This window comes from Lepidochelys kempii, chromosome 12, assembly GCF_965140285.1.
Source record: "Lepidochelys kempii isolate rLepKem1 chromosome 12, rLepKem1.hap1, whole genome shotgun sequence".
Classification (NCBI taxonomy): Eukaryota; Metazoa; Chordata; order Testudines; family Cheloniidae; genus Lepidochelys; species Lepidochelys kempii.
In genome coordinates, this window is record NC_136391.1 from 3,179,327 (window position 1) to 3,321,248 (window position 141,922).

The 141,922-nt window shown below is 49.0% G+C and overlaps 1 protein-coding gene and 1 non-coding gene across 3 annotated transcripts; one reads left to right on the plus strand and one right to left on the minus strand.

Annotated features, from left to right (window-relative positions):
* Positions 1-26,644: 26,644 nt before the first annotated feature.
* CALB2 (calbindin 2) lies at positions 26,645-100,491 on the minus strand. 2 transcript variants are annotated; one of them, XM_073307152.2, is made up of 11 exons: positions 100,307-100,490; positions 64,406-64,482; positions 59,350-59,439; positions 42,729-42,809; positions 38,059-38,115; positions 36,085-36,162; positions 33,833-33,888; positions 32,868-32,907; positions 32,715-32,768; positions 31,210-31,281; positions 26,645-27,194 (listed from the first exon to the last, which is right to left on the minus strand). In XM_073307152.2, exons 1-11 carry the CDS (start codon positions 100,395-100,397, stop codon positions 27,078-27,080), a joined length of 813 nt encoding a protein of 270 aa, XP_073163253.1. In that variant the 5' UTR covers positions 100,398-100,490; the 3' UTR covers positions 26,645-27,077. The 2 variants fall into 2 exon arrangements, with proteins under 2 accessions (XP_073163253.1, XP_073163254.1); XM_073307153.2 differs by lacking the exon at positions 42,729-42,809 and having other exon boundaries at positions 100,307-100,491.
* Positions 100,492-135,012: 34,521 nt separating this feature from the next.
* On the plus strand, positions 135,013-135,084 carry TRNAP-CGG (transfer RNA proline (anticodon CGG)). The gene has a single exon. It is a non-coding gene; the product is annotated as a tRNA-Pro (tRNA).
* The last annotated feature ends 6,838 nt before the right edge of the window (positions 135,085-141,922 follow it).

Consider the following 141,922-nt stretch of genomic DNA (forward strand, 5'->3'; position numbering starts at 1 on the left):
CCAGGGTTGCAAGCCACTGTATATAGTGCAGGAGGGAACCGGCTTCTACACCCTCTTGCACGCGGACTGGTCATGGGGAGGAGTGTATGCTGCATCCTCCTAAGGGGTGGTAGCAGTGGAATGTTACCCCTGTGTGGCCAGGAGGTCCTGGAGGCATTGTGCAATACACTGCCCTTACCTGCGGGGTTCCCGTGGGACAGCATTTCCACACCAAACCTAACACAGCTTGGGCCTTCATGGCACCATCTGACCGTTAGCACAGGAGGTTTAGTGCAAGGTTCTGTTATTATTACAGCTCTGCCATTCTTGCTTTATCTGCCAAGCAGAGTGATCTGGTGCAGCCAACACTGGAGTCAAGGCTCTTGGGTTCTAAGCCCAAATGTGCGGTGTGGCTTGGGCAGATTACTAGTAGCCTCTCTGACCCCATTTGTAAAATAGAGATCATCAGACCCACCTTCGTAAAATGCTTTGAGGCCTTGTGATGGGATCCCCGGGATACAATCTGGAACTGTGGGACTGCTGTGCTCCCTTAATTCTCCTCCCTGTGCTGCGCTAGTGACGAACAGCAAAACCCCTCCAGATGCTGTGATCACTTAACCAGCAATAAGCAGGGACACACCCAGCAAAGTTGCATGAATGCTCTATAAGCCATTCATGAATTATACAGAGAGACACCAGCAAATCCCCCCAGGCTTCAGCCTTGCACCCCAGAAATGTACCGTCTTACACTGCTCTAGACTTTCTCTTTAACAGTGCAAGCTCATTAATTAGTTCACCACTTCTGCAAAGGAAAGCAGACATGCACCATCCCTTGTAACCAGAGCAGATTCCCTCTGCACTTCAGACAAACTCACTGGTAAGGAAAAACGTTAAAATAAGTTTATTAATGAAAGAGATTTTAAATGTTTAGAAGTGTTGGGCACAGAGGTCAAAGCTGGTTACATAAGAAATAAAAATAGAATCAGTCTAAATTCTAATTTTAACACACTAAGCAAGATTTGAATCAAACAGCTTTTCTCACCCCACTGGATGTTCCAGGCAGTTTACAGTTCTTAATACAGTCTGAATTCACTTCTCAGCCTGGGACCAATCTCCCCAGTTCAAAGTCTTTGTCCTTCAAATGATCTTTCAGGTGCTGAGATGTGGGAGGAGAGAGGACAGGTGGTGAGGTCATTGACCCTCATTTATATTTTTTCTCCAGGTGTTAGAAAGATCCTTGCTGTGACGTGGGGGTTAGGTAGTCTCATTGTGTACGTGCCCACTCTGAGGAGTCTCTGGGAGAGTGGATCTTCTCGATGGGCCATCAACACATGTCTGACTGTAAATCTGTCTTGTCAATGTTAGTTGCTCCTTTCTTGCCAGCGAAGGGCTAGTTGTGGGCATTTCCCACTTAACGCATATTTCAGTAACATACCTACAGAAATATTTCATAACTTCACATACACTAATAGTACCCACAGTTCAACAGGATAGTAATGTTTCACAGATCAAGACTTTTTAAATGATACCTCACAAGGCATACTTTACACAAAACATACCATAATCATATGTAAGAGTGTGTGGCCATTCCTCTTTGTCGATCTCTGAGGGAGGCCACGCCTCCTCACTGGCATGCACCTGCAAGGGTGATCTAAAAATGGGAATTAGCTGCTCCTAGTGTGCAGGCCCCCAGGTTGGGCACAGCAGTAGAGAAGTCAGGGTTGCGTAGGGGTAGCAAATAATCTAGCCCTTGGTTGGCTGGGGTGCTCTTCAGGCTCCAGCAGCAAATGGGATGCATCTGTCTCCCTTGATGACTCCAGCCCAACTGAGCTGCAGGGCCGGGCTTTTATACTTCCTCTTCCTGTCTGACCCCTCTGCTTCCAGAGGGCAGGGCATGGCCTTCCTGGCTCCGCGCATCAGGTCAATCTCGGAGGGAGGCATAGCTCCTTGCTACATCCTATCATAGTAGTGAATATGGGGGTACCAGGGTGCTACTTTGAGGTACAGCATGTAACAGACCATCACATGAAAGAAGCTATGGAATTGATTTATGAGGATGATGGAATCAGAAGTTTCCATGCAGCAGACCTGCTAGATTCTGGTCTTTTACTCTTGAGCCACTAGGTGAGGCTACATTTCTACCAGTATTTCAACCACAGCAACCAGAACTCACAGGTGGGGAAGTAGAAATAATCATTCTGGAGAGTCAGAGCAGGTCTAGGGTGTCCGTGAAATCATGAACAGCAAAGAAGTCCCTGTGAGTGGAAAATGTGAGAAGCTTCCCCTGCATCATTCACTATCCAGATTCATGAGGGGTGATGAGGAAAGCAGCATTGAGAGGTTATGAGTAAGGCTATGATTTCATCAGGGAGGTCGTGGAAGTCACAGAATCTGTGACTTCCAGCCACTTCCATGACTTCAGGCTGCAGTGATCAGGAGCTGCAGGGTGGCCGGGGACGGTAGGGACCCCGGAGCTGCTGGTGGTTAGGGAACCCCCAAGCGCCTGGCTGCCCCAGGAGGCAGGGCAACCCTGCATATCCGGGCTGCTGTGGGTGGTGGTGGGGAACCCCCGAGCTCCCGGAGATACAGGGCAGCAGGGAGCCCCGCAGCCCCCAGCAGCTGCAGGTGGCTCCTAGCCGCTGCACAGCTGCCGGCTTCGGGTGGTGTGGGAACCCACAGATGCCCATTTTATCAGGGATGCTTTTTTAGTAAAAGTCACGGACAGGTCATGGCTTCTGTGAATTTTTCTTTTTTGCCCATGACCTGACAAAAAATATCCCTGACAAAATTTTATCCTAAGTTATGAGACAACCTCTTTGCTCCTGCCTGTCTTACCTGAGACATCAAGCAAAACAGTATGACAATGGCACATTCACACCATCCCATATATATGGTACATCGCCTCTGAGCATGCTATATCCCAATGGACTATGGATTCCTAGGGTCCATCTCCACTCCAATACAACCATCAACCAGTACACCCGTTACAACACTTATCATTTTAGAACACAATGATCCATGTTTGAAACATTGTTTAGGAAACTGGTCCTGTCAACAACTGTAGCATGGTTTGACCATAGGGTATGTTCTGTTGACTCCACAAGATGAAACTATTTAAGCTGTTGCACTGTGGTCCCAACAGGACTAGTTTCCAATGTAGATAGGGAAGGGAGGTTGGATTATCAGCAGATTGAAAACCTATAAACTTCTAGCCTCTGTCCACACGGCAAGTCTACCCACACGTCTATGACACTACATGACCTGGTTATAACACTCATGGGGGAATTGTATCTACTCGGCAGCTTGTCTGCCTCACATCCATGACTGAGCTGTGCTTTTGCATCTGCAAATAACTGTTTGTGTCAATGCATCCTGGGAGAATCCAGACAATTCTCTTATAGCGCCTCCGTATGCGCCACAGCGTTCAGTAACCGTGCACAGGAAACAGCCCCAGCAGAACGAGGCAACGCACTTGGGAAGGACACCCTACTGCACTGAAAGCTGGGAGGACAGAAGCATGGCTGTGGGGTTGCATTTGAACCACTGAATCAGGTACAGAGACACAGCTCTGGTTTGCCAGGCAAGCCAGATGCCTCCTGCAATGTAATGGATTACAAATATGGATAAATACACAGATTTTAAAGAGAAACCCCAGGAATTTGGTGGACACTTGAGAAAGTCGTCATGGACCCCTTTGGGGCTGGCAACCCCAGTTTAAGAATCTCTCCCATCCTGTGCAGACACATAGCAGGACATAAGTTGCGGCTCTTACAATGGAACAAGTAGCTTGCTTCAGCTGTTTGGAACTGTTACCCTCAAAGCCCAACTCAGTGTTGGCTCTAGGTGTTTCTAAATGAATTAGACGAGGATAAGTGAGGGGTGCAGTTTTTCCCTTTGAACTGGATAAAAGTGACCATGAATATGGTGGTGCCACGCCATGGCCATAGCTATACAGTGTGGCAGACCAGTGTTCCTGCCTTTTCTCAAGAAGACATGAGTACTGAGTCATCCTGAAGATCAGAAACGGCCTCGTCCTGGATTGGGCCTGAGCTCTGGAGGAGCTCTCAGCTTTGCATCCTTTCTTACCTGCAGTGGCTCTAGAGAGTAGAGAGGGCAGTCACTGGGGGGAGGGGGGGGGCTGTACTGAGAATGCTCATCCAGGGCAAGCTGCAAAGAATAGGGCAGACAATCCCCAAAACTGGTAGTTAATTCTAATAATTAGATTCAACACACCAGCAACCAAACAGCTCCTATAATATCTTACTGGTAGCAAGAAGCCAAAACACCGTCCCTTTCAGCAATCCACCATTTGGCTCCCACCTCGACAGCCAAGTCTGATACACTGAAGGTTACTGAAAACCTTATTCACTATACATAAAGTTCTACCAATCTCAAGAGATCAGACACATTGCCCACCAGGTCAACGAATATTTCAGATCTTACCCAAATACATGTTTACAGCCAATCCTTATTAACTACATCTAAGATTTATTAATAAAGAAAAGAACGAGAATAGCTAAGGTCAAAAATCATTATACATACAGATATGAATAGACTACTTAGGTCAATTTCCTAGAGGAAATGGTGAAGTTGCTGATTTGTAAAAATCCTTCTAGAATTAATTTAAAGGGTTATAATCCAACAGGCAATCCAAGTGAAGAGTTTGTTCAAATTTGCCCTGAAAATTTCAGGGATAATCCAGAGTAGATCTGGAGACCTCAGTTTTATGGATTTAGACTTTTCCTGACAAAGTTTAAGCAGATCTGGAATAGCAAGAATCAGGCCCTCAACTTTCTTTATAGCTGAAAGCTGTCTGTCTCTTGTCAGCGAATGATCACAGCAGGCTCTCTTTGGCTGAAGAATAGGCAAAGTACACTGTTGCTTTGACGTAATCTCTTTCCTAGGCATACACAGGTAACTATTACATTTGTTAGCATAAGGCAGTTAACTATTCAAATGGTTCACAGATTGTCTATTAAAAATTTCAAAGAGAAATTAAGTCAATAATATTAGACCACAAGTTCCATCTAAATGTTAATATCCCCTTTTGATCTCCGAATCAATAGAATATAGTAGTGAAACATTGTAGACAGGAACAGAAGTTTAGCATCTAGAAGCTAGTTAGATCACATTGTTAAACCTCTAACAAGATACAAGTAAACACAGATAAATACAATTAGTATCAACTCCTTGATTGTCTAACAATATAGGCCTGCATTTCAAGGACTCTGGTCTATTTAACATGGCTTTGCTAATTATTTATAAGCAATGACCCTGTTTACCATTTCAATACTCTGCTAATATATCCTTAATGGTTGTTTTCAGGTCACGCAGCCTGCTGGTTCAGTCTCACAAGAGTGTTCTCTAAGTTTACATGTTAAGAACACTTCTTACCTGTGGAATTTATCTGGTAACCCAGAGGTAAGTGCTAAAGGTTAAAGGCCACCATAGATTGTGTCAGAGTCTCTTTACTGGCAAAATATTCTGAAAAGGCTCATTGCCATTGTGACAATGCTTGCGACCCAAACCCTAGCCCTGCATGGCACTGCAGATCAGCTGTATGTGACAAACAATGGAAACTTCCTGAAAATTGTGGAGCTGATGGCTGAGTTTGATGCTGTACTCCAGGAGCATCTAAGAAGAGTCACCACCCAAGTCGTGGTACACACACCACTACCTTGGAAAAACCATTCAAAATGAGACCATACAGTTACTGGCAACAAAAAAGTCAAACAGAAGATTGTGGCAGATCTGAAGTCAGCACGATATTACTCTGTTATTCTGGACGGCACACCTGACATCAGCCATATGGAACAAATGACTTTAATGGTGCGTTTTGTAACAGCAACAGAACCTAGTGAAAATGTCCCTGCAATGGTGACTGTCAGAGCATTTTCTAGAATTTATTGGCATTGATGTGCTTCTTAAAAAGCTGGAAGATACGGGAATTGCGATAGCTGACATGAGAGGTCAGGGCTACAATAATGGTGCCAACGTGAGAGGAAAGAACAGGAGTGCAGACACGGATCCGAGAGTTAAACCCTCGAGCTATTTTTGTCCCATGCAGTTCTCATTCATTGAACTCGGTGGTCAGTGATGCAGCATCAGCTTCTAGTGAGGTTGCTAAATTGTTTAATGTAATTCAAAGCATCTATGTATTTTTCTCTGCATCAACTCATAGATGGCAAATTTTGAAGCAACATCTGGGAACGTCCTCTCTGACACAGAAACCACTGAGTGCCATATGATGGGAAAGTTGAGTGGAGGCGATAAAGCCTATCAAACACCAAATTGGGAAGCTAGATGATGCCATAGTTGTTTTGGAAGTAAAAAAGGGAATAAAGGGGATTTGGATGCAGACATCTTAGTGTTCTTAGGAACAGAGCAAGAGTCAGGCCAACTCTAACTCTAATAACACGAGACTTTAAGGCAGGGCCTGGGCGAGTGGGAAGCAAGTGGAAAAGCTGTAAGAGATGCTGTTTTGACCTTGTGTTGAATAAAAATGGAACATAAACTGTAGCAGAAGCTGCTGAGAAAAGTAAGAGACCAGAAAGGAATACATATAAACAAGATGCGGCTGTTTAATCTTTATTGTATGCAACCAAAGTAAAGACTGCAATTTCTTCCACAATTTGGTGCCATGACTCGTATGGTAACGCCCAGCTGAGTCAGCGACAACTACTGTGGACCGTTCACCTTTGAACCCCATGGGGCCACAATAGAGGTAAGAGACATTTGAAATCTCTATTGGGGTATCGGAGGAGGACTGCCCGGGGGGCCGCCTGTCAGTTTGGGGCTTCTGCCATGCAAACTTATTGATTAAGCAAGAAGATCAGATGCAAAGCGGTACTGAGGAACTGTTGCCGCCCTCAGCAAGGGTAGTTTGAAGTGGTACTGAGGGTTTAGTTTTGCCACCCTCAATCAGGTTAGTTATATGCGGTACTGAGGAGTGGTCTTGACGCACTCAAGAAGGTTAATGCATCGGTGCTGAGGGGTTTTGACCACCTCAAGTCAGGGAAATGTTGTATAAAGAATTAAGGTTATTTTTAAATAAGATGTATCAGGATATGGGGAATGTGTGTGTGTGTCTGTGTGTATATAAATGAATGAAAGGCGGTATAAGCTGCTGACCAGGCCTAAGACTTAAGCTGTCTCCAGCCACCCCAGGGCTACCCCATGTGGACATTCTATAAGGAAGGGGGGGTCAGCCGAACCTTGTGACGCAGCGGAGAATTTTTCTGTACTTATGAGCCGCTGACCAGGTCCGGACTTAAGCCGCTAGTCGGTGAAACCTGTAACCCAGTAGACCCTTTCCTGGGGTGTGAATGAGTGAAAATCTTCCCTAATTTATGAGCCGCCAAAGGGACAGGGGTCCCATATGAGCTGCTGAGCGGACAGGATACTCCCCTGTGTGATTGCAAAAACAGTCTAAGAATTCCCCCGGACCACCGAAGGATACCTCTGCATTCTACATGTACTTGCATTATGGTCCTAGGACCTGAAGGTATTTAGAAAATTGGAGTTTTTACATGTGTGATAATCAGTGTTTTCCCCAGGAATTGAAATGGGGGAAGAGGGGGTGTTCAAATTTACGGGGCGGTGGTCAGAACCAATGAGGGGGTGAGACCGTGAGGGTGAAGGTGGGCTGTGTGGCACCATAGTAAAAACTGAAAAATGTTTCATGAACATTTTATTAGATTTTAAAATCATCACACAAATTAAAGTTGGCTACTCAAGCCTTTATGTTGTATAAAGAATTAAGGTTATTTTTAAATAAGATGTATCAGGATATGGGAAGTGTGTGTGTGTGTATATATGTGTGTGTGTGTGTATACACAATGAAAGGAAGGCGATATAAGCTGCTGACCAGGCCTAAGACTTAAGCTGTCTCCAGCCGCCCCAGGGCTACCCCATATGGACATCCTAAAAGGAAGGAGGGGCAGCCGAACCTTGTGACCCAGCGGAGAATTTTCCTGTACTTAGGAGACGGTGGCCTGCAGGCGCTGGGAGAAGATGACGTCACTTCCTCTGCTTCCCGCGCCGCCTGCGAGCCCCAGCCCCACCTGAGCTTGGGGCAGCAAATTTTTTGTTTGGGGCACAAAAAAGCCTAGAGCCGGCCCTGCCAGGTAAGGCCCTGTCCCATTTTAGATTGGCCCTGCCAGGACCAGGAGTAATCTGCATAGTTGCCATGATGTTCCATGGTGTATGGATGATGTTCCTGACCCACAGACTTTACCACAGAGCCCCCCTGCATAGTTTCAGCAGGAGTGAGGAATGGCCCCATTGTGAATCTGGGCATGGCCGGAGTCAGGGTAGAAAGGTTCTGCTCCCACTCAGCCTGCAGCATTTCAAGAGTGCAAGTGCGTGCAGGGTCCCGGCTGAGCAGAGCCTGTGGATTCGAATCCTTTTCAAATGCCAGAGTCTTTCTGAGCATGTGGGAACCACAGTCCCCAGTTAAAGGAAGCAATAAATTGTGGTTCTGGTGTCAGACTGGTGGAATTGATGTGGATTTTCTAGTTTCCATTCACGGTTGTATTTTTTTTTTTAAAGCATATCTAATGATTCATGCTGTCCACATGAATCCTACGGCAAACACAGAATAGGTAGCTACAGACTCTGCCATTAACACAACTCCACCCAAGGGTTTTCAGACTTTCCTTCCTCTCCCTTCCCCATCGCCATTGCATGCCCCCAGTACGATAGAGTTTTCATTTGTCCCCAGTGGAGATCAGTCTCAGAGAAGGTACTTACCAGACGGAGGTACACACAGGAGAGGCCTGCTTCGGCAGCCAGCAGGCAACGCAAAAAATCTCTTCTCGGTCACACCAGAGCTCCTCTAAGGCTGTTCCTTCTGGGTGCGGTCACCTGTGCACCGCCTCATGGCAGCAGCTGGTGCTGCAGCTGCTCACTCATAGAATCATAGAATATCAGGGTTGGAAGGGACCCCAGAAGGTCATCTAGTCCAACCCCCTGCTCAAAGCAGTACCAATTCCCAGTTAACTCCTTTTCCTCCAAAGGGGCTTCAGCCCATCCTAGTTGCTTCTGGTTCAGCCCTCTGGTTAGACCACCAGAAACCTTCAACCCCTCCCAGGGTAACAGAATCCAAAGTAACAGTTTCACATCAAAACAAAACCAAGGCGTTCTCAGCTCCTGAGGTTATTCAGACACCCGTCCTCTGGGCTCAGGCCCAGGTCCTCAAAGGTATTTAGGCTCCTAACTTCCATTTCCTTCAGTGGAAATTAGGAATCTAAATCATCTTGATGATCTAGGCCTCAGATCCTACCCTTCCCCTCAAGTGAGGTGCCCTCTGCCATTGCCCAGCATAACAACCATCAGCAAGTCCCTGGTAAACCCAGACAGGCCAGTTTCAGGCCTGCCTTCCCTGCAGGGGCACTCTCTGACCAGGCAAAGTCCTACCCACACAGACTTCTCTCCCCATGTGGGAAGTACACCACAACTGAGCAATCTCTCCCCTTTTTAGGCCCTTTCTGAAGGTCAGGCACCAATAATGTCTATTGGGCAGGCAGGCTTGATTGTGCTTTCTGCTATACATTAACCCTTTTCTGCCCATGTGCAGTCTGTATGCTCCATCATAATACAGTATCTCCTCCATGAATTCAGAGATCTAATTCAATGGTTTAAACTCACTGTACTTTGCTCCTTAGGAAGTGTTCCAGAAACGCAGAAAGTAAAATGTACCAGGAACTGTGAACAGTTTGAGAAACTCTTTACAGCTTTCCCTGCTGCTGCAGACATTCCATGTCTTTCGGACAACGCAATCGTCATCTGCACTGCAATCAGTCGGAACTTACAGAATCTCAGTGGATATCAAACAACGTCTGACTTTGAAGATTTGTTTGACAATGTCTCAAAAGAGTCTCAGACTAGGAATGAGAAAGCAAATGACTTGCCCTAGGGGCTGCAGTTTTTTGGAAGAATCCTTTCAGAAACCATTCTATTTCAAAACGCTAGTGATTGATCAGTCTATTCCACTCCTGCCCTTGTGGCTGATCCTGCTATGAACAGAAAGTTCCCAGCTATAGTCATAGTTCCAACCTTCAGTGGCTCAATCACAGAGACATTTGGGACAAAATTCTACTCTTGTATAACTCTACTATAGCCAAAAGAGTTACATCAGGGATGAATCTGCCCCATACTCTACTTTTGGGGCTTTTGACATGTTGGTGCATTTGTTGCCACAGTTACTAATAATTCAATTAGTCTCCACATAGATTGCTAACATCCTACCAGTAAGAGAAACTCACCAGATATTCGCTGTCAGATTCAGTCCTAATCACTTGTTTCATATCTGACATCAGAGAACTCCTATGAGCAAAAGAATTTGCAACAGCAGCCATACCGCCAGCTATCTGGGGAGCTTATATTAACCTATTCTGTGACCTGTATTCAAAAGGCCTTGGTGAGATGAAAAAGATAGCTGCTCTAAAAAAAATAATTAGATGTTATTACTTATAATTAGGAAGGAAAATAGGAAACTCTTTCCCTTAAAGCAATGTCATACATATTTCTCCAGTGCTTTAAAGGGTCAGTATCCATGAATGTTAGACCCAGAATGCAGGGTTGGGGGGCGTTATAAAAAAAGGATTGTAGAAAAGCTATTAAGAGAAATACTTTCATGGCCAGATTTCAATGCAAACTGTTTTGTGGATCCAGAGTGACCTAGACAAATTGGAGGATTGGGCCAAAAGAAATCTGATGAGGTTCAACAAGGGCAAGTGTAGAGTCCTGCACTTAGGACAGAAGAATCCCATGCACTGCTACAGACCAGGGACCGAATGGCTCGGCAGCAGTTCTGCAGAGGACCTAGGGGTTACAGTGGACGAGAAGCTGGATATGAGTCAACAGTGTGCCCTTGTTGCCAAGAAGGCCAATGGCATTTTGGGATGTATAGGTAGGGGCATTGCCAGCAGATCGAGGGACGTGATCATTGCCCTCTATTCGACATTGGTGAGGCCTCATCTGGAGTACTGTGTCCAGTTTTGGGCCCCACACTGCTGGATGCTTTCCAATTTTTCCACATCCTTCTTGTAGAGGGTAACAAAAATGATTAGGGGGCTGGAGCACATGACTTATGAGGAGAGGCTGAGGGAAATGGTATTATTTAGTCTGTGGAAGAGAGGAATGAGGGGGGATTTGATAGCTGCTTTCAACTGGTTCCAAAGAAGATGGATCTAGACTGTTCTCAGTGGTACCAGATGACAGGTGGTGTCGGAGAGAAGGCTTTGGATTCTTTGACCATGGGATGGTGTTCCATGAAAGAGGAGTGCTGGGCAGAGACGGGCTCCACCTAACGAAGAGAGGGAAGAGCATCTTTGCGAGCAGGCTGGCTAACCTAGTGAGGAGGGCTTTAAACTAGGTTCTCTGGGGGAAGGAGACCAAAGCCCTGAGGTAAGTGGGAAAGCGGGATACCAGGAGGAAGCACAGGTAGGAACGTCTGTGAGGGGAGGGCTCCTACCTCATACTGAGAGTGGGGGGCAATCAGCAGGTTATCTCAAGTGCCTACATACAAATGCACAAAGCCTTGGAAACAAGCAGGGAGAACTGGAGGTCCTGGTGATGTCAAGGAATTATGATGTGATTGGAATAACAGAGACTTGGTGGGATAACTCACATGACTGGAGTACTGTCATGGATGGATATAAGCTGTTCAGGAAGGACAGGCAGGGCAGAAAAGGTGGGGGAGTAGCACTGTATGTAAGGGAGCAGTATGACTGCTCAGAGCTCCGGTATGAAACTGCAGAAAAACCTGAGAGTCTCTGGATTAAGTTTAGAAGTGTGAGCAACAAGGGTGATGTAGTGGTGGGAGTCTGCTATAGACCACTGGACCAGGGGGATGAGGTGGATGAGGCTTTCTTCCGGCAACTCGCAGAAGCTACTAGATCACACGCCCTGGTTCTCATGGGTGACTTTAATCTTCCTGATATCTGCTGGGAGAGCAATACAGCGGTGCACAGACAATCCAGGAAGTTTTTGGAAAATGTAGGGGACAATTTCCTGGTGCAAGTGCTAGAGGAGCCAACTCGGGGGGAGTTTTTCTTGACCTGCTGCTCACAAACCGGGAAGAATTAGTGGGGGAAGCAAAAGTGGATGGGAATCTGGGAGGCAGTGACCATGAGTTGGTTGAGTTCAGGATCCTGACACAGGGAAGAAAGGTAAGCAGCGGAATACGGACCCTGGACTTCAGGAAAGCAGACTTCGACTCCTTCAGGGAACTGATGGGTAGGATCCCCTGGGGGAATAACATGAAGGGGAAAGGAGTCCAGGAGAGCTGGCTGTATTTCAAGGAATCGCTATTGAGGTGACAGGGACAAACCATCCCGATGTGTAGAAAGAATAGTAAATATGGCAGGCAACAGCTTGGCTTAACGGTGAAATCCTTGCAGATCTTAAATATAAAAAAGAAGCTTACAAGAAGTGGAAGCTTGGACATATGACCAGGGAAGAGTATAAAAATATTGCTCGGGCATGTAGGAATGAAATCAGGAAGGCCAAATCACACCTGGAGCTGCAGCTAGCCAGAGATGTTAAGAGTAACAAGAAGGGTTTCTTCAGGTATGTTGGCAACAAGAAGAAAGCCAAGGAAAGTGTGGGCCCCTTACTGAATGAGGGAGGCAACCTAGTGACAGAGGATGTGGAAAAAGCTAATGTACTCAATGCTTTTTTTGCCTCTGTCTTCACGAACAAGGTCAGTTCCCAGACTGCTGCGCTGGGCATCACAGCATGGGGAGTAGGTGGCCAGCCCTCTGTGGAGAACGAAGTGGTTAGGGACTATTTAGAAAAGCTGGACATGCACAAGTCCATGGGGCCAGACACGTTGCATCCGAGAGTGCTAAAGGAATTGGCGGCTGTGATTGCAGAGCCATTGGCCATTATCTTTGAAAACTCATGGCGAACGTGGGAAGTCCTAGATGACTGGAAAAAGGCTAATGTAGTGCCAGTCTTTAAAAAAGGGAAGGAGGAGGATCCTGGGAACTACAGGCCAGTCAGCCTCACCTCAGTCCCTGGAAAAATCATGGAGCAGGTCCTCAAGGAATCAATCCTGAAGCACTTACACGAGAGGAAAGTGATCAGGAACAGTCAGCATGGATTCACCAAGGGAAGGTCATGCCTGACTAATCTAATCACCTTCTATGATGAGATTACTGGTTCTGTGGATGAAGGGAAAGCAGTGGATGTATTGTTTCTTGACTTTAGCAAAGCTTTCGACACGGTCTCCCACAGTATTCTTGTCAGCAAGTTAAAGAAGTATGGGCTGGATGAATGCACTATAAGGTGGGTAGAAAGTTGGCTAGATTGTCAGGCTCAACGGGTAGTGATCAATGGCTCCATGTCTAGTTGGCAGCTGGTATCAAGTGGAGTGCCCCAAGGGTCGGTCCTGGGGCCGGTTTTGTTCAATATCTTCATAAATGATCTGGAGGATGGTGTGGATTGCACTCTCAGCAATTTTGCGGATGATATTAAACTAAGAGGAGTGGTAGATACACTGGAGGGCAGGGGTAGGATAGAGGGACTTAGACAAATTGGAGGATTGGGGCAAAAGAAATCTGAGGTTCAACAAGGATAAGTGCAGGGTCCTGCACTTAGGATGGAAGAACCCAATGCACAGCTACAGACTAGGGACCGAATGGCTAGGCAGCAGTTCTAGGACCTAGTGGTGACAGTGGACGAGAAGCTGAATATGAGTCAACAGTGTGCCCTTGTTGCCAAGAAGGCCAATGGCATTTTGGGATGTATAGGTAGGGGCATAGCCAGCAGATCAAGGGACGTGATCGTTCCCCTCTATTCGACATTGGTGAGCCCTCATCTGGAGTACTGTGTCCAGTTTTGGGCACCGCACTACAAGAAGGATGTGGATAAATTGGAGAGAGTCCAGTGAAGGGCAACAAAAATGATTAGGGGTCTGGAACACATGACTTATGAGGAGAGGCTGAGGGAACTGGGATTGTTTAGTCTGCAGAAGAGAAGAATGAGGGGGGATTTGATAGCTCCTTTCAACTACCTGAGAGGTGGTTCCAAAGAGGATGGTTCTATATTATTCTCAGTGGTAGAAGAGGACAGGACAAGGAGTAATGGTCTCAAGTTGCAGTGGGGGAGGTTTAGGTTGGATATTAGGAAAAACTTTTTCAGTAGGAGGGTGGTGAAACACTGGAATGCGTTACCTAGGGAGGTGGTAGAATCTCCTTCCTTAGAGGTTTTTAAGGTCAGGCTTGACAGAGCTGTGGCTGGGATGATTTAGCTGGGGATTGGTCCTGCTTTGAGCAGGGGGTTGGACTAGATGACCTCCTGAGGTCCCTTCCAACCCTGATATTCTATGATACTTCAGCTGGGTGGATCACCCTTTCCCACTCCAGTGTGGTCAGAGGCCAGGAACACCTTGACTGGCCTCCCAGTGGGGCTTATGAAGATGGGGCCCATTGACATTCTTTGACACTCGAGTGGGTCACCCATGGTGATTGTCAGAGCACTGGGCTACCCTTCTGATGGAGCTGGTCCAGTCTGCTTACTGGAATCTAGACCCCCTAGGAGGCCTTGGAATATGGGAAAGTGAAGACCGCTATCTTAGACCAGACTGGCATCAGTCCAGAGACATACTGCTGACGCCTCTACTGGGAATGATCCCCACCCCGGTCCAGACCGAGGGCAGTAGCCCAAAGTCTCTGGGGCTACTGTTGGCGATGGCTGGAACCAGAGAACCAGACCAGAGTCCAAGTGGCTGAGACAGTGGCTCAAGAACAGTTTATCCAGATCTGTCCTGGTGGAAGGAAAAAATGGATGCAGCGACACCAGCCAGTGACTCTTGCCAAGGCTATCATGCTGACAGAGGATTAGTTGGCCGACAAAGGGTCGGAGCTGCGACCCTATAAGCCAGAAGGCCCAGACAGCTAAGACAGACAGACTAAATGGGACGCCCACCAAGCTTGGAGATCTGGAATGGGCACGTCTACGTAGGAAGACTTCAGGTAATTACTAGTCCCATGGAGGTTGTTGCAGGAACTCTTGCATCTAGCCCCCTTGTTGCCCTGAGCAGGGCACCTGGGAAGGGAGAAGACCCTTCAGCGGCTGGCGTGAAGGTTCTTTTGGCTGGGTATACACCACAAAGTTAAGGACTACTGTGCCTCCAGCCCTGAGTGCCAATGAGCCAGGCCAAATGGAATACCAAAGACACTCCTAATCCTGCTCCCCATGGTCAGGGCGCCCTTTTGAATGCAGTGGCATGGACCTCATGAGACCATTGGAGGAAAAAAGTAGGTCAGGATATCATTACATCCTCATGGTTGTCAACTCTGACTCAGTATCCTGAGACAGTTTCCTTATGCCCAGACACATCGCCATAGAGGTCATGAAGATCTTTGCCAGAGTCGGCATACCATGGGAAATACTGACAGACTAGTGCACCAATGTGTCATTGTGGCTAATGGCCGAATTATGTTGCTTATTGAATATTCGTGCCCTCAGAACCTCGAAGTACCATGCCCAGATGGATGGGCTGGTTGAGAGTTCAACGGGACCTTGAAGGCAATGCTACACAAATTCATGGCACTAGGGTACACTGTTACCAGTCCTGTTAGCAGTGTGGGAAGTCCACGGGCTTCTCCCACTTCAAGTTCCCCAATGGGAGGCAGCCCAGGGGCATCCTTGACCTTCTAAGGGAGAACTGGGAGGAACAAGAAACCCAGGTCATGGGGTCAGCCCATTTACATGTTACAACTGTGCAAACAGCTCTGAACGCCTGGGACCTTCACCCAGGAGAACCTACTTCAGGCGCAATATATGCAAGAGCAGCAGTACAACAGAGGGGCCAAGGTTTGTAACTTTGAGCATGGAGACCAGGTTTTACTCTTGTTACCCTCCATGGAGTCCAAACTACTAGCTAAGTGGTAGGGTCCCTTTGATGTGGCATGGCAGGCAGGGCCCAGGGATTATGAAATCTGTTTGCCCAGGCAGCGAAAGGTGATACGAATGTACCTTGTGAACCTCCTGAAAGCCTGGAAGGCCAATGAAGGCCTCCTGATTGCCCTTTGCCCTCTGAAACCAGAACTGGGGCCTCTAGTCAAGGGACCTGTGGATACGAGTGTGACACTGCACCCCATAATCTTCACAGTGATATTATTATGATAGGTTAATGGCATAATTATGTTGCATTTTGCACTAGGTAAGTCATGTTAGGTGTCATAGGAAAAGTTATGATTTACTTAATATGATTGTCCTATGTGTATGCCTGTATAACTTTTGTATCTGAAGTTATGAATATTGATTATGTATCTGTACTTCAAATGTAGTTACATCTGGGTAACGCCCACTTGACAAGATGCTGTCAGCCTCGATAGTGGGTGGGGAAGGGCCTATTCAGGGCAATGGGCCATAAGGAAAAAACAGGTCTTGGGAGAAGCTTATCTCCCACCTGGTGAGCCTTCCTGTGAATACTACAGACAGCCTGTGAGTGATGGCTGCTATGACTCTACAAGGACATGTGACCAGGCTACATGATGCTGGACTTCATCTTGGGATGTCAGTATTTTTCCACAGATTGGTCTGGGAACCAAGCTTTGGAACAGGGTTCCCACCACATGTAAAAGCTTTATAAGGCAGGGAGTGACATCATTTGTGGTTCTTCACTCCCCACACAAGAGGTCTCCTGAAAACACCTGAGAAATAAAGACTGAAGGGAAGTGGTGGACCAGGCTAAAGGGATTTCTAGCCAGTGTATGAAACACCTGGGGATTCCAAGCTGCAAAGCAAGTGTGACTTGCCCCTTAAGCATCTGTGCAGCCTGTTTGTATCATTTCTCAGAGTGAGAATCTGCTATTCATATCCAATCTAGCTAGTATATTAAGCTTAGTTGGCATTTTTTGTTTATTTGCTAGGTAATCTGCTTTGATCGGTTTGCTATCACTTAAATCTATCTTTTGGAGTTAATAAACTTGTTTTATTTTAATCTAAACCAATGAGCTTTGACTGGAGTGCTTGGGGAAAAGCTCTGCTTGGTTACCACAAGTGTGCATTGTCCTCTTCACATTGAGGGAGAGGTGGACCAGGTGTTAAACCCACATACTGGCCACATTTGACCAGGCCAGACCAGTCCTGCTCTGGGGTCTGAGGCTGGTGGTTAGAAAGCCTGCATGTGACTACAGCTGGGTGTGTCCCTACCTGTGTGGATGCTGGGGAAAGTGCAGGCTGGAGAGCTTTGCAGCTTGTCACAGCAGCACAGTGTGAGAGGGAGCCCAGGCTGGTGGGTCAGAGGGCTCCGTGGTACCCCAGTTCCAGGTGGCACCCCGGAGGAACTGGTCACAACGAAGCCCATGACAATTGGCCAAGAGCTCAACTCCGAGCAGCAGGAACAGCTACAGTGGTTAGTGCAGGCCTTCTGAAATGTCCTGTTGGCCCTGGACAAATGTAATGAGCCACCACATCACCAGGTCAGAAGGTATTCAACAACCACTGGCCCCTCCCTAAGAAGATGTGGGAAGCCATCCAGAAAGAGCTAGAGATGATCCTGGGGGTTGTGGAGGAATCAGGGAGTGAGTGCAGCGCTCAATAGTCTGTTCCTAAATCCAATGGGGTCATCCAATTTGCATTGATTTCTGGAAAGTCAACGCTATTTCCTGATTCAACACCTGCCCCATGTCCCAGGTAGAAGAGCTCCTGGAATGGTTCGGCGGGGCCAAGTTCCTTTCCACCTTAGATTTGACCAAAGGGTATCTGCAAATATCCCTGAGGCCAAACTCGCAGGCAAAGACAGCCTTCCCTACGCCGTTTGGCCTGTTCCAATTCGTAACAATGCCATTCAGGCTTCATGGAGCAGCTGCCAGATTCCAATGGCTGATGAACCAGATACTGCAGTCACATGATCAGTATGCTGCGGCCTATATCAACAATATTGTGATCTACAGTGCCAGCTGGGAAGACCACCTCACCAACATACTGCAAGCCCTCAAGAAAGCAGGTCTCACTGTGAATCCAGCCAACTGTCATTTTTGGGCAAATGGAGGTGATCTACTTGGGGAACACAGTGGAGGAGGAAAGTTACAGCCCTTGGTAGATAAAGTACCTGGTGGTGTGGACCCTGTTTAAGGGCCCTAGACACCATTTGACCCTTTCTCTCTCTATGGCATAATAAAAGAAAGCTCATTTAGATTCAATGGAGAGTCTTGTTACCTGCTGCAGAGCTGAAATCACTGGTACCTAGGTCTAAGTATTAGACCTACTTTAGGATAGCACCTCTATTGCAATAGACTGCCCAGAGTGCAGGAGCCTCACTGCTGATGCACAAACAGCTGAAATCACTGAGAACTGTGTTAAGGGGGGGGCCCTGAAGACATCTTGGCAAGTGGCCAGTAGGGAGGCTGGTGGAGAGGGCCAGAGCAGAGCCCACAGAGAGGTGCGGCAATCGGCCGTTGGGGCGATGAGCGAGTGACCAAGCAGTAGAAAGTGTAAGGTGCCTCCTAAACCCCTTCCACCTAGGGTTGGAGGTGAACTCTCTGGATGAACTTCTGAACTCTGGGGCTTCACTGGCCAAGGACAGCAACTGTGAGTGGGGTACAGAGAAAGAATGGGCACATTAAAGGGACTTTTGGGTGGCTGGACTTAAGAACTTGAGGGGAAAAGGACACTGCCCAACTTACTTGGGGGTGGGTCTTTTGCTCATGGTTTATGTTATGAACCCTAATTGTGGTGTTTTCCCAAGTTAATGCTGAGTTACTTCCCTCCTCTTATTAAAAGTTTTTGCTACACTCAGACTCTGTTCTTACAAGAGGGGAAGTATTGGCTCTTAGAGGCACCCAGGGGGTGGTGTGTAATTGTCCCAGGTCGCTGGGTGGGGGCTCGACCTGGTTTTGTGTTGTATTGTTGAAAAGGAACCTCTAGATACTGAACCTGGCCCTTGTTGCTGCTGGCTCCACCTGCCAGAAGGGTTACAGATCAATGGTTTGGGGATCTGTCTGAATTAGCAACAATTATCCATGTAGAGGGAAATTATATGAATTCAAAGAAATTTGGACCCAGTTTCTTGATAGATTTGGATAAAATATGTGGAGACAGCGCAAATAATGCCAGACTTCCATTCCACATGACCCCTTCTATCCCCCAGTCACCTCTTCCCTTTTTGCCTACTTGATTTTGTCTTTTTCTTTCATTGTCCCCCTCCCTAACAGGTTGTGTCTGAACTCTGGTCTGATTTTTGTATTGTCTGGTCTTGCAGCTTTGACAAGTTTGTAAAGTTGCGTAATTACAGAATTTCATTGGCTAGGCTGTGAAATGAGCAGCATTTGGTGACATGTACAAGCAGTAAGGCTTTCCTATTGTTTGGCGTTTCTGTTTGTTTATGAAAATTAATTTTAAAAAATCACAAAAAAGAAAACCTGCCTTATTGTGATAGACTGAAGAGCTCTATCTATTTAGTTTCACAAAGAGAAGCTTGAGGGTGACTTGATCACAGATCATGAGTATCTACACAGGGAACGAATATTTGATACTGGGCTCTGCAGACAAAAGGTCTAACATGATCCAGTGGCTGAAAGTTGAAGCAATACAAATTCAGATTGGGAATAAGGTGTAAATTTCTAACTGAGGGTAATTAACCATTGGAACAATTTACCTGGGGTTGTGGTGGATTGTCTATCACTGGAAATTTTTACATCAATATTGGCTGTTTTTCTAAAAGCTCTGCTCTAATAATGATTTGGGGTAAGTCATGTGGCCTGTGTTATACATGATGTCAGACTAGATGATTGCAAGGCCAGAAGAGTCCATGGTAATCTATGACTCAAAAAAGGTGTGGTGTGTGTGTGTTTGTTTTTTTTTTATCCCCCCTCCCCCCCTTTAGAGACTCTCTACAGCTAAAAGGAAAGGGAACAGGGGATATTGTTAAGGCTTTCATTTGACTTAATACTTGCCACTGCAAATGCTTTAACTGTTTTCCCTTCTTTTCTGTAGTATTAAGAAAAGGTTAAACCTTTTAATGATCTTTGCCATGGTAACTAAGCAAGGTAAGTCTCTGTAAACCAAAGCCCAAACCTTCTTTAAAAGTGTTTAATGCTGGACAGTTACAGGATCAGGTTAGCACCTTTGACCCTGTTGTGTGATGGGGATTAATCCCCTATACTGTCAGAGAAAGTGTTACCTGAAACCAGAGAGCAATTAGCACTCCTGGTTGCACCTCCAGGATGGGTCAGACCCAATTCTGGATTAGGCCCAGCTGGGCAGGAGTTGGGTATCTAAATGAAGGATGAGTCCCAGCTGAGGATAGGGTTGCCAGGTGTCTGTTTTTTTAACCAGAACGTCTGCACCCCCAGATGGAGCCCTCACCCCCTCCTGCATCCCAACTCATTGCCTCAGCCTGGTGAAAATAAGCGAGTGAGAGAGGGTGGGGAGAGCAAGCGACAGAGGGAGTGAGCTGGGGGACAGAGCCTCAGAAAAGGGGCAGGGCGGAGATTCGGGAGGGTGGGGTAAGGGTGTTCAGTTTTGTGCGAGTAGAAAGTTGGCAGCCCTAGGTGAGGAGTTGGGTGACTAATAAAGGAAGCCCCTCAGGGCCACAGAGGAGAGGCTTGGGGGAGCATAGCCTTTGGGAGCTGCTCCTGAGACAGGCATTCTGGCAAAGGATAGGAGAGACACGGGGAAGCTACAGGGATGAGGGAGCCTTGAACAGAAAGGCAGGGAGGTAGCCTGGAGGTTGGGTTTCCAGAGGAAAGCGACATGGACACACAGACTTGGGAGAGCCAGACAGGAGCTGTCCTCCATTGCTCAGAATGAGAGCTGGAAAGAAGTCCTAGGAAGGGGAGAAAAGCCAGTGCAGGAGTGAGCCAGGGAGGGCCTGGGGAAAAGGACCTAGAGACAGGCTGAGGGAGGAGGTGGGCCAGAGAGGCAGTGGGGAATCTGAGGAAGCAGAGATTAGCTGCTTATATAGGGTCCCTGGCCTGCAACCCAGAACAGAGGGAGGGCCTAGGTTTCCTTCCCAGCCACCGGGCAGCTGGTATGATGGAGTCCCCTGAGACAAGGAGTATAAGGACTACTGGGCCCTGTGCTGGGCTGAAGCCCTGGCATAAAGTCATTGGATTAGTGTATGTGTGTGTGTGGGGGGGATCTGTCTGCTACCCCAAAGGGACAGGGCTGAATGTGATCTGGGTGGAGGACCAAGCCATGAAAAGAAGCAGACCACTGCAAGGCTGGAGAGAGGCTGGTGCCAGAGGAGAAGCTTGCTATGCCATACATGGCCACGAGTGGGCAGCTGGCTGGCTGGTGAGTCACGCTCTTCTACACACTGTTTACATCAGTGGAATTCAGGAAGCATCGGTAGTTTCCACCACTGCAGGTGGCCATGTATACACAACAGGGACCACATTGCTGCCAGTCCTTGGCATGGAATGGGCATGTTTTGCCATTAGGTTTGTCAAGACCCCAGACATAGGGAAACATGCCAGCCTCTCACAGTGCCAGACAGCTGCTCTCTCTGCTCCCATTGCAGCTGTTTTCACCTGCTGCTGCTCCTCTTTATATCTCAGGCCATTCAGAGATTCCAACTCGAGAAGGGACTCCTGTATTACACAAGCTAGAGACCTTCCCTGTATTGATTCTGGTTTGAATTAGAGCAGATCTTTCAGAAAACACCCAATCTTGATTTAAACATTGCCTGTGATGGAGAATCCACCCCTGGTAAATCATTCCAGTGCTAAGTACCCTCACTGTTAACATTTACACCGTTATTTTCTGTCTGAATTTGTCTAGTGTCAACTTCCAGCTGTTGGAGCTTGCACCCTCCCCAGGGTGAGGAGGGTGACAGACGTTCTCTCTCAGCCTACTGCAGGTAACTTTTTCTGATGACTAAATCTACATGGAAGAAATCCCAGTTGCCAGTCCTCAGGTTCAAAGGATTCACCTAGCCAGGGGCATGCACAAAGGGGGGCACAGGGTGGGGGGGCACAGCAGGTGCCCCTCCAAACACAGTAACATTTAAATTCCTGCACATGCCCCTCCACCTATCTGCCTGCAAAGGGTGGGCCTAAATTGCCCCTTCTCTCTTTGTGATGGTCCACATTTCCAGATTGTGGGCAAGTGCTCTTAGGGGATGCCATGTCTCTCGTTACTGAAGAGTCAGTTAAATCAGCCAGTGAAACCCACGATTCTGAGCTTTATTGATCACTTTGGCACTGCAGGGGAAGCCACATGGTGCTGACTAAGGCCCGGGTCCTGCAAACACTGAAGCATGAGCCTAAGCATCTGTAGCACTGGGGCCACGCACAATTCATTTGGTGTAAAAGCTGGACTCAGTCCTTCGGGGAAGAGCTCTCCTTTCATCATCCCAAAATCCTGGACAAAAGTCTAAGGAGTTATCCCCAGGATGTTACTGGGGACTAGTACAGAAACAGTGCCAGCGTACTTTGGATGTAGTCGCTCTGGGCTCATCTACAGAGCGAGTCTAAACTTGGGTCTACCGACTTGGGCTTGCTTTACGGCCCTAAAAATAGCCATGTCGTGGTTCCTGCTCAGGCTGGAGCTCAGGCTTCGAAGCCGGGGAGGGGGTCGTTTTCAGAGTCTGGACTCCAGCACTGTAGCATGAGCCCTGCAAACCTGAATCGGTAGACCTGGGCCCTGGGACTTGCTGCTGCCAGTGTTTATTTTGCAGTGTAGACATACCCAATATGGGGAGAGATGGAACAGTAAAGATAGCTGCTGCCTCTGCAGTCCCAGCTGTGCAGTGTCTAATGCAGGACAATTTTCATGTACTTCTAGCCCCTAGACTGTAAGTTCTCTGTAGCCAGGGCTACCCTCCCCTTTGCCTTCTGAAGTGCCAAGCACACTGTGGGTACTTTAACAAGTACTTAACAAGTAATGTTGATCCACTCCAGTGAGTCACTCCAGTTGCCACCATTATGCAGGACACAGGGCAATTCTGTCAGCATTGGGTGTTAAGAGATGGATACTATGATCCATCCTAGACACTCATGGGGGTGTAGGAAGAGTCGATGGGAGCGGGAGGAGAGTTCTCAAGCAGGATATTTCACAAAGCCCCTGGCCGGTTTGTTGCCTGTACAATGCCCAGTCATGTCAGCAGGTGGGATTCCAATCTAATGATGATCTCATTTCAATAGCATCTTTGATCCAGGAGGGTCCCAATGTATTTGTGGCCACATTCTCTCCTGGTGTAAATGGGTAAAACTCCACTGAGATCAGTGGAGCTATGCACTTTCACCCACAGAGAACTCATTTAAAAGATAGAATCATTTCTCCCAATCACTGAAGTGCAGCCACCTCTGGGGTGGATTAGGGCAGTATTTGAATAGCACAGAGCACCAGCTGTTTCACCATAAACATCCAATTTTTAAAGTAAATGACACCATCCCAATCTGCCATCCCAGAATGCAGGAAACTAGCTGCAGAGTTTAGGTTCATGGTGCACCTTTCCTAAGAGCTCAGAGCATTGGCTGTAACATACCTCTTGGAGGGAAAGTTTTTATCTACCCCTGGAATGGAGTGATTGGCTTATCCCCTGGCACATGCTGGTTTATGCTGGTTATTGACGTTTATCCTTTTTAAAGATTTTGTATTTGAGGCCTGTGATGGGGTGACCAGCATCTGGGAGAAGTGGCACTGACCAAAGAGTAGAACAGAGGAGTGCCTGGGACTATTGTCCAATAGGACTTTGTTACCCTGAAAGAGGAGGACGATAGTAATCTGGCTAGAGGGCCAAGCCAAGAAGAGAGGGTGCGCTGAGTTGCAGAGAGAAAGAGGTAGCAGGGTGCACATATAAACAGCAGAAGCTGGAAGGTGCTAATCCCCAGAACAGCCAGGAGGAGGTGCCCTAGTGGTGAGTGAGTCCCATGACAAGGTCATATTTAATTAATAACTTTTTTGGCATTGACTGGAAAACAAAGTGGAGAGGAATACACATTTTTTGAAGAAAATTTCCCTTCCACTCAATATTTGATCAAGCTGGTCCAAAAAAATAGGAAAAATGGCAAAGATTTTTGTCATCTTTCCTGGTTTTTCCCCAAATTTCAGAAAGTTGCTGGAATAACATAAATGAATTTTGTTGAAATATAGTGGGCCAGAGCTGGTGCATCGTTCTGGTTCCTTGTACCTGGTACATCCCTGGCAAAATGCAATAGAAGCTGTTCAAACATATGACCTGCCATGCTGGAATAGATCAGAGATCACTGGTCTGTCTAGACTGGTACCGTGCCTCTGACACTGCTCACTCGTGGAAGCCTTTGTAAGGTAACTTGCAATTAACTTATTTTGTAGCTCTTGACTTTGTCATTTTAAATGGGAACTTTAGTGGTGCATTAACTTAGTTTATGTTTTTGGTTTTTTGGGGTTTTTTTTTTTTTTGCATTTAATCTATGGCAATATCACTCTTAGAATTGCACTAAGTTATTTATTTCAGTGTCCTACAATAACAAGTTCCATAAATTACTATGTTGTGTATAAAATATTTTCTCTTATTGGCATTCAAGTGCATCTCTGATCTGCTCTGAAAGCAATTTTGTAGTCTGGCATTGTGGGGTTCCATACTTAGGCCTTTACACTAGAAAGGGTTGCTGATATAACTGCACGAGCAAACCCTCCTAGCATAGATGCAGCTAATGCTAGCAAAAGTTTCTTTGCAAGTACAGCTTATATCCACTCTCTGAATGACACCAGCTACCCCAGCTAAGGCCTTTTCCCCCTGGCATAACTTCATCTACATTCTGGCTTTTATTGGTGTCGAAATGTTATTAAAACACCCCACGTTCCGATGGGACATTACAATTCCAGCAGTGTCAAGTGTAGACCTTCCTGTCGCTTCTCAGTGACATCGGGGCAAGTATGCTTGGGTTACAAATTAAAGTATGTTATTTCTAGGCTATGGCTACACTAGAGTTTACAGTGGCAGAGCTGCAGCGATGCAACGTCACTGCTGTAAGATAATGTAATCACTCTAAGCTGATGGGAGGGACCTCTCCCGTCCGCTTCACTACTCCAGCTCTGTGCGTGGTGGTAGCTATGTCAGCAGGAGAAGCTCTCACGCCAGCATAGTGCTTCTAACCCGCTCTTAGGTTGGTGTAGCTTACGTTCCTTTTTCACACCCGAGTGACATAAGTTATACTGCAGTAGGTGCTAGTGTAGACGTGGCCCTGCCGTCAGCTCACTCAGCAAAGAGAATCAAGGTGGGATCTTTCCTTCTCCTGCATCATCATCGGTGAAAATGTTCCTAAGGGCAAATGAGACCCCCCCCCCCAGTACGTCTGCAACCCTGTTGTCTTCAGATCAGGTCCTCGGTTACATTTGTACAATCACCCTGCCATCCCTGGGTTTGCACAGGTGTCAGTGATTAGAACTTAGAACAGATCTATTGATGGTGCACGTGGGAGAATAGACCACGCAGCTCACTCTCTGCAGTGTGTTGACATGGCGGGGCTAGCAGCAGAAACAAGATGAGAGCTTATTTTTATCCGCTAACTCAAGCAGATGTGCTGGAGAGAAAACCACTCAGGCCCCAGTTCTCCCTTGCCTTGCTCCTTGTGTTCTCTCATATACCTGTGCTAAATGAGTGTCAGATGCTACCAAATAACAGTTGTTGGGCTAAATTCTCTGTAGGCATATTAGTACTGACCTCAGTGGAGTTATATCAGCAGATAATTTGCCTCTTGGTGTTATGCCCCCCTCAGACAAGTATAAGTGATGACAAGGAGAAAATCTGATTAAGAAATCATTCTTGCATAGCTTCTTTTCAAACTAGAACCAGAGTTTTAAGACACTGGCAGTGGGACAAGCCAGCCCTATGGCTGCTGCAGGACCATAGAAACACTGACCAGCCTTCAAACCTGATCATGAATCTGAATTTCAGATGGCAAAAAATAATAAAATATCCCCCTATGGATTCAGATTTTCAGAAGAGCTCAGGGCTGGAATTTCAAGGGCTCAACACTACAGCCAGTGACTCTTTTTTTGCACTGAGACGGTTTTGAGGGAAGATTAGGTTTTTGACTAAATGACATTTTTAAACTAAAAGTATCTGCTTTCCACAGGGAAATTAATTCTTCCCCTCCCCACCCCTGCCATTGAAAAAACTGAAAACCCAAATACTTCAATTCAGAATTGCTGCCATGGTGCCTCATGGGAGTTGTCGTTTCAGAGTCTCAAGCTTCTGTTCTCTTCTATGGGCTGGCCTCTCTGGTCAGACTATATTTCACATGATGCACCAAATCTATCAACTGCCATGATGTGCCACCTACCTTCACCAAGAGAGGAGATGGTGATGCATCATGGGAGAGGTAGTCTGACCAGGGAACCCAGCCTATAAATGAGAATGGGATCACAAGGCATCTGAACTACAACTCCCACTATGCACCACAACATCAGTTTTGGGTTTTTTTGCAAACACCCCACCTCTTTCCCCCTCCCAAAACCTCTCTATTTTATGTGGCACCCCTCCCCAAGCACCACCACTTTCCAAACAGTTCTATTCAGTACCCAGCACCTTCTATACCCGTGACTCTTTAGGAGAGATTTTCAACTGAGTGCAGCACCCAGTGTGCTGAGCACTTAAGCACCAGTTGGATTTTTCCACACTGGAAACTGAGCTCTTTTGAAAAACCCAGTGCTTATTTGCTTGCAGGTGTGGCCTTCATCGTCCCGGAGAAAAGAGATCCAAGCGCAGCCTGTCAGCCCCGATAGCAGTACTAAGTTTATTTGTAAACTGTTCTTTGGTAAACAATAAGACAGAACTCGAAAAGACCAAAAAACAAATTATTCACTCCAGATTCAGGTATGTACAGGAAACAAACTACGCCAATGCAAGAGACACAGGCTGTATCCAGGAAGAGAACTGGACTATCACCCTACTGAACACTTAGCCTAAATCACAGAGCCACTGGTGGATGAGGTCGTGCATCACTGTCCCTCTCACTACTGTTGGCGAAGCTTCTGCGACCCGGGTCACAAGCAGATCAGCAAGTCTAGCCTGGGGGGTTTGGAGTTTATTGGTCAGAGACCCATCCAGTTGCTCTCCCTCCTCATCCACTCACGCTTGCCCTCTCTAGTCATCTTTGTAGAAGGTGGCAGGGTGGGGGAGGTTTTGGAGGAGTGGGGCTGGTGCCTCTTTACATGGGGGGCTCGTTGCAGAGTACAATTTCCAGTTCCGTGCGGTATAGCTTCCCCCCATCGGAGAGGTTCATGATGCTCTTTCTGTAGTTGGTGAGCTGCTGGATGTTCATTTCCTGGCAGACGGGAACAGAAAGGAACATGATATAGAATGGCTGCACACACAGGACTAGATTTCAATGGGATGAGCTGGCCTTTGAAGTGGAATTCAAGGACCTCCCAGATAAGGTTGCCAACCTGGTAATATTTAAAAACTGGACACTCCACCAGGAGTGCCAGAACCTTCCCTGTCCCCCTCCCCCCGGTCACTCACTGCTTTTCCTCTCCCACCCCTCCTACCTGAATCAGGAGGGACTCGCCCGTGGAGCCGGGGCTGGGCGCTGCAGCTGCCCAACATAGGTAGGAGGCAGCCACGGCTGAGTATGGGGGGGCTGGAGCAGGTGAAGACCCAGCACCTCCCTCATCTACAGCAACCAGACTTTGAGTACCTGCCAGTAGATCTGACTGGACACTGGTCCCCTTTTTCAACTGAACTTTCTGGTTGAAAACTGGGCACCTGGCTACCCTATTTCCAGAGCAGAAGGATTCGGGGGATTGTAAGTGGCAGAGAGCATGGGCATTGTAGACTGGTAGCAAAGCATGCTGGGCAGAGAGGCAGTGTAAAGGTGGCTTGTGGCAGTCCCCCCTAGTGTGGGGGGAAAAAGAGGAGAGTTAGACCTCTCCGTGGGAGGAAGCTTAGAAGTGGGGAGACCTTGAGAAGGAGGGAGCAGAACCCCTCATAGGAGACCCTTGGGTGGAGGGCTAATGTGACTCAGCCAGCAAGGGGAAATGGACAGCGGTGGTGTCTGAAAGCAAGAGGTGAGCTGCTTTATTACTGAGTGGGGGCCAGGCCCACAGACTCTAACTCCACCGTGGTAGGCTGCTGCAACACCACTGAGAGCAGGGCAGTTTCCCCAGTGTAAAGCAGGAATAAGATGGGTAAATCAGGCCCAGTCTCTGCATTTGTCCTACAAACTTGCTGTAGTTCACTTTGTACTCTTTCCTTAAGTACTTCTTGGACTCTGAAAAACAGCTGGAGCAGCTGTTTGTACTCTGGCCACAACTGCTTGGCTAGAATGACCCTCACCCCTGCACAGAGAGTCAGAAGCACGAAGCTTCCTCCCACGGACTCCTTCTTCCCCACCGCGGAGAGATCCAACTCTCCTCTTTTTTTCCCCCCGCACTAGGGGGAACTGTTCAGGAAGGACAGGCAGGGCAGAAAAGGTGGGGGAGTTGCACTTTATGTAAGGGAGCAGTATGACTGCTCAGAGCTCCAGTACGAAACTGCAGGAAAACCTGAGAGTCTCTGGATTAAGTTTAGAAGCATGAGAAACAAGGGTGATGTTGTGGTGGGAGTCTGCTATAGACCACTGGACCAGGGGGATGAAGTGGACGAGGCTTTCTTCCGGCAACTCACGGAAGTTACTAGATCACAGGCCCTGGTTCTCATGGGAGACTTCAATCACCATGACATCTCCTGGGAGAGCAATACAGCGGTGCACAGACAATCCAAGAAGTTTTTGGAGAGGGTGGGGGACAATTTCCTGGTGCAAGTGCTGGAGGAACCAACTAAGGGCAGAGCTCTTCTTGACCTGCTGCTCACAAACAGGGAAGAATTAGTAGGGGAAGCAAAAGTGGATGGGAACCTGGGAGGCAGTGACCATGAGATGGTCGAGTTCAGGATCCTGACACAGGGAAGAAAGGAGAGCAGCAGAATACGGACCCTGGACTGCAGAAAAGCAGACTTTGACTCCCTCAGGGAACTGATGGGCAGGATCCCCTGGGAGAATAACATGAGGGGGAAAGGAGTCCAGGAGAGCTGGCTGTATTTTAAAGAATCTTTATTGAGGTTACTGGGACAAACCATTCCGATGTGTAGAAAGAATAGTAAATATGGCAGGCGACCAGCTTGGCTTAACAGTGAAATCCTTGATGATCTTGAACACAAAAAAGAAGCTTACAAGAAGTGGAAGATTGGACAAATGACCAGGGAAGGAGTATAAAAATATTGCTCGGGGTTGCAGGAGTGAAATCAGGAAGGCCAAATCACACCTGGAGTTGCAGCTAGCAAGAGATGTTAAGAGTAACAAGAAGGGTTTCTTTAGGTATGTTAGCAACAAGAAGAAAGCCAAGGAAAGCGTAGGCCCCTTACTGAATGATGGAGGCAACCTAGTGACAGAGGATGTGGAAAAAGCTAATGTACTCAATGCTTTTTTTGCCTCTGTGTTCACAAACAAGGTCAGCTCCCAGACTACTGCCCTGGGCAGCACAGCATGGGGAGGAGGTGACCAGCCCTCTGTGGAGAAAGAAGTTGTTCGGGACTATTTAGAAAAGCTGGACGAGCACAAGTCTATGGGACCGGATGCGCTGCATCCGAGAGTGCTAAAGGAGTTGGCGGATGTGATAGCAGAGCCATTGGCCATTATCTTTGAAAACTCATGGCGATCGGGGGAAGTCCCAGATGACTGGAAAAAGTCTTATTTAGTGCCCATCTTTAAAAAAGGGAAGAAGGAGGATCCTGGGAACTACAGGCCAGTCAGCCTCACCTCAGTCCCTGGACAAATCATGGAGCAGGTCCTCAAGGAATCAATTCTGAAGCACTTAGACGAGAGGAAAGTGATCAGGAACAGTCAGCATGGATTCACCAAAGGCAAGTCATGCCTGACTAATCTAATTGCCTTCTATGACGAGATAACTGGCTCTGTTGAGGGGAAAGCGGTGGACGTGTTGTTCCTTGACTTTAGCAAAGCTTTTGACACTGTCTCCCACAGTATTCTTGCCAGCAAGTTAAAGAAGTATGGGCTGGATGAATGGACTATAAGGTGGATAGAAAGTGGATAGATCGTCGGGCTCAACGGGTAGTGATCAATGGCTCCATGTCTAGTTGGCAGCTGGTATCAAGCGGAGTGCCCCAAGGATCGGTCCTGGGGCCAGTTTTGTCCAATATCTTCATTAATGATCTGGAGGACGGCGTGGTGGAATCTCCTTCCTTAGAGGTTTTTAAGGTCAGGCTTGACAAAGCCCTGGCTGGGATGATTTAGTTGGGGATTGGTCCTGCTTTGAGCAGGGGGTTGGACTAGATGACCTCCTGAGGTCCCTTCCAACCCTGATAGTCTATGAACTCTTCAGAACAGAGCAGATGTGGGACTTCAGTGGAGCACAGGCCTCTGCACAGAGGCAAACTTTATGCATTGAGTGGCCTGCAAGTAAGCACCCATGTCCTGACTTGGCAATGGGCCATATTCACCACTGCACAGTGCAATGGCTCCTTGGCTGGGTCATCCACAGGTTCCAGGTTCAATCCCTGCAGATCTAAAACCATGAGCCTCTGCTGTTGGAGCTGCTTAATAATAAACCTGCTTACTGGAAGTAGCAGCTTCCTTGTGCCACTCTGATTTAGCAGCACCTTGCACAGGGCCAAGCAAGTGCAGGGCAACAGTGATTCAAGCGCCTGGCCTCCACTGCTCCTACATTCCTCAGGGCAGACATTGCTGAGCACTGTGCAGGCTTATTACAGAATATCAGGGTTGGAAGGACCTCAGGAGGTCATCTAGTCCAACCACCTGCTCAAAAGCAGGACCAGTCCCCATTTTTTGCCCAGATCCCTAAATGGCCCCCTCAAGGATTGACTCACAACCCTGGATTTAGCAGGCCAATGCTCAAACCACTGAGCTCTGCTTCCCCCAAACCCACCTGATCAGCTGCCCAGCACTAGCACTCTGGCCTACCTTCTGCACCCTGCAGGATTGAACCCTAAATGACCGGTCCAGCTAGGGCTCCAGCATGGCAAACTTTGGGCCAGATATTCCAGTGTACCTTCTGTGCACCACATGGGTCTGCAGCCACCATCCGGCTGGCCCCAAGAGGATTTCCCCATGCTTGCTGCTGGCATAAAGATGACGCTGTGATGCACTTATCCGTGCCTAAGGCACTGCCCTGCACTTCATCCACCCATAAAACAAAGACTAGTCATGGAGGACGCAACAGCTGCTATGGCAGACCTAGGGAGCAAAGCTGCTCTAGTGGATTTGCCCACTGACTTTAACAGGAGCAGCCCTTAGGTTTGTCTCCATTTGTTCCTTGTCAGCTCACCTTCTTGTTCTTCTCATAGAGGTCTTTCAAAAGGGCATCCAGCTCGTTCTCATCAATGAAGCCGCTCCCATCCTGGTGAGCAGGAGAATACACACACATTAGGACACACTTCATCCAACCCACAGGGCCCTGCAATCATCTCCCTGCCTCTGCTCCCTAGGGCCGCAGTGGCCTTGCTGTCAACCACCCAGGAACAGCTCAGACCTGCCATTCCCCTGGATCACTCACAGGTTTGGGGGCCTGGAAGCTACAGGAAACCTGACACAGCTGGGAGCAGCACTCTCCTGAGTCCAGAGGGCAGCAGTGGGGAATTGGTTTCACTTTTGACTGTGTTCATAATGTGATGATGCAGCCATTGCAAACATTGCCACTCTCACTGGGGTAAGGCCCTGAGTCAAAGCTCATTGCTAGCACCAGAAAGGCTTTGAGTATATGGCCTGGTCCAGAGCCCATGGGCATGACTCCATTGAAATCAAGGGTGTTACACTGGTATAAGTGCCAGGAGAATCCTGCCCTATATACAGGCTGGTGCCAGCTCTACTCACTATAACGGCTAGCAGCAGCAGTGGTCCAAAAAAGCAGGATTTCATTCTCCATTATTATTCTGTCTCTAAATCCACAAGTCAAACAAAAATGATTAGGGGACTGGAACACATGAGTTATGAGGAGAGGCTGAGGGAGCTGGGATTGTTTAGCCTGCAGAAGAGAAGAATGAGGGGGGATTTGATAGCTGCTTTCAACTACCTGAAAGGGGGTTCCAAAGAGGATGGCTCTAGACTGTTCTCAATGGTAGCAGATGACAGAACGAGGAGTAATGGTCTCAAGTTGCAGTGGGGGAGGTTTAGATTGGATATTAGGAAAAACTTTTTCACTAAGAGGGTGGTGAAACACTGGAATGCGTTACCTAGGGAGGTGGTAGAATCTCCTTCCTTAGAGGTTTTTAAGGTCAGGCTTGACAAAGCCCTGGCTGGGATGATTTAACTGGGAATTGGTCCTGCTTCGAGCAGGGGGTTGGACTAGATGACCTTCTGGGGTCCCTTCCAACCCTGATATTCTATGATTCTAAGTCCCCTGTGTTCAGGTGGGCAGCAGATCCCAGGATTCATAGGCTCTTTAAAATGTGCTCTTCTGTCCTCTACAGACAGAACTCCCCTACTCACATTGGAACAAGAGTCTCCTCCACACCCCCTCCATGAGCAGAGCAGTTGTCTACATGCTGTGGACTAGAACCCCAGCTAGCCTCAGTTGGCATAATTATGCTGCAACTTCATGGAGCCCTGCAGATTTAGACCAGCAGAGACTCTGGCTAGAGGATCTTTTATTCTGTGCTGGTTTTATGACGGTGAATGGGAGAGAATGCCAAAATGCCTTTCCCAGTTGCAGCAGGCTAGAGAGAACAGGGGAAATAAAGTGCTAGGAAGAGTTCTTCCTGAACCAAGCTCATAGGATTTCAAATCCCCTTGTGCTTCCCCTTCTTCCCCACCCCATCCACACAAGCCTCTTACCTTGTCATAAAATGCAAAGATAGCATTGAATTCCTCGGTCGCTAGTTTCATTCCCTGGACAATGACAGAAAGAATAAAGAAATGAGCCACGCACACAGGGAAGGATGCAAGGAAATACAATCACATGGGAAAAAGAAGAGCAATTTTTTTTACCTGAAATTTAAGTAGGAAGTTCTCCTGCACAGGTAAGAGTCTGCAGAGAGATTGTGAAAGGGTAAATAGGGAGCTGAGAGGAGACACTCACCCGGCACATGTAGCCACGGGGCGTATCATCCTCAGAGCTCTGCTCAGATGCTGCCCTGGAGCGATCGGCCTTGCCTGCTCTTCTGTGGATGTACTGCACTCAAGCTAGTTAGTGGAGCCCTGTAAAGATGGGCCTACAGCCTGCACCAACCAGCTTCTAAAAGGGAGGCCTCACTGTTTTGCCTCTCAGGAAGGGTAAGGTCTTCAACTCAGGGAGACCGAGGGTTAAAAGCTGTTGAGATTGATAGGATGGTCACAGCCCAGACTCCAGTGGATGTCTGTCTGCAATCTGATTTGGCATGATTAGGGGAGTCGGGCCAGAAGTGGAATAGCAATGGGTGCTACAAGTTGGGATTGAGGTGTATGGACAGAATTGGGCAGGAAGCAGTTTGTTTGTCCTACAGTCTGCCAGGCTGGAGCTATTGGTAATTGCTCCCCACTGCCCAGGCCTGGAGATTAATGTTGTTCTTTTTCAGAGGCCATAAGGCCAATGCCATTAGGCCTCATGGAATGCTTTTTCTGCAGTTGGGCAAGCCATAGTCGTCTCTTCCATTCCTGGTGCTGATTCCTCTCTGGCACTAGTGTGAAGGAGAAGTAACTCCGTGGAGCTCCATTGGTGCAAATGGGAAGGAAGCCAGGCCCCTGGACTTCAATAGCAGTCGGGTCTGAAGCCCTTTGTTTGGAATGGCTTTGAGGCAGGACGGGAGTGGCTTGTAGAACAAGTTCAGAGGATGCCTGGCTGCATGCAGATGGAGCTGTAATTCAGCAGCGGGGGAAGATGGGTTTGACTGGGGGGAGGGTCTATATTTTTCTTTGGCTCTTGCAGGGGGAAGACTAAGAAGCCCAAGTAGCGAGCAGTGCAAGAGGACCCTTACCGGGACATCTCCGACAGGCCCAGCTTCCCGTCCCCATTCATATCGAACATCCGCAGCTGATGGGACACAAACCAGCAGTCTGTTAGTGACCGGCTCTTCCCTCCACCAACAGCCCCAATTGGGATTGCAGCTAAGCCTTTGGCAAAGCAGGGGGTCAGCTGCCACAATGCCAGCTTTCTACTGGGGACTGGGAAATGGGGCCTGTTTAATTCAGTCACGGAGGAGGTAGGGTTGCCAGATGTCCGGTTTTCGACCAGAAAGTTCAGTCAAAAAGGGAATCCTGCAGTAACAGGACTCTGCCCGTACAGGGCGGGAAATGCAGCAGCTGGAGCCTGGAGGAGCTGTTCTCTGCTCGCGGAGAGAAGTGGCTGGCTGGCTCTCGGCAATCTCCAGCAGACAGACTGGGGTGTGTGTGGGAATCCTGTCAGCCCCCACCCGCCCCGCTCTGCCCTGATTTTCCCACCCTGGCCTCTTGCTCCAGGGACTGAGCCCCCTCAGCCCCGCCATGCCCCAAGCTGGGCGGGCAGGCAGGCAGGCAGGCACCACATCAGCTCCTCCCAGCCCAGCTCTCCAGGTGGTAGGTGAGTCCCAGGACATGGGGGAGTGAGCAACAGGGGGGAGGAGCGAGCGGGAGGCAGGGCCTGGGAAAGAGGCAGGCCTTGGGGGTGGGGTCTGGGGGGAAGGGGCAGGGAAAGGGCAAAGGGTGGGGGTGGGTGCCCAGATTTCAGCAGTTAGAAAGTTGGCAACCCTAGGAGGAGGGCAGGCCTGGTTTAGGGTGTGTTAGGAAGAAAGCTCTCATCAGCCAGATAAGCTTGATTTTATAGCTAAGTGAACTGTAGGGAGAAAACGTAGAGCCAAACTGTTCCCTAGCGTAACTTCAATGGGCAACCCCCAGGGACAGATTGGGCCTGTTACGTGTGCGTCTTCATTTTACACTCAGTAAAGCCTGTGACAGGTTTAACAACACCAAGCTCTCACATAGCACTTTCAATCAGTAGATCTCAAAGCAATATAAACAGGAGGCCACTATCTTTATCCCCATTATACAGACCGTGAAACTGGGGCACAAGAGGGGAAGGGACTTGCCCAAGGTCACCTCACAGGTGAGTGCCAGAGCTGGACTAGGACCCCGCTCTCCACACTTCCAGTCTGGCGCACTCTTCGTTAGGACAGTCTCACCCCACTTTCCACATCACATGCCACTAGCCCGATTCTGTTGGCAATCTCAGCAGAGAGGCCAAGGAATTGCTGGGGGCCTAGACACTGACCTCCCCTTTCGTGCGAAGAGCGGACCTGTTGGGGCAGTGGGGGAAGCCATTCTGCGGTTAGACACAGGCTAGTACCAGAACCCTCGGCGCTGGCCCCAGCCTGCCCTTTCCTGTGACTGAAGGGCCCAGCCCAAGGGCGTGCTGCTCATGCTCCTATAGCAGAGTCTCTGCTCCAGATTTCTTTCTGCCTGGGGGAGTCAGGGCAGGGAGTGCTGCAGAACGAGTGCACCAGCCCTCTGAGGGCCTACCATTGCTGTTAGATCGAGCAGCACTTCTGACAGGCTCTGGGAATCCCATCCACTCTTTTGGCTGGAAGATGGTAGCGGTGACGAGGGCTAGTGACCCTGGGGAGTCTCCGAGTCCTGAGACAGAACTAGAATGGCCCCAGCCCAAGCAGAAGAGATCATTCAGCCCAGTGCTTCTGCTACAGTCGCCATAAGCTCTTTGGGGCAGGAATTGGCTTTTCGTGACGTGTGTCCAGTGCATAGCACAGCGGGGGCCTGAGCAGGCCTCTTGGTGTTACCACAACACCGGTAAGAGAGAGTTCCCGGTGAGGCCAGGAGCTGCACTGCGGCACATGGGCTCCGGCACTGGTGTGGAGGGAGGAGAGGGCGAGGGACACATTCCCCACGTTGGCGAAAGGAGTGGACACAGGCTGGGGGAGCTCTCACTGCACCCGCTGAAGAGGAGGAGGGGTGTGTGTGTGGGGGGGCTGTTTGCCCAAACCAGGGGGAGGATGGGGGAGCATCTCTCATTTTAGCAGTGGGAAGAGGAGCTGTGTTCCCTAATCTAACCCCTTTGCTTTTCACCCTTCTGCTGGTGTCCCTCTTCAGGCAGCTGGACTCACGCAGACTGATTCCTCGTCCCCACAACTTCTCTGAGCTGGTTCCGCAGGCCAAATGGGCTCTGAATGGAGGGAGCTGGGGCAGCTGCCACAGGGGAGGCAGCAGCAGGACCCCCTCCCCTGGGATTGGGGTCACTTACTATGGTCTGTGTATATTCTTGCAGCTTTGGCTCATCGTAGGGCTTGTTCGCTTTCTTTAAGAGGTCTGACAGGAATCCCTGCGAGAGGAGAGGACCGTGTAAGATTCGTCACAGTTACAAACCCTGGCTTACCAAGGCAGAACTCCACCTGGGTTGCTGTAGTAACAACAGGCCCTTTGTTTTTCTTCACTGGCACGTCCACTGCTGGGCACTCTAGGAATGGCACTGATGGGTTGCAAAGAGACGCGTCACACCTGTCCAGTCAAGGGCTATAGCCACAACGCAAGAGCATGTCTGAAAATGTTAGTGTGGGAACTTCACAGGGACGCAGTGGTCACTGGCTAGTACCTTGGCACCCCCATCACTGTGCTAGTCTCAAAGCAGCAGAGTGCTTGGCACAAATTCCTCTAGGAGTAAACCTGAGAATGAGTGCCTATAGTGGACTGCCTCGTCCTCACATTCTCCATAGGAAGTAGCATCTCCTCCTGCCTCTTGGGGTCAGATTTAGCCCCAGTATACGTGGACATCAATGGGGCTGGACCCACTTCCACGGGGTGGAATTTGTCTTTAGATTTGTTGGTGTGATCCACAGTGAGCATTTCTTTCTCACAGCATCACTCTGGAGATTAGGCATTTCTCACTCTGAATCACCCCCAAAGGAACCTTCTTCAAAGAGCTCTAAATTCCCTTCCAGAATGGGAATTGCCTGATCCCCGCTTCATTCTATGTGCCTTGAGAAATACCCTGACCCAAAGGTAGTGTAAATTGCAACACAGCTCTAACGGACTCCTGTGCAGCCATGCTAGTTTACACCAGCCGAGGAGCTGGCTCAAAATGTCCTGCTGGCATTATCTGGTTCTGGCTCTTCACCCTCTGAAAGGTACATGGCACCCAGCCAAGGGGACTGGCCCAAATTATGTGCCCCGTCTCTCACAAGGGTTCTGAGATCAGGAGCACTTCAGCAACCCACTGAGTAAGGCAAACCTAGGCGTATGGGGCAGCTTCCAGCATTGTACATGTCTAATATCCTAAGATACAGTGAGAGCGACCGGAACAGCTGGTGTTAGTAGGCTCAGGTTTGTACGGTGCAGAGAGCCCTCAACACTCCTGGATGCTGATGGCAACTGAAGCTGCTAAGCACTTCACAGGAACAGCCCATAGTTAAGAAGGGAATGAAGCTTTCTTGAAATGAGGCCACGGGCGCTGCAGAAGCCAGTCGATCACAGTCAGTGGAATTTTAAGATCAATATGTTAACACAGGCAGTCTGCAAACAGTCTGATAATGTGGGGTAATATAGACAATACACAGTGAAACCTGCCTTCAGCCACCACCCACAGGGCAAAGCAGAAATCAGTTGCCTACCTAGCAGCAGAGGCTCTTTAAAGACTACACCAAACTGCCATGGAAACTTTGGGGTTGCTTTACAGTGGTCACTTAAGACAATGCAGTGCCATCATGGAGTGGGTCCGTAGTGCAGATTCTACTGCTTGCATTTGTGCAACCCCATTGGCATTCAGTGGTGTTGCAGAGAAGTCACTGGGCAAACTGTTTCTGAACAGTTGCAGACCGCTGATCTTTATCAGCTCATCTCCCCAAGCTATTCTAATGGGAGACTCTGACTGAAGCTGTCTTACATCTGTCTGAGAGCCCAGCTCTGCTTCTGCCAGTGTCAATGACAGTTTTCCCATTTGACTTCAATGGCAGCAGGAGTAGGCACTATACTGTGAAGTACAATGCAGGCTGAAGTGATCAGGAGCTGCAAAGGGACAGTGTAAGCGATCAAGCCTAGCTTCTGATAGCCTGAGTAATCATAAGATATACAAGAGCTGCGGGCATGCACACAAACTGCTTTTCTCAGAGAACGACTCTCAGGAGAGCTATGGTATGGTCTAAATGCCACCCTAGAATAGCCTCCACCAACAGGACAGCCCTTTAAAGTCATATCTCCAAGACACTCTTCAGTCATTCCCCACCTTGAGTTCATTGGCTTCTATATACCCGCTGCGGTCTGTGTCATATTTCCGCCAGGCCTGCAATGGAAATGCCACACATTAGTACAAGTGATCCCCCACTGAAAAAAGTAATAGATTTTGGATAGTGAGACAGTGATAGGTCTTTGATCTAGAAGACAAAGGTATAAATGCGATCTAATGGCTAGAAGCTGAAGCTAGACCAATTCAGGCAAGAAATAAGGAGAAAATTTAACATTAAGGGTAATTAACCACTGGAACAACTTACCTAGGGCATGATGGATTCTCCATCACTTGAAGTCTTTAAAGCTAGACGGGATGTCTTGCTAAAAGATCTACTATAAGTCAAACAGAAGTTATGGGCTCGGTGCAGAAATTACTTCATGAGTTCTATGGCCTGTGTTATACAGGTCAGACGAGACAGTCATAATGGTCCCTTCTGGCCATTGCAGCTTTATGACATACTTGTCGGGAATCCACTGATTTTACTGGGAACTGCATCCACTTACCATCCGGGCTGGATCTGGCCCGAGGCACATATGGAGACAGCAGTGAATGTACTGGGACTACTTCTGTCAGCTTTCCCTGTTCAGGTAGCCCCTCTCGTGGTACTGGGAATGGGAATGGGAATAACTAAAGCTGTCATGGCAACAGACCTACAACATGAGGTCCATTCTCCTAGTGATTTGTGTGTTGCCTCAACATCGGCACATCCATCTCAAATACAATAAGAACCACCCCACAACTATCTGCACCAAACTCAAACGAAACCCAACCCGTTAAGGAGTTTGGCTCACTGAGTGTGAACCTGTTCTGTAGCCGTGGAGGAGACAGACTGTTCCCCATGAACAACAGAGGTGACAAAGAGGGAGGGAAGGGCAGTAGAAATGTGCATTTTTCCCCACACTTGGTTCGCATTTATTGTAAGTTTCTGTCTATCTCAGGTCTAACACAGCATCCTTTACCATGACACCTGAGTCCCCAGTTGAAGTCAGGCCCTATAGATCAGGAGTCTGTTTACAGTCTCTCTCTGAGGAGTTGGTTGATCAAAGTATTTTCCTGCTTCCTGTGAAGACACTACCTTGTATCCCCCACACGGTATGTCAGAAGAGGTCTCCCTAAGTGCTTTTCTACTGCCTACTGTAGATTTCCATCACCATCTGGCATGAGGAGAGCCCAGCTCCTCATTGGTCTCTTGCGTTTTCTGAAGAGACTGGTTTTTGTCATGAGGGGAATTGGTTTACCAGAGCTGGGTGTACTCAGGTGAAAACAATGTCAAGAGTTCATGCTCATTATTATACTCGATATGGGTGGAGTGGGCTGAATTTAATATTTAATTGAATGTGCTTATTAAGCAATAAATCCACTTGTCTATTAAATGGCAATAGGTAGGCTCCTGTTTCATCGAATGGCATCACATTTGCATGTTGTACTCATTTTCCCATAATTGTTTTACACTCTTGCATAGTGTTGCTGTGCGTGGCTAAACAGCGGCTACATTTCACTAGCTGGTGAAAATTTTCATGTACATATCATATTTATGAAGAACTTTGGAATCTGTTAGACAGAGATGCCATATCACTTTATAATTTGAGAGGGTCTTTTATCCTCTCCTCTTAAAGAACTTTTCAAATATTAACTACTTACACCCAGAAATGTCCCTCTGAAGTAGATAAAGGAGATAAAGGTCATTTTACCCTCCTCGAAAATGCTGTCACTTCTGTGTGGAACACAGCCGCTGTTCGAGGGCACAAAGTAACACTACACGGTTTAGGACAGAAAGCAAAGAGGAGACCATCCAAATAACACTGGGAGTGAAATGTACGGAGGCAGAATATAAATATCTAACCTGCAATTTGGGCAAGTCACAGGGACTAACTTCCTTACTCTTCTGAGAAGTGACGTAAGACCCTTGATGATGACAAGGCTTCTGCACCTCACTCGCGTGTTTGGACCACACCTCCAATAGCACAGCAGCCATCAACAGCTGTGCCTCTGGACATTAATCACCTCCCGCAGCCCAGATCTATCTCCTTGCTCTTCCCCTCCTCTTCACATTCTTGAAAGAGGCTAAAGAACTGATTTAAAGCACCTGGCAATTTAGAACATTCTCTGGCAAAGTGAATTTCAACAGCACAACACAAGGGAAGTCCTCCTCCCCTTCCACAAGGAAACACATCCCACTAATGAGCAGCACCTGGGTGTCAAGTCCAGATTCCTGGCTAGGACTTGGGAGTGATCAAAAAAGAGAGCTCCTGCCCAAAAACTCCATCCCAGGTTTTACAGTGTGAGCTGGGCCAGTCCTTTGGGATTAGTGAGTGTTCATGGATGCCAGTGTTGTGCAGGTCTGATCAGTGAAGCTCCTAGATTGAAGGTGCGCCTTAGTCATTGGGACTTGGGGGTTAGAAACCAGCCAACCTATCACTCTGGGATGAGGGAGCAGGGATGTTCCCACAGTCCACTTTGTGCTTGTCATGAACTATCTGACTAGCCCAGGTACTTGCAGAATACCTGTCCCCTTAACAAAGTGCAATATGACACCAGAATTATGCTGTAGGCTCTTTGTGGCAGGTCCTGTCTGTCTGTTTGTACAGCACCTCACTCAATATGGCCCCGATCCTGAACTGCTTAATACAAGCAACAAAAAGGACAAAACTACTGTGTGGATGTGTAGAGCTAAATGCTGCTCCCACTGAAGTCTATGGCAAAATGTCCCTGCACTTGAATGGCCTCAAGGTTTGGCCTGTTGTATCCATAGCTATAGCTTGCCTTCAGTGGGAGGATAGAATTACAGCTGGCATGTAGCTGTCTCTCCTCCAGGTAAAAACATTCAGAGGAAGCCAGCATGGCTGCTAGACAGAGAAACCACTCACCTAGAGAGTATGGCCGAGGATTTCGCCAGGCTGTATTCATTAGGAATAGCTTGTTACACAGTATGCCAACATTTTTATGGCTGACTTAGAACAACGCTTCCTCAGCTCTCATCCCCTAATGCCCCTACTCTACTTGCATTACATTGATGACATCTTCATCATCTGGACCCATGGAAAAGAAGCCCTTGAGGAATTCCACCAGGATTTCAACAATTTCCATCCCACCATCAACCTCAGCCTGGACCAGTCCACACAAGAGATCCATTTCCTGGACACTACCGTGCTAATAAGCGATGGTCACATAAACACCACCCTATACCGGAAACCTGCTGACCGCTATTCCTACCTACATGCCTCCAGCTTTCATCCAGATCACACCATACGATCCATTATCTACAGCCAAGCTCTATGATACAACCGCATTTGCTCCAACCCCTCAGACAGAGACAAACACCTACAAGATCTCTATCAAGCATTCTTACAACTACAATACTCACCTGCTGAAGTGAAGAAACAAATTGACAGAGCCAGAAGAGTACCCAGAAGTCACCTACTACAGGACAGGCCCAACAAAGAAAATAACAGACCACCACTAGCCATCACCTTCAGCCCCCAACTAAAACCTCTCCAACGCATCATCAAGGATCTACAACCTATCCTGAAGGACGACCCATCACTCTCACAGATCTTGGGAGACAGGCCAGTCCTTGCTTACAGACAGGCCTCCAACCTGAAGCAAATACTCACCAGCAACCACACACCACACAACAGAACCACTAACCCAGGAACCTATCCTTGCAACAAAGCCCATTGCCAACTGTGTCCACATATCTATTCAGGGGACACCATCATAGGGCCTAATCACATCTGCCACACTATCAGAGGCTCGTTCACCTGCACATCTACCAATGTGATATATGCCATCATGTGCCAGCAATGCCCCTCTGCCATGTACACTGGCCAAACTGGACAGTCTCTACGTAAAAGAATAAATGGACACAAATCAGACGTCAAGAATTATAACATTCAAAAACCAGTTGGAGAACACTTCCATCTCTTTGGTCACTCCATTACAGACCTAAAAGTGGCAATTTTTCAACAAAAAAACCTTCAAAAACAGACTCCAACGAGAGACTGCTGAATTGGAATTCATTTGCAAACTGGATACAAATAACTTAGGCTTGAATAAAGACTGGGAGTGGATGTGTCATTACACAAAGTAAAACTATTTCCCCCTGTTTATTCCCCCCCCCAGCCCGCAACTGTTCCTCAGACGTTCTTGTCAACTGCTGGAAATGGCCCACCTTGATTATCACTACAAAAGGTCCACCCCCCCGCCCCGCTCTCCTGCTGGTAATAGCTCACCTTACCTGATCACTCTTGTTACAGTGTGTATGGTAACACCCATTGTTTCATGTTCTCTGTGTATATAAATCTCCCCACTGTATTTTCCACTGAATGCATCCGATGAAGTGAGCTGTAGCTCACAAAAGCTTATGTTCAAATAAATTTGTTAGTCTCTAAGGTGCCACAAGTCCTCCTTTTTTTTTTGTTAGACAATGCATTCCCCTGGTAATAGTTCAAGTATATTTCCCCGGCTCTGCCTGACTGCCTCATTCTCCCCCCACCCCCAGCCTCCTAACATGCAGGAGAAACATTCTACCTAACTCATCAGAATTAAAGAAATTACAGTCTGAATTCCTTATTCAGCTTTTGATGTCAGTGGAAATTTAGCCTAAGGATGGCTTCAGGAGCTGGTTCTGTTAGAATAATAATAATAAAAATCTGCTCTCTACTCACCTCCATGAATTCCAAGCTGGATCCAACATGCTGTCTGAAACACAACAGGAAGTTCTCCTCTGTGGGCAGGATCTGAGCCAGCTGGGGGCGGGAGAGGGACAGCAAAGCCATCAGTGAGCAGAGTAGAAGGTTAGTCACACAACATACACAGAATCCTTGGCCCATCCCACTGGTGCGTGTAGACGGTGACAGAATAGGATTGTGTTCCTTCTTACTGCATCTTTGTAATTCTTGCTGCTTTCACAGGCCACTGCCATTTTGTGAGGGAGAGTCAATGCAGCATGTTGCAGAGGAGACACATAATAATATGGTCGCTCTTTCTGCATGGAAAGAGCATAACAAGTCCCATCTCCATTGTTTGCAATAATTCCCTAGCGTCTCTTCCTGATGAAACACATTAGCAGAGTGCATGTTACATTCCTCTCTAATGGCTAGTCCACTAGGGAATAACAGCCTACTGCCGCTACCAGCTAACAGAGTTAAACTATTAGCTTCAGTGATTGAGGTCTGTGCTTTTGTGTTAAGGTCCTGGCCTTAAATTCTGCTGACAGCTAAGAATGAGGTTTGTTACAGTGTAATGCAACACACTTTCTCCATGCATTAATAAGGGAGTTTGAAAGTATTGTGGCTCTTTTTTACTTCCTTGTTTGTTGCACCTGCATCCTTGATGATGCTGAGCCCAGCTCTCAGAATCGTGTTAGGCAGTAAAGTGCTGCCACAGAACGAACTGGGGGAGGCTAGTCACACGAAACACTTTCTATGGCTAATAAATTTGTTAGTCGCTAAGGTGCCACAAGTCCTCCTCATTCCTTTTACTAAACACTTTGTTCTACCTAAAGCTTTTTTAAAAGTGACTGTTTTACACTTTAATTTTTGGTGATCAAGAAAAGGAGAATTTAAAAGTGGGGCAAAAAAAGTCCTTATGTGTACTATTGACACCACCTAGGATTACTGAATGCAAAAGAATCCTAAAAAATCCATTTTCATCATTGACACTGTTTACAATTTGAGCTTTTTTTCCATTTGGACTGGAAGCTAGACAAGTTCACATGTGCACTCCTAGTCAGTTTTAGACAGAAACTGTTTGGGTTTCAAGCACAGGAGGGAACTGTTTACATCCAGATAAAAAACTATTTTTAGTGACATTTTTAAAGGAAAACCCATGAAAACATTAGCAATGAGGTTGGGAACTTTTTAACAAAACCTTACATTTGAAGATCAAGGCAGTTAGGACCAAAGAGAATTGTTCCAAAGAAGATTAATAATTTGAAAGGACCATAGATAAAACTGAGACCTAAACTTTGTGAGGGTCCTCTGTTTTTTCAGTCAATTCAGTTCTCCTTGTCTGTCTGCCTTTCGGTGCCCTTTTCACAGCTGTCTTAACTTTGAGTCATTTCTCCCAAGATAGCGTCATTGTCTTAATCAAAGGGCTGGACAACTTTTAATAAGGCCTGGGCAAGCGAGCAGCTGGACAGAAGATTTCTTTAGAAGCTCAGATTGGCAGGAGCCCCCTTTTTATTAGGAAAATAATAAAGTGGAGCTTCCTGGTAAATCGAGAGAGCGGGCAACAGACCTTCAGGAGACAGTGACTGGCTTCCTTGATTTTTTCATTTAGCGGTAACAGCTGAAAGGAACCATGTCCTAGCCACTGAGAACATCCTGGCTATATAGCTGGCTTTGTCATGACAGCAACTCACTAGAGCAATTTCATTCCCTCTGCAGGTAGGGAAAATTTAGATCCGGTGTCACTCCACTGACTTCAATAGGGAGGACTTTGTCCTGACAAGTTCTCAGATACTATAAAGCTACAAGGATGTAGACTGCGGAGCAAAAGATCTTATAGCCCCCACTGCCCATGGTATGTACAAAAAGAACAGGAGGACTTGTGGCACCTTAGAGACTAACCAATTTATTTGAGCATAAGCTTTCGTGAGCAACAGCTCACTTCATCGGATGGTCTATACAGTATCCCTGCCCCCCAGTCAGAGTCCTCCCCTCGGAAAGAGAAATGAAGTCTGGTTCTGCAAACCAACAGTGGATTCATGCAAATCCCACCCATTATGGATGTGACTGGCTTCAGCTGAATTGCTGCCATCCTAAGCCCTGCTTGGCTTCTGCTGTGCCCATGAGCAACTGTACATGAGATGCAGTTACATGAATACTGGTAATTCGTTGGTATGGTCATCAGGACGCACAGTGCGAAGCATGTTGGGATATGACAGAGTCAGGCCAATTACATATTACTGGTCCCCTCTGCATGTGCTGGCTCAAACGCAAGGCCCAGGCCTGGGGCCTGACTCATGCGGAGTAGCATTTTGGTCCACGAGTAGTTAATGGTACTAGTCAGTGTGCGTCAGGCTAGCAGGATCCGTGCTGACACAACAGTGCCTCCTTGATGGTCACAGGGAGGAAGCGGGTGGGAGGCAAAAATGCACAAGGCACAAGGGTGGGGAAAGGGATGAGGACAGGCGAGTCAGAATCACTGATGGCAAAGTGGGGAAGGGAATGTGAGGAGAGGCAGAGAACAGAAGGTAGAGACTGAAATACATCCTCTGGGAGCTAGTGCCTCATCACTCACAGGAAGGGAGGGCAGAGTACAGAAGAGCGAATCCACCTCTAGGGAAGCAGCCAGCTGGACATGCTGCCCTTATTTTAAAGGGACATCCCTTCCTTGGTGCCTAGCCTCCTACAGCACAGGGAGTTGCCAACATCGTCACAGTGTGTGGACCAGGGCCGGCCCACAACATTTTGGCACCTGAGGCGGGGAGCTCAAATGATGTCCCCATGCCCCCTCGGTTGGGCCAAAACTTTGAAAGGTCTCAATTCTTCCTTCTTCCTGTTCTACTCCTTTCATGGTGCTGCTCTGCTACTGACCCCGATAAAGGAGAACTAACAACTTAAAATGCCTTGTTCAAAAATTTTAAGTAACACTTCACTTTCTAATGCCGGAACAGCAAATGTAACTTTTCTTGTCTGGCATTTTAATCTTTTTGAATAATCAAAGTGGAGCTTTCCGTGCCTTCTTGGTTGCAAAGATTTGAACTGCTTCCTGAAGGTCCACAGTCTGGGCCAGCTCATGCTCTGTTGAGATGGTTGCAAGGCCGATCAGCCTCTCCTGTGTCATTGTGGAGCGTAGATGTGTTTTTCTTAACTTCAGCTTGGAGAAGCTGCGTTCTCCACTGGCAACTGTTACAGGAAGTGTTAGAAGTATGCACAGAGCAACAAAAGCATTTGGAAAGAGGGTGGTCATCTTATTTGTGCACATATATTCCAGAACAGCCTTTGGAGTTGATCCTGCTGAAATGTATCTTGAAAGGACTTTCAGTTCATCACCTAAATCACTAGCATCAATATTGCGCATGTCATCATGTGTCTCTAGTGCCCTGCATTGCTGCTGTAGGTCTTCTTCAGGTATAGCGAGGAGTTTTGAGCTGCATGACATGTTCTTCAGCTGACTGTATTGCATAATCTAGCACCTGGTTAAAGAATTCAACTTTGAATTGTTGTTTGGGGTCTGTGACAGGGTCGGGCCAGATGGCTACAGGAGAGTAATCCTATTGGGATCCGGATGCTAAAGGATCCCCCCCCACAGCCAAAGAGGGGGATCCACAGGACCTGGACACCAAATAAATCCCAGGGACAACTAATGAAATAACAGGGACAGGAGACTGGTCAAAGGGTCAAACACAGGGAACCGGATGGGGACACCGAGCAGAGAACCCCAGACAGCGCCCACAGCTCCTCAAAGGCGTCAAGGGAGTCAGTGGACACCGCCCAGAGGAACTCTGCCCGGATACGTGAACGGACGGAGGATCAGAAATAGGCCCTACAGTCACAGGAGACTCCATCGGCCAACCACCTCACTCTGGTTTTATAGATGGCCATTTTAGCTAGGGCCAGGAGGAGGTTGACCAGGAGATCCCGTGACTTTGTGGGGCCACGGATAGGGAGTGCATAAATAAGAAGGTGAGGGGAAAAGTGCAACCAAAAACATAACAAAATATTTGTGAGGAGCCAGAATAGGGCTGCAGCCTGGCACACTCCAAATATATGTGTGCCAGGTTTCCCTCACGCCACAAAAGGGGCAAGTATCCGGGACGGGGTGAACCGCGCCAAGTACATGCCCATGCTCACGGCTCCGTGAAGGAGCCGCCAACTGATATCCACGGTGGGCCTCGGGACCAAAGTGGAATATAGGCTGGCCCACTGGGGCTCCTCACCCTCCAAAGGAGGCAGGCAGGGGAGGAGGGCGCCAAAGAGGGTGGGCTGGATGGGGGGACAATCAGGGGTTAGGGGTCAGTCGCCGACGTGGGGTGGAATTCTGGCTCCTCTAGCTGCACTGGGGGAGGGGGGATACAACAGCATTGGGGGTGCAGTGAAGAGGGTTTAAGCTAAAATGGGGAGTGGCACAAGTGCACGGGAGGGGGCATGGGCGCACGGAGCAAGGGGCTGAGCAGGCTGGAGTTAGGGCAGGGAAACCAAGGGGCTAGCTTCAGAGGCTGGGGCAGGGCAAACAAACAAAGGCTGAGGAGGGAAAACGGGCGGGGCAGGCAAACAAACTGAAGCTAGTAAGGGGGGGCTGGGGCTAAAGGGAAGCAAAAGCTGCAAGGGGCAAATGGGGCAGGTGGCAAGGGGAAAAGCTGTGGGGTGGGCAGTCCGGGGGGGGCACCCACGTGCGCTTGCACAGAGTCAGTGGGGCTGGCTGCTGCTTCTGGCCCGAAGGGTGGAATCGGGGCGTGGGAAGCCAAGCAAGCAGCTGAGTCCAGAGGCAGGAGCTGAGGCAGATGGTAAACAGCCAGTGGGGGAGGTGGAGGGGGCAGCGGTGGTAGGGGCTGGGGGGGGGGGGGGATGACACAGATGGATCGGGGGGGCAGCTCCACGCCACACCCCTGTGTCCCTGCAAACACAGTCAAGACCCCCGCCACAAGAGCACAGTTCGAAAGTTACTCAGTTCCAAAGGCCCCTCCACGGTGGTCTGCAGAGTCTCCAGGTGCTCCCCCACTGGTAGATGGTCCCCTTCTTCTCCTCCTCGGGGCTGCAGCAGCTCCAGGCAGCAGACTCCGCAGCAGCAGCTCCAGGAACTCCAGGTGATGGTCCGGGTTGGCAGAAAGGACCCCTCAGGTGGTGGTGGTGTCCACAACAGCAACAGCTGGGGCTGGGGTCCCTCACGCCCCCCTTCTGGGGAGCAGGCCCCCCCCAAGGGGCTGCAGTTGGAGCAGTAGCAGCACCCAAGGTGGGGGGTCCCGCAGCCGGGCAGCAACCAGGTAGCAGAGAAGGGGGATGGTATCTGGCCCAGCCTGGGAAGCAGCTGGAGCAGTAGCAGCAGAGAGAGCCCAGGGCCGAGCAGAAGCAGCCCTCTCCCTCCAGGCCAGAGGGCTACAGGAGGGGTATTTTTTGTTGTTGTTGTTGTTGAAGCAGAAAAGAATTTTATTTGTGTAACACTTACAAAGAATCACCAAAGAGGATAAAGCAAAACTATGCAACAAAACAAGAGCAAACAGAAGATATAACACAGCAGCCTTCAGGAGGGAGAAGTGTTCAGGCTAGCCTGGGCCCAGAGCGGGGGGGCTTCCTCGACACTCGTGGTCTTCCAACCCCTTGAGTTACCTAGTGCCATGCCCAGTGTCACTGATTATTCCTCTCCTGAGAGTGCCCGAGAAGATGGGCACAGCTGCGGGGTGGGCGGTTTGGGGTGGGGAGGAGTACACCCACGTGTTATAGGACCCCTCCTAGGTGACAATGATGATGGTATCCACAGCGGCAACGGCTGGGGTTGGGGTCTCTCGCTCTTCCCCTCAATCAAGGGGTCAGGCGGAGGGAACCGGATGGCGTCACCGAGCAGAGAACCTCGGACAGCGCCCACCGCTCCTCAAAGGTGTCAAGAGAGTTGGTGGACGCCGCCCAGAGGAACTCTGCCCGGATACGTGAATGTACTGAGGATCGGAAAACGGCCCTACAATCGCAGGACACTTCATTAGCCAACCTCCCCTCTCTGGTTTTATAAATGGCTGTTTTAGCTAGTGCCAGGAGGAGGTTAACCAGGAGATCTCGCGATTTTGGGGGGCCACGGATGGGGAGTGTGTAGATAAAAAGGTGAGGGGAGAAGTGTAGCCAAAAACGTAATAAAATATTCGTGAGGAGCCAGAAAAGGGGCTGCAATCTGGCACACTCTAAATATACGTGTGCCAGGGTTTCCCTCACATTGCAAAAAGGGCAAGTATCCGGGATGGGGGTGAACCGTGTCAAAAACACACCCATGCTCACAGCTCCGTGAAGGAGCCGCCAACTAATATCCCCAATGGGCCTCGGGACCAAGGTGGAATACAGGCTGACCCACTGAGGTTGCTCACCCTCCAAAGGTGGCAGGAGGTCCCGCCACTTTGTATCGGGGCGGGACACCAGGGTGTGGGCGTGAAGGGTGTGAAGCGTGAGTGTGTATAAATACGGTTGCTTCGGGGTTCGTGGGGGGTTCGGGTGATATCCGGGTAGAAGGGGCTTCCTCAGGGATCTCGGAGGGAAGGATCTCCCGTGGAGGGGAGATTCTACCTTCCAATGCCATTCTATCTTGCCCTCCCGACACCAGCGGATGGATCTGACTCGTGAGCACAGTGGAAGGCTCAGTATCAGTGCCTCCCTTCCTGGTCTTCCGGGGGGCCTCCGCATCGGATGGGTGCAGCGGAGCTCGAGCCTTCCGCTTGCCTCGCTTCCCCTGAACTAGGGTCCAGCCCTCCATAGCGTCGTCTGGGGGTTGGTTAGCAGGGGTCGTGTCGGGGGGCAGAGGTGATGGTTCAGGGGTTCGGGGGGGTAACGGTGAGGCAGCATGGGGGGCGGGGGGTTCTCCTTGGGGCGGGCCCTCTCCTATACCCGGTAATATCTTTGCTGCACCCTCCTCCATAGGCTCTGCTGGATTGTTGATAGCACCCACCCTCTGGGACTCCCTTGCTCGTCTGGGCGTTGTAGGGGAGGTGTCTCTTGGGCCCGGGCAGGAGCAGCAGTGGGTCGAGTAGGAGGAGGGTTGGTTTCAGGTGCCGGGCGGCCAGGGGCGTCGGCAACGACGGAGCCGACGTCCTGCCGGGTCTCGGGTGCCCCTCCCCGCTGGGTCAAAGGGCAGTCTCTTCGGACAGGCCCTGCTGATCGGCAGAGGTAGCACCGGGCTTCTCCCGTGGAGTAAAAGACCCAATAGTGGGCTCCCTGATAGGGGACTAGGAAGGACCCCTCGAGCGCCTCTCCGTCACGCACCGGCGGCAGCGGTAGAAGCTGCACCTGCCGGCGGAACGAGAGGACGTGACGGAGGGCGGGGTCTTTGCAGCCCAGCGGGAGAGGGCTGATGACAGAAACGAGTTTCCCCAGGGTGGAGAGAGCGGGTAACAGGGCGGCATTGGGTAGAAAGGGAGGGACGGAGGTGAGGACTAGGCGAACGCCCAGGTCCCCTAGTGGCTCCTGGGGGACAAACACCCCCCCCACCGCCAGGCCATTCTCCACCGCCTCCTGGGCGGCAGCCTCCGATGCTAAGAAAAAGACGACCTTCCTATATATTTTGGAGGCCGCCACGATAGCCGTGGGTCCTACCACCCTCGCCAATGCCTGCACGTATGTCTCCACGTGGGGCGAGGTGGGCACCAGGAGGCAATGGACACCGTGCTTCCTGGTCATGGTGGGAAAGGGGCCCCGGCCGCTATTGATGGTAACGGAGGCGGTGGGCGGGCGAGATGACGAGGCGGCAGGCGGGGGGGGTGCCACCGCCCGGGCATACGTCCTGGGGGCCGGGGGAGGGACGCTCGCAGAGCTGGTGGAGGGAACAGCGGGGAGGGACGCCATGGTTGATGACGAGGCCACAGTGGTGGGGGCAGCCCCTGCCATGGAGGGCCTGGTGGTTTTAGCGGGGCCTTTTCCTTTCTTCACACCCTGGCCTTTCCGGCCAACTGGGGGGGTTTCCTAGAATCTGGGGGGGCGGTGGACGTTGCAGCGGCAGTAATCGCCCGGGTGCCTCTGGCTGCCCATGCCCCAGCGGGGGCGGTGGCAGATGTTTTGACAGCAGTGGTGGGGGGGAGGGCTGGGAGGTTGGGCAGGGGGGTAGGTGGGGGAGAGGCAACTGAGGTTGTTAGAGGGGCCTCTCCCATCTCATTCCCCGCCATTGTGAACAGGGAGAGACAGGGAGACACCAGAAGGAGGAGGGGGGAGGGGGAAGCAGATTAACCGCTCCTCCCTGCTGGGCTGCAGGCGGGGGGGGGGTGCCAAATGGGTCGGACTGGATGGGGGAGGAAAACAGGAGTTGGGGTCCGGTAATAGGGGCAATCTGTGGGGTAAACAGTCCGGGGGGGAGGAGGGGGACATGGACCCACACACGTTTGTCCAAAGAGTCTCATTTGGTCGGCTGTTGTGTTTGGTCTGAGCGGCAAAATTCAAAGCAAACAGCTGAATCCAAAGGCAAATGGCAAGTTGCCAGCAGGGACAGATGGTGGGGGGGGCCATGACGGTCATAGTAGTGTTGGGGGGGGCCGATGGATCGGGGGGCAGCTCCATGCTACACCCCCTGTGCCCCCACAAATGCAATTAAAACACAGTCAAACTCCCCCCACACGAGAGTACAATTCAAAAGTTATTCAGTCTTACAGCCCCCTCCACGATGGTTCGTAGCTTCCCTGGGTGATTTTTTCTGTCGGCTATCTTCTCTTCTGGCTTTGTAATGAGGCTTTCAGCAGGCCAAGAATGTTGCAGAGATAAGAAGAATCTTCCTAGCTCGGTACGGGTTTAGAAATAACAGCAAAACGGCTGGGTCTGGGGGCTTCCACTCCCCTCCTCCGGGTAGCGGGTCGGCAGTCCTCCCCCCCTCCTCCGGGGATTTCAGCTGGGGCAAAAGCGGTGTCCGAGAGCAGGCGTGGGGGGGGGGGCCGTGGCAGCAAGCTGGCAACCGACCAGCACTTGAACGGCAGCAAAAAAACAGCAAAAAAACCAAAACAAAATGAAGAAAAAGTGTCTGGCCCGGTCGGGGCGGGTGGGGGGGGGGAACTAAGCAGGGTCAAAAAGTAAGAAAATCCAGGCCAGGGGGCTTTAGGAGAGAATGGAAAGCAGATAGCGTAGCAGCAAGCGAAGGAGGTCCCTTTTCTCTGGGTAAGGGAACAGGGAAGGTTTTTTTTTTTCTTTTTTTTAAACAGAAAGGAAATTTATTTGTAACAATTACAGAGAATACAAAAGGAGAAAAAAAAACTTAGTAACAAAACAACGCAATCAAGAGGTATAACACAACAGCTTTCAGGAGGGAGAGGTGTTCAGGTTAGCCCGTGCCCAGAGCGGGGGGGCTTCCTCGGCACTCGTGGTCTTCCACCCTCCTGAGTTACCTGGTGGCCTAGAGCGGGGGGGCTTCCTCGACACTCGTGGTCTTCCACCCTCTCGAGGTACCTAGTGCCGCGCCCAGGGTCACCGACCCTCCCTCTCCTGAGAGTGCCCAACAAAATGGGCACGGCTGCGGGGTGGGTGGTTGGGAGGGAGGGGGGGTACACCCATGTATTATAGGACCCCTCCTAGAAAACAATAACGATGGTATTCACAGCAACTAACGGCTGTGACTGGCGGCTCTCGCTCTTTCCCTCAATCAGAGGGTCAGACGGAGAGAACCGGACGGGGTCACCGAGCAGAGAACCCCGGACAGCGCCCACCGCTCCTCGAAGGTGTCAAGGGAGTCGGTGGACGTTGCCCAGAGGAACTCCGCCCGGATACGTGAATGTACTGAGAGCCGGAAAACGGCCTCGCAATCGCAGGACGCCTCATGAGCCAACCTCCGCTCTCTGGTCTTATAAATGGCTGTTTTGGAACAGGGAAGGTTCCAGTATAATCAGGAACTTTCTGTAAACAATTAAGGCAGACAGGCTGATTAGAACACCTGCAGCCAATCAAGAAGCTGCTAGAATCAATTAAGGCAGGCTAATCAGGGGACCTGGGTTTAAAAAGGCTCTCACTCCAGGTAGTGAGGAGTGTGAGTGAGGAGCTGGGAGCAAAAGGCACAAGAAGCTGAGAGAGAAGGCGTACTACTGGAAGACTGAGAAGTACAAGCATCACCAGGAGGAAGGTCCTGTGGTGAGAATAAAGAAGGTGCTGGGAGGAGGCCATGGGGAAGTAGCCCAGGGACTTGTAGCTGTCAGTCAGCTGTTCCAGGAGCCACTGTAGACAGCTGCAATCCACAGGGCCCTGGGCTGGAACCTGGAGTAGAGGGCGGGCCCGGGTTCCCTCCAACTCCCTACTTGATACCGGAGGAGTTGAAAATGATTGTGGATTCCACCAGAGGGGAAGGTCTCCGGCCTGTTCCCAATCCACTAAGTGGATCAGCAGAGACTGCAGGGATTGTTCTTCCTTTTCCCCAGGCTAGCCAGTGATGAGGCTAACTGAGTGAACGGCAGATTTGAGCCACAAAAGTGGCCAAACTGAGGGCTGCTGTGAACCTCTGAGGCGAGAAAATCTGCCAATAAGCACAGGACCCACCAAGGCAGAGGAGGAACTTTGTCACAGGTTTCCTATGGGATTATCCCGTGCCTTGTAATCAAAATGTCATCTTCGGTGACTCTTGAATGGGTGGGGAAAATAGCTTCAGTGTGAAGTTCCTCTGCCAACTTCTGTGCACTCTTCAGAACGTTTTGAAATCTCCCATCTGACCGGTAAGACTGTAGGTATGACTTTGCTTTGTCCAGTTGTTCCATTGCTCAAGGTCAACACCTTGAAGTCTCTTGCTTACAACATTTATTTCAAACAGTATGTCATGCCACAACACTAAGCCACACAGAAATGTGAAGTTATGTATGTTTCTGGTGATTCCATTTCCCTCTGCCACTGTTCTCCCACGAACAGTTCCTGTCATAGCATTAGCCTCCATAATGGCAACTATGGCATCATCTATCTTCCCAATTTGGTGTTTGATAGGCTTTATCGCCTCCACTCGACTTTCCCATTGTGTGGCACTCAGTGGTTTCAGTGTCAGGGAGGATGTTCCCAGATGTTCTCTAGAAGCTGATGCTGCATCACTGACCACCAAGTTCAATGAATGAGAACTGCATGGGACAAAAAAAGCTCAAGGGTTTAACTCTCGGATCCGTGTCTGCACTCCTGTTCTTTCCTCTCACGTCGGCACCATTATCGTAGCCCTGACCTCTCATGTCAGCTATCGCAATTCCCGTATCTTGCAGCTTTTTAAGAAGCACATTTGTCATACCCGCTCCGGTAGCATCCTCAATGTCAATAAATTCTAGAAAATGCTCTGACAGTCACCGTTGCAGGGACATTTTCACTAGGTTCTGTTGTTGTTACAAAACGCACCATTAAAGTCATTTGTTCTGTATGGCTGATGTCAGGTGTGCCGTCCAGAACAACAGAGTAATATCGTGCTGACTTCAGATCTGCCACAATCTTCTGTTTGACTTTTGTTGCCAGTAACTGTATGGTCTCATTTTGAATGGTTTTTCCAAGGTAGTGGGGTGTGTGCCACGACTTGGGTGGTGACTCTTCTTAGATGCTCCTGGAGAACAGCATCAAACTGAGCCACCAGCTCCACAGTTTTAAGGAAGTTTCCATTGTTTGGCACATACAGCTGATCTGCAGTGCCATGCAGGGCTAGGTTTTGGGTCGCAAGCATTGTCACAATGGCAATGAGCCTTTTCAGAACATTTTGCCAGTAAAGAGACTCTGACGCAATCTTCTCTTGATGCTGATCATCCATGGTGGCCTTTAACCTTAGTCTCATCTCCAGCTCTTTCCACCTGTGGAATGCTCTCTGGTGATTTGCTGCCTTCTCATGGCATGCCAGATTTCTAGTCAGATTTTTCCAGTCCTTTGGTTCCTGTAGAACCCAATGTGGCTGGAAGATTAGACTGGAAGAGTTTGCAACAAAACCAGTATGTAGCATCCTGGGTTTTGAGTACATAAGCCATGGCCTCTCCACTTTCTCACCATTGGGGATTTCACGCCAGTAACGTGTTGGATGGAAACTTCTATTTTCATTGTCTTTGGGGAACATGAAGTTTTCCACTTGCTGTGGCCTGCGCAGTACAAGGAAGTCCCTTAGGCTTCTGCTCAAGCGGGTCCACAGTCCTGGATCCTCTGGACTCAAGGAACTAAACTCAGCAGCAGTTGTTTCTTGTGCCTCCACCACACTCTTCTGATCTGCACTTTTCTTCAGGACTGTGCATGGTTACATCCACTTGAGATGGAGATATGGATGCTACAGCAGCTGCCAGGTCACCTGCACTCTGCCTGGAAGATCAGGCATCTCCTCACCACTCACATCCTCACTGGGGCCGGAAGGCTCACCGTGAACATTTGTGTCTACGTATCTCAGGAGAACTCCTTCCTGCTTAGATAGAAAAGCTTCCTTTGCTTTCTTTCTTTTTCTGAATGCTGCCCCAGAGGGGCGTTTTCTTCTTTCACTCATGGCTGCTGTTCTATGCTAGAGTGGCTCTCAACACTCAGTTGAAGGGGAGAAATAAGCAGGCTGGTAGCAGGGCCTGAGTGAGGGAAGAGATCAGCGTCTTAGGGCCTAACTGGCTCCTACTACTCCAGTTGACGGCCTGTTCTCCTCAAGTGGGTTCAGGGAAGCAGCAGGACACAGGAAGCTCCCTGAGAAGCTGGGGTTAATCAGTCCAGGCTCCTGGGGGGCTAGAGAGGTACATAAGAGGCTCCTCCTCCTCTCTCTCCCTGCAGCTCCTGCTGCTTTCTGTTATTCCCGCTCCCCTTTTCTCCTGCCTGCCTGTTCTGTCTCTTGTGCCCTCCTCCCTCCAGCCCAGCACTCCCCCATCTCTGTGTGTCTCGAGCAGAGCGAATACAGATGCACCAGCAGCAGACACCATTTTCTACACTCTGGGTCCTTGTGGCGCCATTTTTCCCCCCCCAGAGTCTGGCACCTGAGGCGGCCGCCTCAGTTCACCTCCTGGCAAGGCCAGCCCTGGTGTGGACCACACCATAACAGGGAGCGTCTCTCTACCACCATCTTCTCTCCCATTCATCACTGTGTGCACCTAACTCTCCTGCTGAACAGCTGCCCTGGGGCAACCACAGTAACGGCTTGTGTAGCCACGTACGTGGGGCAGTCATGGGATTCGAATCTAGGACCTACTGAGCAGAAAGCAGAATGGAAGTGGGGGGCTGGCCCCCCACTGAAACTTAGTGGGGTTTTGGTCGGCTCCCACCCACTATCGAAAGAAAGGGGAAGGGCCAAAGAGAAATCAGGATCGAGAGACTGTCAGTCCCCGGGGCCAATGGGGAGAGGCCAACACTCCGAATCCACCCAGTTGAAAAGGCAGGTGAGGGAGTCAGGAGCCTGGGGCTCTGTCCTCCCTGTGAGGTGGAGCTGCCTGGGTCACAGTAGGGCAGAGCTAAGGAGAGCAGCAGCCTGAGCTGAGCTGGAGGCAGAGCTGGACCTGGTGCAGTGCAGACCAGGCGTGCCGACAGGAGCCAGGGCTGAGCTGGGATAGCAGGCATCTGTTATGCCACGAGCAACACCGGAGAAGAGAGTGGTGAGCGGCTGGGGAGAGCAAGGGGGCTATGGGAGAGGGCCCAGCGAGGGGACACATTGCTAGGCTCAGAGCCGGCTGTGTGTGGTGCCCCCAGGCCCGGGTGGGGGGGGGTTTCTTGTTCCTTTAACCTTTTCCATTTTTCTTAGTTGCTGTTTAGTAAATTGTATTTAGTTTAGTATGAGTAATGATCAGTGGGCTAGGGCTGTGGCTGGTGCAGAGAGAATACCCCTACCCCTTGGCCTAAGTGACCATGACAAGACTAGGGTTAAACCTCCCAGGAATCCTGGGCCCAGCTTTATTGGGGGTAACAAGCTCTCTGCCACATGGGAGCGTGAAAGAACTGTCCTTAAGGTCAGGCAGGTTTCTGGGTAAAGGAAGTGGGAGTGAGGACTCAGGTCTTTTCGCTATCTGATTCCACTGGGGTAGTGCAGAAGCCAGGAAAGGCCCTCACAATAGTGGGACCATTCCCCCCACTTGCAATGAGCTTCCACCACTTGAGCTAGAGAAGTCCGCATTCGCAGACTCGTACACCTTTTATGGGACGCAGTGTGGTCTAGCAGACAGAGCACTGAACTGGGAATCAGGAGACCTTGGTTATATTCCCAGCTCTGTCACTGGCCTGGTGGGTGACGTTGCGCAAGTCACTTTGCTGCGTTGTGCCTCTGTTTCCCCATCTGTCAAATGGGGATTATGATGATCAGTGTAAGAGCCTGCTATTATGTAGATCAGCCACTACAGGGCAACAGATTGAGATTCCTTACTACCCAGAGTGCAGATCACACTTACACTCAGCACTAATATTGCCTGCCCAGGTATTTCTATCTTATTTTAATGCAGCGCAGCAGCTGGAAACACGGAGAAGCCAAATCCACGGGACCAGCCAACTCCCCACTTGTCACCATGAAGAGCTCTGCAGACCGTAGTCTGGGACTACTGCCTCATTAAAAAATATGCCACACAGTTCTCTCTCATATTTCAACAATCATGCAAAATAGATACAACTCTCATACCTCATCCCAGGTATGAGTTTATACCACTGGCCCTGAAAGATCAGCTTCATCTTTGACCTGACAGTTGATGTAAGAGTTTATAGCCCTTCTCAAACCTTATTCTAGCTACGCCATTTTTATTGTTCCTATCAATGTCTAATCCTTTTCTACATCCCACTAAGCTCTTGGATTTAATAATTTCCTGCAGCAGTGAGAACCAGGCCTCCTGGGTTCAGTTCTTGTCCCTCTGATAGAGCAGAAATAGAAATGGTCCAGGAAAAGGCAGCAGAAATGATTAGAAGCCTGTAGAGACTATATGAAGATAAATTAAAAAGATTAAGATGCTTTCCTTTAGAGAGGAGATGAATGAGGGGGAATATAAAATAATTACTGGGAGAGAGGAGGGTTCCCATTTATCCAATCTCATAACTTGGGAGCAAAGGGGCAGACAATGAAATGTAAATCAACAACTTCTACAGGGAAATTCTGTTTTATGCAATGCATAGTTAGCCAGTGGAACTCCCTGCCACAATATGTTAGTGGGATAGAAGGAGGACTTAAACATGTATATGAATAGTGAGAACATCAGCAGCTGTTACACTAGCTGGGATAACAATCCATAATGAGCATCCACTCGTGCATCAGGACAAAAGGCAGCCACATTAGTTGCCAGGGGTTCAGAAGATGTTTCTCCCATGGCTAGTGGATTCATAGAATATTAGGGTTGGAAGGGACCTCAGGAGGTCATCTAGTCCAACCCCCTGCTCAAAGCAGGACCGATCCCCAACTAAATCATCCCAGCCAGGGCTTTGTCAAGACTGATCTTAAAAACCTCTAATGAAAGAGATTCCATCACCGCCCTAGGCAACCCATTCCAGTGCTTCACCACCCTCCTAGTGAAAAAGTTTTACCTAATATCCAACCTAAACCTCCCCCACTGCTACTTGAGACCATTACTCCTTGTTCTGCCATCTAGTACCACTGAGAACAGTCTAGATCCATCCTCTTTGGAACCCCCTTTCAGGTAGTTGAAAGCAGCTATCCAATCCCCCCTCATTCTTCTCTTCTGCAGACTAAACAATCCCAGTTCCCTCAGCCTCTCCTCATAAATCATGTGTTCCAGCCCCCTAATAATTTCTGTTGCCCTCCGCTGGACTCTTCCCAGTTTTTCCACATCCTTCTTGTAGCATGGGGCCCAAAACTGGACACAGTACTCCAGATGAGGCCTCACCAATGTCAAATAGAGGGGAACGATCACGTCCCTCGATCTGCTGGCAATGCCCGTACTTATACATCCCAAAATGCCATTGTCCTTCTTGGCAACAATGACATACTGTTGACTCATATCCAGCTTCTTGTCCACCATAACCCCTAGGTCCTTTTCTGCAGAACTGCCACCTAGCCACTCGGTCCCTAGTCTGTAGCAGTGCATGGGATTCTTCTGTCCTAAGTGGAGAACTCTGCACTTGTCCCTTTTGCATAGGTGCCAACTTCTCCTGGTGCCGGTGGGTGCTCATGCTCCCCTGCCCTCACCCCAACTCCACCTCTGCCCTTCCCCCCATTCCAACCCCTTCCCCAAAGTCCCTACCCCAACTCCGCCCCCTCCCTGCCCCTATTGGACTCCTTCCCCAAATCCCCACCTCTTCCGTGCCTCCTCCCCTGAGCACGCCACGTTCCCGCTACTCCCCGCTCCCTCCCACAGCCTGTTACGCCGTGAAACAGCTGTTTCGTGGCGGCAAGTGCTGGGAGGAGAAGCAGGGAAGGCGTGCTCATGGGAGGAGGCAGAGGTGAGCTGGGGTGGGGCGGGGAGCTGCATTTTCAAAGGTGCCTAAGGGAATCAGGTGCTCAGATCTCATGGAAATCCAATGGGATCTGGACACCTGACTCCCTGAGGCTACTTTGACAAGGCAGCCTAATGCAACATGTGGCAAGATTCACACTCCCCACCTCTGGAGTGCAAGAGGATCCATGTGTCCATGCTAGGATCTAATCCCCCAGCATCGGTGGGACATCCTGGTCCCAATGAAGCCAATGACAAGTCTCTCACTGACTTCAGGGGGCCAGGATTTCCCCCTGAGCATAGTAGTATTGATGAGAGCAGCTTGCGGGTGCGATGCTGGCCCGAGCACCACTCACCTCTGCCATTTCAATTCTGCCATCTGCGTTCTTGTCATACTTCTGCATGAACTCCTTCATCTTCTCTGCAAAGTTGCCATTCTTAGAGTCCTGTGAACAAAGCGAGAAGGTTGTCCCTCTTGCACTCCAGCAGGGCCTCTGTGCCTCCCGCACTGTGTCTGGTCAGTGCATTGGCTTCGAGCCATGAAATAATGAGAGAGAACAGCAAATGGGAAGGACACTGCTTGGACGTCGAACAAGCCAGTACATCAGCAAGGAGTCCCTTTCTCTCTTAGCCCAAGGCAGGAGAGCCAACGGAATATCCTACCTCAACGCATTTGGGTTAAATGATTATTACAATTGTGCCTATGCGCCCCATTGCGCTAGGCACTGTACACACACACACAGACAGACAGACCCTGCCTGGAAGAGTTTACAATGTAACTAGACAAGAAGAATTAGTCTCATTCCCGGCTAAGAAGCTGAGGCACAGTGAGACTGAGGGAGACTCAGGGCAGCAAGGGCAGAGCTAGGATCTGAATCAGATTTGCTGCACTGAGGTCAGTGCCTTAACCCCAAGCGTGCTCCCATCTAATCCAAGAGAGCAGACTGGCAGCTTGCAGGGAACATTAATCTCAATGAGTTTGAGGTGAGTAACAACCCAGCCTCACATCAAACCAGGAAAGGGAGCTGCCCATGTATCCCTGGCCAGCTAATGCCAGTGTCAGGGTTCCCTCCCCACTCTGAACTCTAGGCAGTTCAGATATGGGGACCTGGATGAAAGACCCCCTAAGCTTATTTCTACCAGTTTAGGTTAAAACTTTCCCAAGGCACAAATTCTTTGCCCTTGGACAGTCCGCTGCCACCACCAAGTGATTTAACAAAGAATCAGGGAAAGGACTACTTGGAGTTCCTATCCCCCCAAACCCCTTCACCCCCTTCCCTGGGGAGGCTTGAGAATAATATCCCAACCAATTGGTTACAAAGTGATCACAGACCCAAACCCCTGGGTCTTAGGACAATAGAGAAATCAGTCAGGTTCTTAAAAGAAGGATTTTATTTAAAAATAAAAATCACCTCTGTAAAATCAGGATGGAAAATAACTTTACAGGGTAACAAAAGATTCAAAAACACAGCAGAACTTCATCTTGGCTTAGTTTCAAAGTTACGAAAAACAGGAATAAACCTCCCTCCAGCAAAGGAAAAATTCACAAGCAAAAAACAAAAGATAATCTAACACACCTTGCCTGGCTTTTACTTACAATTTTTGTAATATGAGGGACTTTTAGGATGGTTTATAGGAGAAGGAGTTTTCTGACCTGATGTTTCTCTGCTTCCCAAGAGAACACACAAAAAACAAAAGCCTTCCCCCCAAGATTTGAAAGTATCTTCTTTCCCCATTGGTCCTTTTGGTCAGGTGCCAACCAGGTTATTTGAACTACTTCACTCCTCACAGGTAAGGAGGAATTCTAGGCTACCCTTAGCTGTATGGTTATGACAGCCAGCTTTACAGATTACTCTGTAAAGGCTGCAAACCCTTACTAGTGAGCGTAACACTCACTACCCAGAGCAGTCCTTTTAATGGCATTGGGGATCCTCTGGGCGGGGAGAGGTTGCAGGGTCAGGTTTTATTAATATAACTTTTGCTAAGGCGACTCTGTCTAAAGCTCCTGTTGACTCCAACGTTAACTCAACATTGCCAACTCTTGTGATTTATTGTGAGGCTCACACTGTTTGGTGTTTTCTCGTCAAGCCCCAGCTCCTGGAGTCATGTGATAATAGGAGAATTGCAGCTTGCATTTAAAAAAAAGTAGGATTTGAGCCCTTGGGTGTGTGGAGAAAAGCTGGAAAATGTGACGCCCCTAAAGGCTCCAACGACAAATATAAAGACCCCAGATCTATTATTTTTGTGATTGGGCGGGGGGGCGCTGGCCTGTGATTTTTGCGGGGTTGGCAATGTTGTTAATGACCCAAAAATGGCAAAGTAGATTTTGCAGAAACTTTCCTAAACAAACATCACCTTGGGGCTGAGACCAAGCCTGGAGGGCTAGATACTGGAGACACTTATGACATGGGCAAGCAGAATATTGTGTGTACCAGGGGAGAAAGACAATCAAACTACCCACATCCAGCTCTACTCAGATTGCAAGTCATAGGAGCTGGAAAACAATAACCCAGCCTTTCCCCAAGCAGCAGATTGAAGTTTAATGGTCACCCTCTTTTCAGAACCCTCTGCCTTAGTTGGCTTGTCATTTACTCTCTGAAAACAAGAGAAAAGATCACGAGTTATGAGGCTTTGTTGCTAGATTTCAGAGTAACAGCCGTGTTAGTCTGTATTCGCAAAAATAAAAGGAGTACTTGTGGCACCTTAGAGACTAAAGTGAGCTGTAGCTCACGAAAGCTTATGCTCAAATAAATTGGTTAGTCTCTAAGGTGCCACAAGTCCTCCTTTTCTTTTTGTTGCTAGAGTGTCTCAGCCATTAGAAGAGACCAAATTAGATGCTAAAAAACTGCTCGGTAGAGGAAGTGCAGTCCAGTGGTTAGAGGAGCGGGAACTAGGTGCTAGTGCTCCTGAATACTGTTCCTGATTCAGCCACTGACTTGCTCTGTGGCCTTAACCAAGTCTCTTCACCTTCCTTGTGCCTCATTTTCCCTATTGTTAAAAATGGGGCTAATCCTATTTCTCTCTTAGGATCGCTGTACAGCTTAATTAACCTCCATACACACAGTGGCTGGAGATCCTCAAATGCCAGGTACTATTAAAATTGTATTGACTTTTGTTTGGGGCCAGTTCTTCCATATGCGAATAATCGGATGGGTGGGTCCCTCTTTAAAGCAGCTTGGGTTTGCCATGCCTTTTTACCTTCTGGCCTTTGCACAGCCAAAGCAGTAGGAAAGGCCACCTGGGCTAAACCCAAGGAGGCCTAGGTTAGGCAAGGGGTTTTGATTGGCCAGCAGGGGGCAGTGTAATGATTGGGGCTGAGCAGTGTTTGGTCAGCAGGGGATGATGGGCAATGGATCCGCTAAGGAACAGGCACACAATAGGTGTCTGCACTCACGCCATGTCAAATGGCTTGGCCTGAGTGAGCAAACCTTGGCTGATGGGGACCCCAAACTGTGTGTGGAGGGGACAGCAGCACAAAGTGGAGCTAGTTTGCTGCCCTCTCAGCGCTTACATCCAACCCCCTGTAAAGGGAGCACAGCCCCAGAAGGAAAGAACAGTCAAAGCAGCAGTCTGGTTATGCCACAGCCCCTCCGAGGCAGTGAGGCCCTGCTCTCCAAGGCTGTTTGGAAGAAGTGGAGATCGTGTTTGCAGTGATTCCATAATTTATGCTGTCAGTTCCATCTGCAGCCTTGCATATGCTCCAATGAATATTGCACAGACATCTGCCAGCAGGCTGCCAGGCTCAGTGCCACCTGTGCCAGCCTGATGATCACATGGCAGCGGGCAAGCCTAGTTCAGTCTCACACTGGTGTGAGAAAGGGGGCTGTGTTGTAGGGAAAGCTCGTCTCTGGCTTGCCTTGGCCAGAGAGACGGCACCATGACCCAGAATACGAGGGTGATATTGGGGAGGAGGGGAGCAGAAAATGAGAGGAATAAATGAGGCTCTTTAGGGATTACCCCTTCCACACACCCCTTCCCAAAACCCATCTGTGGATGTTAGGGCTAGAATAAAAGTTTCATAAGGAAGGAGATAAGAGCTGGCTTGGTGGCAGGGCTCTGTGCTGTCACGCGGGACAAGTGGCTTCAGGGTCCAGTTTGGACTAGCAGAGACTGGACTCACACTGCAGAGCTGGTAGCTAGGGTCTGAAAATAGCAAATACCCTGAGTTGCTCAGCAGCGGCTCTCTCAGCTGGCTGAGGCGTGAATGGATTTCAGCCTGGTCCTTAGCCAGCGAGGACTGGCGCCTGAACCCACCCCAGATGCTTAAAAATCACAAGTCCGCCCCCCCCAAAATCAGGAGACTGGCTTAGAAATCACGAGTTTTTGGAAAAAATAACCCATTGGGGGTGATTTTTATTTGCCTGCTGATATTGGAAGCTTAAGGTTGTCCTCGTGTCACGTTCTCAAGCTGCTCTTTGCAAAGCCTGAGGGCTAGAAACGCGTTCGTATCGACCATTTTAAAACTGTTCTTTACTAACCACAAGCAGCCATGACCTGAATTTCCAATGTCAACTGCAATATGGCCCTGCGAGCTGCTGGGGCCTTAACATCAGTGGTGACGCAGAAGCGTGAGCGACCGCCCTGCTCCTTGCAGCACTGCGCTGCTAGCTCTATGCTGGGCCAGCGGGGTCAAAAGTGACGCAAAGGGGAGTACACCACCTACAGAACCTGTCACACACAACCCCTCCTTGTAGCTGGGGCACCGGGGCTGCAACACGTTCTCATGTAATCACTCGACTCCAGTAGCTGGGGCTTTAGGTAAAACATCAAATATTGCAAGACACAATAAAGTCACGGGAGTTGGCAACACAGATCGTGCAGCCTACAAACGCATATTTGCAGCAGATGTTTCCAGTGTTTACAGAGAGGCCATAGTTTTTTTAAACCCAACTGTGTAATAATGTGAACATATGGGGGAAATACCCTAACTTCTCATTACATGGAAATACTTGCCCAAGTATAAATTGGTAAGGCACATATTGATTCCTAGCCAAATCCTGCTGACTTTGAAGAGTCAGGACCAATCATCATCAAGAGGTTTAGCTTGGCACCCACACTGGGATTTTAGGTACCCTAGAAGTAGGCCTGAGATACGGAGTTCAGAACCAGACTTTTCCAACATCCAGAGCTGTTTGGAGCCAGGACTGGGACCCCACGCCAATCTCAGGTCAGACCCAAGCCCCTGAGTCCTTTTGAAATTTGCTTGTCACTACTGGGCATGGCCCCTAAAACTTGCAGGTGATGGGCAGAGATTCCAGCTCCCTGAGAATGGCTCTTCGTTGCAACCCTCATAGGGAATGAGGCAACACTGAGCTGTGCAGGAGACTCAGGTCAGGAGAAGAACAGGAAAGGAGGGAACAAAGAAGAGGAGGAAGAACAGCAGGAAGAGGAAAGGAAATGTATTTTTCTTACCACTCCAGCACCCTTCCTAGCACTTTCCAGCTCCTGGAAGAAGTTTTCCAGCTCCTTGCCTTCAATGTAGCCATTTCCTGCAAGGAAAACAAACATATGGTTAATAGTGGTTGAGCCAGTGATGGGCATAAGGCAGTGCTGGATTAAGGCCTGTGTGGAGAGGCCCAGCTCCTGGAGTCATGTGATTACATCAGAATTTAAACATTCAGAAAAAAAAAAACAAAATGAATTTCTAGCCTTTGTGGTTGGAAAAAAAAGCTTGAAAACATGGCCCAAGTGTAACCAACGCAGTGATGTCTGCCTGAGTCTGCAGAGAGTCTACGACAATTGCTTGGAGTGGGGAAACTGCCCCTTGTTTCTCAAAAGGGGGCTATCTCCAAGACCTTTTGCTCCAGGGCAACCCACCAAACCTGATTTGGCAGAGGGCTGGATGTAACAGGAGGAATAGAATGCAGCTGGCCTAGCCCACATATCTAACTAGTTTCACCGGGCTGCTGAAGTATGTCCGGAATGCCCCCACAGCCTACCCCGCTGCTCTTGGTGGAGACAACGGGGCTCCATACCGCTTCTCTTGCCTCTCTGGGAGTGGAGGCCCCCCTGCCACCTCTACTCCCAGCCGGGGCTGGGCCAGGGCACAGGGTTCTGGGGATACAGCCATGGAGGGCCTGGTACCATAGTGTGCCTGTGGTCCCAGATTGCCTTATTATCCATCCCCAGTCCATCGAACCGGAGGAGCTCTGTGTGTCTATGGAGTTCCCTTGCCACACTTCCCTGACCCCTGAGCAGAGGCAGGAAGGAGGCTCTTCAGCTACTCTCCCTTAAGCTCAGCTTGGGCGTCAGTAACTCAGCAGGGGCAGGGAGCAGGCTCAGGAGAGAGCAGCACAGATTCAGGCAGTGTCTGTTCTCTGGATTTCCCTTTGGCATTATTCACTCCTGCGAGGGCAGACTGGCGTTACTGGTGCTCAAGCCTTCCAAAATAGGCCCAGAACTTGGGCCAAAGGGCCGGGGCTTGCTTACAGCATCAGGAGAGAACTGGATATGGGCCCCCGGCACAACATTTTAGATCCAGGTCTGAAGTGTGAGGCTGTTGTAGCCAGGCTCTTGCCTCATGATTGGAAGACAGGCAGAACTCGGATGGGCTGGGTCGAAAGCAGACCGATAGACACAGCCTCTACTAACTGAAAGCATCGCATCTGGTGCACCTCCAGGCAACACTTTGCTCCAACACGTGCCTCAGTTTAACCCTCACCCTGTCTCATCCCATCCCCTCCTGCCCATCACACCCCAGTGACAGCTCAACCCCTGCCACACCCCACACCCCTGCCCAGCACACAGCATATGGGGTGTCACACTTTTGCATCTAACTGCAGGGTTAGAAGGGACAGCAAGGTTCCTCTAGTCCCGGGTTTCAGTTCACCACCATGATATGAATATGTCGTGTTTGTACAAAGGATGCCTTGTGAGGTCTCATTTTGTAAGTCTTGATTTGTTGAACAAGAATATCCTGTTGGATTATGTATGCTACCACTGTGTGCAAAGCTCTGAGGTATTGCTAGATGTGATACTGAAATGTGGTGTGAGGTTGGGAACACCATTACAACAAAGGAGTAGCCATCAATAGCCAGCTGGTCGTTAATGGCTCATCAACGCACAATCCACTCTTCCAGAGCCTTCTCAGAGAAGGCACGTACACAATGGAGCCTGCTTGAGCAATGGAGACTGCCTGACCCGCATGTCACAGCGAGGACCTTTTTGGCAGCTGGAAGAAGGTATAAAAAGAGAGCCTCTTCCCCGCCCCCACCCAACTCAACACCCGGAAGAAGGTCTGGAGGACAAAGACTTTGAACTGGGGGAGTTTGGTCCCAGGCTGGGGGTTCCCAGCTTGTGTATTACAAAACTGTACCCTGCTTGTACCGTCCGTCAGGGTGAGAAAAGCTGTTTCGTTCAACTCTTGCTTAGACTAAATGTTTAGGATTTAGAATGCGTGTTACCTTTTTATTTTCTTCTTTATTTTCTTAACTATCTCTGATCTTTATGCCTACCACTTACAATCACGTCAAATCTCTCTCTGTCGTTAATAAATTTACTTTTAATGTTGGGAAATCTGCTCATGTTACAAAGGCTGACACCAGCCCACTTTCCTTTGACGAAGTGGGGAACTAGGTAATGAACTTACACTGGCCAGGCTCCTGACCAGTGCAAACTAGTACAGTTCTGGGGTGCAAGACTGGGGAGCTGGCGGGGGGGAATTGGCTGGAGCCTCCCCATTGTGGGGTCATGAGTGGCTGCGAGACCATTCATGCAGCTCAGTTGGGTGTGTCCCTGCCAGTGGACGGCTGTGTGAGTGCAGGGCCTGTTAGTATCACCGTGTGAGAGACAGCCCAGGGTGGTGGCTTTGGAGGACTCAGTGAGTTCACAGTCCAGGATGCGCCTCGGAGACCTGCCAGACCACGTCAACAACCTGGCAAGATCTCATACAGAGATTTACTAGGTGCCATCCTGCATAGCAAGACCTAGCCTGTCAGCCTCCCAGGTTAGCCTGTTTGGGCCAGCTACAGCAGCAAGGTGACTCAAAGCCTTTCCAGAAGTTCAGATCTATAGCCCTAAGCAGGCCTGTGGGCTGTTGTAACGTGCAGCAGTGGGCTAGTCTACTGTTCTATGGTACTTATATGGCCCCCAATACCGTAGTGTCTGAGCACCTCACTGTCTATTACCATATTTATCCACATAACACCCTGGGACATAGGGAAGTGCTATTATCTCATTTTACAAATGGAGCTAAGTGACTTGCACAAGGTCACATGGGAAGTCTGTGGCACAGCAGTAGGTCTCCTCTGTACTATGCTACTGCTCTAACGGCAGAACCATCCACCCCCTCGTATCGAGCAGACAGGTGGCTGGCTGGCTAGGGCTGATGTGTGATGTGATAAGTGTCAATGTATGACGGAACCCAGTAGATTTGGAACCTCCTCACCATGTTTGAAAGAATCCCCTCTCTCTCCTGGTCTCCAAGAGCACAAAACAAAAGTCAGGTCTGGAACAAAGGCTCAGGGCTCTCTTACATTGGGTCGATCTGGGGCCTATGTAGCTTTGTTCCAACCCAGGCTCTGTAGTTAATAGTGTAGCAGCATTTCCATTATAAACCCTCATTTCAGGGGTATATAGCTCAGCCCCAAGTGCTCGGTCTGGGCTGTGACTTGCCGCACAAGTTGTCAGTCAACCAACCTACTTCTCTCTTCTTACCAATCTGAGGCTATGTCTACACTAAGTTACGCTACTCCAACTATGTGAATAACACAGCTGGAGTGGACATAGCTTAGGTTGACTTACTGCGGTATCTACTACTTGCCCCTCTCGTTTGGGGTGGAGTACTTGGGTTGACCGGATGGCGATCTACGGTCGATTCGGTGGAGCTTCACTAGACCCACTAAATCAACTTCCAGTATGTCAACCGCTGGAGCATGGATCCGGCTATAGTGTAGACATAGTCTAAGAGCATTAACTACAGCCCTTTTTGAAATTGCAGGAGAGAGGGGAAAAAAGAAAGATGGATCCAATTGAGATCCTTCTTAGAAGTCAGGCTCCAAAAATGGCTTTGTTTTTTTTTGTTAAAAAGAGGAAATGTGGGAAGTGAGTCTCCCTCAACTTGATCAGATCATTGCTTCTATGTTGAGATTGGACGTCGGTCAATGCACAACTAGTAAACGAAAATCAGCCACTGAATATGCAGCAACTTGTCTTCAAAGCTCTTTCCTATGCCGTCTGACGGTGCATCATGGCACCTTGCACGGACATTGCTCTTTCCTAGAGCCTTGAAAGACTGAAGAATCAGAGGAATTATTTTGATCACCACTAAAATGCAGCCACTTCAGGTGTGGCATGTGGCAGTCTGTAGCCATTTTACAGTCCATTAAATACAAACCCAGGATATTAAAACAGCAACAAGCCCCTCTACATGGAAACTAGCCAGGAAGAAGGAAACATAACCAAAATCTCCACAACCTGGACTCCCAAGAAGAGGCCATACTGCAACAGCGCCCAAATATCATTCAGAAAGATGGAGTCTGCAGCATGCCCCAAGGGTCAGGCTGGGACTATTTCAGACAGGGAATTTCTACGGGGGGGGGAGGGAGGAGGGAATTCCTAAGTCAATAGGTGCTCATGGAAAACGCACTGTCAGAAGCGCACACCCTCTTTTCAACCAACTTGGTCGTTCACAACGGGGGCAGCAGCGCGGCAAAGTTCTAGAGCCTCTCTCACTTCTTAATAATCCCTAGCTCTTATCTAGTACGTTCCAGCTGTAGCTCCCAAAGCACTCTACAAAGGATGTTAGAATCATTATCCTCACAGTGGATGGGGAAACTGAGGCACAGAGAAGGGAAATGACTTGCCTAAGGTCACCCAGCAAGCCAGTGGCAGAGCTGGATAGAACTGAGGTCTCCCGAGTCCCAGTCCAGTGCTCCATCCATTAGATCACCCTGCCTTTGAGATCCCAGACTTCGTAGGTCAACAACACCACCTTGCACTCCACTCAGAAACCAACAAGCAGCCATTGCTGATCATGGATGGTTCGTTCTTGCTCACATGCTAAGGGTCTAACTGAGCACCATATATAGGGTCAGGAAAGAGTTTTCCCCTGGGTCAGATTGGCAGTAACCATGGGGGTTTTAACCTTCCTCTGTAGTGTGTGGGTGCAGGTCACTTGCCAGGATTATCTGGGCATATCTCAGTTAATCAGTTCTCTGCCCTCGTAGGGGCCTTCTGTTCCCTGCCTGTGGCACATCATAGTTTGGTTTCCTGGGGGCCGTAATACCTTGGTCTCATTTCTCTCGTTGTGTCAGTGTGCAGGTGGCCTGTGCTATACAGGGAGTCAGACTGGATGATCTGGTGCTCCCTTCTGGTCTGGAACTCTATGACTCTATAATGGCAAGTACTCCACGTAGCAAACTGACTGCTGCATTCTGCGTCAGCTTCCACATGGAGTTAAGGTGGCTATGTAGAGCGTCGACCCTAGAGGTCATAAAGACATGGATCAGTTTAGGGAGGCAGGATATAATTCCCCAACCTGGAATTTGTCCAGGACACTGAGACCAGCATCCCTGCCCTGATGATAGGTACTTGTCCCTTCCCATCTCATCTGAATGCTGAATATTGACTCGGGTGTTACCAGCCCACAGGCTGGAACGGCCCCAGAGATCTGCCTGGCTAAATAGCCCTAAGCACCGTTTGGAATTCTTTGCCAACTGATGGAGAGAACATCTATGGATGTAAAAAGCTGCCTTAATTCATATTTATCCAACTTCCAGAAATGGCTCAGGAATCTCTCTCATGAAAGACTCACAACAAAATTAAATACAACCTCCCACCTGTGATGTCGAACAGCGTGTATCCTGATGCTCTACATTACAATCATTCTTTGTTGGGAATGGAAGGGTTGGGCGGGAGATAAGGTAGGATGCCAGGGTTGAAGCCTAGAGTTACAGAAAGCTTTACTATGGTTTCAAACTTGAAACTCGACTCAGGTTTGCCAAAAGATTCTTAAAACTGGGCCAAGATTCCAATAACCCTGGGCTGGTATTAAGTTTTTGGACTGCAACCATGTCCGATCCTCTGGATTCACTCATTTTTAATTCCAACCCAGGCAAAACCTCGGTCTTTATTCCTCTCCAAGAGAGACAATGTCTGGAAGTTGAAGCTAGACAAATTCAGACTGTAACAAAGGTGTATGATTTAGCAGTGAAGTAACTAACCATTGGAGCAATGTCCTGAGAGCCATGGTGTCCTGCGTGACCTTGTGGAAGGCCTTTAGCCTCTCTGTGCAATGGGGATAATAATGCTTCCCTGCCTGACACAGGTGTTGTGAAGATAAATACATTAAAGATTGTGACATGCCTTGAGCTGTTCAATGCAAAGTGCTATACAGGAAATAGGTATTTATTATTTATTAGGATTACGGTGGCTTCTCCATCAGTGGCAATTTTTAAAATCAAGACCAGATGTTTTTCTAAAAGATCTGCTCCAGTTCAAGCAAGTGTTAGTTCAGGGAAGGGCTAAGTGTTCTGCAGGGAGGTCACAGTGGTCCCTTCTGTCCTTAGAATCTATGAGTTGTGCTAGGTGCTGTAAGCACATACAGTGAGAGACAGTCTCTGGCCCACAGCCTAAACAGATACGCGTCACGGGCAACTGAGGCCTGGAGAGGAGAAGGGTTTTGCCCAAGGTCACACAGCAGGTCAGGGATCATGCCAAGAAACCAGGCAGGGTTGCCAACTCCACATAGCAGGAAGTCACTGTACAAACCTTGAAAAATGGCTAGATGTTGCTGTTTAAGCACTCAAAAGGAGTCAAAAATGTCACTAAACAAAATGTCCAGAGAATTCAACATCTATCTATCTATCTATCTCTATCTATCTGTATATGCACCCAGGCAAGTTTAGTCACAAAATCATTGACAAGCAGCTCAGTAATGTTAATAAAATCCATTCCATGCTCTTCTTACTACATTCTGTTGCACACCAAGCCAATGTCATTATGTCTCAGTTGAGCACGTCCTTGGAAGGAATCACATTCTTGGGCTGAGATCACTATAATCTGCAGGCGAGGAAAAGAAGTTTGTGGAGGCTAATTAAATAGTTTGCTAAAGCCAGGCACACTTTGGTGAGAGCAGCAGATTAGCCAGGGCTTGTTTTTAGCCACGTGTCTTCTTTCTTGCTGCTCTGTAGTAGGTAGCACAGCCTGTGAGGCAGGGAAAGCTGGCTAATGAAGTGGGCAGGGCTGGGGAGGCAGGTTCGCCAGTGAGGAGAGCCGCATGGATGGAAGGTGGGGTGGAATGAGACAGGGCCATGTGCCCCAATGGGGCAGGGGGCACTGTGCCTCCACGGTTGAAGCCCTTACTACAGGACTGAATGTGGAGTTAGCTTGATTTCGGCTCCCCTTTACTCCTTCCCCTGGCTGGCCTGGGGTTAGCTGCCCAGCTGGGGGGACTGGGAAGGGGTCCAGCTAGCAGATTTTTGTTTTAAAATCTACTTTCTTGGTTCCCTGCAGCACCGAGCACAGGTCAGATGAATACCCTGGCTCTCCCTTTCACTAACCTGTCGGCTCAAATCCAGGCTGGCAAGAAAGTGAGGCTCAGCTGAAATTAACCAACCCCAGCCCTGTCTGAAGCACTTGCATGAGAGGAAAGTGATCAGGAACAGCCAGCATGGATTCACCAAGGGAAGGTCATGCCTGACTAATCTAATCGCCTTTTATGATGAGATTACTGGTTCTGTGGATGAAGGGAAAGCAGTGGATGTATTGTTTCTTGACTTTAGCAAAGCTTTTGACACGGTCTCCCACAGTATTCTTGTCAGCAAGTTAAGGAAGTATGGGCTGGATGAATGCACTACAAGGTGGGTAGAAAGCTGGCTAGATTGTCGGGCTCAACGGGTAGTGATCAATGGCTCCATATCTAGTTGGCAGCCGGTATCAAGTGGAGTGCCCCAAGGGTCGGTCCTGGGGCCAGTTTTGTTCAATATCTTCATAAATGATCTGGAGGATGGTGTGGATTGCACTCTCAGCAAATTTGCAGATGATACTAAACTGGGAGGAGTGGTAGATACGCTGGAGGGGAGGGATAGGATACAGAAGGACCTAGACAAATTGGAGGATTGGGCCAAAAGAAATCTGATGAGGTTCAATAAGGATAAGTGCAGGGTCCTGCACTTAGGATGGAAGAACCCAATGCACAGCTACAGACTAGGGACCGAATGGCTAGGCAGCAGTTCTGCGGAAAAGGACCTAGGGGTAACAGTGGACGAGAAGCTGGATATGAGTCAGCAGTGTGCCCTTGTTGCCAAGAAGGTCAATGGCATTTTGGGATGTATAAGTAGGGGCATAGCGAGCAGATCGAGGGACGTGATCGTTCCCCTCTATTCGACATTGGTGAGGCCTCATCTGGAGTACTGTGTCCAGTTTTGGGCCCCACACTTCAAGAAGGATGTGGATAAATTGGAGAGAGTCCAGCGAAGGGCAACAAAAATGATTAGGGGACTGGAACACATGAGTTACGAGGAGAGGCTGAGGGAGCTGGGATTGTTTAGCCTGCAGAAGAGAAGAATGAGGGGGGATTTGATAGCTGCTTTCAACTACCTGAAAGGGGGTTCCAAAGAGGATGGCTCTAGACTGTTCTCAATGGTAGCAGATGACAGAACGAGGAGTAATGGTCTCAAGTTGCAGTGGGGGAGGTTTAGATTGGATATTAGGAAAAACTTTTTCACTAAGAGGGTGGTGAAACACTGGAATGCGTTACCTAGGGAGGTGGTAGAATCTCCTTCCTTAGAGGTTTTTAAGGTCAGGCTTGACAAAGCCCTGGCTGGGATGATTTAACTGGGAATTGGTCCTGCTTTGAGCAGGGGGTTGGACTATTTGACCTTCTGGGGTCCCTTCCAACCCTGATATTCTATGATTCTATGATTCTATGAACCAGGCTTAACGTGGTAATTTACAAAAGTAAACCGCCCAGGTTAGTTACACCAGTGGAGATTTCTCTAATATGGGCAGGGGCATAATGTGGGCATGTTTTAACAGAGCCACAGATTGGGCCAGCAAGGCCGGGAGGTCCGCCTGGCTGGAGGGCTGAGCTGTGAGATGGGACAGACCAGTGCAGGCTGAGAAGGCTGTGGACAGGGGATGCTAGAGCTGAGGAGGAGGATGCAGCATGGCTTGCCATGAGGGTGTGCACTGGCTAGGGAGTGACCCCGCCACACATATCCCTCACCCCTGCATTAGACTGTAAGCACTCCAGGGCTGGCCCTTTCCTTTTATATTTCTTGTATATTTATGGTTATGGGCTGACTGTGTGCTTGGTGCTGTAACTGCAATGAATGTGGCCGCTGTGGGGGTCAGGGGCAGTTTGCTGTAATGTCCCAGGCAGGTCAGATACATAGAATCATAGAATATCAGGGTTGGAAGGGACCTCAGGTCATCTAGTCCAACCCCTTGCTCAAAGCAGGACCAATCCCCAACTAAATCATGATCTATTGCTGCCAGATGAAATGGTCTAATGGAAATGCACATACCCTCATTAGCTGCTCTTCTCTCTTGCACCAGTTCCTGTTCACTGGGAAGGTAGTTCTTGGGGCCTGTTTCTTCTCTGCTTCTTGTGTGAGGAATTGCTCCCAGTGTCATGGCGCTGAGGCTTAGCTACAGAACATTGAACTTGAAAATGCCTGACGAAGCCCTGGCATGTGGGTCACTGGGAGAAACTGCAGCAGAGAGAGGAAGCTGATGTGGGGGGAATCTCGGAGAGCCTCTGCTGCTACCCAGGTACAGCCATTGCTAGGACACCAGAATGAAGCTCTTATGGAGAGCTCCTTCTGTGTGCGTCCCTCTCCATGACTGGGTAACCCCGGCAGGGCCTCTTGGGACAGTATTGCTGCGAGTCGCCATTAAAGCATCTGCACTCCCATGATGGGATAAGCCCTTACTCAAGTTAAAAATCATCCTGAAGGTGATGGGAATTCTGCCTGTGAAAGGACTGGGAGGATACCAGGAACTTGCCCATTTGTTATATCTATCAATGGTATTTACATGGCCGCTGTAACAGGGTGACTGGCCCTTTAAGGGGAAACAGCTGCAGTGCCCACCTGTGATGCTTAATTCATGCCCCAAGTGCAGAAAATGAGCAGTCAGGTCCCATGTCTAAATCAGATCCTCTGGGGTGGAGAGCAAACAGAAGCCTGTGGCCAGCCAGAGAGAATCCACATTCTGGGAGCTGCTGTCGGATAGAGAGGAGAGAGAGACTAGGGGTACCAAAAAGCCCTGCAGTAGCAAGTCTCCGAGTCTGGGTCAATGGACTTTGCTAAAAGGAGCAGTGTAGCCATTCTGCCTGGGTTGGAGCCTTCATTCTCGGAGTGTGTTGTCTGCAGCGCCTCCTGCTGGTGTCCCTCCGCACCTAGACCTGCCTCTTCACTAGCTCCTCCTCCTTCGCAGCTGTCTTTGTGGCAGAATGTAGGGGGTGACTGCAGAGACAAAAGATGCCTTTGACCAGGGGAGAGGGAGATCAGATAGTGGCCAGCTGCAGTCTGCAGGCACGGGTGCTGTTAACCTCAAGCTCTCATTGTTTTAATGTAAAGAACACCACGCTCCCTGCATGATGGTCTCTTGCTGGGTATGACCGAGCTGCAGCTCCTCCCTGAGACAAGTCAGCTCAGCTACCCACCCAGTGCATGCTGTCCAGCCACAGGGCTGCCGGTGAGACCTCCAGGGTGTGCTCAGGGTCCGCCTCAGAATTATAGCCTAGGCTCACAGAGCGAGCGGTGGAAGGAGCCAACTGTAGCGACTCATCCAGTCCATTCCCATTCCCTAGGGCAGGGATGGGCCACTTTAAGGTAGCAGAGGGCCACAAAAATCTACTAAAACCCTTTGGCGGGTTGGGATAGTTGGGTCTTGCCTCCAGGTGAGGTGATGTGATGTGGGCGGGGGCGGGGGGGGAGGTCGGGTCTTGCTCCGGGGGAGTGGATTTGGTGACCAAGATGCCCTGTGCAAATCCTGCAGCAGCAGCTCCTTCCCACAGGACTGGGCACAGCTTCCTGCGCTGGCCCATTGGATCTTGCCACAGTGTCACATGACATACGTGTCCCCCTTTGGGCAGGGCTCATTCCTCGCCCTGCCCCCTTGCTGGCCCTAGATGTGCCAGATCACCTGCCCCAACCTGGACTGTGGCGGGCCAAATCAAATGACCTGGCAGGCTGGATGCAGCTCCTATGCCACCAATTGCCCATCCCTGCCCTAGGGTATCCAGCGTTTGCGTTTATAATGAGGTAGCACCCAACAGCCACAGCCAAGTTGGGCCCCACTGTGCTAGGACCTGTGCAAATCTATCATAAATTACAGTCCATGCCCTAAAAGACCATTGCCTGGTCGCTCTCTCCTTCCCCACATGGCAGCTCTTTGCTGAACACCTGGCATTGGTTGATTGGCATGAAGGACTTTGTGGGACTTACCTAGTGCAAAGACTGGGGTCAAGGAGTGAGATGGGATATGACTGAGGAATTCAGTTACAAATGGCACAGTGAAAAGTGACCAGTTCCTTCTTTCTCCATAATGAGAATGGTGGGGGTCAGCAGCTGGAAATGCTTCTCCCCATAGGGTGGAGTTCATGGCTGCAGAAGGCCATTGTGTCAGGCGCTGACCCAGATGATTTTATCAAGAACATCTGCAGCTATTGCAAGCAAAAGATAAATCAGTCTCATGCTTCAAGGGCTGGGCATACGCTGGTTGCTGCTATGGTCAGGAGGAATTACATACTTATCCCTCAACCTCCCATAGACTGCACAGGTGTTCCTATGCATCATTAGGAGTTCTTATCTTCCTCTGAGCTCTCTAGCATTGACTGCTTTTGGAAGAAGTTTATTGATGGCCCAATGGGCTGGTGCCCCAGTGCTTTGTGACATGCTGCAGTAACAGAGATTCACTTGTTAAAATTCCCAAGGAGATAAATAGCTCCTCGTGATAACTGCTGAATTTCCTTAGTTATAGAAAAACAGCCCGTATGTTCTGTAAACGACACAACTTGGTGTTTAGGCAGTGCCAAGTTTCTTTAAACATAGACATTCAGTATCTATCACTAGAACTCTTTGTTTACTTACTTTTGACCAAAAAAAGAGACTGTTTTTACACAATGCATAATTAGCCGGTGGAACTCATTGCTACAAATATCACTGAGGCCAAGAGCTTACCGGGATTCAGAAAAGACTCAAACATTTATATAGCTAGTGAGAACATCCACATTTAGATTAACTAGGACTATACATGCACCAACTCCAGAACAGGGAAGGGCTAGAAGCCTGCGTTGCTTCAGGGCCTAAACCAACATCTCATGGAGGAGTTAATTAGAAACTTCTCTTGAGGGTTGGTCATTAACAAATGTCCACTGGTGGGTCCTGCTATGGCCCCTATTATCTGAGCACCTCACAATGTTAACCAGAGTTGTCCTGGCAGCTCCCCTGGGAGGCAGGGAAGTGCTATTACCCTTGTCTGACAGATGAGGAAGTGAGGCACAGAGACAGACTAAGGCCCTTCTTCAGGGTCACACAGAGACCAATAGCAGAGCAAGGAATCGGACCTGGGTGTGTCTCAGTCGCCGGGATCATTGCTGATGTGCATGGGGGAGGCTTGTACTGCCACAGCCCCTGTGGCAACTAGCTCGTGGGGCTAGAAGACATCAGTCTCCATGACTGGCATGCTGGCACCTTTCATCCAAGCAGAGTTCCACTCGATGGCACCACTAACTCGCTCAGTGTCCTCTTGGAGCAATGCACGTTGCCCAGGATTCTCTGCTTGCTGTCTCCTTGTAGATCCCTTGTTTTCCTCCCAGGACCTGCACCCCCCTTCCTCTTTTGTTTTTTGCTGGCTCCTGTGTTCTTTTGACCTCTTTGTTTTCACGGGCAGAGCCCCACCACACACTGATCAAAAAGGCTGGTGCCCTGCACCCACACATACATCCAAGCAGTGTCCCGCTAGCTCCCTTCTTCTTGTCTGGGGGTCTCCGCCTGGTGCCTCGCACAGATGCTCTTCTGTTGTACCTTTGACCCATCTCTGCACTGTTCATTTGTCCCATTAGTTGACCTCAGGGTTTTTCTGGCTCTTCCCCACGCCGAAGTGGATGGCCCTCCCTTCACTGGAGATCAAAGAGCCCAGAGCCTTTCGCTAGCATTGAAAAGTACTTTGAAAATTCCAGTCCCTTGCTGAGCTCCTTTTGGCAACTTGGCGCTGGGGCCTCAATCCACAGGGCTGCACGAGTGGTTTCCTGGAAAGGACCACCTCTCTTTGCTGCCCTGCCAGAAATAGTCCTCCCAGGAAGGGCGCAGGCAAGCCATTGCCAGTCGAGCCTCACGTGGATCTTGCAGCAGCCTTTCCCCAGTCGCTGGGCAGCCAGGTTGGAAGGGTCAGTGAACAAAGTATGGCTGGCTGCTTTGGCCCTGGAAGGAGCTGCCGTCTGGCTTGCAAAACATTTAACGGCCTTCTACGCTGCTGTACACTTAAAGCTGGGGTTCCTATGGTAACAATGCCTGCTCTCTCTCTTAATGAATTCATTCCCAATTAGTTTCCGTTCGGTCTCCCTTCCTTTCTCTCTCTAACTCCAGTTCATCTCTCTGCCGTCACTTTCTAATTGCCATCTGAAAGGCTCCCGTGTTCGGGTGTTCTCATGTGGAGCAGAGCAAGCAGGGCGAGGCTCCATCAAAGACTGAATAAAGCGGCCGGGGGGTGCGGCGCTCAGCCAGGAATCCGGGGAGCGGGGAGCAGTGATCGCTATCTCCCGCCACCTTCCTATCCAAGCCGGCTACACAAAGAGAGATGCCACTGACATCCCCTCCGCGCCCCTCCCCCACCCAGCAGCTGGGCGTGTGAGTGCACCAGGCCCCTAGAAACAACGAGCAATCGCATCGTGTCTGCGCTTTCCCAGCACGGTGAGTAATGAGGCTTGTCCTGCAACCGTGCCTGGAATGACACACACGTACAAGGCCTGGTCTGCATTGCACAGCGCTACGCTGGGACTGGAAAGGAAGAAACGCGGACAGATCTGAGCTCCTTTACCCACCTAGAATACAGAAGAGGAAGCTGTGACGAGATTTTCTCTCGGCTGCACCAAAGAGAAGCTCTGGAGAACGAAACACCCAAAGGCAAGAACTAAGGAGACACCTGCTTGTCTCCCCCGGCCCCCTCTACCTTCTTACTGAACTGTTTGGGAATGACTAACTCCTCTATGGCTATACTGCAATTAGACACCCGCGGATCAGGCTCGGGGCTAAGGGGCTGTTTAATTGTGATGTAGACGTTCAGGCTAGGACTGCAGCCCGGGCTCTAGGACTCTGCAAGGGCATTAACATGGCAATTAAACAGCCCCTGAGCCCGAGCCCCGCGAGCCCGAGCCAGCTGGCATGGGCCAGCCGTGGTGTCTAGTTGCAGTGCAGGCATATCCTAAGACTATTAGGGCTTGAAGGTTGTGCCGTGTATTACTGGAAAGGTCATCTTTCATGCATGCTAAAGTACCAGCTTAGAGTGCTTCCATTCCTGCCTCTCAGAGCCCAGGGCACTGGGGTAAGCAATTGCTCACCCAGTCCGCTGGTTCCTGTATGTGGGGTTTCCATTGTCACCCACCCTTGACTGATGGTGGGTCTGTACGGTTACTAGGACAAGTAGCGTGAGCATTTGGGGCCGACGCACCATCACTGTGCCGATGACATTTGGCTCTGTCCCTCATTCAGTGGACACCATGTGTGGACCCTGCTTTCCCAGTGGGCCTGCCGAAGGGTGAGCTGCAATCCAGATGGAGGTGCAATCCTGATAAGATGGAGGCAATGCTAGCTGGTTGGGGGAATGCAACTGAGCTGACACCTAGCCCATGAGAAATCCAGCCTGCCCACCAGCCTGTGGCCACGAGCAGGGGCTGCTTCCAGTGCCCAACTGGGATCTGTTAAGGGCACTCCACCTTTCTGGAACTGTGAGACACCTTTTTGGTTTTGGTCCACAGCCTCTATCTCCACCCAACCCACTGACAGCCTCCAACCACACCTCCATGCTGAGGGTTCATATTACAGGCTTAACTGATCGTTCTCCAAAGAAGATCGCTTTGCTGCTGCGGGTCACGGTGGCATTCTCAAAAGGGTGTACTGGAGGTTCATCTTGCCCCATGAAGCTGGTACATGCACTGGGGCAGCTCATGCCAATAGAGAGAGATGAGGGAGATACAAAGATATCAGGAGTGCTCATTACTTGTTCTAAGCAGTACCAGGGATTCTGTGAGCCCTATCTAGTATTTCTGCTGGTGTGCTCAGAAGCAGTGTCTCTCGGAGGAGGAAATTAGTGTCCGTCTAATAATTAGTCACATGTCTACTCTCGCAGGGTATTTGGTTTCAAGAATGTTGAAGGCATGCTTCACAAATCTCCCTTTTTATCTCTGAATCATAGAATCATAGAATCATAGAATATCAGGGTTGGAAGGGACCTCAGGAGGTCATCTAGTCCAACCCCCTGCTCAAAGCAGGATCAATCCCCAATTAAATCATCCCAGCCAGGGCTTTGTCAAGCCTGACCTTAAAAACTTCTAAGGAAGGAGATTCTACCACCTCCCTAGGTAACGCATTCCAGTGTTTCACCACCCTCCTAGTGAAAAAGTTTTTCCTAATATCCAACCTAAACTTTCCCCACTGCAACTTGAGACCATTACTCCTTGTCCTGTCCTCTTCTACCACTGAGAATAGTCTAGAACCATCCTCTCTGGAACCACCTCTCAGGTAGTTGAAAGCAGCTATCAAATCCCCCCTCATTCTTCTCTTCTGCAGACTAAACAATCCCAGTTCCCTCAGCCTCTCCTCATAAGTCATGTGTTCCAGACCCCTAATCATTTTTGTTGCCCTTCGCTGGACTCTCTCCAATTTATCCACATCCTTCTTGTAGTGTGGGGCCCAAAACTGGACACAGTTCTCCAGATGAGGCCTCACCAATGTCGAATAGAGGGGGACGATCACGCCCCTCGATCTGCTGGCTATGCCCCTACTTATACATCCCAAAATGCCATTGGCCTTCTTGGCAACAAGGGCACACTGCTGACTCATATCCAGCTTCTCGTCCACTGTCACCCCTAGGTCCTTTTCCGCAGAACTGCTGCCTAGTCATTCGGTCCCTAGTCTGTAGCGGTGCGTTGGGTTCTTCCGTCCTAAGTGCAGAACCCTGCACTTTTCCTTATTGAACCTCATCAGATTTCTTTTGGCCCAATCCTCCAATTTGTCTAGGTCCCTCTGTATCCTATCCCTGCCCTCCAGAGTATCTACCTCTCCTCCTAGTTTAGTATCATCCGCAAATTTGCTGAGAGTGCAATCCATACCATCCTCCAGATCATTTATGAAGATATTGAACAAAACCGGCCCCAGGACCGACCCCTGGGGCACTCCACTTGACACCGGCTGCCAACTAGACATGGAGCCATTGATCACTACCTGTTGAGCCCGACAATCTAGCCAGCTTCCTACCCACCTTATAGTGCATTCATCCAGCCCATACTTCTTTAACTTGCTGACAAGAATACAGTGGGAGACAGTGTCAAAAGCTTTGCTAAAGTCAAGAAACAATACATCCACTCCTTTCCCTTCATCCACAGAACCAGTAATCTCATCACAGAAGGCGATTTGATTAGTCAGGCATGACCTTCCCTTGGTGAATCCATGCTGACTGTTCCTGATCACTTTCCTCTCATGTAAGTGCTTCAGGATTGATTCTTTGAGGACCTGCTCCATGATTTTTCTGGGAACTGAGGTGAGGCTGACTGGCCTGTAGTTCCCAGGATCCTCCTTCTTCCCTTTTTTAAAGATTGGCACTACATTAGCCTTTTTCCAGTCATCCGGGACTTCCCCGGTTCGCCACGAGTTTTCGAAGATAATGGCCAATGGCTCTGCAATCACAGCCACCAATTCCTTTAGCACTCTCAGATGCAACGCGTCCGGCCCCATGGACTTGTGCACATCCAGCTTTTCTAAATAGTCCCTTACCACCTCTTTCTCCACAGAGGGCTGGCCATCTACTCCCCATGCTGTGATGCCCAGGGCAGCTGTCTGGGAGCTGACCTTGTTAGTGAAGACAGAGGCAAAAAAAGCATTGAGTACATTAGCTTTTTCCACATCCTCTGTCACTAGGTTGCCTCCCTCATTCAGTAAGGGGCCCATACTTTCCTTGGCTTTCTTCTTGTTGCCAACATCCCTGAAGAAACCCTTCTTGTTTTTCTTGACATCTCTTGCTAGCTGCAGCTCCAGGTGCGATTTGGCCCTCCTGATTTCATTCCTACATGCCCGAGCAATATTTTTATACTCTTCCCTGGTCATATGTCCAACCTTCCACTGCTTGTAAGCTTCTTTTTTATGTTTAAGATCCACTAGGATTTCACCTTTAAGCCAAGATGGTCGCCTGCCATATTTACTATTCTTTCGACACATCGGGATGGTTTGTCCCTGTAACCTCAACAGGGATTCCTTGAAATACAGCCAGCTCTCCTGGACTCCTTTCCCCTTCATGTTAGTCCCCTAGGGGATCCTACCCATCCGTTCCCTGAGGGAGTCGAAGTCTGCTTTTCTGAAGTCCAGGGTCCGTATCCTGCTGCTTACCTCTCTTCCCTGTGTCAGGATCCTGAACTCAACCAACTCATGGTCACTGCCTCCCAGATTCCCATCCACTTTTGCTTCCCCCACTAATTCTTCCCGGTTTGTGAGCAGCAGGTCAAGAAAAGCTCCCCCCCAGTTGGCCCATGCATTGCCATGTCAGCCTTCTTCTGATAAATGTGTTAGTCTCTAAGGTCCCACAAGTACTCCTGTTCTTTTTGTGGATACAGACTAACACGGCTGCTACTCTGAAACCTTCATTTCCCCTGGCTCTCTTGAGCTCTCTTTACTGGATGTTCTTGGGGAATCAGAGCTGCAGTCCAGTACATTATCCAGGCTAAGGGATTCGCAGAACAGCAGTTGTTTATCAGGTGAAGCCTCCTAACCGAGAGCCTTAGGGAGGATTGACAACGAGACTGTTGGAGCTACTATGTGGCCATCTCCTCAAAGAGTTGTCCTGAAAGCTGCTGAGAGAGAATGAATTGGAAACAGATCCTATTTGTCCTTGCAACCATTTATTCTGCAGGTTAATGTTCCACTCATTGAGCTCTTGCTTCCATGGGCTCTGGATTCTTATCTTCCAAGGAAGAGGAAAGGTCAATTTACAGCTTCAGCTTCTCTGCCCTCTATTCTCAGACACCAGCCCATCCAAAAATCATCAGTAACCTGCGAGCTAAGTAGCCACCCAGCCGGACCCTACCTGCCTTATGAAGTATAAGGAGATCAGAGGCTAAAGTGATATGGCTGTAGACAACCACTACTTTACCCAGAGAGCCTACATTGGCCATTCCTTTCAATACTGTATGCTCAGTCCCGACAAGGTCATTTCTGCCTTCAGGAAGAGAGTTGCTTCCAGTGTCAAAAGGAACACTAGGAGTTAGAACGTAAATGAGTTAATACACACCCCTTAATCTCTCTCTTGCCAGGTCTGCTCAGGTAAGGCTGACGGCTAGCAAAACTGTACTGATGCCCACAGACAGTGTATTCTCCTCTGCCCGTCCAAAAGAGTAACGGTTACCACCCCCATTAGCACTGTCTGCCTGCCTAGCACAGGGTTCTACAGTCCCATCTATCACCATGGTGTTCGGGCTTCTTCCAGTAGAACCAGTATCAACAGCCAAATCCCGAGTGGGCTTCATGGATTCTCCAGAACTAATGGAAGACAGATGAGTAGTCCACCCTCCTGCTCATCTCCCAAATTGCAGCATGACCCAAGGAGCCAGGTACACATGACATGGTGCCAGGTGATCAGCCCCCATGAAAGGTCTGCATTATAAAGTGACTAAGTTAACAGCAAGAACATATCATTACTAAGGGTGAACAAAATGGTCCAAGTAGATCCTTGGTATAACTCCATCAATGTTCCCCAGAGCATTATAGATAGAAGAAACGGAATGGCCAAGGCCACTCTTAAATGCTCCTTTGCTGCCAAAGGCTGATCCTCAGTTTTTGAAGACCTTACAAATTCAGGCCCATCTGACAAAGGCCTGTCTTAAGTGCTACGGCTCTGTGGCAACCAGATGGTCTCCTCCGCCCAACTGTGCCCAGTGTCTATGGCAATTCGAATTCTGCCTCTCATTGGCAGGATCATTCACTGGTGTAAGCAGTATGGCCATAGAGCATCAGGCTGGTGAATAATTATAAGGTTTCCATTTCACCTAAGGGAACTGGAAGGGTTTAGCAGGTAGACAACAGAATGTAAGGGGACTGTTGTCCCCTTGCTAAAACTCAGTGGGGGGGTTTGGTTGCTAGCTCACAGTACCAAAAGAAAGGGGAAGGGTCGATGGGAAATCAGGACCTGAAGACCTACAGTCCCCAGGGCGATAGAGAGAGGCCAATGCTCCAGGTCAGCCTGATGGACAGGGTGGGCAGGCTAATGAGGGAGTCAGGAGGCCAAGGGGTCCCGTCCTCTGTGTGAGCTATTGCCTGGGTCAGACAGAGTGGGGCTGAGCTAAGGAGAGAGCAGGGGCCCGAGCTGAGCTGGGGAGCAGAGCTGTGCTGGCCAGAGGGGCCAGAGCAGCAGCCCAGGGAGCTGGAGGCAGGGCAGCAGCAGCACTGAGGCAGAGTGGTGGAGCTGGGGCTGGGGCTGGAGCTGTCTGGAGCCGGGTGCGGTGAGCAGCTGGGGAGAGTGAGGGGGACGCTGGGCAGCGGGCCCAGCACAGGCCAGACTTGGGGGATCAGAACCCTGACGGGGCGGGGGCGATGCCGAGAAGCAGGGCCCTGCCACCTAAAGCCTGAGGGTGTGTGGCCACCACCAGAGCAAGTGTCCGACCCGCAGCATCCCTGCAGCACAGCCAGGGCCAGAGAAGGGGCCTGGGACGTGTGAGGAACAGACTGAACTGCCCTGACATCCCAGAGATGCTGGTTGTGATGTCCCCGGGCCGCAGAGCTGGGTGATGGGTTTTCCTTTCACCTTTGCCATTTTCTCCTTATTTTTTAATTAGTTGCTATTTAATAAATTCTATTTGCTTAAACTATATGTAATGTAATGGTTTTGTTCAATATCTTCATTAATGATCTGGAGGATGGTGTGGATTGCACCCTCAGCAAGTTTGCAGATGACACTAAAGTGGGAGGAGAGGTAGATACGCTGGAGGGTAGGGGTAGGCTACAGAGGGACCTAGACAAATTGGAGGATTGGGCCAAAAGAAATCTGATGAGGTTCAACAAGGACAAGTGCAGAGTCCTGCACTTAGGACGAAAGAATCCCATGCACCGCTACAGGCTGGGGACCGAATGGCTAGGCAGCAGTTCTGCAGAAAAGGACCTAGGGGTGACAGTGGATGAGAAGCTGGATATGAGTCAACAGTGTGCCCTTGTTGCCAAGAAGGCCAATGGCATTTTGGGGTGTATAAGTAGGGGTATAGCCAGCAGATCAAGGGACGTGATCATTCCCCTCTATTCGACATTGGTGAGGCCTCATCTGGAGTACTGTGTCCAGTTTTGGGCCCCACACTACAAGAAGGATGTGGAAAAATTGGAAAGAGTCCAGCAAAGGGCAACAGAAATGATTAGGGGACTGGAACACATGACTTATGAGAAGAGGCTGAGGGAACTGGGGATGTTTAGTCTGCAGAAGAGAAGAGTGAGGGGGGAATTTGATAGCTGCTTTCAACTAGCTGAAAGGGGGTTCCAAAGAGATGGATCTAGACTGTTCAGTGGTACCAGATTACAGAACAAGGAGTAATGGTCTCAGGTAGCAGTGGGGGAGGTTTAGGTTGGATGTTACGAAAAACTTTTTCACTAGGAGGGTGGTGAAGCACTGGAATGCGTTACCTAGGGAGGTGGTGGAATCTCTTTCCTGAGAGGTTTTCAAGATCAGGTTTGACAAAGCCCTGGCTGGGATGATTTAGTTGGGGATTGGTCCTGCTTTGAGCAGGAGGTTGGTCTAGATGTCCTCCTGAGGTCCCTTTCAACCTGATATTCTAGGATTCAGTGGGTCAGGGAAGCGTCCAGAGTGGAAAGAGCACCCTGGAGTGGGGACACCTGAGCCCTGCCTAAGTGACCACGACAAGGTTGGGGCTCGAGTCCCCCAGGAATCCTGGACCCAGCCTTGTTGGGGTTATGAGGACTCTGCCACACAGGAGAGTGGAAGGGGAGCTCTCAAGGGCAGGCAGGTCTCTGGGTAAAGGAAGTGGGAGCGAGGACTCAGATCCTTTCGCTAGCCCATTTCATCGGGGTAGTGTGTAAGACAGGAAAGTTCCCCACAATAGTGGGACCATTCCCCCGGTTACAAGAAGTTGGTGGATTTGTCATCTTTATGTAAAATCTGTCTAGATACTTCTATGGATCACAGCACCTTTGTTTCTGGATTGAGCTTCACAACGCCCCCTGCCCCCAACAGTCCCATTTTACAGATGGGAAACTGAGACACAGAGCAAATGCCGTGACCTCCCAAAGATCACACAGGAAATTTTTGGCACCACTAGGAAGATAACCTGAGCCCCAGGCCAGTGCCAGAACCAGGACACCATTCGTCCACCTCTTTATCAATAAAAAATGCAGAGGAGCCCCAAGCACCTCTCAATTCAGTTAAAGAGCAGCAATTGGTTCAGCAAATTGAAAAGAAAAACAAGAAAAGCTCGAAGTTGCTGGATTATCTTTTGCCATGGCCACGTCAGAGCTCTCAGCAAAGCAGGTAGATCTTACCCTCCCACTACTGCACTGTAAATGACCCACAGCCCAGCGTCAGATCGCTTCAGAAGTTTCACCCATATGGTTATTTACAGTTGTGCCATGGGCAGAATGGCAGTTCAGATTCTGCTCTTCACTGACCTTTTTTTTTAAAACCATGGCTGCTGCTCAACTAAGTGGCTCAGTCCAGAATTTTGGTCTCCTTGCTAGAGTATGTATTTGTCCCCCATTACAGCATCTGAGCCCCTCCCAATCATTAATGTATTTACTCTCACAGTACCTCATGTGAGGTAGGGCTGTGCTATTATCTGCATTTTACAGAGAAGAAACTGAGACACAGAGACACTCGATGAATTTCCTAAGGTCACACAAGGAGTCTGTGGCAGAAGACACAATTGAACCCTGCTCTCCAGCTACTTCCGTAACCCCTGGGCCATCCTCCATCTCCTGTGCATCCCCTCCGCTGCGTCACCACAGAATCAAAGAGTACATGCCGTGCACTGAAAGCCTGGGGAGTTGGTTTGGTTTTCAGCCACTTCGGTCAGTAACTACATTTTGCACTGTGAGTTCTGTACACAGCTAGTACACATTCCTGCAGGATTCAGCTATCCACAGTGACTGTCAGAGGTGAAAGAGTGGCTGACAAGTGGACCTCATGCTGGCATCAGCCAGGCAGAGAGCTTTGCTGTCTATTTAACTGGAGTGAGAAGAACCTCGCCCTGGTATCTGTTTCCAGTGAGAAGAGAGGCTGGAGAGCTTGGTGGAGATTGCTTTGGCTATTTATTTCAGAGCCATCACTTTGAGTCCACCCTGTTCTTACATCAGATGAGTTTGATGGTGTCCATCCAACAAGGTTCAAATCATAGAATCATAGACTATCAGGGTTGGAAGGGACCTCAGGAGGTCATCTAGTCCAACCCCCTGCTCAAAGCAGGACCAACCCCAACTAAGTCATCCCAGCCAGGGCTTTATCAAGCCTGACCTTATAGAGCCCTCCTCCTGTGGGATCATAGCACAATGAGAATGCACTATCCTTTCACCGCCCATGGCCATGAGGGGACCAAGCCCAGTCCAAATCGTGGGTGCAATGAGTTCAGTGCTATCATACAAATGGGTTTTAATCTCTGCTTAGGGGAGGCCAAGCACGGGAAATGCAGGGGTTGGCGACAGTCAGGCCTGAGGTGCCTTCGCAGAGCCGTTGGGGGAACTGGCCCACACCAGGCCGGTCCAATCAATCTGACACACTAACATTCCCCAAAGCCACCAGCAGCGGCCTGGAGTTGACTCCACCAGCAGAGCATTTGAACCTTTTCCCTACAGTGATGTCTTGCCACCAAGAAGAAGTTTCAGACCCACCCCTCTCATCAAGCCATAAGGAAGGGGAGGCTGATCATGACAATCTGGCTGGGATGATTTAATTGGGGATTGGTCCTGCTTTGAGCAGGGGGTTGGACTAGATGACCTCCTGAGGTCCCTTCCAACCCTGATATTCTATGATTCTATGACAACCCCTCCCCAGCCAAGAACCCCGCCACTACCTCAGTGGCTCATGAACAGACAAGAGCCTCCGTTTTTAGCGTGCTCTAGACCCAACCTCCCAGTAGCCTCAATGAGTCCTAGAGCTTAAGGTCAGTAGGGACCACCATTTCATCTCGCCGGACCTTCTGTAGATCACAAGCCTCCAACACCCGCACGCTGAGCCCAGCCATGGAAATGAGACCAACATGAAGGAGTTGTTTGTGCTTCTGCTGCTCTGCTGCTGTCCCACTGCATGCTGGCCTCTGCTTTGGAGCCCAGACAGAGGAGAGGCAGATGGTTATTGACACTGTCCCACAATGTTCTGAGGTCTGAACGGGCATAGCCAGAGGGGCAGCAGATTTATCCACAGTGACGGACTCTCAGCTGGGTCCCAAGAAGCCTGGTGCTTCAGAGCTGCCGTTCTTTTCCATATCAGCTGAGACAATCTTCAAGCCAGTGAGCACAAAATAAAAGTGAATGAATGAATAGACTTAAGAGCTGCAGTGTCATTCACAAGGATAGACACAGCTGCCGTAATCAATCCTGCTGCCCTTGGGAGTACAATGGTCAGTGATTTATTGGTGGGTATCCTCACCAGGCAAAGGTCCGCGGCTGCAGGCTGAGCTAAATTAATGAGTTGCAGTATATTTAGTAAGTGATTGGGCACACCAAAGAGGGATGGGGTGGAAGTTGGGGGAAAAATACATTTCCCAGCTAGGAAATTCCCTTCATGAAAAAAATCTCTACAGCTGAGCAGCAGCCAGGGACAAAAAACACCCTCTTGGAACTTCATGATTACAGCAGGATAGAACTCAGATCTTCCTATTACAGAAAGCACAGGCACCTGCCATTGGAGCTAAGGGAAAATCTCCTCTAAGCAGAAGCAGTATAGAGTTAATGGCACACAATTGAGCAGTTCTGATTGCTGCCAGTAGAAGGCAGTCATGTACATACAAACCAATTCATTACAATAGCTTTATGGGAAATATAGGATGGTCCAGCGATCAGGGTGCTAGCCTGGGACTCCACAGAGCCTGGTCCAATGCCTTGGTCTGCCATAGACTTCTTGTGTGACCTTGGGAAAGTCACTTCGTCTCCTGTGCCTCAGTTTCCCATCCATAAAATAGGGTGAATAGTACTTTCCTGTGGGACAGGGGTGCTGTGAGGATAAATACACTGTGAGATACTCAGATACTAGAGTAACAGGGCCATGTGAGTCCCTGAAATAACTGAAGCTTCTTTCTCTAAAGCTCCTGGTGCTGTGGACAGAACCCTATGGGCCATTGGTCTTTTAGGTGATGGCAATTTCTAAGTTGATCCGTTCCCTTGTTTCAACAGTTTTTGAGCAATGGCTGCTTGGGAGTCGGGGGGTGAAAAGGAAAATGGATCTATCAATGGCTAGCTTTCCCCTTTTGTGTCTGAGCTGCAGGGAGTCCCAGCCAAGCCTGGCTCACATCTTTTTGAAATGATTTTTATACAATTTTTCCCTTTGTTGGCAAGAAGCGAACGTGGCTCTTTCCAGCTCTGGCTGGGCTCTTTGATGCAATAGTAATGGGCTGAACAGTCCTTGTTAAACAGCCTCTTTGCAAAGGTAAGGGATTTAGCTGCTGCTTTTCTGTTGGGTCTCGCTGCAGCTGTCTGCACTAGGGACATTTACCTTTCCAGTCGCCCACCATTGCAGTCACTGGGGAAGCCCAGCATGGTAGTGACGATGGGAGCCTTAATACAGACAAGCTGCTGGTGTGTTAACCACGGTGCTGGCTAATCCTGCCCAGAGCAAGTAGAGATGGCATGGTGCAGGCCATCTACACGCGCTGCCCTCTATTGCAACAGACTCACTGGTGGATTAGTGTTAGCAGGTGTGATAAATGAAGTGTGCGTGTGCGGGGTGGCTCCCTTTTATGGACACCCAGCCAGACAGTTAGCTGTAAAATCCCTCTTGGTAGCTATTCTCTGCTTGCTTTACCTGTAAAAGGTTAAAAAGTCCCCCAGATAAAGAAAAGGGAGTAGGCACCTGACCAAAAGAGCCAATGGGAAGGCTAGAACTTTTTAAAGTTGGGAAAAGAGCCTTCCCTTTGTGTCTGTTGTGGCCCTCTGGGAAACAGAGAGCACCAGGAATGCTGCGTAAACCTTTAAGCCAGGTATGAGAAATCATCAGATCATACCTAGAATTACTTATTTGAAACCCCCCCAAATATGTAAGTAAATTAGGAATGTTTAGATAGAGGTGATCAGGTTTATTTCTTTATTTTGGCTTGTGGATCTCCTCTGTGCTAACCTCAGATGCTTTTGTTTTGCTTGTAACCTTTAAGCTGAACTCCCAAGAAAGCTATTTTGGGTGCTTAATTTTTGGAATTGCTCTTTTGAAATCTAGCAAAAGCCTAAATTCCAGATGTATTTTCTTGCTTTTTGTTTTTAATAAAATTTTATTTTTTTTAAGAACAGGATTTGGATTGTTGTGTCCTAAGAGGTTTGTGCCTATGCTGTTTGATTAGCTGTTGTCACCAGCTAATTTCCTTTGTTTTCTTTCTCAGCTCTTCCCTGGAGTGGGGGGTGAAAGGGCTTGAGGGTTCCCCACAGGGAGGAATTCCCAAGTGCTTCTTCCTGGATTCAAAGGGTTTTTTGCATTTGGGTGGTGGCAACGTTTACCAAGCCAAGGTCAGAGAGAAGCTGGAACCTTGGGAGTTTAATACCAGCCTGGAGTGGCCAGTATTAATTTTTGGAATCCTTGTGGGCCTCCACCTTCTGCACTCGAAGCGCCAGAGTGGGGAATCAGCCTTGACAGCAGGGGTGGGAAATGTGAAGGCTCTAGTGTAGACATGGCCTGTCCATGAATTAATTGGGCCCAGAGCGCACAATCCCACACACAACATCTGTGCCATAGAGCCACCTAGCTAGGCAAGGGCCCAGGGATGCCTCTGGGGTGTGTGAGTTCTCTGCAAAGCCATGCAGCTCTGAGCAGTTTGAGCCCAAACAGCCCCACGCAGGGCTAGGTAGACCCGTCACACCCTGATGGTGTTGGTGGGCACTCCCTTCTGCCCCTAGCAATGGGCGCTGAGGCCTGTGATTCCCCACTAACCGGTTGGGTCCTGGTTTCTACACAAATACAATTTATCTATGCTCTTGCAGTCTGCCCATCACCATGATCTCTGAACTTGGTAGCTTTTATAGCCCTTTTCATCAAAGCACTTTACAAGGGTGGTTAAGTATTATCCCCATTTTATATTTGGGGTAACTGAGGCAGAGAAGTTTAAGGCTAAATTTTTCAAGAGCAGCTACTGATCTTGGATACACAACTTCAGACACTTAGTGCCTGCTTTTCTAAGGTGCTGAGCACCCATGCCGATGGGTGGCGAGTCTATGGGCCCATGGTGGCTGGGCACCAGCAATATTCCTGTCCCAGGGTCCCGGCTCCAGCAAAGTTTCCCACCTACCGCCCCTGGGCGATTTAAAACAGCCCGGGGGCGCCCGCCACCACCCACAGCGCAGCGGGGCTGAGCGGCTTCCTGCGCGCTCGCTCCACGTGGCAGTCGGCAGGTCCTTGCAGCCCGTGTGAGGGGGTGTGGCACTGCGCGCTGCCCCCCCCCAACACCCCTGCGGCCAATGGGAAGACAGCAGCATGAGGAGACCCCCCGGCCTGCCCCGCCTAGGAGCCGCTGCCGGAGGAGGTGCCCCAGGTAAGCATCGAACCCCCCATCCACTTCCAGAGCCTGCTCCCACACCCCCTCCGCAAACACACCCTTCGGCCCCCAAATTTCCTCCTGCACCCCCACCTCCTCTTGCCCCCAAACTCCCTCCCAGAGCCTGCATCCCTCACCCCCTCCTGCACCCTGAACCCCCTCCCCCCTAACTCCCTCTTGCACTCCCACCCCTCCCCTGCACCTACTTTTGTCCCCAAACTCCCTCCCAGAGCCTGCACCCAGCACCCAAACTCATTCCCAGAGCCTGCACTCCAGACCCCCTCCCAGAGCCTGACTTCTCACCCCTTCTGCACCCAAATTCCCTTCTAGAGCCTGCACCCAGCACCCCTTCTGCACCCCAATCCCCTGCCCCAGCCCAGAGCCTGCACCCAAACTCCATCCCAGAGCCTGAACCCCAGACCTCCAACTCCCTCCCAGAGCCTTAGGCAGGTGTGTGTGGGGAGTTGGTGGTGGTGGGGGGGCGGGTTCTGAGTGTTCTGGGCACCACCAAAATTTCTACAAACCTGCAGCCCCTGCCCACGCCTCCCATTGACAGCAGCCGGAGCTGTAGGTGATTGATACATCTGGCAGGGGTCTCAGTGGTTACAACCCACGGCTCCATCTGTTAGTTCAATGCTTTATCCACTGAATCACGCTGCCCAAAGGTGTCTGTCACAGAGCGGCTGCCCCTTTAAGGGGAGTTGGGCCCAGCCTTACCTGTGACTGAGCAGCAACCTCCCAGCTGAGACTGATGGGTGATTATAAAAGCCAGCATACAGCCAGCTGGGAGGGAGCTGCCAGGGCACAGGAGGCTCTGGCTGAAAGCTCCTGGCTTAAGGGGAACAAGTATAAGAAGCAGATTGGCTCCTGTGGAGCCAGCGAACCCCCAACATATGGCCTATAGGAAGACTGGGAGAAAACTCTCCTTTGCATTACTGACAGGTTTCAGAGTAACAGCCGTGTTAGTCTGTATTCGCAAAAAGAAAAGGAGGACTTGTGGCACCTTAGAGACTAACCAATTTATTTGAGCATAAGCTTTCGTGAGCTACAGCTCACTTCATCGGATGCATACTGTGGAAACTGCAGAAGACAGCTGTGTTTGTCTTCTCCTTCGTGGAGAATCTGAGCCAGACTTTTGGGTGTGGCCTCAGTCCTTCCAGGGCTATAGGAGACAGGGCAGCCGCCTATAGCGATCCTACAGATGGCTGGGTTAATCCCAACTGTGTGGCTCCCATGACTCTTGTTCACTACCCGCTAAGTAGGGGTGAATTTCTATTTTCCTGCACTGCAGAAATGTGTATCGTAGGGTGCCAAATACAGCAGGAAGGTCCCAAGTAGGGCTGGGCTGGGCAAATGGCGTCAAGCTATTATCTGCAAATATTGGTTTGAAATGGAGAGTGAAATTCAATAGTGCCAGATTAGCGACTGGCACTGGGAGAGTAACGAAAACGAATGAGCACTTTAAAAATCATGAAATTCTTCACGTTGTCTGCCAAAGACCTAGGGAATGCTTAGCTCAGACACGATCCCTAACCAGACTCTATTACCAGCCTCCTGCAACTGATCTTCCAGGGTGCAATTCATCCCTGAGCAAGCAGCTAGTGCCACAGGTAGGCATCACTTAAACCGTGCTTAGGTGGGATTTAAATAGTACCTCGGTCTTTGGCACAGTGGCCAGTGTCTCCCGCCAGGAGCCGAAGCCAGCTTTGTCTCCTAGACTAAAACCAACTTAAACTAAACAAGCTCATCTGCAGATTAGAGCAAGTTGTAACTGCTGATGATTTTTCATTCTTCCTGTGCTCCTCTGGCCACCAGGGAGACACTGCTTGAGCAGGACTGCAGCTCAACCCATGCTGAAAGAATTAAACACCGTGCAACGCACAAGCATCACCAATCTTGGCAGTGCCAGAGCTCAAGGGGGGAGTGCCCTGGGTAAGAATTCCCCCAGATTTGAATCTTGTTTGTGTTTTCTCTTTCCTGTGAATTCAACTTCTCAACACCAGGAGCAGGTCATGTACCCAAAGAGACGGGGCATTGCTGAAGTCAAACACACCAGGCTAGGCCCCACTTATCTCTCCCTCTCCCTTTTCTTGCAAGCTCCTGTCGACTTTGAATCAGTCCAGCAGACAGGATTTAACCGAACGCTCACCACGGGACAGCTGTGTCCAGCAACATTCCAATGGACACATGAGTTTTCCTTTACACACCACAGGGCTCCACTCCCAGAAGGAAAAATAGCTCCCACCAATTCAGCACAGAATTCATGTAGCGTTAGCCCCAGTCTTCCAACACAGAGACGGCAGGTCCAGCGTTTACTGCTAGATGCTCTGAGGCATCTACATTTTAAACAGAATTTTTGTCTGTCAACAAATAATTGTTGGCTTGGCTATCTTACAAGAGAGGGGGGCAGTAAAACCAAACTGGACAGTGCCTCCTCAGTCAGGATACCAGAGCTTTCAAGTTATTGGGCATGATGCAGAACTCGCGGGGCAAGGTTCTCTGACCAGTTACGCTGTGAGTTAGGGTCCATTCTGGCCTTCAGGTCTATGAAGAGACCCAGGCACCACTGACTCTTAGTAATCCTCCAAACTGGGAAAGAAAAGCAGAGGGTGGGGAGGCTATAACTGATGGAGAAAGCCAGCAGGGAAAAAACTCACCATTAGCAAGGTCTTATCTCAAGGCTTAGTGCTTTTAACCTAAAATTCCCCAGTGTGGGGTTCAACCCAGCCCGGTGAGCCCTGAGAATAGAGCCCAGCCTGCCCAAAGACCATATCCCTGGTACGGCTCAGACTCTTCCTTGAGCACCTGCCCACGCTGAGCTCAGCTTAACCCTTTGCTCACCAAGGACCAGGAAATGAGCACATTTTAGCCAGTGCTGCCAACATAGAATCATAGAATATCAGGGTTGGAAGGGACCTCAGGAGGTCATCTAGTCCAACCCCCTGCTCAAAAGCAGGACCAATCCCCAATTAAATCATCCCAGCCAGGGCTTTGTCAAGCCTGACCTTAAAAACTTCTAAGGAAGGAGATTCCACCACCTCCCTAGGCAACGCATTCCAGTGTTTCACCACCCTCCTCGTGAAAAAGTTTTTCCTAATATCCAACCTAAACCTCCCCCACTGCAACTTGAGACCATTACTCCTTGTCCTGTCCTCTTCTACCACTGAGAATAGTCTAGAACCATCCTCTCTGGAACCACCTCTCAGGTAGTTGAAAGCAGCTATCAAATCCCCCCTCATTCTTCTCTTCTGCAGACTAAACAAGCCCAGTTCCCTCAGCCTCTCCTCATAAGTCATGTGTTCCAGACCCCTAATCATTTTTGTTGCCCTTCGCTGGACTCTCTCCAATTTATCCACATCCTTCTTGTAGTGTGGGGCCCAAAACTGGACACAGTTCTCCAGATGAGGCCTCACCAATGTCGAATAGAGGGGGACGATCACGCCCCTCGATCTGCTGGCTATGCCCCTACTTATACATCCCAAAATGCCATTGGCCTTCTTGGCAACAAGGGCACACTGCTGGCTCATATCCAGCTTCTCGTCCACTGTCACCCCTAGGTCCTTTTCCGCAGAACTGCTGCCTAGCCATTCGGTCCCTAGTCTGTAGCGGTGCATTGGGTTCTTCCGTCCTAAGTGCAGAACCCTGCACTTATCCTTATTGAACCTCATCAGATTTCTTTTGGCCCAATCCTCCAATTTGTCTAGGTCCCTCTGTATCCTATCCCTGCCCTCCAGAATATCTACCTCTCCTCCTAGTTTAGTATCATCCGCAAATTTGCTGAGAGTGCAATCCACACCATCCTCCAGATCATTTATGAAGATATTGAACAAAACCGGCCCCAGGACCGACCCCTGGGGCACTCCACTTGACACCGGCTGCCAACTAGACATGGAGCCATTGATCACTACCCATTGAGCCCGACAATCTAGCCAACTTTCTACCCACCTTATAGTGCATTCATCCAGCCCATACTTCTTTAACTTGCTGACAAGAATACAGTGGGAGATAGTGTCAAAAGCTTTGCTAAAGTCAAGAAACAATACATCCACTGCTTTCCCTTCATCCACAGAACCAGTAATCTCATCACAGAAGGCGATTTGATTAGTCAGGCATGACCTTCCCTTGGTGAATCTATGCTGGCTATCACTGTGAGAGGAAGCAGGGGTGCTACATGATGTGTCCTTTGCTCTTGGAGTCTATCAGCCAGGGTAGAATTTCAGCAGGGAGCTAGGGCACGCACACTGGGCATGGGTTGTCACGCCGTCCCACCCCCATCTAGCACACACCGCAGCATATGGGACAAGCAGCAGGGGAGACTGGCCACACCTGATAGCCGGCAGGCCACAGCCCTTGGTGAACTGCCTGGCATTGTGCCTCCGAGCACTTGAGTACTCGATGAGACTCCTGCCCTGCAATGTGGGCAAAACCCCTCCCTCTCTTGACACTAGCAGGTCCAGGCAGCCCCAGGCAAGGCTGGGGGGTTCCCGTTTGCGGGAACTTAATTTAGGTACAAACACACACAAGCTGCTTTGCAAGGTAAGAGGACATAGGAAGGTCTTCCAGGAGCAAGGAATCTGCCAGTTGCCCAGAGGTGCCCAGGCCTTTCCATGCCAGTGTGCTGCCTGACTAGGCCAGCATTTCAAATGGGTGAGAACCCACGGCACTAGCTTTGTACATGGGAGGCTGCAGGGTTGCTCCTAACAGATTGGTTTCTTGTACCAGATATGGGCAGGCTACCAAGCCTCCTTCTCAGAGAGTGACACCGGAGATGTGTCTCCCATAAGATCCTTTAATGCCCTGCCAGGAATCACAGTTGTGAGCCTAAGCAAGGTGTGTTACACACGGCTCCACCTAGTGTCTGAACAATACGACACCGTTTCACATTCCATTGCACAGCTCAAACACACTGCGCAAGACAATGAATAAAGAGCTGCCAAGCAGGAACCGTTTGCAGAGTTCAGCCTAGGAGCAGCACCGCTTACTGGCATGTTATCCTATTAACTGGCTATGTACAGACAGCTCTTCCGCAGAGCAATCTTTCAACACTGTGCAAGGCAAATGGGAGTCTAGTTCGGCCCCAGGGCAGTGCGGGCCTGCTCTGAAACCCAGTGAACCCACTGGAAAGAATCCTATTGACTTCACTGGGATTTGTCTCAGCCCATGCATGAGTAACTAACTGAAGTCAGATAACTTTGTATCTTCCAAACGAGAAATGGAGCCCAAGGAGCAGAGGAGTTTGTAGCTGATGTTGAGACCTGGGAAATCAGAAAGAGAGAGACGGGGACTGAGTAAAAGAGGCAAGAGGCACAGGCAGAGGAAGAAACCCTGTGAGAGAGAAAAGCTAGCTAGAAATTGACACATCTGTAAGATTTAAGGAGTGAATGAGGGACAGAGGATGAAATGACAAAGAGAAAGAAAACTCGAAGAAGAAAAGCAAGCTGGATTTTGCTTGTTGCTAATTGCACCTCATGTTTTAATTGAGAATTTCCCTGGCCATTTGACTCAATCCCTTGGCTGCCTCTAACCTGAAAATCTCCAACTCCGCTGGGGCTGAGAAATCATTTTAACTGGCTGCAAAAGTAAACAAGGTGCATCGACCCGCAAGACACCCGTGCTTTGTGCTGACCTGTCAGGTAAGCTCTGCCATTCTCATCTGCAAATTTAGTCCCCTCCAAGGGTCCAGCAGATGGGTTAATATTTTCATTTGCATGTGCAGCCACTGTTAAGAAGAGAAATGACCCAAATAGAGCAGTTCTGCACTCCCATGGTGCACTGAGCATGCTTCCCTTGGGGCCTACTGTGCGGCAGATGACAGAGACAACACATTTCCCCAAATCCCTCAGTAGAACTCCCCAGACCCTGCCATATAGGACCTCCCTAAAATCACTGGGTGAAATCTCTGGCCTATGTGTTACGGGAGGACAGGCTAGACTAGTACAACAGTCCCTTTTGGCCTTCGGGTCTGTGAGACTTAGTGGGAAAGGTTCTTGCTAATGTAAATTAAGGCAGTTTCAGTCCCAACTGTACTCCTTGCTTCTGATGTTGAGGAAGAATGTGGGTGAAGGGACGCTGCTGCAATGGGAACTGGAGTTGTTAAAACTCAGCCTTTTGCAGCATTCAGGATGCTGGCTGGAAAATGATTGAGCAGAAATTACACTGTGACATTCCACACTGAATCTCTCAGCAAATGCTGATCACATCTGCTCAGTTTATAAATCAAAAGAAGGCAGCGGAGGGCAAATCCTGTTCTTGGTGACAGTGGTGTAAATCCAAATCAAACCACTAATTTCAGTGACGTTACTCCAAATTTACACCAATGTAACTAGGAGCAACATTTGCCATGATTTTTCTCATAGCCGGCAGCATGGAAACCTCCAGCTGGGTTCTCTGCCTTTTCCATCATTGCTGGTAATAAAGTTTCTGCAGCCAGAACTCAGCTCACAAGTTTGTCGAGGAACAGACTAGAGTTGGTTCTGTTGGATGTTAACGAGAACCCAGCTAGCTCTCCCCTAGCTGTAAAGTGCCTCTGCCAGGGCAAAGAGCTCTGCAGTTATTTTGGCTCAGCCAGCAATGGTTCTTTGAATTGCTCTGCACTCAACATAAAGCATATTTTTCCTGACTGTCTGATTTAACATAATCACAAGTGCTTTACTTATCTAATAATTTCCAACTGAAATAGAAACTAATGTGGGCAGATTTTGAAAGCAAATGAACCCAAGCCACTCCCTTTTGCAAATGCTTCCCAAGATCACTTTTGCTGTTTGTTTACAGAGGCTTGTTGGGTTGTGGAGTGAGAGGCAAGTGTTTCTTCAGCAGGTGGCTTTGTTTAATTGGTCTCTGCAATGCCCTGAAGGGAGAGATGATAATCAGGAGAGGTTTCCTTCACAGGTCTTGGAAGGGAGAAGGAAGAGAAGGGCCTCAAAGACAAGGCTGAAAACAAAAAATGATGATTTGGATGAACAAACCTTGAGCCACAGGCTGAAAGAGATGGAGATAAAGGTGGATGGGACACTCCCATAGAATTTTTGTTCTAGCCTTGGATCTTACTTGATTCCTACTTCACTGGTGCCACTGACTTCTCTCCCTTGTTCCTGAGGCTTGCTGTTCACCTTGGTTCTTGCTACAGCATTTTAAATCTTCTTGTATTTTCCCGTCCCCAGTTTATGATCCCATTATAAATGCCCAAGTGCCTGGAGGCTCCCTGGACTTACAAGCAAAGACCACTCCACAATCATTCCCCAGTGCCCCCTTGTACTTCCCCCCCTAGATTCAACTTTTCACCCCAGCTTTACCATACTGCGGAGTTTCTGCTAGAGATGGGCTAATCTGGGATCATCTGGAGTCCCTCCAGATTCAGGGGTATTTCAATTTGGGGCTTTGCTTTGGGTGAATGTCTGCTTCTCGCCTTCTGCTCTAATTGCTGTCAAAGAGTGATGCAATGGCAAGGACATAGCTAATGATAAGCTAGCACGACAATAATAATTGGCAGCCATGCCCAATAAGTGCCCCCTGGTCTCCTGGGAAGTCCTCTGCTCTTCCTGCCCACTCCATATGTACCGATTCACTCATAAATTGCACAGTTGACGCGTCAACACCCTGTTTACTCAGGCTGTGTGTGTTTATTGGCTGTCCCAGATGTATCAGGACTGATGTTTTAACCCCTCCACAAATACAAGGCTCCCCACCACTCTGTTCCAATTAGCAAATACTTCTAGAGATGAAAGCTCTACAAGGAGCTTTCCGAGGAGAGTTTAAGTAGCTGAGTACCAGGTCACTGCATCTTGATGACCTGCACACCCATCACAGTGATGCTGTGCGTGGAACTCCCTGCCTTTTGCTAGTGGTCTGGCTTATTTCTGCAGGAATCCGAGTCTTTCTCCCCTTTCACAGCTGCTGTGTCCTTCTGATGGAAGCTACAGCTTCATGTCCCAGGAAAGCATTTCAGCACCTTTAGCCCATAGGTGGGAGCTTGAAACTAATAAGAAGTTTATTTATTGTAAACACTCAGGCAGCCTGTACATCAGCGCTGCCTTCTCCCCTTGGAGTCCTGGAGACATAAGATTCCACCCTGCCCTGTATGGGGCACAATTCCCACAAAGGACATTCTTTTTGTGCAGGATGGGTGGGATGTCAAGGTTTCAGGACCAGGTAAATGGACGGATTACAAGGGTCTGCAAGTGGCTATGATTCAGGGCTGGCTTACCTGGCTAACTATCCCTTGATAGCAGCTGTCCATGACAGAGAAGCTGGGCCCTTTGAAATAACAGCTGTATAGAGATCCTTCTGCACAGCCGAGCTCACTCCCTGCTTCAAGAAGGACCGGGAGAGGAAGTAAGGGGATCGGACATGCACAGGGGGGTTCTTTCTGCTCCACCAAAGCCATCCTCACATTAGGACAGATTTAAAGCCATTTTCATTTTCAGGTTGCATTGGCATCTCTGGGCTCAGGTGGGTCAAAGCTGCGAAAACTTCACTTGCTGTCTGGTTTTGAAGCCAACAGGTGACTGACAGGACACAACAGGCACCCCTAAACCTTCACCTAGGAGATGGTGCTGGCTGTCACGCCTGCAGACAGCTCACCCCATCCTAGCATACCCCTACCTGCTCAGGCATCCGCTCAGCATAGCTTGCTACCAACGTAGCCATCCACATTCCATCCCCCCTGCTACCTCACAGAGGACAAAAGTTACATATGACTGACCAAAGATCTGGGCTCTTCACATAGAGATTTAAGACTGGGGTCAAATTGAGCCCAGGTGCAAACAGGTACAATGCTACCAACTTCAGCTAAATTATGCTGGGTTACCCTAGGCTTTAATTTCAGTCCAAGTGTCACTTTTATTCCCCATCAGATCTGGATCTTGCTGAACAACAAAGAACCAGCAGAAGGAGGATTACTGGGCTGCCTGATTTAGAACACAGAACAGTACCGTAAGGGATTGGAGTTAAGATTGGGGGAATCCAGTGAGCAAGAACTATTGGGGTAACAAAGCAAAATACGAGCCAGCTCCATATTTTAGAAGGCAGCTGCAAAGTTCCCACAAGGGCACAGCCTTGTTGCAAGCAAAGCCAGTCCCAGCACATTACAACAGGAATTTGTCCTGGTAGCAATGTCATACCAAACAGAGCAGATGGGCTGGGAGACTCCTATGTGCGATACCTCGTGCCAGGGTCTCCTAGCTGGGGCAGTGTCCATTGAAAAACTTTCCTCACAATTAATAACAACAAAAAGCCCCTTAAAATGTGCACTTAGGGAGGTTTTTTTTACAGATGTCCCAATAGAAAAATATACATTTCCAAAGCCCAAATGCACACAGATCTAACTCTATCAATAGTACACAGGGATGGGTTTTTATCAAATATTTAAGAGTTTTTTTTAAAAATCCTCCTAAAAGTATCTGAGATTTAAAAGAAGTTTTGGGGGTGAGGTTCTTACTGACCATCAGAATCGTAATGTTTCCAGATGTCCAGGAACTGGGATGCTGTGAGCTCAGCCAAGTGCAGGTAAGGGGCTTGCTGCTTCACCGCCATGGTCAGCTGCCAGGGCAACCCTCCGTGCTGCTCTGTCTCCTCTCTTCAGCTCCCCTGATCTCGCCACCAATATCTCTAGCCTCTCTCCGCTCGGCCTTTATATAAACCCTCCGGAGCGTGCACAGGGCCCTGGCAGCCATTAGAGGGCGCACAGTCTCCGAGAACCTAAAATATAGCCAGAAAAAGGGAGCGAATGCAAGAGAGAAATGGGTAGAGGGGGAGAGGTGTGGAGCGTAAGGGGTGATGAGATGAAGGGAGGATCTGAGTTTCTAGGATTTCGCTAACATCTGGAGGTTTCTGCATAGCAGCAGCCAACCGATCTAGTTAAAAAGACCCAGCTTTCTGGAATTCCTGCCATTGATCTATATGGCAGCCTGCTCAGAGGTCACCAGCCCTAGCATGGTACCCTCCCTATTGAAAGCGGCTCTGTGTGCTCCAGAGGGAACCGGCGGGCTTGCTGTGCTCTGGGATGAGACACGCCAGTGGAACCCATTGTAATGGAGTCCAGAGCAAACTGGGCCGAGCTCAAAGACTTTCAAGACTCCTCTGGGTTGTGGCACCCAAGCCCAGGGACAGGACCTGGGTAAGAGAATTCAGTGCTGTTCTGTCTTGGTCCAGCTGTGTAGTAAGGAGAAATAGTTATCCTGAGGACTGATCGATAACCACTGTGAATTGGGCTGGGAGGTCTCCGGCCAGCTCCACCTACCAGCTCTCCCAGCCAGTCCTTCCCCAGTGTACGTGTACGTAGCTGTGATACCCTGTGGTGGACAGCTCAGAGAGGATAAAAGATCTAGCCCTGCTGCACCCAACAAAGAATCCGTTTTGGCTGAAGTGGTAGAGATGTATCTTCGTGGAGCCACGGGCTGGTGACTGCAAGAGGCCTTATTAGTGGCCTTCCTTACAAATTTCAGAGTAATAGCCGTGTTAGTCTGTATTCGCAAAAAGAAAAGGAGGACTTGTGGCACCTTAGAGACTAACCAATTTATTTGAGCATGAGCTTTCACATTGTAGGGAGAATGGTCACTTTGGATGAGCTATTTACCAGCAGGATAGTGAGTTTGTGTGTGTGGTTTTTGGGAGGGGGGTGAGGGGGTGAGAGAACCTGGATTTGTGCAGGAAATGGCCCAACTTGATTATCATGCACATTGTGTAAAGAGTTGTCACTTTGGATGAGCTATCACCAGCAGGAGAGTGAATTTGTGTGGGGGGGTGGAGGGTGAGAAAACCTGGATTTTTGCTGGAAATGGCCCAACCTGATGATCACTTTAGATAAGCTATTACCAGCAGGACAGTGGGGTGGGAGGAGGTATTGTTTCATATTCTCTGTGTATATATAAAGTCTGCTGCAGTTTCCACGGTATGCATCCGATGAAGTGAGCTGTAGCTCACGAAAGCTCATGCTCAAATAAATTGGTTAGTCTCTAAGGTGCCACAAGTCCTCCTTTTCTTCCTTACAAAGCAGTCCTTCTAGAGAGTGGGACAAGCTCCTGGTGGGATCATTGCGCGGGTTGCTACTGCCTCTTCCCTTGATGTGCCTGTTCACTAGGGAGGGGATGCTGGTCTCTGGGGCTGTCAGTCCAGCACCTTACATAAGCATTGGCCATCGACAATCAAAAGAGACTTGGACTGCCCCAGCTGCTGTTCTGTATAACAAATGACATTCCGAGGGCTCCTCTACCGGACCAGAGACAGGTGGTGCTCAGTAGCACTGGGACAGACGTGATCCACACAGAGCAGGCCAGGCCAGGCCAGGCCAGAGTGAGGGATGGAGCTTCGTTCCTGGCCCACCCTCAGAGAAGCATCTTGCTGTAACTAATCAGACTGAGCATGCCTTGGGAAATATCCCTGTCTGCTGATGAGAGGCCTGGACTCTCTGGTCTCTTGCTCTCCAACCCAGTAGGACCGGAAGGGCTGGCAGGTGGAAGCATGATCAACTTCCCGGTGGCCGGGTTACTGTCATGGCCTGCTAGAGAAATATCTGCCAGCTGATCATGCGCAACATTAACTGAGTTCTAAATAATAATGCTACCTAGCTCCTCTACTGAACTTTTCAGCCATGGATCTCAAAGCAAGGAAGGAGAGAAGCATCATTATCCTAATTTGACAGGTGGGGAAACTGAGGCACAGAGAGGTGAAGTGACTTGCCCAAGGTCAACCAGCAGGTCAGTGGTCTCATCTAATATAGAGACCGATGTGGTTATTGTCCCTATAAATGCCTGATCCTGTCTGTGAAATTACAAAACCCTTGGCACCTACAGCACCTTGTGGTAGCGGGTTCTATACGCCCGTTGTACATTTGGCAGGGAGGCACCTAGTGGAAGTGAGAAAGAAGCAGTTTGGGTAGGGGGCACTCTAGGCGAAAGGACTGAATCCAGTTCTGGTGTAAGAGAGCAGGACTGCACTGATGCTGAATTTGGCCCTAGAGAGTTCTGGGGTAATCAGAGTGTAACCCTTCTGCCAGGTGGAGCCAGCAGCAACCAGGGCCAGGTTCAATAGTTAGGGGTTCCTTTTCAACAGTACAACATAGAACCGGCTCGTGCCCCCACCCAGTAACCTGGGAAAATTCCACACCACCCCTGGGCATCTCTGAGAGGCCATACTTCCCCGCTCACAAGCAGAGTCTGAGTGTAGCAAAGAAACTTTTAATGAAAGGAAGGAAGTCCCCCAACATTAATTAGGGAAAATGCCACAAGCAGGATTCACAATCATGAAACTGTGAGCAGGACGCCCCCCCCCCGCCCCCCGAGTGCGTGGGGCAGGACGCCCCCCGAGTGCGTGGGGCAGGACGCCCCCCCCCGCTCCCCGAGTGCGTGGGGCAGGACGCCCCCCCCCCGCTCCCCGAGTGCGTGGGGCAGGACGCCCCCCCCGCCCCCCGAGTGCGTGGGGCAGGACGCCCCCCGAGTGCGTGGGGCAGGACGCCCCCCCCCGCCCCCCGAGTGCGTGGGGCAGGACGCCCCCCCCCGAGTGCGTGGGGCAGGACGCCCCCCCCGAGTGCGTGGGGCAGGACACCCACCCCCGAGTGCGTGGGGCAGAGCCTTCTGCCCCCTGTTCTTGAGATCTACAACCAACAGTTCCTTTCCTGTGCCCCCTCTGCTCCCTCACCCCACCCCGCTCACAGGGGCTGTCCTAGGTCAGTGGGGACCCTGGATTCAGAGGTGCATATGGGTGAGTTCACTTCCCACCTCAGGAAAAAGACACCTAGAAGAAGACCTCGCCATCTGGCCACCCTGCCAGCCGCCGCTCCTTGCCACTTGGCTGCCCTGCTCACCGCTTTTGCTGGATGCTCATCAGTCACCTCGAGCTGCCACCTGCTGCTCTGCTGTGACCTCTGCAGGTCAGTATCTAAGGCTTTGTCTGCACGGCACAGCTTTTAGCGACATACCGTGTCACTAACCGTTGGGCAGTGTAAACGCTTTCAGCCCCTGCACATGGAGTTCATGTTGTGGACAGGAGAGCGCTCACACACGGCCACTTGCGTGATTTTTAGCTCTCAGCCGACTGGGCAGAAACACTGCCCCACCACAAGTGAGCTCAGCTCTCACCGAGTACTTAACATAACAACAGGCTCTGAATAGAGCCTATTTAACTCTATCTTTAAACAACCAAACCAGGGACCCTTAGAGAGAGCCCATGACTCCTGGCTGAGGCACCTGTCTGCATTGTCACAGAGGTCTAGCATTTGAGCCCCTGACTTAGTAAGTTCCTTTCAGCTGAGCGTGACCCCTTCATTTGGGACAGGTTGAGCACAGTTCTGCTCCCCTTTATTCATACAATAAAGACAACATTGATAGCAGCATGTCACCCCCCTGCATTCAGTACTAAAGTGATTTGTAACCCAGCACCAGCCAAAGTTGATCTAGACTGCGGCTGCTGTACACCACTGCCTGAACCCCCCTTAACCCGCCAGCAGAGGGAATGCTCGCATGGTAGCTCTAATCCACCCCTCCAAGCCCTTGGTGCAGGGGATGCATTTTGGGACGGCCTGGGTGGTCCCTGGGACAGCCCTAGGAGGCCATTGGCAGCCAGCACAGTTACAGCACCTTCTGGCTCCTCTGATCTATGCTAAGGGGCCAGTCCAATGGTGGCTGAGGGTGGTGTACCCCCTACCCCTAAGCTTACTAATCTCTCTGCAGCCATAGGCCAGGGTCTGGCTGGCGTGGAGCTATCCTCAGGCCCAAGGGATCTCAATCCAAGGCACCAGTTCTGGCACCTCAGTGGGACTGTGCATGGAGGCAAGTTCTGCGCCAAGTGGGAGACAGGGCCTGACCCAGGGACTGGATGCCTGTGGTGAAAAGGAGACAATGGTGTTGGGCACAGACTTGGCAATGCCATGGCTTTGTGGGGGGAGGAAGGGTGGAGCTTGGTTTCTTTACTTGGATCGTTTGGGTTTGGTTTCAGTGTATGGGTGCTCTTCTCTGAGGGAAGTGTGGGGAGCAAGTGAGGAAGCCAAGCAGGTCAGAAGGTGGTTCTAAGGGTGGGAAAAAGCAGCGAGACAAAAGGGAAGGAGGACTTTGGCCCTGCACCAGCTCAGAAGCCCAATGGCACAAAGGAGGGCTAAAGACCCCTTCTGAGCTGTGCCTCTTGATAGGTGCAGCCCAGGATATGTCTCATGGGGCTCAAGGCAAGCTCATAGCCAGATGGAGGGATTCACCAAGGAGAGCTCCCAAACACAAGCCGTGGAGGTGATGCTGGCCAGGCGCAGGGAGATGATTGGCTTTCAGATATTCATTCCCAAGGCTCTGGAGGGACTAAGGAATAGTAATGTGTGTGACATTGCACTATGTATGCTTTTATGAAAGTATGCTGATGAGTGTGAATATAATGTAACTAAAATATGCTTCATGCAAAAGATCTCTTGTAAGGTATCATTACAAAGCTTATAATCTACTGAGTGTGGTCATCCTATTTGTATAAATGTATCACTCTTGTATCTGAAACTGGAAATATGAAATATAACTCGGCAAAATTTGGGCCATTAACAGTGGTTTGGAATCTTGATGGCTCCTGTTAGGGGCTTATTCCTTCACCCGCTCACTTCCCTGGTCCTTCTCGCATGAACAGAGAGCAACAATACCCGAAGTCCAAAGGTGCAAACAATTCGATGTTTATTGGGGTGAACTTCCAGCAAGCAATGATTCCAATTTCCTTCCTTGGTGTCCCCCTTCCCAGCTCTGACACCACAGAAGCTTGCCTGTGTCCCTGTTCCCATTCCCCCCTTTAGCAAAACATGATTCCAATTTCCCCACCCCCATTCCCCGTTCCCATTCCCGCCCTTCCTTCCTGATTGACTGCAGACTGTATAGTAAAACTTGAGTTCTGCTTAGCTATACCTTAACCAATCATTTTACTGAAATTTAACTAACCATCCTAACATATTTTAAGGTGATTATTTAACCAATTATGTCCCACCACCTTAATTGGTTTACACCCAACAAAATTAATTATACAGCAGACGGGAACAATCACAGAACCAGACAGAGATTATACAGACAAACAATAGGGAAATGGGGACTACATTGATAGAACAACACAGAAATACGGATTTCACATCCCAGCTATTGATAAGCGAGTTCTTGCCAGACAGGATGCTATCAAACTAAGTTTCCTTTTACATCTTCTTGGCTCTTCCCTTTCTCTGGAGGCGATAGGCATTATCAGGACAGGATTGTATCCTAACAGCCCAATAGCACCTTATTTCAATGTGACTAGTTTGGAATGTGAGGAGGTGACCGGTCGCTTCCCAGCTTATCGCTGCCTCTGCTACTTAGCCAGAGGCCTTAGCCTAAGCACAGGGCCTCAGACTGTCACAATGAGAAAAGGCCCTTACACCGGCAGACAGTGATTTTGATTCTTTCTTTCTTTTATACCTCTATAACTAGCTAAATGATAAACATATACCTAAATTCTTAAAGTATAGGCTTTTGCAGACAGGCCTGAATATTTATATCCTAACAGCTCCCATCAACCAGGGCAACTGACTGTGGATGGCTCTGTTTGCAGACAGGCCTTTCTGTAGGTCAGGCTGGGAGGAATGAAGGCTTGGGGTCTCACAGGACATGTGATCATGTCACCTGAACTGGAATCCATTTTTAACCTGGTGTTTTTCCATTGAGAAGGAGGGTGGGAACCCAGAAGGACAAAGGATTCCTGCCTTATGCAAAAGATATATAAGTGGGTGGAACAGAACAAAAGGAGCGGCCATCATGAGAAATCCCCTCGCTACCACCTGAGCTGGAACAAGGGCTGTACTAGGGGAAAGGATTGTGCCCAGACTAGGAAGGCCTCCAGTCTGTGATAAAAGTTTACTGAAACATCTGAGGGTGAGATTTTATCTGTATTCAGTTTTCTTACTGTACTAGACTTAGACTTGCATATTTTATTTCATAGAATCATAGAATCATAGAATATCAGGGTTGGAAGGGACCTCAGGAGGTCATCTAGTCCAACCCCCTGCTCAAAGCAGGACCAATCCCCAATTAAATATTTTGCTTGGTAATTCACTTTGTTCTGTCTGTTACTACTTGGAACCACTTAAATCCTACTTTCTGTATTTAATAAAATCACTTTTTACTTATTAATTGCCCAGAGTATGTATTAATACGGGGGGGGGGGGGGAACAGCTGTGCATATCTCTATCAGTGTTATAGAGGGTGAACAATTCATGAGTTTACCTTGTATAAGCTTTATACAGGGTAAAATGGATTTATTTAGGGTTTGGACCCAACTGGGAGTTGGGCATCTGAGTGTCAAGGACAGGAACACTTCCTAAGTTGCTTTCAATTAAGCCTACAGCTGTTAGGGGACGTGGTTCAGACCTGGGTCTGGGTTTGCAGCCGGCTAGCGGGTCTGGCTCGAACGAAGCAGGGCACTGAAGTCCCGAGCTAACAGGGCAGGAAAGCAGGAGCAGAAGGAGTCTTGGCACATCAGTTGGCAACCCCCAGGGGGTTTCTGTGATCCAGCCCGTCACAATGAGGCCCCCACATTCCACTTCTGTGGGAGGTGGAAGGAAATATCCCGGGGGGCAAAAGCACAGAAATGTGACCCCCACATTCCATGTTCTTGTCAGGAGAGGGGCAGAGGGGGCCTCTGAGACTGGTGCACAGCGCCATGGGACTCACCTTCCCCACCCTCATGGGAGAACAACGGGGACAGGTGCGAGACCCCGTAACTCGTGGGGGGCCGGGGGGGGGGGGGGGCTAGCATCTGCAGTGCAGCAGCCTCCTGGGGTGGTTTCCATTATATCCAGGCTCAATGGCTCTCAGCACCCCCACAATACAAACTGTTCCAGCCCCCCTGAGCAGCATGGCAGCCACCTTTCACCAGATTCTTTCATTGACAATGAGATGTAAATAAACCCAGAGAGTGGCCTCTCTACTCTCCTCCCGTGGGGGTGCATCTGTTCCCTTTCTGAAAGGCTAAGTTAACACATGTCTCAGCTAGCCATAGAATGGCACAGGCGAGAGAGGCCACCGGCCCATTTTTCAGGAACTGGGGAGGCATTCCATCAAGAGAGCTCTGAGCAACAGCATCGGTGCTGGAACTAGGGGTGCTCGGCATGCTGCCGCCCCCAGGCTTGATGTGGGGTCCATCGTATACGGGGGTTCCAGTTCGGTTCTGTGGCTCTCAGCACCCCCACTATAATCATTTCCCCGGCACCCCTGAGCAATGTAACAGCAAGGCACAGAGGGGAGACAGGGTATGTGCACGCACAGGGCACATAGCCATCGCCCAGGACGGGGGTGAGTCTGAGAGAGCTGTTTGGCTGGGCTGGTTGCTAACCCTTTCACATGGCAGCTCAGGCTGATGTTGCTGCTACCCTGCTGTGAAGTCCTCACCATTTCCTTCAGCAGCTCTTACAGTTCTCCTGCCCACCTGACGGCATCTGCCTCGCGAGAACCACCAGATGACTGGAATACTGATTACAATGGAAAACCTGGATTTCAGCGCACCCTGATCAGGTGATCCTTCCCTTGGCAACTCTGCACCCAAGTGTCTTTAAGATAAACTGCTCCCATCTAAGTAGGTAGGAGTGTCTTTCCCTTGACTGGTTTCAGAGTAACAGCCGTGTTAGTCTGTATTCGCAAAAAGAAAAGGAGTACTTGTGGCACCTTAGAGACTAACCAATTTATTTGAGCATGAGCTTTCGTGAGCTACAGCTCACTTCATCGGATGCATGCCGTGGAAACTGCAGCAGACTTTATATATACACAGAGAATATGAAAAAATACCTCCTCCCACCCCACTGTCCAGCTGGTAATAGCTTATCTAAAGTGATCATCAGGTTGGGCCATTTCCAGCACAAATCCAGGTTTTCTCACATCCCCCCCACCCCCATACACACACAAACTCACTCTCCTGCTGGTAATAGCTCTCCAAGTTTAAATCCAAGTTAAACCAGAACATCTGGGTAGGAAAAAACAAGAGGAAATAGGCTACCTTGCATAATGACTTAGCCACTCCCAGTCTCTATTTAAGCCTAAATTAATAGTATCCAATTTGCAAATGAATTCCAATTCAGCAGTTTCTCGCTGGAGTCTGGATTTGAAGTTTTTTTGTTTTAAGATAGCGACCTTCATGTCTGTGATTGCGTGACCAGAGAGATTGAAGTGTTCTCCGACCTGTTTATGAATGTTATAATTCTTGACATCTGATTTGTGTCCATTTATTCTTTTACGTAGAGACTGTCCAGTTTGACCAATGTACATGGCAGACGGGCATTGCTGGCACATAATGGCATATATCACATTGGTGGATGTGCAGGTATACGAGCCTCTGATAGTGTGGCTGATGTTATTAGGCCCTGTGATGGTGTCCCCTGAATAGATATGTGGGCACAATTGGCAACGGGCTTTGTTGCAAGGATAAGTTCCTGGGTTAGTGGTTCTGTTGTGTGGTATGTGGTTGTTGGTGAGTATTTGCTTCAGGTTGCGGGGCTGTCTGTAGGCAAGGACTGGCCTGTCTCCCAAGATTTGTGAGAGTGTTGGGTCATCCTTCAGGATAGGTTGTAGATCCTTAATAATGCGTTGGAGGGGTTTTAGTTGGGGGCTGAAGGTGACGGCTAGTGGCGTTCTGTTATTTTCTTTGTTAGGCCTGTCCTGTAGTAGGTAACTTCTGGGAACTCTTCTGGCTCTATCAATCTGTTTCTTTACTTCTGCAGGTGGGTATTGTAGTTCTAAGAAAGCTTGACAGAGATCTTGTAGGTGTTTGTCTCTGTCTGAGGGGTTGGAGCAAATGCGGTTGTATCGCAGAGCTTGGCTGTAGACAATGGATCGTGTGGTGTGGTCAGGGTGAAAGCTGGAGGCATGCAGGTAGGAATAGCGGTCAGTAGGTTTCCGGTATAGGGTGGTCACAATGGTCACATAAACACCACCCTATACCGGAAACCTATTTAGGCTTAAATAGAGACTGGGAGTGGCTAAGTCATTATGCAAGGTAGCCTATTTCCTCTTGTTTTTTCCTACCCCCCCCCAGATGTTCTGGTTTAACTTGGATTTAAACTTGGAGAGCTATTACCAGCAGGAGAGTGAGTTTGTGTGTGTATGGGGGTGGGAGGGATGTGAGAAAACCTGGATTTGTGCTGGAATGGCCCACCTTAATTATGCACATTGTAGGGAGAATGGTCACTTTGGATGAGCTATTACCAGCAGGATAGTGAGTTTGTGTGTGTGGTTTTTGGGAGGGGGGTGAGGGGGTGAGAGAACCTGGATTTGTGCAGGAAATGGCCCAACTTGATTATCATGCACATTGTGTAAAGGGTTGTCACTTTGGATGGGCTATCACCAGCAGGAGAGTGAATTTGTGTGGGGGGGTGGAGGGTGAGAAAACCTGGATTTGTGCTGGAAATGGCCCACCTGATGATCACTTTAGATAAGCTATTACCAGCAGGACAGTGGGGTGGGAGGAGGTATGTTTTCATATTCTCTGTGTGTATATAAAGTCTGCTACAGTTTCCACGGCATGCATCCGATGAAGTGAGCTGTAGCTCACGAAAGCTCATGCTCAAATAAATTGGTTAGTCTCTAAGGTGCCACAAGTCCTCCTTTTCTTTTTCCCTTGACTGGCAGGTATTTCAGCCAATCCCTGCCCTACAGTAATGGAGTTTAACTCTGCTGCAGTGAGTATAAAGCACAGAGGTGGGTGGGAATCTCTGCTTTCAGGTCTGCTGCTTGGAAACTCAACCAGTTTCAGCAACTTCCCAGAAGCCCAGTAACGGAAATTCCTGGACTGGACAGCATTGCCACACAGGCTAAAAACATAGGAGTGGCCCTGTCAGAACTGACCCATGGTTCTTCCAGTCCATTGTCCTGTGTCTTAGGACAGGCAGCACTGAGGCTCCAGGGGACTGTCTAAAACCCTCCTACTGCAGTTGTTTGTGCAGTATTAGCCCATGACAGGAATTTCTTCCTGATCACAGGGATAAATAGTTTCTGCCCAGGAGCAGGATTAACAGCCATTCTCACTGGGTTATATTAGGTTATTTTTCTTTAGGGGACAAGCTCTCAACTGGCTTTTGTATCACTCATCCTTTTAAATACCTGTGTACTGCCTCATTATTTCCCTTTCCAAACTAAGGCCCTGATCTTGTAAACACTTAGGCATGCATTTGACTGTAAGCATATGAATAGTTTCATTGAAGTCAATGGGGCTACTCACGTGAGTAAATTTAACCATGCATGTAACTGTTTGCAGAAGCAGGGAGCTACTTCCTGCAGCTAGACCCCTGCACTCAAAACGAGCCTCTCGTTGAAGACTCCACACAGACTCAGAGGTCTGTTTGCATAGAACAGCTTGCAGGGCCTATGGAGTTGTAGTTCGAATGATGTAAGCAAGCAGTCTAAGAGTACAGTGGAGTCTTTATTCAAGCAGCTCCAAAAATATACGACTCTCTGCTATCTTGAAAATGTCCTCTCCTTGCTCTCCCTTCCGAAATTTCCCATGGGTGTCTTTGCATTTAGCAATGTTTACTTTTCTTCAATTAGGATTAAATCCTAATAAAGTCCTAGAGTCTGATTCTCCTCTCCCACCAGTGTAAATGAGAAATAGATTCTATGAAATCAGTGCAGCTAAATTGGTATGAATGAGAGGAAAGAGCAGACCTCTAAAGGCCAGAGCCAATGGGAGTTAGTTGCCTAAATACTTTTGAGGATCTGGGACTAAATCTTTGAGATCTTCTTTGGAAGACATTCTCATGCAAGGAAAACTATATACAGAAGTTGGGTCAGCAGCAAATTATGCATGAGATCTTTTTTCCCCTCACCCAGATCCAATTAACATCAAGTCAGATTATTGGTGGATTTTTTTTTTACTTCCTGTCAGCTTCAGAATTATAGGAAGATTTCCAGACCCAAACAAACAGGTGAAACCTGAGGTTTGTCACTTGCTCTAACAAAACATGCCTTGGGGAAGAAATGTTGCCATGGATACAGTAACCCAGATCCAAAGAGGAGGTTTGTCCAAAGTAAGTGGTAAATAAAAAATTAAAGGAATATAGAAAAGTTCATACAGGCAGAGAACAGAAAACTAATCACTGGCAAACAGATACTAAGTTATCTGTAGAGAATTTATTATCGTAAGATGTCTAGGACTTCATGCCACATGCAATGGCATTTTGGATTTTGGCAAGGATGGGGCTAGATCTCCTTTTCCTTCCTCCGAAAAGCACAAGCAGTGATTGGTTGAACCAAAGAAGAACTTCGGTTGGCGCTATAGGGACTGTAAGCCACAGCTGAGCAGCGCTACTTCTGTCCTTAGAAGACAGTGATTAACGCACTCAGACTAGCCCCTCTGTTACAATATTTGTATTGAAAGTTTAGGTTGGGGAGGAGAATAAAAGGCAAAGATATAGTGAGAAATTAATTCAGTTTAGGGAAAAACAAAATCAGGACAGTCCAGGCTGGATATTAGGAAACACTATTTCATTAGGAGGGTGGGGAAGCACGGGAATGAGTCACCTAGGGAAGTGGTGGAATCTTCATCCTTAGAGGTTTTTAAGGCTTGACAAAGCCCTGGCTGGGATGATTTAGTTGGGGATTGGTCCTGCTTTGAGCAGGGGGTTGGACTAGATGACCTCCTGAGGTCCCTTCCAACCTGATCTTCTATGATTCTATATTTCATGAGCCCTAGCCCAGAGCAGCATGGGTTGTCCTGACCATTTGCTCTGTGGTTCTGTTTGGCCAAACAGCACCACAGGGCACATGCACAGCAAGTAGGAGACAGGAGACTGCTGCCCTGCAACCAGCCTGGATGCGTGGTGGTTTTGTGTACAGAAGAGGGCACATACTGCACTGGCCAGTGAGTTACACACGCCCTTACTCAAGATGGGATCTTTTCACCCTGTTATGCTAGTTTTACATCAATTTTAAAGTTCACAGGCAACTGCTTTCCCTACTGTCATGATTAAAGGGCAGGCTGTGCTTTAGACTCTTTTACAATCTCTCCAATTGCACCCCACAGATGACAGGTTTCACTACCTTTGCCCAGGGCCAACCTTACATGTGGGTGACATGAGCAACTGGTCAGGGGGGCACCATGGTCAGGAGGGCATCATGGGCACTCTCCCGCCCCCCCATACACCCAGCCCAAGACCCCTTTAATCACCAAGCTCTGTGTCTGGAGTTAGGGAGAAACTCCTACCATGTGCCGGGCTCCTGCTGTTAGTCCCAGCCAGGATGGGGAGAGACAGCAGTTCCTCTTCCCCTGCACAGGTCCACAGACCTGTCAGACCCACCCCCTGGAACTTCCCCCAGCTGCAGGAAGCTCTGCCCCTCAACCCCACTTCCTGCCCCCATTGCTCCTCAGTTGTCGGGGGAGCGGTCACTGTACTGTGAGCTGCCTCATCCCTTCCCTTCCCTTCCCTCGTTCGCCCAGGGCTCCGTTTTCCTAAAGCCAGCCCTGCTTCTCCCCTCTCTGGGTGGAGCCCCAGAGACCCACCAGAGTCTCTGGGCTTCAGGTCCCCAGTTTACTACCTGAGATAAACTGGCAGGCTCAGCTGTATTTGTCGCTTGCAGGAACTTACCTCTGGGAGCCTGTGATCGGTGGCTGATTAAAGTAACTCAAAACACCTCCTTGAAAACCAAGTATTATTTCTACACCCACAGGTATGTAGCATTCAGAGAAGTGAGTTAACACAACAGAAGTCTGTATGCATCTGGTCTCACCTAAATGTTATTCTCTGCAGATTTTGGCAAGCTCCGCTTAACCCAGATACCCCTAGTCCTGGGTTAGGAGAGATAGACAATCTTAGCAGAGTTCTCTGCCTCTTGCTGTGTGTCGCCTGAGCAGCGACTGCCCACTCACCCTGTCCTTCCTCTCTAGCCGGGCTTTTTGATCCTGGGCTCAGACCAATGAAGAATAAACCTGCAAGCCTGACTGCAGCCAGGAAGATGGGCATTTCCCAATTAATAGTGCCTTCGTTGTTCCTTTAAGTCCCGTTGGTATTTTCCTTTTAGTTATCTCTCTTAGTCATTGTTTCATTTTCTGCTTGGCTCTCCCTATCAGCATCCTTTGATTTGATTCCATGTCGTCAGACGAAATAATCTTAAGCAGGTAAACTGAGGCACACATGCTATTAATAAAAAATACATTCGCCACAGCTACAAATGTACATTCCCAGCAGTGTATGCTGTGTGAGCTCTGGTTCCCCCGGGTACTGCTGCTACAGTCCTTCATCAATTCTCATAACAAATGAGACTTGCTCTGGGATAGTGCCAAGGCGGGTGACACAGGCTTTCCTAATACCATTGGGTAAGGTGTGTCCATAAGGCGGGGAGGGAAGTGTGTACAATAGGAGTAGAAGTAGACGGGGGGCTAACTAACTTGTTTCTGTTAGGCTGTGTTCAGTGCTGCAGCACATGTCCCATAATGCTCTGTTCCCCATGGAGTGCCCATCCTTGCCACAGAAAGCAGCACAGAAGTGATATGTTGTTTCTACTAGCTCTCATCACTGTGAGGAGCAATTATAACCCACCCCCCACGCCCCCAGCATGGTGCGCTGTCTATTCTATTGTATTTTGTACAGGTTCTTATACCACACTCATCTCAGGGATAGCTGGGCCACATAGAGAGGTTGATGAGCTTACTACAGCCTTAGCAAGTAGAGCTGGGTCTCTTAGATCAGGCAGTAGTAGCTCATGTTTTAAGATTCAGAGATCCCAGGTGTGATCCCTGCAGCTCTTGGGCACCTTTCCCTCCCCTGGGTGCAGTGTTACACAATGGAAGAGTCCTTTCTGATTCCCATCAGATTGGCTGCAGTTGAGGACTGGAGTGCTTTAGCACAATGCTTCTCAGTGTGCACTACTGCCTGGCTCTGGTCTGTGACTTCCACCTTCTCAAATAACCATATGTGACAAAGAGGGGTTCCCCCCTTGTTATGTTGTATGTGAGTTTTACTGTTTTCCATGAATATTGTGTGTGCTTAGATTCCCTCTGTATTGCACCAAAGCCTAGGTGGTGGGAATATGGGTATGTGACATTTGCTGAGGCCCTCAGGGGCAGGGGAGGCTGCCCAGCTCCCTGCATATTAGGAATAGATGGTGCCCATCATAACCTGAGAACCAGGAGGGAGATGTGACCAGGTGACACTTTGCCAGGGAAGCCAGACAAAGACTGGAGGAGGAGCAATGGACTTGTTGGAGGCCAGGTGATTGGGTCCAGTCAGGCTCCAGTTTGGGATTTGGATGGGGGGTATTCAGGGGCACTAGGCCCTGGGTCCCCCCAGGTGGACTTTGCTGAAAGTTCCTGATTTCTGTACTAGCAAACCGTGTTATGCTATGTTCATGGCTGACTGCAAAGTTGGGGTGCAGGGCCTGCTGTGGATGTGCACAATGAGAACAGGGGTGCTGAATGCTCTGAGGTCACCGTCAGATCCAGGAAGGCCATAGCCAAGGGGGTTTTGTGCCCTGGACAATGTGCCCTGAGGGGAGTCACGCTACACCAGAGCCCTGGCTGGCTTCACACAGAGCAGTTCCAGAGCATCAGACCTGTGACTCTGTAACACCATGAAGTAAAAATACCTGTCACAGTAGCTGGGCCTGAGTCTCATCTATGGTAAGGACTCTCTCCCCGGCTCTGCTGTGCAAAAGGGCCTTAATGTGGGTGCACAAAGGTATAAAGGGGTCTTAGAGTAATGAGAATCAGACCCTTTATCTTTGGAGGGTATCTACTTAGCACTGACTTGGGCCTGCCCCTGTGGAGTCCTGCTGCATGGAGGATCTCTGCTGTGTCCATTTAAGTGTGTGGGGAAGGCTTCATTTTCCCCTCTCTGGGGTTTCTCTTTTCTTGTTCCTGCCATCTGCCCTTATCTGGGAACCTGAGCCGGCTTCTTTTCCCTGTGTGTCTTCATCCTCCAGGAGAGAATGCTTCCGTAATCCAGGAGTGGAAACTCATCACTCTCTCTGAGCTGACCTCAATAGCAGCCTCCCCAGCTCACATGCATGCAGCACAGTATTGGCCAAAGAGAGGTCAGAGCATGTGAACATTGATCCTCTAAGTACCAACACCATCATGTGGCTGATTTACGAAGCCGCTTGATGCCAGTCACCATCAGCCCTGGGGCCATTTGAGCTGCTGGGTGCCAGACCCTTTGCCCTGGTTTTCGTGGCTCACTGCAAGGAGAGCAGCTCTACACTCTCCGAACTGCTTTAAAAAGAGGTTATTGCTGCACATTAGTTGGCAGAGAGTTTCCAGATCTTATCTCTAGCACAAGACAAGTGGGTCATTCATGGAAACAGAGACCTCCTGAAGGGGAACTGAAACCAAGAGGGAGGAGGATATAGATCCAGGTTGGCTGGTTGGGTCAGCACACTCTGTGGGATCAACGGTCTTATTGCCGTTACTCTGCTGCAGTGAATCCTGCCGCTGGGATGATGAGGACGGGGAGGTTAGCGCTCGAGGGGTGCAGGGGGAGGTGGAACTGGGCTGAAAAAATTAGACCAACCACTTGTCATCTTTTCTAAAATCAGCCTTTGGGATCTTTGGCCTCTCTGTTTACATGGGAAGCTCACTGGGTCAAGGACCCACTTTGTGTTCTGTGCCTGGACAAAGCCTAGCACAATGGGGTCCTGGACTGGGACTAGGACTGCTAAGCTCTGACGTGAGACAAGTAAATAACAGTAATAATGTGTATGTGGCCCACTCAGCATGGTGTTCTGTCCCTCTCTAGTGGTGGCTCTCTCATCTCAAATCACCTTCCATGGCCATCGCCTTTCTGACTCTGTGCTTTGAAGGGCTGGGTAAGGACAGTGTCTTAGTGAACCAGGTCCTCCTCTCAGGCCAGGTACCAAGTACCTTACTGCATGGATAGGAACCACTGTGGCTCCTGCCCTCCTTCTTGGCCTCCTCCCTGCTGCTAGTCAGAGGAAACAGCTTTTAATTGAGCCTGTTATATTCATTACCTCAGGGAAATAACTGAGACAGAGAGTTTCCAAGAAAGGATTAGATAAAAGGGGGAGAATGGGGTTGAGGCTATAGCCCAAGACTACAAGGCAGGAGACCCGGATTCTAACACCGCTTGTACCACTGACTGTGTGACTTTGGGCCTCTTTGGACCTCAGTTTCCCCATTTGAAAATGAGGGATTACTCTACTTCTCCAGGGGCTGAGACTCTGATTGCTCTGAGCTCTTGCTGGTAACAAAGAGCAAGATTTACTGACAGCCCAGCTAGCTAAGTCAGAAATTGCTGTGGGGTGGGAGGGTCATAGTCTCCCACCGGTCATGGTATCATGTTGCCCTTTTATACAGCAGTGGCAAGGAAGGGAAGGGTCACCATTCTCCAGAACATCCAATGTCAGCCACTGTCTGAGGCCAAACGAAATGGCCCAAAGATCTGGGGCTAAACTTCCCACTCCTGTAAGTGGGTGCAGCTCCATTGGTTTCAATGAAGTTGTACTTGCATGACTTTAGTCTCTGATCAGGCCATTAGTACCCTGCTTCTGGGAACCAGTCACCTCAGTCCCTACTCTGGTGCTTGGGATGCCAGGGCTCCTAGGTCCCCCAGTCTCACTCCAACACAACAGCTGAGCAGTCATCGTATCTGCCATCAGTTCTCAGCTCAGACACACCAGGGGCCCAGTGAGTAAACATGGAGTTGCTCTAAAACACCAAGGATGGGTAGCAAACTTAGGACCAAATCCTGAGATCCTCCCTCAGTGTCTACTCCCTGCTTACTTGGGCAAGATGCCTTCTGAGGGCAGGGAGAGTTTTGCCTGTGTGCAAACTGAATAAGGATCTGAAGGATTTGGCTCAAGGAATTTACTTGCACAATGCAATATTTTTAATAAAAAATTGAACTACAAAATAGCAAACCTGGGCCAGAGTTTGTTCTCAGCTATACCTGAGTAATCGCTCAGGGAGTGAGAGAGTGAATTTAAGCACAGATGGTCAAAACTACCAGTGTCTTAAACCTACTGCAGGATGGTGTAATTAGTGCAGGTGCTCATCTCTGTGCAGTCACCACACAGGGTGCCACGTCCACTGATTAGCCACAGTCAACGCGGTTAATTCCAAAGACAGCACCAAGGCCTGTTTTAATAGCGGGCCTTTATTCCCCCTCCCTGACAGCGAAACACCAGGAGGGAGACCTCTCAACTGAGCTGCAGTTTGGCAGAACAGGAGAGAGAGAGAGCTGCAGGCCATTGCTCCTGAATTCATCTGGGTTTACTAATTGGCAGGACTTCTGTTCAGGTACCTGGGGTTGGTCTTTTCACTCAGCAGAAACTGAGCCTGATTCCTCCTTCCCATCCTCCACCATTTGTTTCTTCTCCTGGCTCTTTTAAAGCTGATTTTGACATGTTAAAAAGTTCAGGCCTGACTGATGTTTGAGGCAGCGAAGATGCTCACCTTCTGGTTGCAAGGCCTAGAATGCTACAGCTCACTTCTGAGGGCTCAGGCTGGTTTCCATGGAAACAGATGCAGAGTTGCTGGGCACTGCCAGGTATCCAATGGATAGTGAGGAACCGCACTGCCCAGCGTATAATGCAACGTGACAGGGAGAGGAAAACCAGCTAGATCTAAACCTATTCCAGAACTGCATGTGCTTGCATTTGTGTGCAGGTACAAATACAGCTGTCTCCATATCTGAGGGAGAACGGTGTGGTGTAAAGCATATAGCATCATGCGTTTGGGATAAGCACATTATTCGCTTGTAATAATGTGCTACTAATTCGCTTCGTTGTGGTGGTGCACTTGTTCTGTAAGGTTCAGGAAGGCAACCAGCATGTGTGAATTCCTCCTCATCCCAGGATCAGTATCTGTGGGACAGTGGAGCTGGCCTGATGAAGGCAGTTTGGGGTTTATAAAAACACACGTGCTGCTGATGCTGTTTTTAGGGCCCTCAGCAGTGAGGGACAAGGCTGGCTCAGCCGATTTGGCAGCCAGTTCCTCCCCGAGATCTAGCCCCGAAAGCAGAGAGTACTGGGAAATGTAGTCCCCTGGGCAGTCATGACTGTAGTTCTAGCCTGGGGCAAAGCATGCTGGGACTTAAAGGGCCTGTATAAAGCACTTTCCAGGAGCTGGGGAGAGATGTAGGGGGAGTGGGTCACGCTGAGAGGCAGTTCTGGAAGTAAGCCTTTTATGGTTTTGATTTTGGGTTGTTGGGTTTTTTTTAAATTTGGTTTTGTGTTTTATTTTCTGTAGGCTTTGTGGGGAGGGTCTCCCCCCATTTCATAGAATGGGGGATACAGCCCCTGGCAGGAAAGGAGGGTATTGGTGCCTGTGTAAAAGATCTCCACAGAATAGCTAAGCCATCGGTGAGTCAGTCCTGGAGGTCGGACTTGATGATCTGATGAGCCTGTCTGGCCTTAAAAATCAAACAATGAAACCACGCTGTGTCCTGGTGTATCTGTGTGTGCTACTACCTTAACGTAACACTCCTCTAGAAATGTTTGAGATTTATTTTTTAAATAACTGTATCCCTCTGCCTGCAAAGTCAGTCTGCAGAAGGCCCCCGTTCAGCAAAGTTCTTAAGCATGTGTCTTGCTTTAAGCATGTGAGATCAAGCTATATGTCCCAAAGTGTATCTTTTATGTAGCTAAATTAAATTAACTTAGTTCAGCTCACCACTTTTACTTACTTCTCTTTGGTCTGAGCTCTATTGTGTCACCTCTTTGTAGTTTCATGTATATATCCTTATAATGAAGAATTTAAATTCTTCATCTGTATTAAACCCTTCCAGCGAAGAATTAGAGAGGTTTAAAAATAAAATTCAAATGCAGATTTCTGGTATAGAGAAATTAGAGAAGGACTTTGATCATTTTGAAGGAATGTGTGTCCTGTTACTGCACGTGTGTCCTGTTACTGAGATGGGAGATTGAAATTGCATTTTAAAAAAAGCTTTTCCATTTATTTTTATGTTTTTAAAAAAAGCCTGAATAGCTGTAAAAGAGAGTATCTGATAAATGAAACCTTGCAAGATATATGGGGGGCCAATCTCATCATCAGTTTGTTTTTGTTTTTATCCTTTTCCTGATAACGGAGATTTCTCATGGTGTGATCTGGCCCATGTTGTTATTGGGGTCCTCTGTCATAATCACTTCCATTGAGGACAGTCATGATGGCATAGGGATAGGATTATCCATAATGTCAGTGGGATAAAAGCAGCAGCAGCTGACCACCTAGGGGAGGAAGATCCAGCTTCCATGAAAAAAGAAAAGGAGGACTTGTGGCACCTCAGAGACTAACCAATTTATTTGAGCATGAGCTTTCGTGAGCTACAGCTCACTTCATCCGATGAAGTGAGCTGTAGCTCACGAAAGCTCATGCTCAAATAAATTGGTTAGTCTCTAAGGTGCCACAAGTACTCCTTTTCTTTTTGCGAATACAGACTAACACGGCTGTTACTCTGAAAGCTTCCATGAAAGTTTTCTTTGTAATGATGGACAGGTAAAGTTAAACGGCAGGCACACATCACAGGCCAGGCTTGCTCCTGGGATGATGGAGCCCCAGCAGTGGTCAGTCTGGGTGGAACACGGCTCCCATGGGTCTAAAGCTGGCCTCAAAGTGGCAGGACTGCCCACTGGGATGGGGCAAGGTCCAGCTGCTCAGGAGTTGTGCTGATTGAGTAGCTGCCAGGCGGCATCCATTCTATCACCATATTGCCAAGCCCAAGGATTGAAAAAATGACGAGTCAGGCCTCCGAATCAGGAGATTGGCTTAAAAAGCATGAGATTTTTAGAAAAAAATAACAAATGTTGGGTTCTTTTTGTCTTCAATTTTCTGCCTTTAGGGTGAGCTTACTTCATGTTTTCAAGCTTTCCTCAGAAAGCATAAGTGCGGAAACTTACTTTTATTTGAATGCAGTCTGTTGATTTCAGCAGCTGAGGCTTTAAAAACCACCAAATACTGCAAGACTCACAATAAAATCTTAAGTTATCAATACTGCATCCACCAGCAGGGCTCCAAGAGCCCCAGCTCGGACTTCTTTAAAGCTGCCTTCGCCCAACAGAATCTCAGGCAATTGTCTTTCATCTTCTGTTCAAACCCTCACTTGGTCCACCCTTGCGCATGTGCTTATGGTCCTGGTGTCGTGATTCATATATCCATGTAATACATTATAGGTCATTGAGGCCTGGTATGAATGACGCGTGCTTGACATGAGTACTTGCGTTGCAAGTTAACAACCGAAGCAAGAACTTAAGGTCAAGGACTATTAGAACTATTCGTACAAAGACAATCTTATGTTCCAAGAAAAATACAGAAAATCATCAGAAAAGGAAACAACAACAGCTGGACTGATATAAAATGGCATAAGAATTGGAGGAAATGGCATACCTATGATCATGGCAGCCCACTTAGGATTGTCTTTTTGGAATTGTATGGGTAGAAGGCCTGTAAACAAAGGCAAAGAACCGATGATGTGATGGAATGGACTATAAATGGTTGGCTATGATTTCTGCCAATGGGAGTAGTTTATTGATCCAGAGTCCCATGTGGATATAAATGTGGCTTTCACTGGCTCCCCGCATCTTGTGATCGGAAGGAATCTTGACTGGCCATTGGGACCATTCTGACCTTTGGACTCTGGTATAGTATGTTTGGGGTGTGAATGTGGAGTAAGTAAGGTTTGTTTAATAAAGAGCATTTAAAGTATTATGTACCAACACTGTGTCCAGTATCTGGCTGCTCCCCATCCTGTAGGGAGACCTCTACTGTGGGTCTAACATTGGCGTGTGCAGGTCACAAAAAGCCACCCACAGTGTGACCTGCTTCAAGTCATAATTCAACATTACTAGCAGCCTCTGGTGATTCTGTCCCCAAAGTGCTTGGAAATGTTAAAATCTATTATCCCTTTTGGGGTGGGATGTAGCAGCTGTGTAACCAAATGCAGCAATACGTACACTATTTTAGGACTGGAAGTGAAGAAGAGTATATCCAACTACGTACAAATACAGAGGGTATTTAACTAAGCAGAATGTACTTACCCAAATGGGAAATTGGCCAGGACTGTACACACTAACTTTTGTAAAAGTTCACAGGTGATCTGCAAAGAACATACAGGCTTAAGACCTCTTCTTACATCTTATCTGCAAGACCACACCTCCAGTGTCCCTTAGCATCATCCTTTCACTGACTCCAGTTGACAAATTGGGAACACTGTCTTTTCAGTCACCAACACAATGATGGGCTGCTTGGATGTTTCCCCTCTGCGTACTGATCTAGCCTGACCCTAATTAATTTACGAAATCTGACAAGATCTCAGCCTTAGGTGCTATGGCTGCACACTAGCTACATTTAACTGAATGTGTGACCTCTACTCTCAGTCAGATATTTGTATTTACGTAATATTTATTTAATAAATATCGAATACTATTGCTTGGACATAGAGTACTTGTCTCGTATCTTGTGCCCTGAAATTGACAACTGTTAACATGCTGTTCTACTCTGAATAGTGAGTAAGTAAAAATTACACCTTCTTTCTCAGCAGAACTTTTTTCTAGTCAGTCACATCTACTGACTTTAGTGACCAATTCTTTTTAACTGCTTTTTGCTCCTGGTAGCCCTGCAGAACTGACACAGTTATGGGAAACAGAGTGGGCATTGTCTTCTCTTTGGATGTCATTTGCAGAACTGGTTACTGAGACTCAATCAGCTACCCCTGTGCAATCCAAAGTCATCGAGGGACCTAGTTTTAAAGTTCATGAGAGCCAGCCTTACCCTGCTCTGCTGTGAGATGTACCCACCAAGGAAAGGTCAGCCTTCATCACACATGTCGGGCTGTATGCATTTAATGTGCTCCCTTTCGGGCTGCAGAATGCACCCGCCACCTTCCAAAAACTTGTAGATGGTCTCCTAGTGGGATTGGGAGAATATGCAGTCACCTACCTTGACGATGTGGCCATATTTTTGGATTCCTGAGCAGAACACCTGGAACATCTACGAAAAGTCTTTGAGCGCATAAGGGAGGCAGGACTAACTGTAAAGGCTAAGAAGCGTCAAATAGGCCTAAACTGAGTGACTTACCTTGGACACCAGGTGGGTCAAGGAACTATCAACCCTGTACAGGCCAAAGTGGATGCTATCCAAAAGTGGCCTGTCCCAAAGTCAAAGAAAGACGTCCAATCCTTCTTAGGCTTGGCCGAATATTACAGGCGATTTGTACCGCAATACAGCCAAATCGCCGCCCCACTGAGGCCTGGTCTACACTACGAGTTTATGTTGGATTTAGCAGCTTTAAATCTGAATTAACCCTGCACCCGTCCACACAACGAAGCCATTTTTTCGACATAAAGGGCTCTTAAAACCTTTTTCTGTACTCCTCCCCAACGAGGGAATTAGCGCTGAAATCGACATCACCGTTTTGAATTAGGGTTAGTGTGGACACAATTCGAAGGTATGGGCCTCCAGGAGCTATACCACAGTGCACCATTGTGACTGCTCTGGACAGTACTCTGAACTCGGTTGCACTGGCCAGGTATACAGGAAAAGCCCCAGGAACTTTTGAATCTCATTTCCTGTTTGGCCAGGTGAGCTCATCAGCACAGGTGACCATGCAGAGCTCATCAGCACAGGTGACCATGCAGTCCCAGAATCAACAAAGAGCTCCAGCATGGACCGAACGGGAGGTACTGGATCTGATCGCTGTATAGGGAGAGGAATCTGTGCTATCAGAACTATGTTCCAAAAGACGAAATGCCAAAACATTTCAAAAAATCTCAGAGGCCATGAGGGACAGAGGCTACATTAGGGACACAACACAGTGCCGCGTGAAACTTAAGGAGCTCAGACAAGCGTACCAGAAAACCAAAGAATCAAACCAATACTCCGGGACAGAGCCCCAGAGATGCTGCTTCTATGCTGAGCTGCATGCAATTCTAGGGGGGGCCGCCACCACTACCCCACCCCTGTCCATGGACTCTGATGATGGGGTACTCTCTGCCATGCCTTAGGATTTTGCAGATGGGGAAGATGAGGAGGAGGAGGAGGATGAGCTTGGGGAGAGCACACAGCACACCATTCTCCCCGACAGCCAGGATCTTTTTATCACCCTGACTGAAATAACCTCCCAACCCAACGAAGCCAGAGAAGGGACCTCTGGTGAGGGTACCTTTTAAAATACAATACATGTTATAAAAGCAAGTGTTTTTTAATGATTAAGTAGCCCTGAGGACTTGGGATGCATTCGTGGCCAGTACTGCTACTGGAAAAGTCTGTTAACGCGTCTGGGGATGGAGCAGAAATCCTCCAGGGACATCTCCATGAAGTTCTCCTGGAGGTACTCTAAAAGCCTTTGCAGAAGGTTTCTGGGGAGAGCAGCCTTATTCTGTCCTCCATGGTAGGACACTTTACCATGCCATGCTAGTAGCAAGTAATCTGGTATCATTGCATGACAAAGCCTGGCAGCATATGGTCCCGGTGTTTGCTGGCATTCAAGCAACATCTGTTTTTTATATCTCTGTGTTTATCTTCAGGAGAGTGATATCGTTCATGACAGGTTTCAGAGTAACAGCCGTGTTAGTCTGTATTCGCAAAAAGAAAAGGAGTACTTGTGGCACCTTAGAGACTAACCAATTTATTTGAGCATGAGCTTTCGTGAGCTACAGCTCACTTCATCGGATGCATAACTGTAGCATCCAATGAAGTGAGCTGTAGCTCACGAAAGCTCATGCTCAAATAAATTGGTTAGTCTCTAAGGTGCCACAAGTACTCCTTTTCTTATATCATTCATGGTAACCTGGTTGAAATAGGGGAATTTAATTAAGGGGACATTCAGAGGTGGCTGTTCCTACTGGGCTGTTTACCTGTGGCTGAAAAGAAATCCTCCCTGCAGTTAGCCATGCGGTGGGGTTGGGGTGGTGCATTGTTGAGCTGTTCGCATTTGGCTTGCAAGGATCTTCCCTGATACCAGCCAGGCGGTGGGGGGGAGGGGAAAAGCGATCATCCCAGAGAATTGGATGAGGGAGGGTGTTAGTTTGGTTTCTGCTCCACCACGTTAACAGGAAAACCACAGCACTAAATGGTCAACTCAACGGGCTTTGCTTGGTATGGGAAAGGAGGGCGCTGCTGTTATGAAGGTTGCAGAAGCCGAAAGACTGGCTTACCATGGCCGCCTGCAAGCTGAATTCTGTTGCCTGGCACTGCGTGTGTGATCTCCAACACCAAAGCCGCAGGCACTCAATATAAGATGCAAAATGCAACCTTGTACCAAAATCACATGTGCTATGTAATGTGAATAGTGTTGTTCGCCGTGAAAGAGTATAGCCACTGTTCTGTAAAATGTATCTTTTAAAATACTTCACTCCCTTTTTTTCCTCCAGCAGCCGCAAATGTTTCAAGCCTCCCTCCTCCATCCCAAAGGCTATCTCAGATAAGGCGGCAAAAAAAAATCACACGCAATGAAATGTTCTCTGAGCTCATGCAGTCGTCTGGCACTGACAGAGCTTTGTGGAGGGACACAATAGCAGAGTACAGGACAGTGGGCGATGAACGTGAGGAGAGGTGGCGGCAGGAAGATCAGAGGAGGCATGAGGCAATGCTGGGGCTACTGCGGGATCAAACGGACGTTCTCCTGCGTCTGATGGAGGTTCATGAACGCAGCAGGATCACAGATTGCCACTGCAGCCCCTGTTTAACCACCCTCCCTCCTCTCCAAGTTCCATAGTCTCCTCACCCAGACGCCCAAGAACGCAGGTGGGGAGGCTCCGGGCACCCAACCACTCCACCCCCGTGGACAGCCCAAGCAACAGAAGGCTGTCATTCAACAAGTTTTGAAGTGGCCTTTTCCTTCCCTCCTAGCCTCTTCCCACACACCACCCGGCTACCTTGTGAGTTATCTCCCTATTTTTATGATCAATTAATAAAGAATACATGTTTTTTAAATGATAGTGACTTTATTTCCTTTGCAAGCAAGCTGTGATCAAAGGCGGGAGGGCAGGTGTCTTACAGGGAATTTAGAGACAACCAAGGGGGTGGGTTTTCATCAAGGAGAAACAAACAGAAGTGTCACACCGTACCCTGGCCAGTCCTGAAACTGGTTTTCAAAGCTTCTCTGATGCGCAGCACTTCCTGCTGTGCTCTTCTAACCGCCCTGGTGTCTGGCTGCGTGTATTCAGCGGCCAGGCGATTTGCATCAACCTCCCACCCCGCCATAAACATCTCCCCCTTACTCTCACAGAGATTGTGGAGCACACAGCAAGCAGCAATAACAACGGGAATATTGCTTTTGCTGAGGTCAGAGCGAGTCAGTAAACTGCGCCAGCGACCCTTTAAATGTCCAAATGCATGCTCTACCACCATTCTGCACTTGCTCAGCCTATAGTTGAACAGCTCCTGACTACTGTCCAGGGTGCCTCTGTAGGGCTTCATGAGCCATGGCATTAAGGGGTAGGCTGGGTTCCCAGGATAACTATATATAGGCATTTCAACATCCCCAATAGTTATTTTCTAGTCTGGGAAGTAAATCCCTTCTTGCAGCCGTTTAAACAGACCAGAGATCCTGAAGACACGAGTGTCATGAATCTTTCCCGGCCATCCCACGTTGATGTTGGTGAAATGTCCCTTGTGATCCACCACTGCTTGCAGCACCATTGAAAAGTACCCCTTGCGATTTACGTACTGGCTGCCCTGGTGGTCTGGTCCCAAGATGGGGATATGCGTTCCGTCTATAGCCCCACCACAGTTAGGGAATCCCATTACAGCAAAGCCATCTAGTATGACCTGCACGTTTCCCAGAGTCACTACCTTTGATAGAAGCAGCTCAATGATTGCGTTGGCTACTTGCATCACAGCAACCCTCACAGTAGATTTGCCCACTCCAAATTGATTACCGCCTGACCGGTAGCTGTCTGGCGTTGCAAGCTTCCACAGGGCTATTGCCACTTGCTTGTGAACTGTGAAGTATTCCTGTGCTTCAGGGCAGGGGAAAGCAAGTCACAAAGTTCCATGAAAGTGCCCTTACGCATGCGAAAGTTTCGGAGCCACTGGGAATCATCCCAGTCCTGCAACACTATGCGGTCCCACCAATCTGTGCTTGTTTCCCAGGCCCGGAATCAGCATTCCATGGCATGAGCCTGCCCCATTAACACCATGATCTCCAAATTGCAGGGGAACACGGTTTTAGAGAAAAGTGTGTTCATGTCCTCATCACCGCGCTTCCGTTGCCTCCTCGCCTGGTTTCTCAGGTGCTGGTTCTGCATAAACTGCATGATAATGCGTAAGGTGTTTACAATGGTCATAACTGCTGCGGTGAGCTGAACGGGCTCCATGCTTGCTGTGCTATGGCGTCTGCTCCTGCTCAGGCAATTCAGGGAAAAGGGCGCAAAACGATTGCCATTGCTCTGACAGAGGGAGGGGCGACCGACAACATGGCTTACAGGGAATTAAAATAAACAAAGGGGGTGGCTTTGCGAGAAACAGAATGGCCCCTTCAAGAATAGAACTCAAAACCTCAAGGATAGAACTCAAAACTGGGTTTAGCAGGCCGTTGATTTCAGGGAGAAAGGGAGGAGAAAATGAATACAAAACAAATCTGGTCTATTTCTTGTTTTGATCCACTTCATCTATCTTTATACATCTTGCTGGCAGCAGACTATGCAGTACGACTGCTGGCCAACGTCATCTCCTGGGTGCTCGGCAGAAGACGGTGCAGTATGACTGCTGGCCATCGTCATCTCCTGGCTGCTCATTAAAAGACGGTGCAGTAGGACTGCTGGTAGGACTGAATCACCATGAGACAAAATTTAAAAGGGTAATGACCTGGCTGAGTCACTCCCATGTTTGCCTAGGTGCCCCTGACCTCATCGAGGTCGGTTAAAAGAGCACCCTGGAATATGTTGACGATGGCTACCAGTTATACTGCACTGTCTGCTGCCAAAAGGCTGCTGCTGTGTAGCAGTGCAGTTCCATGTCTGCAAGCACCCAGGAGACATGTGGTGACGGTTAGCTGAGCGGGCTCCATGCTTGCCATGGTATGGTGTCTGCATGGATAACCCAAGAAAAAAGGCGCAAAATGATTGTCTGCCATTGCTTTCACGGAGGGAGGGAGGGAGGGAGGGAGGGAAGGGGGGCCTGACGATATGTACCCAGAACCACCCGCGACAATGTTTTAGCCCCATCGGGCATTGGGATTTCTACCCAGAATTCAAATGGGTGGTGGAGACTGCGGGAACTGTGGGATAGCCACCCACAGTGCAACGCTCCGGAAGTCGACGGTTGCCTCTGTACTGTGGACGCACTCCGCTGACGACATGCACTTAGAGCATTTGTGTGGGGACACACACAATCGACTGTGTAAAAACGCTTTCTACAAAACCGACTTCTATAAATTCAACCTAATTTCGTAATGTAGACAAGGCCTGACAGACCTAACCAAAAAGAAACAGCCAAATGCAGTTCAGTGGACTGAAGAGTGTCAGAAGGCCTTTAATCAGCTTAAAGCGACACTCATGTCTGACCCTGTGCTAAGGGCCCCAGACTTTGACAAACCGTTCCTAGTAACCACAGATGCGTCTGAGCATGGTGTGGGAGCAGTCTTAATGCAGGAAGGACCAAATCAAGAGTTCCATCCTGTCGTGTTTCTCAGCAAGAAGCTGTCTGAGAGGGAAAGCCACTGGTCAATCAGTGAAAAGGAATGTTACGCCATTGTCTACGCTCTGGAAAAGCTACGCCCATACGTTTGGGGATGGCGTTTCCACCTGCAAACCGACCATGCTGTGCTACAGTGGCTTCATACGGAAATAATAAAAAACTTCTTTGGTGGAGTTTAGCGCTCCAAGATTTTGATTTCGACATACAACACATTTCAGAAGCTTCTAACAAAGTGGCTGATGCACTCTCCCGAGAAAGTTTCCCAGAATCAACTGGTTAAAATTGTCCTTGAGATGTGGAAAATATTGTTAGTCTTTATACAGTTAGTAGTATATTTAGAGGTGCATGTGTCTTATTAACTCTGTTTTCTCCTAGAGCTCCAGGAAGAAATCACAGCCAGTGTTTCACCTTATGTGTGATTTTGGGGTGGGGGGTGTCATAAATATAAAGGGAAGGGTAACCACCTTTGTGCATACAGTGCTATAAAATCCCTTCTGGCCAGAGGCAAAATCCTTTCACCTGTAAAGGGTTAAGAAGCTAAGGTAACCTCGCTGGCACCTGACCCAAAATGACCAATGAGTGGACAAGATACCTTCAGATCTGGAGGTGGGGGGAAAGGCTTTTGTCTGTCTGTGTGATACCTTTTCCGGGAACAGATCAAGGATGCAAGCCCTCCAACTCCTGTAAAGTTAGTAAATAATCTAGCTAGAAAATGCATTAGGTTTTCTTTGTTTTCGCTTGTAAATTCGCTGTGCTGGAGGGAATGTGTATTCCTGGTTTTGTGTCTTTTTGTAACTTAAGGTTTTGCCTAGAGGGATTCTCTATGTTTTGAATCTGACTGCCTGTGAGATTATCTTCCATTCTAATCTTACAGAGTGTTTCTTTTATCTTTATTTTGTTCTTCGAATAAAGTTCTGGGTTTTTTTAAGAATCTGATTGAATCCTTAGAAACCCAAGCTGGTCTGTGCTCAACTTGTTTATTCTCAAGCCTCCCCAGGAAAGGGGGTGTAAAGGCTTGGGGGGATAGCTGGGGGAAGAGGAACTCCAAGTGGTCCTTTTCCCTGGTTCTTTGTTATAGCGTTTGGTGGTAGCAGCATACCCTAGTCCAAGGGCAAAAATTTTGTGCCTTGCGGAAGTTTTTAACCTAAGCTGATAGAAATAAGCTTAGGGGGTCTTTCATGCAGGTCCCCACATCTGTACCCCAGAGTTCAGAGTGGGGAAGGAACCTTGACAACTTGTATTCTATTTGATCCACTATAACCCCCCACATCCTTTCCAGCAGTACATCAGGCTAGCCAATTATTCCTCATTTTGTAGTTGTGCATTAGATTTTTTTTCTTCTACAACTGAAGTACTTTGCACTTGTCTCTACTGAATTTCATCTTGCTGGTTTCAGACTAATTCTGTAATTTGTTAAGGTCATTTTGAAATCTAATCTAATGGGGATGATGATCATAGAATCATAGAATATCAGGGTTGGAAGGGACCTCAGGAGGTCATCTAGTCCAACTCCTGCTCAAAGCAGGACCAACCCCAACTAAATCATCCCAGCTAGGGCTTTGTCAAGCCTGACCTTAAAAACTTCTAAGAATTGAGATTCCACCACCTCCCTAGGTAACCCATTCCCGTGCTTCACCACTCTCCTAGTGAAATAGTGTTTCCTAATATCCAACCTAAACCTCCTCCACTGCAACTTGAAACCATTGCTCCTTGTTCTGTCATCTGCTACCACTGAGAATAGCCGAGCTCCATCCTCTTTGGTACCCCCCTTCAGGTAGTTGAAGGCTGCTATCAAATCCCCCTCTCACTGTTCTCTTCTGCAGACTAAATAATCCCAGTTCCCTCAGCCTCTCCTCATAAATCATGTGCCCCAGCCCCCTAATCGTTTTCATTGTCCTCCACTGGACTCTCTCCAATTTGTCCACATCCCTTCTGTAGTGGGGGGCCCCTAAACTGGACGCAATACTCCAGATGTGGCCTCACCAGTGTCGAATAGAGGGGAATAATCACTTCCCTTGATCTGCTGGCAATGCTCCTACTAATACAGCCGCATATGCTGTTCATCTTCTTGGCAACAAGGGCACACTATTGACTCATATCCAGCATGATCCAATTTTGTAAACAGAGTCAAGGTCTGTCTGTCAGAAGTGCTAAAGTATTATAAAAGAAGTCCCAAGCACCACATCTAATCTCAAAGAGCAAATCACGTATGGAAATAAGCAATCCAATAAAGAGCTCCCATCTTGTCTGTTGTGGGGACAGTTTGACCGTGTGCTTGATTGGTGGTGTGAAAAGTGTGAATTGGGAGTGCTTTGTTCCAGGTGAGCCTTGAGTGGGCCTGACTGTTATAAAAAGCCAGTCAGCTGCGAACCAGCTGAGCAGCAAACAGCAGAGAGGCTAACAGAGGGAGTTTGCCTGGGAGTTCGCCTGGGGAGAGCCCACTGTGGCTTACATCTTGCCGACTTCTCTGAGTAGTTACTACAACTCCTGAGGAAGCTCGTAGAAGGAAGGTAATATGGATGGGGAGTGTTCAGCTGTTGTGACCTGCACTGGATGTGCCATGTTTGTCTTTCTTCCACAGGATGGAAGTGACTTTGTCTGTACAAAGTGCAAGCTGGTCTCCACATTGAAAGAGAAGGTTCAAGGTCTGGAGCAACAGGTATCGACCCTGCGTTGCATAAGAGAAACTGAAAATTTCCTGGACAGACGTCAGGATATGCTTCTACGGGCACAATGTTCTGAAGATTCAGAGCAGGCTGCACTGCGGGGACAGGAGGACGGTGAAGAAATTTGGCAGTATGTGACCTCCAGAAGAAGAAAGGGGAGCGTCCATGTACCAGCAATGCAGATACAGGTAAGTAACTGTTTCATGTTCTCTTCACAGCTACTAATGCGGAGAGTGGACCAGATGATACGTCTGAGGGAAGGGAGCAGAAGGAGACTCCGCCGATTGGAAGGCATGAGATGCACTGTCCTAGGGTTGGGGGTTCCACGACCACTGCTCCCAAGAGAAGGAGGCGGATGGTGGTGGTTGGGGACTCTCTCCTCCGGGGGACTGAGTCATCTATCTGCCGCCCCGACCGGGAAAACCGAGAAGTCTGCTGCTTGCCAGGAGCTAGGATTCACAATGTGACAGAGAGACTGCCGAGACTCATCAAGCCCTTGGATCGCTACCCCTTCCTGCTTCTCCACATGGGCACCAATGATACTGCCAAGAATGACCTTGAGCGGATCACTGCGGACTACGTGGCTCTGGGAAGGAGGATAAAGGAGTTTGAGGCGCAAGTGGTGTTCTCGTCCATCCTCCCTGTGGAAGGAAAAGGCCTGGGTAGAGACCGTCGAATTGTGGAAGTCAACGAATGGCTACGCAGGTGGTGTCGGAGAGAAGGCTTTGGATTCTTTGACCATGGGATGGTGTTCCAAGAAGGAGGAGTGCTAGGCAGAGACGGGCTCCACCTAACGAAGAGAGGGAAGAGCATCTTCGCAAGCAGGCTGGCTAACCTGGTGAGGAGGGCTTTAAACTAGGTTCACCGGGGGAAGGAGACCAAAGCCCTGAGGTAAGTGGGACATGGGATACCAGGAGGAAGCACGAGCAGGAGTGCACAAGAGGGCAGGGCTCCTGCCTCATACTGAGAAAGAGGGATGATCAGCGAGTTATCTCAAGGGCCTATACACAAATGCAAGAAGCCTGGGAAACAAGCATGCAACTATTAGGACTGCTTTGCTCCAGGGATGCCCCTACTTTGCAACACAGATGGTTGCATTGGCAAACTTGCCAGCAGCCTGAGGGGGCGCAACTAATTTGCATCCACCCATCTTAAACAGGAGCACAGGCTTGTAGTATTTGCTAGCATTTGGATCGTTTTCGATAGATGGAGAGAAACCGCTGGGTACTTGAGTTCACCTCTGCCGTGCATACTACAGCCTACTTTCAAATGGCTCAAGTAAGGGGCTTCCACTGCTTGCTTTGGGAGGCTGTTCAGCAGTGGAAAAACCTTTCCAAAGAAAGAGCATTTGGTTCTGGCTTGGGTTTCTGTCACCACAGGGTAACTCTAACAACAAGTTCGCTCACCAATGTAGGTTAGTTTATTATCACCCGGCAGTTGCATGGAAAGGGTGACTCTGGAGCACAGCTTGGGGCTCCAGGGGCTGTGCTCCAGACAATCCTGCTCTGGTCTGGGGGAGCTGACAGAACAGGGGGCTGCAAAGCTGGGTCCCTCACTCATTTTCTGTCTCATCAATAAGAATCTGTTCCCACTCCTGCTGAAGGGAATGAGCTTTGCCACTGAGTCAACGAGAGCAGGAGTGGGCAGTAAGACATGGTCTATGGCCACTGGGGAACTTCCAACGAAAACCTCTAACCATCTTTAAACTTGGTTCAGCAGAAATTGTTCAGGCCCCCGAAAGCTCATCTAGCCTATGACTCCAGCTGGCTTTAGACTGTTTCCAGCTGAATATTTAGACAGGGCTATAATGTTTTATATTTTACTGCACCCAGCACAATGAGGTCATGACCCTGGTTAGGATACCTGCGTCCTAAAGTAATAGAAACAAAAAATTAACCCTTTGTATCCAATCTGGGGAATGAGCATTGATCAACAAGCCAATACCCACACCAGGCCTGCTAGCTCAGGCTTAAAGCACCCTCAAGCCAGCTTAGAGATTCTTCTGTGTGGATGGAAGTGGACTTAGGGGCAACACACATAGGGGAGTTTTGCCACTGACTTTAATGGAGCCAGGATTTCAGCCTTGATCTCTTGTATTTGTAAAATATTTGTGTGGATGTAGTGACTGTGAGAAATACAGGCCATCTTTCTATCCTGAAAACTAGAACATCAAAGGCAGCATTGGCACAGGCTATTCCAGGCTGTTTTGCTAACATGCCTCCACCTTGACGTGGAGGAACTACTTCTAGAGGTCAGAGCACAGCTCAGTCTTCATGGTTCATTCAATTCCTGGCCCTCCTGCAGAGACTACCAGTGATAATGCTGATGAGAATGGACCGTATATGAAGGGGGGGAGGGGTCTTGTGTTTTAGACATCTGTCATAAATATAGAGGGAAGGGTAACCATCTTTCTGTATACAGTGCTATAAAATCCCTCCTGACCAGAGGCAAAGTCCTTTTACCTGTAAAGGGTTAAGAAGCTCAGATAACCCGGCTGGCACCTGACCCAAAATGACCAATGAGGGGACAAGATACTTTCAAATCTGGAGGGGGAGGGAAAGGCTTTTATCTGTCTGTGTGATACCTTTGCCGGGAACAGATCAAGGATGCAAGCCCTCCAACTCCTGTAAAGTTAGTAAGTAATCTAGCTAGAAAATGCATTAGGTTTTCTTTGTTTTGGCTGTGCTGGAGGGAATGTGTATTCCTGTTTTTGTGTTTTTTTGTAACTTAAGGTTTTGCCTAGAGGGATTCTCTGTTTTGAATCTGCCTGTAAGATTATCTTCCATTCTGATCTTATAGAGTTTTTCTCTTATCTTTTTTTGTTCTTCTAATAAAGTTCTGTTTTTTAAGAATCTGAATGGGTTTTTTGGGTCTTAAAAATCCGAAGCTGGTTTGTGCTCATCTTGTTTATTCTCAAGCCTCCCCAGGAAAGGGGGTGTAAGGGCTTGGGGGGGATATTTTGGGGAAATAGGAACTCTAAGTGGTCCTTTCCCTGATTGTTTGTAAAATCACTTGATGGTGGCAGCATACTGTTCAAGAACAAGGTGAAATTTGTACTTTAGAAAAGTTTTTAACCCAAGCTAGTAAAAATAAGCTTAGGGGGTCTTTCATGCGGGTCCCCACATCTGTACCCTAGAGTTCAGAGTGGGGAAGGAACCCTGACAACATCTGTCTGGTAGGAAATGTACCAACAGACCACCAAATATGTAACACATAGGTCATTCAAAAGGCATCAGATGGTAACTAATTTCATAGTCCTTGCCTAGGCTGAAAAACGTGTACTACTTACATTTACAGTTTGGTTTCAAGATCATTATGACCTATGGGAGTAGCCATAGGAGCTGGATTAAGATGATGATATGTGAGTTCTTCATATGTGTTTGTCTAGCACTTAGCATATCTTGGGTGCTACTGCCATCAAATAATAACTCTGTCATTTGTATAATTACTCAACTAGGGAAGCCGAGAAGAATAATTCCCTCCGTTGCAGGTTCCCTACTCTGGCCTGTGTTCTGATTAGATCACTTGCCTCTTCTGGCCTACTAAGCTATTAATCCATTTCCATACTGCAGCACTGTGGCATTTTTTCAACTCTCTAAAGATTGTTTTAGCTTTTTTTTTTTCACTAAAACATTTCAGGGCTGTGATGTCATAGCCGGAAATCCACACTTATGATTATACCACAGCTTTGAAATAAACCTTTCTTCATCAGCTCACAGTGGGATTTTTGCTATTCCTATTAACATACATATAGAAATAGGTAATATTATAGTGGGACTGGATGGCTCAGGAATTTGGCTTAATGCAATCCAGGACTTTCACCTCTGGTTCTGCTGTTCAGATCTAGCTCACTCATACTGCTCATTGATTGGGAACATCTGGGGACTATTGGGTGCTTCTCTAGCATACAACTGATCTCTCTTACTGGAAAGGATGGCTTGTTGGTCTAGGGGTATGATTCTCGCTTCGGGTGCGAGAGGTCCTGGGTTCAAATCCCGGATGAGCCCTGTTTTGGGGGGAGGGATAGCTCAGTGGTTTGAGCATTGGCCTGCTAAACCCAGGGTTGTGAGTTCAATCCTTGAGGGGGCCATTTAGGGATCTGGGGCAAAAATTGGGGATTGGTCCTGCTTCGAGCAGGCGGTTGGACTAGATGACCTCCTGAGGTCCTTTCCAACCCTGAGATTCTATGATTCTATGAAGACAGGCTTAGGAGTGGATTGGTGAACTACTGATTCATAACAAAAAACAGCCTCTCTTAGACCCCACTTCAACAAGGTACTTAAGCACACTACTAACTTTAAACATCTGAGTAGTTCCAGTGACTTCAGCTGGACTACTCACATACTTAAATACCTTGCTAGTTCTAACCGGAGATGAGGCACAGTGGCAGGGAACCATATGAGCGAAGCTTGTTCTGCTGCTGCCTGTGTTGTATCTGTCTTGTGGAGAGAGTCCTTCAGTGTCCACAGCTGTCAAGTCAGTTGTTTGAAAGTATCATCATGCTTTCAATTAGCAAAATTAAGAGATTTCTGGAAGTCAGTGTTGCGGTTGATCAGAGACTCTTCAAAAATAGGAGATTGCACTGTTAATATTCCTTAATGACTATTCCTATTGTTCTAAATGGCTGAAATACATTTAATAGCTATCGGCTGGGTGGCTGTGCGTAGAGTATGTAGCTAATGTAGGCTGAAGTTCATTCCTATACAGAGGGCCAGAACATGGCACGCAAGTCGGATGGATACAATGCTAAACTGTACTGCTGTGTCTCTTAGCGAGATTTTTTTTTAAAACATATCCGTGTAGGGAACAAACTTCATTCAGATTTGGATTCTACTTTTTGCAGCTTTAAAGGACAACACGAGGAGGCTCCCATAAAGAGCTGCTCCACACTCCAGCAAATTCTAAACCATTGGCAAATAGGGTTTTGAATGCTGATGTATCATGGCATATCCTGTGGTAGGATGTTAACTTACTCACTACATTGTTTGGGTTTTTCCCTCTCCTATTGACAAGCAGTATATGTCTATACAATAGATGCTTTTTCCTATGTAATTGCTCAATTCCTGTTGCTTGATTCACACACTGATGGCCCAGTCCATCACAGCTATGTCCATGGTAGTGAATTGTGATGTCACAAATACTGGATTATTACACCAGCATATGATCTGAGCAAAAGTTTAAGGCATTTACAACAGGAAATTCATATTTATCTAGAAATACTTTGCCAAGGAATAATAATGAAATGAAAAAGAGAGTACATATCCAGTAAGATAGATGGAGTTTTGGTAATCCTATCTTGGAATTTTCCTAGGTATGCCATGGACTCTTTAAACAGGCAAAAGTGACATCAGAGCTCCCAGCCAAAAACCTCAAAGTGTTTTCCATATGTTAATGAATGAATCCTCACAATTCCTCTGCTAGTTAAGCATATTCCATATTTTATATGTGAGTAGGGAAACTGAGGCATATAGATTCATAGATATTAAGGTCAGAAGGGACCATCATCTACTCTGACTTCCTGCACAATGCAGGCCACAGAATCTCACCCACCCACTCCTGCGATAAACCTCTCACCTATGTCTGAGCTACTGAAGTCCTCAAATCATGGTTTAAAGACTTCAAGGTGCAGAGAATCCTCCAGCAAGTGACCCGTGCCCCATGCTACAGAGGAAGGCGAAAAACCCACAGGGCCTCTTCCAATCTGCCCTGGAGGAAAATTCCTTCCCGACCTCAAATATGGTGATCAGCTGAACCCTGAGCATATGGGATTCACCAGCCAGATACCCAGGAAAGAATTCTCTGTAGTAACTCAGATCCCACCCCATCTAACATGGATAGTTAAAGATCAATTAATTACCAAAATCATGTTATCCCATAATGCCATCTCCTCCATAAACTTACCGAGTTTAATCTTGCAGCCAGATAGGTCTTTTGTCCCCACTGCTTCCCTTGGAAGACTGTTCCAGAACTTCACTCCTCTGATGGTTAGAAACCTTCATCTAATTTCAAGTCTAAACTTCCCGATGGCCAGTTTATATCCATTTTTTCTTGTGTCCACATTGGTACTGAGCTTAAATAATTCCTCTCCCTCTCTGGTATTTATCCCTCTGATATATTTATAGAGAGCAATCATATCTCCCCTCAACCTTCTTTTGGTTAGGCTAAACAAGCCAAACTCCTTGAGACTCATAGAATCATAGAATAACAGAGTTGGAAGGGACCTCTGGAGGCCATCTAGTCCAACCCCCTACCCAGAGCAGGACCAATCCCAACTAAATCATCCCAGCCAGGGCTTTGTCAAACCCGACCTTAAAAACTTCTAAGAAAGGGGATTCCACCACCTCCCTAGGTAACGCATTCCAGTGTTTCACCACCCTCCCAGTGAAAAAGTTTTTCCTAATATCCAACCTAAACCTCCCCCACTGCAACTTGAGACCATTACTCCTTGTCCTGTCATCTGCTATCACGGAGAATAGTCTAGATCCATCCTCTTTGGATCCACCTTTCAGGTAGTTAAAAGCAGCTATCCAATCCCCCCTCATTCTTCTCTTCCGTAAACTAAACAATCCCAGTTCCCTCAGCCTCTCCTCATAAGTCATGTGTTCCAGTCCCCTAATAATTTCTGTTGCCCTTCGCTGCACTCTCTCCAATTTATCCACATCCTTCTTGTAGTGTGGGGCCCAAAACTGGACACACTACTCCAGATGAGTCCTCACCAATGTCGAATAGAGGGGAATGATCGCGTCCCTTGATCTGCTGGCAATGCCCCTTCTTATACACCCCAAAATGCCATTGGCCTTCTTGGCAACAACGGCACACTGTTGACTCATATCCAGCTTCTCGTCCACCTTCACCCCTAGGTCCTTCTCTGCAGAACTGCTGCCTAGCCATTCGGTCCCTTGTCTGTAGCGGTGCATTGGATTCTTCCGTCCTAAGTGCAGGACTCTGCACTTATCCTTGTTGAACCTCATCAGATTTCTCTTGGCCCAATCCTCCAATTTGTCTAGGTCCCTCTGTATCCTATCCCTACCCTCCAGTGTATCTACCACTCCTCCCAGTTTAGTGTCATCCGCAAACTTGCTGAGGGTGCAATCCACACCATCCTCCAGATCATTTATGAAGATATTGAACAAAACCAGCCCCAGGACCGACCCTTGGGGCACTCCACTTGATACTGGCTGCCAAGTAGACATGGAGCCATTGATCACTAGCCATTGAGCCCGACAATCTAGCCAACTTTCTACCCACCTTGTAGTGCATCCATCCAGCCCATACGTCTTTAACTTGCTGGCAAGAATACTGTGGGAGACAGTGTCAAAAGCTTTGCTAAAGTCAAGGAATAACACGTCCACTGCTTTCCCTTCATCCATAGAACCAGTAATCTCATCATAGAAGGCAATTAGATTAGTCAGGCATGACTTTCCCTTGGTGAATCCATGCTGACTGTTCCTGATCACTTTCGTCTCGTCAAAGTCCTCTTGACTCCTTTCATAAGACTGGTTTTCCATTCCTCGGATCATCCTAGTAGCCCTTCTCTGTACCTGTTCCAGTCTGAATTCATCCTTCTTAAACATGGGAGACCAGAACTGCAGACAGTATTCCAGGTGAGGTCTCATCAGTGCCTTGAATAATGGTACTAACACCTCCTTATCTTTACTGGAAATACCTTGCCTGATGCATCCCAAGACCGCATTAGCTTTAGCGTATGTACCCTGCAAAAGGGCACACAAGACAAACCTGAGAACAGAATCTATATTGCCAAATTCCCTGTCCTGTGCCCTAATCACTAGACTTTGCACTTTATCCTAGCCAGATTTTTGTGTATATATATTGTGACAGGGTCGGGCCAGATGGCTACAGGAGAGTAATCCTATTGGGATCCGGGAAGTGGGTGGACAAAGCCTGCCCACGGCTAAAGGATCCCCCCCAGCCTAAGAGGGGGATCCACAGGACCTGGACACCAAATAAATCCCAGGGACAACTAATGAAATAACAGGGACAGGAGTGTGGTCAAAGGGTCAAACGAAGGGAACTGGACGGGGACACCGAGCAGAGAACCCAGGACAGCGCCCACTGCTCCTCAAAGGCATCAACGGAGTCAGTGGACGCCGCCCAGAGGAACTCTGCCCGGATACGTGAACAGACGGAGGATCGGAAGAGGGAGGGACCCCCCTCTGTAAAGACTCGGCCCAGATGGTGACTAGGTCTGGGCCGAGGACGTCCCAGAACACGTGGTAGAACTCCACGGTCAGCCCGTCCATGCCCGGAGATTTATTGGTGGGCATGCGACGGAGGGCTTCCAAGAACTCGGCCAGAGTGGGAGGCAGCTCTAGCCGGTCTCGGTCGCCTGTGTTGACCATAGGGAGGTCCTCCCAGAGCACTCTGCAAGAGTTAGGATCAGTCAGATCTGGGGAGAAAAGGCTTGCGTAGAAGGCTCTCACCCTCCCGCACATCTCCACTTGATCCGTGAGGGGGGTGCCGTCTTCTGCCAGAAGGCAGGTGATGTGTTTCTTGGCCCCCCCTCCTTTTCTCCAGGACATAGAAGCAGGAGCTGCGATCCATCTCCTGAAGGAGACGGATGCGGGATCAAACAAAGGCACCCTGGACCCGATGATCTTCGAGGGCCCGGAGCTCCTCCCGCTTCTCCTGGCACGCTCCACAGAGGGGCGGATCCTCGGGGCTGGCGGCCAGACGCCTCTCCAGCTCTAAGACCTTCCGTTCCAACTGCTCTATCGCCGCATCCCTCCGTCGGCTGGCGCCCCGGGTGTAGACACGGCAGAAAAAGGCTGGGCGCGTACCTTCCCCAGGTCCCACCACCACCATGCTGAGGGAAAGGCACGCCGCTGCCCTCGCCAAGCCAGCCAGAACTCCCGGAAGGATGCCACAAAGCCCACATCCTCCAACAAGCTGCTGTTGAAATGCCAATAGGCCGGCCCCGGCCTCTCCACGCAGAGGGAGGCCGTCACGGTGGCTAAATGATGGTCAGAAAATGGGGCCGGCCGGATGCTGGAGGAGTGGGCTCATGAAAGGTGGAAGCGTGATAAATAAATGCGGTCCAACTGGGAGTGGCGCGACCAATGGGCCTCCACCCGGACAAAGGTGAACATGGAAATGTCATCCGGGTGGTGGTCATGCCAGAGGTCTACCAGGGAGTGGTGTTCGACTATCTCCTGGAGGACGTCTGCGGTGGCTGGGCACTGCTCTGTCCCCAAGTGGTCCTGCTCCTCGTGGGTGGTGTTAAAGTACCCACCCAGAACCAGACACTCGTGAGGATCCAAGGTGCCAAAGAAGGCGGACGCCTGCTGATAGAATTGCAGGCACTCCGGGTCCGATGTCGGGGCATAGACATTAATGAGGTTGACCACGAGCCCCTCTATACGGACCCTGAAGTGTAGCAGGCGGCCTGGCACAGCCTCGGCAACCCCCAGCACTTCGGGCCGTAGGTTGGGGAAGAACAGGGTCGCCCTCACACTGCAAAAGGGGCAGGTGTCTGGGATGGGGTGAACCGCGCCAAGTACACGCCCGTGCTCATGGCTCCGTGAAGGAGGATGGTGTCTGGCCCAGTCAGGGGAGCAGCAGTAGCAGCAGGGAGAGCCCAGGGCCTAACAGCAGCAGTATCAGCAGTGGGAGCTGCATCCCTCTCCCTCCTTCTCCCTCCAGGCCAGATGGCTACAGGAGAGTAATAGAAGGCAGACATATTAGCCCCAGATTAAATAGGTCTCTTTTCCCTGGGTATGGTAACAGGGAAGGTTCCAGAACAATAAGGAACTTTCTGGAAACCATTAAAGCAGGCAGGCTGATTAGAATACCTGCAGCCAATTAAGAAGCTGCTAGAATCAATTAAGGCAGGCTAATCAGGGCACCTGGGTCTAAAAAGGAGCTCACTTCAGTTTGTGGTGTGTGCAAGGAGCTGGGAGCAAGAGGTGCAAGAAGCTGAGAGTGAGAAGGTGTATAGAATCATAGAATCATAGAATATCAGGGTTGGAAGGGACCCCAGAAGGTCATCTAGTCCAACCCCCTGCTCGAAGCAGGACCAATTCCCAGTTCCAGTACTACTGGAAGACTGAGAAGTACAAGCATCATCACACATCAGGAGGAAGGTCCTGTGGTGAGAATAAAGAAGGTGTTGGGAGGAGGCCATAGGGAAGTAGCCCAGGGAGTTGTAGCTGTCAGGCAACTGTTACAGGAGCCACTGTAAACAGCTGCAATCCACAGGGCCCTGGGCTGGAACCTGGAGTAGAGGGCGGGCCTGGGTTCCCCCAATCCCTCCAACTCCCTACTTGATACCGGAGGAGTTGAACTGGACTGTGGGTTCCACCAGAGGGGAAGGTCTCTGGCCTGTTCCCTGATCCACTGGGTGGATCAGCAGAGACTGCAGGGATTGTTCTTCTTCCTTTTCCCCATGCTGGCCAGTGATGAGGCTAACTGAGTGAACGGCAGATTTGAGCCACAAAAGTGGCCAAGGAAGAAAAAGAGAAAAATAAGGGTTGTCTGTTACTGGAAACTGATGCAATCTTCCTAGGGTTGCCAACTTTCTACTAGCATAAAACTGAACACCCTTGCTCCGCCCCGCTCCTGCCCCATCTCTCCTCTGAGGCCCCGCCACTGTCCTACCCCTTCTTTGAGGCCCCACCCCATTCACTCCATTCCCCCCTCCCTCTGTTGCTCGCTCTCCTCAACCTCACTCACTCTTATTTTCAATGGGCTGGCTCCAGTGGTTGGGGTGCGGGAGCGGGTGAGGGCTTCGGCTGGGAGAGCGAGCTCTGGGGTGGGGCCAGGGATGAGGGGTTTGGGGTGCAGGAGGAGACTCTGGGCTGGGGGGTGGAGCTGAGGTGTTCAGAGTAT

Bases quoted from the DNA above. Each gene is read 5' to 3' on its own strand.
- CALB2 (XM_073307152.2), bottom strand. From the start codon at position 100,397: ATGGCGGTGAAGCAGCAAGCCCCTTACCTGCACTTGGCTGAGCTCACA. The intron at 38,116-42,728 runs GTGAGTAGAGAG...TTTCCATTGCAG, and splicing joins CCAGCTTGGAATTCATGGAG to GCCTGGCGGAAATATGACAC. The intron at 31,282-32,714 runs GTAAGAGGCTTG...CCTGCTCACCAG, and splicing joins TCTTTGCATTTTATGACAAG to GATGGGAGCGGCTTCATTGA.